Below are 144,179 nucleotides of genomic sequence, written 5' to 3' on the forward strand. Positions count from 1 at the left end.
TTTTTAACATAGAGCTGCTGCTACCTTGGTCATTACTGCCCTAATAAAACAATGATTAAGAATATTAAACAGAAATCTAGGGTTTGGGTCTGTGTCTTGCTAAGGGAAACTAATCTGAGTTGCATTCTTTATAAAATTAGACTGCAAAACCTCCTCCCAGTGAGATATTAAATGTCAGGGCATTTTATAAACTAAATCAATTCAAATGTGAGATTTTTTTTTTATAACAAATGAACCCTGAGGAAATCTCTTTCTATATTTAGTCTTAATATTCACTGACATTTTTTTTTAAAGATTTTGTTTATTTATTCATGAGAGACACAGGGACATAGGCAGAGGGAGAAGCAGGGTCCCCATGGGGAGCTCAACGAGGGACTTGATCCCAGGACCCTGGGATCACGCCCTGAGCTGAAGGCAAATGGTCAACCACTGAGCCAGCCAGGCATCCCTCATCGACAGATACTTATGGAAATATTTTCTTTGATTACACAACAGTGAATAAGAAATATTTTCCACATCTTGTATAGTATGAATTACGAATATTTGCTAACTAAAAATTAACTATTTCCAGTGACAATATTTACTATTCTAGATGCCAGAGTTAATCTCAAAGTTTTGTTGTTTCCCCAAAGTTAAATCGAAAAGGAGATATCCTTTGTCGATCAGGAGTTTGCAAACTCTATTCTGCTGGGGCACCCAGAAAGTGTCAGCTGGCAGGAATCAAGATGAGTGGGGTTGGGGTTCTTGTACCACACCATTTCCCTACAAGGAAAATCCTCTAGGATGTACTATTCAAGTAGCTTAACATCTCTGTCCTCTTTTTATCTTCCTTGTAGGTAGCCTCTTTGAATAGGTGTTTATTCAGTGAAGGGAAAAAAGGAGAGGGAGGGAGAGAAGAATGATGTTTGGAAAAGAATAGGGAGAGAAAGTTTCTTTCAATCCCACTTCTGAAGACCTGGCTAGCAAGTTCAACAAATATTTGAGTCCACTAAAATCTAGGAAAGCAGGAATAGGAAACCAGTTCCATTACTGAAAAGATGAAGTGACAAGAATGAATCCATTTTTGTATGAGATACTTGGAGAATTTTGTACTTAAATCTCCAAGAAGGAGAGAGCTGTACAAGATCTTAGGTTTTCAAATGCTTGCTGAACTGAAAAGAAACCTTCATGGGGATTCTCCTTTTCCCCCAAATTTCTTTATGCAAAAAAAGAAGCCACGACGTTCAAGTTGTGGAATGTAAATCTTTTATTAAACAGTTGTCTTTCCACAGTAGTAAAGCTTTGGCACATACAGTATAAAAAATAATCACCAACCATAATTATACCAAATTCCTCTTATCAACTGCATACTAAATGTCTTCAATACAATTTTTTCCATATAAAAATACTGGGAAAAATTGATAAATAACAGATAAGAGAAAGATATTTCTAGATCATTACTAGAATCTTTTGGAAAAGGTGGACACTGTGGATATTTTAAATATCACAGTAACAAGGATATGCCATTCTTACAATATTGCAGGCCAGTTAAGTGGAAGCAGAAGTGTTTGGGTAACTTTCCTACTTCAAATTCTGAGAAAATCATTTCAATACATTGTATATGTTGGTTGGTGCCTGTGCTTCCCTATTGATCCCAAACCAAATCACAAGTGAGAATCATTTCATTTAAAATACTGAGCGGTACTGAATACTTCGGAGCAAAACAGGAATGTACTGCCCTCATTTATGAGAAAAGTCTCAAAACACTCCCAGGGTGATGCTTGGAGAAGCTGTGAGTTGAGCTGAAGCTGGAGAAGTTACTCCAGAGCAAAGGGCTTAAGAAAGAAACACTCTAAGATGGGGTCTGCTAACATCACTCCAGTTTGGATGGACCTTGGCGGAGATCCATGCTTGTTTCTCTGGGTTGAAAATATTACTCCCGGGAATCTTCTCTGTCAGCCTGTACATCTAAAGGCATGAAGCACTCAATTGGGCAGTTGACATTCTGTTAAAACAGAAAAAGGAAAAAAAAAAACAGCACTGTTAAAATAGAAGCAAAATTTACCAAAAAAAATCCCGTAAAGTGTACAGAACAAAAGCGGGGAGGTTTTTATGACAACTATTTACAGAGAGGAGAGTATCTCTAGCTTCAAGAACTTAGCAATGAACTAGGCAAGAGGAGATATTCAATCAAGAGTTTCATACATTTGAACTTTCATTATGTCACAGGGTACAGTCTCCTCCTCAAGGCATTTAAGACTTTTTTTTAGAAAAAAAGAATATTGGGTTCATTCAGAAGAGAGCTGCCTACAGAAAGAGACTCCCTACTAGGTATCTAACCGCGTTTAGGGTAGAAACACTCAAGGTGCAGGTGCACATACAGTGTTTGTTCTCTGATGGTATCTTTGCGAGTACTGATTGTAGTGGCCGGTGGAGCCTTCGTGACCGGGTTCGGCCCCCGGTCTGCGGCAGTTGTCACAGCGCCAGCCCTGAGGGAACACAGGCATGAAGTCAGATGGGGTTTACAGTAACCTGAGAACATCACAGTTAGGGCTTGAGTTAACCAAGAGTTTCAGGTCTTACCCAACTGCCAAAGTATGAGCAGTTGACCACTAAGGAAGCTCTGAGGATGATTTTATGCATTTATAACTTATAGAATACATTTTGGCGTATTATTCATATCTTATAATTGCCCCTGTCCACTTATGCTTTTCCTGCAATGTCCTCCTTTCTCTTCCTATTCAAACCCCACCCACCGGCTAAGTCTCGTTCCAGTCCCAATGTCCTAAGAAGCTTTCTGTACTAGAAGTCACAGAGAAGTTTTCTGAGAATCCTAGAGCTTTTTAAATGGGAGGTGAGAGCAGAGGGCCAAACACCCTCATTTTATAGGAGGAAACTCAGACCCAAAGAGTGACTTGCTCAGAGAGAGCGGGAGAGCCACACTGAACTGCTGGTGGATTTGGGACTGTCCCACAGCTGAGCAACTCCTGGCCATGCTCCTTCTGTCGTCACTTCCTTCTTAAACTCCCATCGCTAGACATGGGATGAAAGAGGGGACCAGGACCCAGCTGGACCACTAAGACTTCTCTCTGAGATTTTTGTTCAAAGTGCGAGGAAACATGTTCTCTTTCACTGTTGCTCCGAGGCCTATAGGGGATAAACATGGGGCTGACAGATTCATCTTTCTATCAGCAGGAGCCTTTGGAAAACAAAGCCAATACAAAGGAAGAAAGCACATGAGAGAGTGAGAGACTCTGAAGGCCACTGCTGGGGCAGCCCTGCAGCGGGCAGATCCTGGACTCTTCAGTCATGTGAGTCTTCTTTTAAAAGCCTAAACCAACCTGAATCCAGCTTTCCTCTTACAACCAAAAGAACCTTAAATAATACAATCACTTTCTGTCTTATACTGTCACTTAAATATTTCAGACATCTTTCTCATTTAAAAGCATATTCCGGGATCCCTGGGTGGCGCAGCGGTTTGGCGCCTGCCTTTGGCCCAGGGCACGATCCTGGAGACCCGGGATCGAATCCCACATCGGGCTCCCGGTGCATGGAGCCTGCTTCTCCCTCTGCCTGTGTCTCTGCGCCTCTCTCTCTCTCTCTCTGTGACTATCATAAAAAAAAAAAATTAAAAAAATAAAAATAAAAAAATAAAAATAAAATAAAAGCATATTCCTCACGATACCTAATATGATACAGGTAAAAACCTACTTATAGAATCACTGAATCTTGCTTTCATATAAAAATGTAACAGTTTCCACTGCTGTCTTAAGTGTCTCATTTGGTACTTTCTTAGAACAGGTGTCACAAATGAAAGGTTTCATGTGCATAAATAATGAGGAGGTGCTAAAGCAAGACCATAGCCTACAAACTCACTTCTCATCACACATTTCTATACCAGTCGCTTACCAGAAGTGTTCCACCATCACACTCTTTTATAAGTGTTAATGAGAGACAGAGAGCACCTCCATAGCTTCTCTCTATCAGAATAGGGGGCCTCTCCCTCCCCACCTAACCACTAGAGGTGGAACGAGATCAGAGTAGTTTCCTCGGGCTGTCCCAGTCCTCAGGTGGGGGCAGACCCAGACCCTTGAAGACCCTTCCCTGCTGCAAGATTACTTTTCCTAAAAATCATTTTCCATCATACTCCCTCCCTTTCTTCTTGGACACTTACAATTGGCTAATGCCAAAGGCATCAACCAGTGAATCCTACCCTGGGGTAAGGAGCATGGTCTTCATGTATCAGAATGTGAGGAGCTATCAGAGGGGATATGTTTTCACTGAAAACAAAAAGCATGTTATGTTCCATTCTTTTGAGTTACAAGAGTCATTTAATTTTGAAATTTCAAATAACATTAGAGGAAAGCACAGCATTTTTTTTATTATAGTGAAGGAGGGCACAGATTAGAAATGGTTGAGAACTTCTGGCTTAAACAGTAGGCTTCCAGGCCTTTTCATAAGTGGCCCACACTTCTTCCCATCTGATTTGTTACCACAAGCACTGAGCAGAGGGCTGGCTCACTAGAACCCACATATGCCCGCTCCTTCCCATCCCAGGTGGTATGCGTTAACTCTGGTCTTAGCCTATTTTAAACATCCGAAACCCCAGCCAGTGTATGCTTCTCTGTTCCATGAAATGTTTCTTGCTGATTCCAGCCTACCTGAAAACTCTTTGTCAGACCCACTAAGAAACTCACTTAATTAAGCTTGACTTCCAATGTATGCTAATTTAATGTCTTCAGTTGTATCATTAACAGCCAGGACCATTTCTCAATCCCTCTGTCTGTCCCATATTCCTCAAGCACAGTGCTAGACCTGTAGCAGGAACCTATTACTGGATTGACAGAAGGTATAAGGAAGTGGTATTTTCTTAGATCCAGGATGCTATTCAAAATATTTAACAACAACGCCACAGGGACACCTTATCCACCATCATGGATCTAGAGGCCCAATGCCACCCAGCATTTAACACTTCAGTTGCTGAAAAATAGAGACAGCCTCAGAATAGTAGATGTGAGAGCAGCTGAGACGTCCAAGGAGATGGAAGAACTGGGAAGGGGTATACAGTAGCCTCATGTTAGCAGCTACGTGCCCACAGGAAATGAAGCATTTCAACTTTCCTAAGGGACACCACCACACCTTTGTGTATAGCATACAGACAGGAAGCTGACCCCTTAATCACCAGTGCAGAAGCCTCCCTTTTATAGTATCTAAATTGTGCAGGGAGGCTGGCCTTACCCGCTGGCCTCCAAAGCATGTGCAGGAGCAAATAGCACCGAGATATTCCTTCTGCCACTGTTCTCCCACATGGTATGTCTTCCCATCGTCGTAACACGTTGCCTCATCTACACGGAGACACAAATCAGAAGCTCATGTAAGGCTGAGAATAATACAGACTTCACCTTTATATAGGGGTGGGTTCTGTCTCTCTCCAAAATGCGTATCACCACAGCCAAAATCCCACATGTTTATAGGATACATTGGTAACAGAGGTACTGCTGGACAGATCTCAGGGCAGCACTTCCAAAAACTAAATCTGATCAAGTGGAAAAGGTTCATATTTTAAAAGTTGAATCTAAAGACCCATAAAGCTTTCTTGCAATATTTCACTGCAGATTATGGTCAAAACACTCAGGTCGGGAAAATGCTACTGTGTCCTGTAATAACATTAAATCACGGCTCATTTTTGAAGCTTGTCTCCACTTTCCCAAATCAAAAGATTAACAAACCCAGTGTTCACTCCTCAAGGAGACCTAAAGTCTCCAATCATTTCTGTGAATGAGAGTTACAGCTCCGTAATAAAAGGGGGAGTGCTTAATAAGGCACTAAAAATGATCTGTGGCAATGCACGTACGAGGATCACACTTGAATTCTCCTTTTCCATTTCCAAGACATGTGCAGCTCATCATCTGGCCATTCTCCCCCTGACGATCCCACTTCTCGCCAATCTTGTAGTTCACACCATTATCATGGCACCATTCTGTGGGGTGGGGAAAAGCAGAGGCAATGAGTGATTGGTGTGTTCTGACTCAACAAGACCACATGCTGGAACATGTCACGGGATTTTTAAAAGGCAGGTACCTGGAAGGAGTGGCAAGAAAAGTTGAGGGTCATGATCTCCATGACAGACCACTTTTTGGTTCGCTTTAAAAATATTATCTTTACCATTTAACATTCTCTAGGATATTTTAAGATGCAATTCATTCCACCACAATCATGTCACAAGAATCGTCAATTGTCAGTGACCTTCGTTTGCATTCTCACTCTTAAGGATTAAGACTATTGAAAACCAAAGTAGGATTTAAATAGTCTTTTGGGAATGGATCATAAATGAAAAGTCACTTTTCAGATTTGCAGAGAACCTGGATACAAAGTAGTTCCATTAACCAAGAAACAAAGCTCAGCTGGTTTCTACATGCCACAATCTGTTTCTTGTAAATGGAAAGAGTAAAAGAATTAACCTGTGTACCCAAAACAAAACAAAAACAAAATTATAAATCACTGGTTATTAGGTAAGATAGGTTCTGAGGAATCTCTAAAACTCACAGTTACATATTTTTAACTGCTATCTATCCATAAAGGATGACTTTTAATCTCCAAGGTTTTAACTGAAACAAAATGCACTTGAGAAGTTTGTAGAAGTCAGCCATCCCTTAAACTTTTTTCATTCCTAAACTTGAAAAATTATTTGACAATTATGAAATCTAAGCAAAGAATATATAAGTTGAGCCCAAGAATCACAGAAATCACTTTCTCTGTTCCCACAATTGTGCCTAAGTACTTACCTAGGTAATAAATACACAAACTTAAAATAGTTCAGTTTCAGAAATGAAAAACCACCCAACTGATGCCAAATGTTAAAACTTCCAACTCCTAAATGGCATAGGACACACCTGCTCGATATTTCCATGTTCAGATGGTTGAGCACAGTAGTCTGCATTGAAAAAATTACTCATCTTCATATTTTAGTCTGAACTAAACCATTTCATACTTTAGTGTGAAATCTTTAAAAAATCTATTATGTTGGATTTCTCCAAATATAATTTCTGGATATGGGATCCCTGGGTGGCGCAGCGGTTTGGCGCCTGCCTTTGGCCCAGGGCGCGATCCTGGAGACCCAGGATCGAATCCCACATCAGGTTCCTGGTGCATGGAGCCTGCTTCTCCCTCTGCCTGTGTCTCTGCCTCTCTCTCTCTCTCTCTCTCTCTCTGTGACTATCATAAATAAATAAAAAAAAATTAAAAAAAAATAAATTTCTGGATATGTCTGTGGAGGCTTTTTTATAAGCTATAATGGTTAATGCCTATAAAAATAAAGCAACTGTTAATAATAATCACATCCCAGGGCAGCCTCGGTGGCCCAGTGGTTCAGTGCCGCCTTCAGCCCAGGGCATGATCCTGGAGACCCGGGATCGAGTCCCACGTCGGGCTCCCTGCATGGAGCCTGCTTCTCTCTCTGCCTGTGTCTCTGCCAATCTCTCTCTGTGCCTCTCACGAATAAATGAATAAATAAAATCTTAAAATAATAATAATAATCACACCCCCTAAAAACAAAGCATAAATGAAAGTTTTATAAATTCTAATGTTAAATCTCAAAGCAGAGTAAGTTAGCCCTGGATCATTTTAACTGAAAATATAATTTAAAATATTAAAATCTTTTTATAGTTTGAAAATCAAATATTCATTTGATTCTCAATTATCTACAGATGATTATCAGTACTCTCTATCTGGCAAGATTCAAGCTATCTGATGTGCCTATGTGTATGTGTGATATGAGTGTGTGTATATATGAAAGTATGTGTACAATGATATGTGTATGTTTGGTTTGTTTTGAAAGAGAGTGTAAGTATAAATTCTCACCTCCGAGCTCATTCAACATTAAAGATTAAAAGAGATTTGGAATTCCTTTGTCTCTGATACTCTTCATTAGACTCGGCTCCAGAGAGTTTGACTTTACCATCTTAACAGAAAATTTTTAAAAATCCTATTACCATCACAAATTTATTTTTAATTAATAGTTGTACTAACACAGAACCCCTGAAGTGAAGCAGTATTCAACAAGTAAAATTTCCCATCATTTTTCATGATGCAAAATGTTACTTTGAGTTAAGCAATCTCCCCTCGTCTGCTTCATGTTTGGAAGAGCCCGTATCTGCCAAACATGCTTCCTCGGCACCTTGTGCAAATGCATGGAACTAGAGGGGATGGACAAAGCAAGCTACTCACTAGATGAGTCACATCTGAAATGACCACTGCCAAAGCCTAAGCACTGGCACGAGAGCTTAAAGCCAGATTCAGACAACCGCTCCCACTCCTCTCCAATGGCATAATGGGAAACCGTGTAGGGGTCGAAGCACGAGTCATCTGTAGGCTGGTTTAGGCCTTGGTCCACTACATGAAGAAAAGGAAGAAAAAGAAAAAAAAAAAAAAAGACATCTTATTGGTGGTTTTGGACCAGAGGAAGAAAACGGAATTGTTATTCTAATGATTTAGTCTAAAACAGAAATCCCAGCAGCATTAAGATTCACCAATGCATTAGTTGCTTAATAAACAATGCTTAGATGTTGCCCACGGACACCTGCCACAAACACCTCAAAAGGAGCCCATCTTATATTTTTTGCCACCAATATTAAGAAAAAGTCATCATTTCTGGTAAAACTAGTCTATAGCACATGGAACATAAGGCATTTTAAGCTAGTTAAGAACTCAAGTAGGCAAAGACTAGAATGTTGCATCATAAGTACCTGAGCAACCTTAAGCTAGTTATTTCTCATTTCTCTGCCTTCCTTCCCTCATCTGTAACATGGGATTAATAATAAAAATATATCTACCTGCTCAGGATCTTGTAAAGATTACAGGATATTATGAATTCAAAGCACCGGTCCATTGCCAACACACACACAAAAGCATCCTTTGCTTTTAAATGCAAAAGTCTTGGCCATTTTTATACACCATGAAAATGCAATATTCACTTTTATTACTGTATTTTTTGCACCATAGTGCAAAGATCCTAGATTTTGTACATCAGTATGATAGTAGTAGGACAGCTTTACTTTGTCAATAAAATCAATTGTTCCAAGTATGAGAAAGCAAGGAATACGAATGACTAAGAATAAATAATGGAGTTTCTTCATGTTGCCTAAGATACTGGTCTTTATGTTTTGAGAAAGCTTAAAGTAATCTGTGTAAACAAAGCATACTTCCAATGATTCCCTAAAAATTACATAAACTAACTTCTGTGACTTTGAATCCCACTGTGTATGTTCCTTTTTACGGTGCAAAAATCAAAAACTCCAAAGCAATAGATATTTGAAATGTGTAATAGTGTAAAAGGCATCACCCTGGAAGAAAATAAGAGTGGGAAAAACTAACGTCTGACATGTCTGAAAGCCAGGAGCACCTGGCTAGAATGCAAAATACGGCTGCCAGGGATACGGGTTTGGAAAGGAAAATGAAAGGAACCTAAAGTGTTACGAGGGGTTTCAGGAACCCTCCTAAAAATAGCCACCCGTTAAAATTCCACCTGACGTAAGTTATGGAGATGGAACCTATAAAAGAAAATGATGTAGAAAAAGCACAAATGTCTTTGAAAATTCCTTTCATGTGGCTTTCTACTAGCAAAACCACGCAAAGCAGAAGGCATGCATGACCATGGATACATAACCCAACAAGCACAAAATGATCTCCCACCAAAATGTCAACTGCTTAAATTCACATGTATTTATGCAGGTGAAATAGCACCATCATCTGCAACCCTGGATTCAATAACTGGCCCTAGGATTAGAGCCCATCACTTGACGGAGACAGAATTTAGCACTCCCTGCTGCTGAGGAATAGAGAACCCTCTGGTGGGAAAAATGAAGACTCGTGGTTTTGATGATTCCCTATCTCATGTTTCTTGGTGACTCTTCAGCTGATGCAGGTTGAAAAGCCAGGTGCTACAACGACTGGTTTAAAAGGACTTTGCAGGTGCTACAAAGAGGAGTCAGCGATCATTTAACCTCTATTTCGGCTCTGGGCTTATATAATCAGAAAAAGAAATTGAAGTAACATTGGAAGAAGGGTAGCCCTTTGAACAGAAAGGGGCTATGTTAGTAGCATTTGATAGCAGGAATAAAAACCAGCAGTTACTAGTGTCTGCAGATCGAGAATTTCCTTTACAGGTAATCGGTTTCTGTACTCAGCAATCACTCAAGAGGACAGCAACACGGTGAGGAGCAGAGGGTCTGGGAACAGCCATCGGGAGACTTGTGCCCTGTAACAACTCAAGACACTCGCTAGCAGGGCGTCAGAGTGTTGGCCTGAGCCAGGTTTGAGGTCCCTTCCAGGTCTATCCTCATGTCACTCTGTGAGGTTCTATCTATTGAGATAAATAAAGATTTTACAATGAAACTAGCATCCTATGAGGGAAAAGAAAATCACCGAATTTTAAGTTGCTCCTTTACTTCACGGCACCACGTGCCAAAGTTAAATGACAAGAGCCACAAAGGAACAGTCGAGAGAAGAAGTGTCCCTGGGGTAGTCCAGAGGGGAGCCCGCGCCTGAGGAACCAGGCATTCACATACCAGAGTTGCCCACGGTAACAACCTCCTCCCGAACCTTGTGCCTCTTCTGGTCTTTCAGTGCCTCGACTATGATGTTGTAGGTGGCCCCTCTGGTAAGGCCTGTCAGGGTGGCACTAGCAGAAGTGCCAGGAACTCGGAACTGCAATCATTGGCACATCCAAAGTGAGGGAGAAAGTGTTATCGTGAGGAATTGACACGACTCACCCTATTCTCTTATCAATAGCCTGTACTGTGTTCATAAAACGAAGGGAGACAAAGAAGGAGGGTGTGAAGGTCCCAAACCAGCCATGGGCAGAAACGGAACTTGGCTGGGGGGCCATCTTCTCAATCTGCCAAAAATCTCCCGTCCATCACCTGCACCTGGAGCCCTCAGTAATCCAACAGAGGGCCGCCTGTTCGTCCTGCCCTGCCTGTAGGTCTGCGCCAGCCCACTGGGGTCCCCCGGCCATGCCCTTGGCACATCACACGGGGACATGGTGCTGTGGGGGAGATACATTCATCATCTGCACGGTGGCATGTGACCCTCACATGGGGGCCCTTAGAGCATTTGGGCAAATCCTCAAACTCATGTTTCTGAGCCCATAGATCTTTCACAGTGCAGTCAGTTTTTAAAGTTCTGCCACTTTCCAAAAACAAGAACGCACTAAAAATTGATACCAGCAGGCTAAACTAAAAAGTGCTTTTAGAGAATCAGTCACTTCTAACAGCTGATGTGCACAGCTTCATTTAAGTTCTTTTTCCTCGGACGTATTGTAGATAATGGGATTCTTCAAGGACGAACCATAAGGATGGCATTTTATTTTTTTAATTTATTTTTAAAGATGTCATTTTCAAGCAATCTCTACACCCAGCGTGAAGCTCTGAACTCACGACCCTGAGATCAAGAGTCACGTGCTTTTCCAACTGAGCCAGCCAGGCGCCCCGAGGATGGTGTTGTAGCCCTTCCTGGGCAAACGTAACTTCAGGCCGAATATTTATCTCCCTTTCCTCAGATCATTTCTTTGTCCATATTACTAAGGAGCCTCAAATGTGCGAGAATAATAGAAATGGTTTTATTTTCTCTACTAAACAAAAGCTGATGCTATTCTTTGGTACAGTACATCCCCCAAAGTACAGCCATACCGAGATTAAAAAAAAAGAAATATCAGGGCTTAGGCATGCTACCTTTCTAAGAGGCCCTAAAAATGTAGCCACCTTATGTCAGAGCTCTGGTCACTTTAGTTACCTAGCTTACTTATTTCTAGGCTGCCCAGAAGTAGAGAGAAAATGAATTACCTGTAAAGGTTCTTCATCAATGCCAACTGGATGACATGAAATGATATACTCAGAGCTTTCTTGGAATGGAGTCCAAGAGATGGTTGTCTGAGAGAGAGCTTCTTGTCCTGTAGAGGCATTTGGATTGAGTCCCATAACGTGAGGGTAGAGGTGATGGTCTACGTCTCCCCTGGGGACATGACCAACTTGGATCTCCTCATTTACATTCGGCGGATATGGTCTTGGCCTATGCCTTACAGGGGTGGCCGTTGTGGGCGGTGTGGTGCGCCTAAAACCATGCTCCTCAAAGATCATTTGTTGCCCAACACTGGGCTGCTGACCAGAAGTGCCAGGAAGCTGAATACCGTTTCCAGTGTCATACCCAGGGTTGGTGATGAAAGGGGTCTTTTGAACTGTGGAGGGAACATCCAAGATCTCTGGTCCGTGAAGATTGGGGTGTGGAAGGGTTACCAGTTGGGGAAGCTCATCTAGCCAAGAGAGGTTAGAGCCAAAAAAGCAAAGCGTGTTAAGCTCCCAAAAGTAGCAGCAGTAGTCATTACCAATTCAGGCAACAATGACTGTTTATCAATCTGATCAAAGCCCCGAGAACATTAGCAGTTCTTAGATCACAAGACACTTTTTCCAAAAAAGAAATCTTTATGATTTTTCTCAAAGGTTTCTTTATAGTTTAGAACGAAAAAAGCGTTAGTATGAATTTATCATACCCACAAAGCTTTGAACCGCTAAGCCCCATAGAAGCTACTTCTGCTCAAATTAAGCCTAATGGAGCTGAAATGTGCAGACCTTTTTTCTTCTTTTCTTCACTCGAGAATCATATTACAGGGACTAGAATCCACACTAATTATTTGAATTCCAGAGGTTTTACTCAACAGTTTTTCATGAATTGAAATGGTAAAAATAGATAAAACCACATACATGTTTATTTCTAAAACTCTCCTATTGGAATAAATAGAGAATTTTCTTCAAATTAAACTGAAATTAGATGAAAAAGTAAGATTATTTATTTAGTTCAAGTTTCAGAAACCAAATAATAAATAAAGGTAATAGGAAGGATTCTTTTCCCTATTTTTTTTTTTTTTTAACATTAACTTCAACAGAAGGTATAGAAGAATAGCAATAATAGCAGCCTGATTTCTACATTTTACTATCTGGCTTAGATTTTTTTTTTTTAAGGTGAATAAAAAGCTTTATATTAACTGGCTAAGAAAAAATAAAACCAAATGCTGCAGATTATGTCAGGTTATTTGTGCTATCAAAGAGCACAGCATACATGCTAAGCTAAGAAAAAATTTCCGCGAGAAAAGTATCAAAATCTGAAGAAACTTTTCACCGCAAAATTGAGGACTTCGAATTATTATTTTTTTTTTTTTGACTTCGAATTAGTTTTATCTTGATTACCTTCCTATTACCCAGAAGGCGCCCTTTACCTGTCTTTTTCCTTCCAATCAGAGGCTCACTCTTCTGGTTGTTCTTGAGGGCAATGACTTGGATGGTGTACTCGGTGCCTGGTTCCAGACCTGATGGAAGGACAGATCATCACGTTATGTCCATGGGCTCAGCTAGTCAAGTGGGAGTTGATCTGACCAGGAGATGCTACTGGGAAGCAAGCATCCTCTCTCTAGTTAGCCTTTGGCCTCTTGACAGGTAAAATCGATTTCCCTTTTTTTTCCACAAAACCCCAGTACTCTGCATATCATGGCCACTTGGTAAATTAATAACTTTCCTCCCAAATCTAACAGCTAAGTGCTTCTATGCTAACTTTTTATGGGTATTCTTTTAACGTGTGTTCTTATTTGCCCTTTTGAATTCAAGGAAATCTCTCAGCATCATACACCACTGGCAGGATATACATTTGGGAGAGATCATTGCAGATTGTATACATGAATCTATTTAGGGCCTAATAACCAGATGGTCCTCAGTGGCGGAATCAATGAAAACTTAGACTATGGCAAAGTACTCTGTAGGAGAGAGTGGCCAATCTTTGTGTGGTCCCTGTAGGAAGTATCCAATGCTACTTCCTTCCATATCTCATTCTATTTTCCTCTCCCCAAAGTTTCTAAAAAAGCAGTGTCTCCTTCTGGTATCTCCATGTTCTACTGGATTTTTAAGTCCAGATGCTATCCTATACAGAGTTTAAAATTTTAATCTCCTGGCCAAAAATAATACCAGAGGCTTGTGATCTTTCTCATTGAAATAGACAGTGTTATTCCCCATTCCAGGCGTGCTGTCCAGTGTGGGTGGTTGGGAATCACTGCCTCAAAGCCCATTCTGTGAAACTGGGCAATGAGGGTGGTGGCAGGTGGTACTCTGACAAGTCCTATAAGATCATCAGACCTTTAGGGAGCTGGTGGGAGGGCAGGATCACAATTTGCTAGTTTATTTTGAGAAATGTCTTTTCCTAGGACAGGACTGACAAATATTTGGTAAACGTACAGCCAATAAAAATATTCTAGCTATGCCATTATGACAGTATTAGAATTATTGTGTTTTCATGAATTCATGCCTTTTGAGACGTATTGAGACCTACAGCTCCTCCAGAGAGGGTGCTTTTTGAAGTTAACAGAAATGGGGCTTCTTGTTTTCATGATACAACATCAAAGACACAATTGGAATCTGCTAAGCACTTCGTGCGTCCTAGGGAGTCCGCAGGAAAAAAGGCAACATGGAAGCAGCAATACCAGTGATAGTAGCCTCTGTGACGCCAGGGCGGGGACGAGGGACCACTTCTCTGGGAGGGGACCCGGGCTTCTCATACTTGATGATGTAACCAGTAATCCTGGCACGGGGTGGCTGCCATGATACCAGCAAGGAGTTAGGTGTGGTGGCCAGGAAACGCAGGTTGGATGGTGCATCAATGGCTGAAAGAAAACAAAAGTAAGTCTCTAAGAAAATGAATAACCAGGGAACTTATCTCCACACTCTTTCCCCACCCTTAGAAACAGACTTTAGAGAATCTAAGAGTTCCATAACTATAAAAATGGTTCACTGTCAGCCTCATTTTTGTTTCTTAAGTTCACGTGACTGATCACACATAAGTCGGTGGCATTTCTTCAGAAAAAAGTAGTTACCAGTGGAGGCGTCAATGACCACAGGGGAGCTCCGGGCATTGTCATTCAGGGTGTACAAGTAGATCTTGTAGTCAGTGCCGGGTTGTAAACCTGCGATTTGTGAAGAGATAGATGCCTTTTATCTGATCTTAATTCATTAGGAAAATTTTCACACTCATCTGTAATTTTCATGGTTCCTCTATCATCCCCTATGTATATGGACCACAGAAGTGGTCCACATTTGAGCAATAAATTAGAGCCTGGCATGGGTGCTGTTAATGAAAAACATTATCTCAAAAGAAAATCACCGGTGCCTACAGAGATACTGGCTAAAGTAAATTTTTAAAATTAAAAAATGCTATGTTAGAAGTGGCCGTCTTGGAGAGGGGTGCATAGGAGGCCAGTCAGTTGAACGTCTGGTTTTTGGTTTTGGCTCAGGTCGTGATTTCAGGGTCATGAGATTGAGCCCCATGTGGGGCTCTGTGCTCAGCATGGAGTCTACCTGAGATTCTCTCTCCCTCTCTCTCTGCCTGTCCCACTTATGCTCTCAATCTCTTGCTCTCTCTCTCTCAAATAAATAAATCTTTTTTTTTTTAAAGAATCTTTTTTTGAAAAATTAATTTATTTATGAGAGAGAGAGAGAGAGAGAGAAAGAGAGGCAGAGGAGACACAGGCAGAGGGAGAAGCAGGCTCCATGCTGGGAGCCTGATGTGGGATTCGATCCCGGGTCTCCAGGATCACACCCTGGGCCACAGGCAGGTGCCAAACTGCTGAGCCACCCAGGGATCCCTCAAATAAATAAATCTTAAGAAAAAAAAATTAGTGGCTGTCTTAGAGAATGAGAGGCAAGCACCTACTAAGTGTGTTTTCTCTTTGTTGTAATGAATGAGTCACTGATTGGTAACTGGAATCAGAATTTTAAATTTCATAAAGACCTAAACTGAGCAAGATATTGAACATTCTCTGACTACAACTTGGATCTTTATGAAGTAGTATTTTTGCTTTTTAAAATTGAATTATGTTTTATAATCTAAGAACTATAGGCAACTATTAAGTTTCTCTTGGTTTTAAGCATTGTGTTACATTTTTTTCTAGTAAGGGTGCATTGATGAAAGCTTAAATTTCATAAATGGAACTTATGCCTTTTCTCTGACAAACATTAGATAAAATCAAGCATTCACAGAACAGCTATTTCTAATCATAACATGAAAATAAGTTTTTAAAAATTATAGCTAGATTATTTAAAACACTGACAATAAATTTAATCTGTGTAAGTGGTGGAGTAACTGATAAGCTAATGTATGTTGTGAGTAGCAATCAATGAACAGGATGAGTAAGTTGAGTTCCCTGACCTGTGATGGTGTAGCTTCTGACATCTGGCCTGATGGTTCTTTGAATTGGATTCTGGCCATTTGCTGGGATGGCATCAACTTGGAAGCCGGTGATTGTCTCGGTCTTGGTTCTCCAGCTAATGGTGATGGTGGTCTCGGTAGCATCTGTCACCCGGGCCCTTCTTGGAGGGCTGACATCTGCACAGATCAAAACTAGAGATGAGTGCCTGGCTAACTCACTTTGATAAGGTTTTGATATTCTAAGCATTTCTTTACTATAGACCAAATATATCCATTTCTACACATAACTAACCATGTATAGATTTTTCTCCTGCTGCATTCAGAGAGAGAGCTTGATGGGAATTAGAAAATATGAAAAGATTCACCTCACGTACCTTTTTTTAAAACTTTTTTTTTTTTTTAAACTAAAAACCTTTACAGATACTACCAGTGGTTCCCAAGTCTGGCTTTATGGGATCTACAAATACCTCAATAAGTGTGTTAAAGTTATTAATTTGTTAGGATATAAAATATGTGTAGCAGGAGTTACAATGATATGTCCGGCCAGCAATAATATATGTATGTATACGTTTTGTTGGTAAAGTGGTCTTTTTTATAGGGCTTCATTTTTTCTCTCTCAATGTATGCAATGGCATCCATATATTATAGATGAGGAAACTTTGATATTTTATGTGATTTCTGAAAGAGCATAGTATACGGCACAAAACTAGATTGCAGGCCCAGTTTCGTCCAATACTTACTGCACTATTAAGGTACAGCAGAAGCCAGTGTGTCTTTCCCAAACATCATGAAAACAAGTTCCAACATGTAGAGCATAAACTAGGTGTCAGTCCTAGTTCCTAACACTAACATGGTAACGTTTTGAAGTGATTCCATTTACGTGCCAGTATGCCAGCTTCTGGAGGGGCGTAAAAGGTGACAGTGGTAAAAAGACGGGCAGGCAAAGCGGTTTCCACACTGGGAATCCTATTAATTTGGTGATCTAGAAAATCATCTACCATTCTTTAATTTTTGTTTATGGAGAATGTTTGTTGATTACTCACTCTCCAGAGTAGTGACAACTCCCTGAGCCGGTCTGCTTGTCAACGTGTCCTTAAGGGCATAGACGCTCACTTCATATTTGGTGGCCACCTAGAAAGAAGGACACGGTAAGCTTTAGCAACATGATCTTCGGAAGCCCAGGTGTTTTCACTATAGCACCAGAAAAACACAATGGTTATAAAAGAAAAAAATAAACTGGCACAGCATTATAAATTCCTAGATGAATTTCATTCCTACACTGCAGATGATCAACAACACATGTAAATTCTAGGAATTTAAAAATGTGCTTAGGGAAAAAAAAAAAATGTGCTTAGGGGTTAATACCAAGTAAGCTATAACTTACATAGTTACACCGAGCTGATTTAAAATGGGGAAAATAGGTATTAGCCTGTTTTTCTCCTTTATGATCTGACAAGTGCCAATCATGAATCTGTCTGACCATGGAGAGGCAGAGAGAATATCCTATCTCTGAATACTCTTTCTGTCATTTCTTCTGGGGTTGGCCTTATGTTAAGAAGTACATCAATTTCCTAGATTCCGGGCTAGTTTTCCACATGCGTGTCTAAAAGGATTAAAAACGTTTCACTGGAGGGAGGGTCAGGTAGGTTGGTATAAACTGGAGAATACTCCTTGCCAAGGTAACAAAGCTCAGAAAATGCATAACCAAAGTGGATTTATGCATCCAGCCTATGGACATATGAATTGCCTCCCACCCCCACATACACTCATAAAACCATTTAAAAATATATAACATGCATATATACTTAAAGAGCTGTGTAAAATCCAACGCGATTTATAAAAGTCCCACCCAGACAGTCATCTGGAAGAGCTTAGGTCAATACAGAGAATTCTACTTGATTATTTGATGGCAGAGGCAAAGAACACAATTAGATTTACTATATTTTGTCTCTGTGACTTTCACACTGTGAAAGAGAGGCACTACAGTTGATCCTTGCACAATGTGGGAGTAAGGAGTGCTGACCCCCTGCACAGCTGAAAATCTGCTTATCACTATTGACTCCCCCCAAACTCAACTAGTAAAAGTTGTACTTTTACTAGATGTGGTCAACTAGTACTGTTGACCACAAGCCTTACTGATAAATATAGTTGATTACCACATACTTTGTATATTATTTCTATTATATACTGTATTCTAACAATAAAGCAAGCTAGAGAAGGAAAATGTTATTAATAAAATCTAAAAAAGAAAAAATACATTTATAGTCCTGTAGTATAAAAAAAAAAAATCAGTGTATATACGTGGATCCACCCATTCAAAATCACGTTGTTCAAGGGTCAACTGTACTTGATTCCCATGGAAAAGGGCACTTCTTACCATGAGTCCTGACACAACCACAGAGGAGCTGTCAGGAGCAAGGTTGATTTCTTTCATCGGTCCTGTCTTCTCCTTGGGGGTCACCCGCACTCGATACCCAGTGAGCTGAACATTGGGTGCTGTCCACTGGGCGGTCAGGCTTGTTGGTGTAACCTGAGTGAACTTCAAGTCAGCTGGTGCAGGAATGGCTGTCGGGATGGTCATTGGTTAGAGGTTATCTTATAGGAACTGAGGAAAGGGAAAATAAAAGTGAATTCCAAGGAGTAGAATAAACTGTGCTTGTTTGGTTAGGTGGGTTCCCTGGTCAAGCGAAGATTCAGCATGAGAAAGTACAAGAGGGGATACAAAATAAAGAAAATGTTTGCTGAAAAACTGGGTTTTATATCCACCAATTCTCAGAATCACTGGAAGCACTTGGGTAAATGCCAGAAGTCTAAGTAAGAGACTTTAGGGTTTAAAAGTAATTTTTTGTTTTTGTTTTATTTTGGGTTTTTTTTTTTTTTTTTTGCCTTCCCTTAAAAAATAAAAACAAAAAAAATCAAAATGACTTATTGGCATTAGGACTGATCTTCCATTTGTATGGAAAGATGAGCAATAGCCCTTTTCCTAGATAAATGATCTTTGTATGGAAAACCATTTCACAGTATTCCAACCCCCAAAAGATAGAATTATGTTTTTATCCTCTTTATTTGAACCCCACAGCAGACAGTGCTGCTAAATCTGAAGTATTCTCTGTGGTGCAGCATGAGAAGAAAATTGGCTCACAACAGAAGCAGAAAAGAGAAGCAAAGAGCAATAATACGGATAGTCACCTCCAGGGTTTATGCTGTCACAAGGACACAAATTTAGCATTCCACTCTGCTTCAGAAACAAAGCACAAGCGGATAAAGTATTGTGGAAAGCATTTGCCCTAAACTCTTTCCTATGCGTCCGATTCTCAGTCCTTTAAGCAAACCACACACCAGCACATGATATCTAACCAGAGAAGGAAGGTCTTACCTACGTGTTCTCAGAATCATGCTGCTAAGAAATGGCCCAGTTTGGATTCCTTTTTTAGAGTAAGCTCTAGGATGCCAAACTTCTTTCCTTTATGCACAGTGGGTGTAACCACAGGGAGTCAGGGTTCAGGAAACAATCCACAATTTTAGGATCATCTTTGAATATCTTGCTTTATGGCCTTAAATCAAACCACTCTAAAACTTCCCTTTATTAGACTGTATCTGAGTATCACCTAAACTTTATTGTGCATGACTATTCCTTTCTAAAGAGGGTCTTGTCTTTCCTAACAGAGGGACCGTTCTTTCTTTCTTTTTTTTTTTTTTTTTTTTTTTTAACCCCCTTACAGGGACTCAATAGCCCGATATAATTAACTCATTCAGCAGGGCATAAAGCCACGGCGCCCGTGAATACCCAGCGGTGGCAGTGAACGATATACCTGTGGACTGGGTTCCAATCAGGGGCTGGCTCTCCATATCATCGTGCAAGGCAACCACACTGACTGTGTACTCAGAACCCGGCCTGAGGCCTTGCAGCTCTGCAGTGTCTTCTTCACCATCAGGTGCAGGGAATAGCTCATGGATTCCATCCTCAGGGCTTGAGTAGGTCACCCTGTACCTGGAAACTTGCCCCTGTGGGCTTTCCCAAGCAATTTTGATGGAATCGACATCCACATCAGTGAATGCCAGTCCTTTAGGGCGATCAATGTCTGTTAGGCAAATTAATGGTAAGAGGTTATGTGAAAAGCAAGTTGTGAAATAAGCATTTTTATAACGTGCAAAGCAGTTCTGCAGATATCATTTTCTTTGATGAATTAAATTCCGATTAACCCACTCTCAAATGGAAAATTACTTGACACCTGATTAAGTTTCTTTTGGTTTAGAGAAGATTTAATGTTACATCACTTATTAAAAAGTAGGTGTATGTGAGCCACACAGACACCCTGCAAAATGTCCCCACAATTTATTTGTATCAATTTTACGATATTCTACCAAGATTTGTTTTGGCAGTGTGATGTTAGTCTCATAGACCTGGATTTTCTATACCTTGGAAGTGGTAAGGTTGATTTTCAATGTTAGATTCTGATCATCATAATCTTTCTTGAACTCTTCTCTCCCCCCTCTATTATTTACATTAAACGCTGTCCGGACAGTTTTCCAAATGCTCCAATCATAATAGCTTCATGAAGCATGCTGCAATCAACTTTACCATCCAGTCGTAGAAAAGAAGGTCCAGGCAAAATATTTTGTGGATTTGCTATAGGCAAATAAGATTCTGCTGAGGCCATATGAGCAAAAGAAATTCCAAGCACAGCAACCATGATAGCTCAGCTTCTTTCCCTGTATGTTCATTGCTTGGCACCAAGAAGGAAAAATGTTTGTAAAGGGCTCAGCTCAAGATGATAAACTAACCAAGCTGGGTTTTCTCTAGGTGTACTTGCAAAAGACATGCAGAGGGCATTCAGATGCCTAAGAACAAAACTGACTTTGAAAATGAGAAATAAGCATTGGTTACGTACTGGTTACTGCAGTTTGGACCAGAGGCTGACTCTCTCCGTTTCGATTCTGAGCATAGACACTGACCACATACTCCACTGTGGGCTGCAAACCTTCAATGGTCATTTCTGTTTGATCTGCAAAGGGAGTGAAAAGTAAATGCAGCGTCTGTGTCATCCACTGGAAGGCCAGCTAAGTGACTTCCCGAGTTCAGTAAGAAATGCCTGGTGGCCTGGAATTTTCATGTGTAGAATTATCATGAAAACATGGAAGAGTCAGATATGGATTTCTCTTGGACAAATATGTTCATTGCTAATACAAACTGCCTTACTGGAGTAAAGTCCACCCAAAGGATACACTCTAAAATTTAATATGATGTTTCCAACAACGAATGAGGCCGCTCTTGGGGGAAAAAAAAGAAAATTAGTTGGACTTTAAAGATACTGCCTTAGGATCCTAACTTTACCAGGATTTTCTATAAAAACAAAAACAAGGGATCCCTGGGTGGCGCAGCGGTTTGGCGCCTGCCTTTGGCCCAGGGCGCGATCCTGGAGACTCGGGATCGAATCCCACGTCGGGCTCCTGGTGCATGGAGCCTGCTTCTCCCTCTGCCTGTGTCTCTGCCTCTCTCTCTCTCTCTCTGTGTGACTATCATAAATAAATAAAAAAAAATTTTAAAAAAAAACAAACAAGAGCTAAAAGGATCTTAAAAAGGCCACCTCTCTCCTTTGTGTGCACGACTCAACAAAACCACAAAGAGAGAGCTAATAATGCAAGATGTCCATACCATCCAACAGAACTCTGCGTGTAAAATCAGAAAAGCACTTACCCTAAAAATTCTACTGTGGCGGGAGTCTGTAACAATCTCGAGCCCTGAATTTACAATCGGGAAAACTTGGGCATATGATATGAAAATGGACAGCGCTCAGACCTAGGTGGCCATTCATTTTAAAAAGCATTCTGCGTGGCCCTCTTCTGTTTATCTTGATGTATGTGAGACACTGGCTATTCTTACCTGGACCTGCAGTCTTAGTTTTTGATGGTCCGGGGCCATTTTTGGGAGTAGTGGTCACTCTATAACCAGTGACGGGAGAACTGGAAGGCAGCCACCTGACACTAATACTGTTGTCCTGAACATCAGTCACTTGCATCTGGGATGGCTTGTCAATTTCTACAAAGAAAAACAAGGAGAAACCAGTGAAGCCCCAGTCCAGGAGGCAAGAGCGGACAAAGCTTGTTTCTAGTCCTGGTAGGCACAGGGAGATCTCTTATTACCATTAATTACCATGAATGACTCCCCGGTGTTTTTGTTTTGTTTTTTGCAGAAGCAGGGAGATTGCCTTGGGGAGGTGGGGCGTGCATTTAGATACCATTACCTACTTTCCAGGTGCCTGTTTCATTCACAAAGAAACTATATTCCAAATAGGCATTTGTCTTCTTACCTTATCAACTCATTCATTCATTCACTAGCAAATGTTATTGAACACCCTTTAGGCCTCTATGCCTATCTCTATTGTAGGCACAGACTATATCCAGTTACAAAACAGACGACATCTCAGCCCTTTGTGGTGCTTCTTTGTATATCTGGCTCAAAACTCTACAAGCTGCCTGTGCTGCTTCATCTTTTTTAACAAAGGAAAGCGACTCCATCCACCATGAGGAAAATATATTGGGAGAACACTGCAAGACTATCTGAGTAAATACTCGTCTGTCTACCCAGCAGAGGAGTCGGTACCTGTTCGGTAATCAATGGAAACTGGCTTGCTGCTTGCCGGGCTGTCTCCACGGCCAGTGACAGCATACACGGTGATAGTGTAGTCTGCTCCAGGTTTGAGGCCGCTGATGGTAGCTGTGGACTTGCTCCCAGGCACAGTGAACTCCTGGACAGGGCTGTTTCCTCCTGTGTGAAAAGGGGTCATTTCCAAGTGTGAGGGGCTGAGGAATAGTGGGGGATTGCGGAGTGATGACGTTGACATATTGAGACAGCATTTAGCCACACCTTTGATTATTCCCTTTAAAACAGTACTATTAACAGGGCCTTCATGGAAACATACTGATTTATGCATGTAGTGAACCTTAGTGTGTAAAAATTGGGAGAAAATTGCAGTTTAATGCTATTTTAACATTCCAGATTTCAAATGTCACTGAGTCATGACATTAATATTAGAGGGAGAAAGAAGGTAAGGCCTCAACCCAAGATGGCATATATTGTATTCCTTTTTCAAAATAGTAATGAAATATATTCAGTTTAGATAAAATTTCGAAAATACAGGAAACTAAAAAAAAAATACAAATCGCTTATCATTGCACCACTGATACTGTTTGTGAATTTGTAACTCTTTCTCAGCTCCATTGTTCCTCCTTGATTATTATACAAACAACTTTATACCTTGATTTTGCCACCAATTACAGCATACACATTTTTTTCACATATTCTTGAAAGAGACAAGGCTCCACTGAATGGGCTTGCCAAAGTCTCTTTAAATATGTATCCGCCCTTGAGCTATCAGGTTACCCACGCAGAATCTGACTTGATCAGAGTGACAGAGCATTTTACTAACACACCTGTTTCTCCATAGGTGATCCTATAATATCTCACTGTGACAGCAGGAGCATCCCAGCTAATCAATAGGCTGGTGGGGGTTGCAGCGATGACCTCTAGGTCCCTTGGAACATCAGAAACTAGAAAAAAAAAGCAAAAGTTTCCACATCTGTAACTTTCAAACGACACCCAGATTCACTCTTTGCTCTTTTTTTCAAATAACTGCCTTTATAATTCCTGCATATAAAAATGTAAATATTATACAAAATTAGCAGAATGAAAAATCATGAAGAATTTAAAGGTAAAGGGTTAAAGAGGCAATTCAAATTGTGATAAAATGGTTATTGCGAATTTATTGAAGCACCTTTTTCCTTCTACTTTTTATTTTGAAATTTTTTAAAACAGGGGCACCTGGGGTGGCTCAGTCGGTTAAACATCCAACCCTTGATCTCAGCTCAGGTTTTGATCTCAGGGTTGTGAGTCTGAGCTCCATGCTGAGCATGGAGAACACGTAAAAAAAAATTAAAACAACACAGAAGTTACAAAAAGAATATATCCCCTTTTGGGCACTGGCTAATTGGCAACATTTGCCACATTTGCTTGATTCTCTTCCTGTGTTTTTCTGTTAATCAATTTGAGACCGAGGTATAGGTATCATGATGCTCCTTCTCCCCTAAAGACTTCAGCATCTGTCTCCCAAAAATACTGACACCATTTCATTAAAATAATGCTTGTTTGTAAGGGAACTTTGAAATAGGGATTGTCTTATTTAATATCTTGAATAATAAAACTTTGGGTATTAGAATTGTATAACTACCTAAATCTGGTGAGACATTTTTGGTGATAAATTATCTGCAATATAGTCTAAGAAGATTTTCTTAGATATTAGATATTAGATATTAGAAGATTTTCTCCACATATTCTCTCACTTCTCTCTCCATGCCTCCTAACTACAATCTTATTTTTTTAAGAGATGATGACTCAGACAACAAAAAGCCGTTTCACAGAAGATCCCACCTGCACAGAAAGTCCTCTGAGTTTCTTGGCAGACCAGAAAACAAGTTACCTGTTGACTGTTGGCCAATCAAGGGAGGACTCTCTTCTCTGCCATTAAGAGCAATGATGCTGACCACATATTCTGTGCCCGGATTGAGGTTGGTGAGGGTGATGGAATTCCGAGAGGGAGGCACTCGATCCTCCCGAGGTCTTCCACTGGTATGCTCTGGATGATGGCGAATACGATAGCCAGTGATCGTGGCTCGAGGAGCAATCCAATGGACAGTGAAAGAGTTGGCAGTGATATCAGAAAAGTCAATGCCAGAGGGGGAATCAAGACCTGTTTTTCCCACCCGAGGGAAGAAAAAGACATCACCAGGTTAGGAGCTGAGGAAGAACGTAGGGAAGGTAACACACAGGAAGAGTTTCTGTCCTTTCTCATTAGCACGACAGATTGCCGTAAACCTCAGGTCATGACGCACTGATTCTAAACCACACATAAATTTCAAAATCATAAACTGACCCAGTTAAAATGGCCAACTCAAGCTTTCTCTTTTCTTTTGCTAAGTAATACAAGTGATTTATATGTGTTGTTACCCAAGGTTTCTGCATCCCTTTTGAAGACAGGTGTCTAAGATATTCTGGGAATTACTTTCAAATGCTTCAGTGTTCAAGTATTCTGTTTCTATCCTGTAAATGTGTCTCTCAAAATAAGGCAAGATATGCTCACTCTCAAGTTAAGTGTTTGGTTCTCAAAGAAGCCTTTTGCATTCAAGAGGGAATTGACAGGTCAACAGGGTAGTAATAATGCCAAACATAAAACTCTCAAAAACTAAAAAAAGACATCATCCTAGACAAATCACAATGCAGGTAAGCCCTCATGAGTCAAAAATGTAGCGTACTGCAGAAAAAGTAATAAGAATTGAGAGTTTATCTCAAATTCAAATCACTTAATTTCTCTGGGCCATCCAGAAAATTTTTATTGTAGTATTAATAAATTGAAATATCACAACTCCTTTTTGGAACCAAGTGAACAATGACAAATAAATTAATGGATATACCACATAGCATTTTTTTAAAAGGGAAAAATTAATAGAATCCCTCATGTTAAAGAAGAAATGTAATATTACGGGATTCGATTCAACTTCCTTATATAGCAAATGGATATTTCATCAAGCAGAAAAAAGTAGATAAACTTGTTGGCTTAGCAAAGAAGGGACAAGACTTCCATGACAATGACAGTGTTGGGTCAGGCTTGAACAGAGCCGCCTAATAAGAAGGAATGTTCACCATCTCTAAATGATAAAGATTATATTGTTCTTGGGAGATGTTTTACAAGGATAGACAACAAAGTTTCTGGACTATTTGGGGTCCTCTTTGGAAACAGAGTATAATCTTAGTGACTCAAAGTCAGGGTAATACTTGCAGAAGGGTCATTTCATTTTTAAGACCAGTGATCAGAAAGTAATGATAAGGCTATAAGCACACTGCCACCCCAAAAATGGAGATGTATTTTCAGAAGCAGCATTCCGTTTTGCTCTTGAAAATTGGTAGGTGAAGCTGTTTGATCAGCATCCTGCTAACATGACCCACCTGTTTTCTGTCTTCCTCTAAGGGGTGTGCTCTCGTGCTGTTCGTACACACTGGAGACACTGACCAAATATTCCGTGCCAGGCAGGAGATCTGAAGAGGCAAAGGGGACTTATTTTTAAATCGTGCTCAAAAGCATGAAAAACCAAAGCACCTTTAGGACTATTTCAACTGATAAAATAAAATACACCACCGTTTGGTCCTGTAACCTACTTATACTGATGTGAATGTTGCTCCCTGGAGGTGGGCTGCAATGAGGTGATATGGAAAGGTCACCTTGCCCTCTGACATCTCTGAGCCCTGCCCTCAGATGCACCCCTGAGAGGACGATTCAGCTGGTCTGCAATAAGATGGTTGCTGCCACACAGTATTATCTCTGTCATCCACTTAATAGTACATCTGTTGAGGGCACGTGATGATAGTGACCCAGGCTCTGTGGATTATCATTGACCCGGCACCAACAGCCATAGGAAGCAGTTTGCTACTATTTGAAGCAGACTTGTGGCCATACAAGAAACTGCAAATATTTAAAGTGTACAGTTTTGACAGGTTTTGGCATATGTGTGAATTGTGAAACTATCGCCACATGCATGACAATGAATGTGTCCTCACCTCCAAAAGTCTCGTTTTACATACGAGAGGACGGAGGCACAGAGAAGTTATCTTCTTTGACATACTTGCCTGAGATCATAAAGGATTTGACCCAGGCCAAGACGAGCGGTCTCAATAATTAACCTTGACTGAAAAAGAGTCATAGTCCACGTTTGCTTCTGCCACACTGAAGAACAGGATACTTTAAAACATTACCTATGCTTTCCTGAGTATCCTTTTCTCTTGTTTTCAAGTTCCCCAAAAAGTACAGAGTAAGGTTTTTAACCTTTGAATTCTTCCTCCATAGACCCCGTTCCCCTCCATACCATTTCTGTAGAGGTCGCCCCTCAAGGTTTGGATGCTTGGACTCTACTTTCCTTATTCTCCTGCTTGCCCAGGGGTGATTTACTGGAACCACTAGAGACCTTAGTTGCTTCATCTATAAAACTGGGTAATAATGGCTTCTCAGGGAGGGGAGGGGGGCGGCAGGAAATGGCTACTTTGCAATCTAGAGCAGGATCTAGAATAAAATCTTAGAACACATGACGAACATGTGACCAGTCAGCTGAGGCGGACAGTGGTCCTGCAGCAGGGGCTGTGTACTGAGTGATGCTTTGACTACTGACTCCAGAGTGCTCCAGAACAGAAACAATAGCCCCGATGATATGCGGATATAAGGATGTCCTCATCCTAAGTCATGAAATGAGAAGCCAAGACTATAAGACTATGGTCATATTGAGCTGCCTTTTCTGCTCTAAAATGTCTGCAACATAGAGGATGTTTCCAGACCATCCTTTGCTAATGTACCTAACTGTAAGCTCCTTCTTTCCTCATGGAGAAACCTATGCTGCTCTCATGTGTTTATTTTACTGTTTCAGTGAGAAGAACGAGAAGGGACATTGACAGGCAACACAGCATCGTGTCTCAGCCTCCTCTTTTCTTTAATCAACGATGTCTATTTCAAAAAGGTAGGATCTAGAAAGACACAGCTTCCATAAATGGTTGCTGTTTTCCTAGGTCCTCAGCCTTCAGAGAAATCCTGCCTACAGATTCTTTCTGAAGTACCAGTTACACTTCTGGTTCCTTCTTCAAAAAAGTGTCCTGATCTATCCTGAGTAACAAGCCACTGTTTCCAGGCTTTCAAACGCTAGAGATTACCTGCTTGATGCTTTTTTAAAAAAAGAGAATTAAACAGATATGGTGACACTATTTTCAATCCTCATTGTTTCTCTCTCCAAACATTTAGATTTAGTCAGACATTTTTCTCTTGACATTCGTTTATTTTTATGTGCTCATCTGGAAGCAAAACTTGTTTGAAGGCTTCGAAATTCACTGCTGGTGTTTTTCTATGATCTTTAAAAAGTTATAGATCTCAAAAATACATACGTGAAAATAGCAATAAACATGACATCTTTCAAAACGTACAGAGCTGCACAGCAGATTGGGAGTTTAGCTCACCATCTTGTAGCTGTCTTGATTTTTTTAGCTGCTCATACCTGAGAACTTGGAATTCTTTTCTCAGGCTCTCACTTAGCATTTATTGAACAGATACAGGTGACTGCTTACTTGTTAAGACCACTACGTTGTCTGAAGGAGAGATTGACAACTCCGCAACATCTTCCTCGTTTTTCACAGGTGAATAGCGCACCAGGAAGTTGGTCAATTCAATGGATGGAGGTGGGGCCCAGGTGACACGCATAGTGTCTGGACCAATATTGGTGAATCGCAGGTCAGTAGGAGGCGGGACAGCTGGTTTCAAATAAGAAGGAAGACCGGGTTAAAGTAATTTTAAAACTAAAGCTAATAAAAATAGCTGGAAAGGTAAACACAATATTTCATGCATAAAGGAAATGAGTCATTATCATGCAAATAGTCTAAGTCTAATCTAAATCACAGTGAACTACTGTTAAAAATAAAACACTACTCACAGTACTGTTAGGCCCCTTTAACCTTTCTGCCATCAGTACATATCAAAGAATAATTTTAATCTACGTTCAAATATGTGGAATTTTAAGTACATTATTAATACCACCGACAGTTATTTTATCCCAGGCTGAAGAGGCTTAAGTTGCCACACAGCAGAAACACAGCAGTACTTTCCAAAGAAACATGCACACAGACAAAAAGACAAGAGGGTCCTAAATTTCCCCTGACACGAGGTGACTACAGCTACTGGCATCGCTACAATCCCACTCCGTGAATTCTACCTACAAGTGAAAAGTTTCATGCAAATTGGTTCTCAGCATGTTTCTTACCATGCAGGGCAGAGAACCTTGGTGATGTTGCATGCTCGGCCCCAGACTGGTTAAACAGGAGTTTCTTTACCTGGCCGTGGCAAGGCAGTCCACTGTGCTCCAAAGTTTCTGTTTCTCCTATGTCAAACCAACCCCCTTCCAATCCACCCTAAATTTGATTGGGTTTTTAGTCAACTACGAAGCAGGAACATGGGAGGGTTTACCAAAGAGGAGAAGTAAGAGCATAATGGTACAATTTGGAACTACATTTCTTATGAACTGGTGCTCATGACCCAATTTGGTATTCGTGTAAGATATGTTTAGAAAAAGCTCCAGGTCTGCAAATTCATTTAACCTTTGCCATTTTGGATTGAGCAGATTCAATCTCTCTAGCTTTCTGCACACTTGTGGTTTAAATGAAAGTGTATCTTGCACATGCCTCTGACCACTGAGTTGAGCAGATACATCCAATTCCTTACCCCCAACCCCAACCCACCCTCCTCTCTTGATCGCTGGCAAATTGCTGGCTTTTCCAGTGAAACATCCATATTTAACCAGAGTGACTGGTGGCAGCATGCAACACCCCATCCATGTCTCAAACACAGAAGTTTTCAAAATTCACCCGTTTGCTGTGTCAGTGTAGTAGGGGCACTCTCTCCGCCATTAATGAGAGTGATAACGCTGATGTCATAGTCAATGCCCGGTTCCAGCCCTGTAACTGTGTAGTATCCTACCGAGGAGTCCACAAAATCTTCAAAAATAGGGATACCTTCTCCTGCCGCAACTACTGTGATGCGGTACCCAATAATGGTGGAAGAGTTTAGCGGGGTCCACCTCAGGCCGATGCTTGAATCGGTTATATCAACAAAGCTTAGGTCAGTGAGTTGGGGCACCTCTATTGAGTTACAAAGTAAAGGGGGGGGGCAAAAGGAAGATAGAGGCAAAAAAGGAAAAAATAAAGCAGTGTACATCAGGTTACTAGTGGCAAACTTGACAGAATGTTAAAGCAATGATGGTAATATGCGATCTTTGCCAAATTTTCTGAAAAGACGTTCTAAGCATCATGAATATAGTTTGCTTCCCTGGGAGGATAAAACAGGTTACAGTATTCTTAAGGGATTTTCTTACATTTGAAAAGTGTCTCTAAACAGTAGAGTGTGAACCTCTCAGGTTCTTAAAAATTACAGGCCTGTTTACGATGTCAAAACCATTCTTAGAACCTAGACATGATATCTGTAATAAGCATCTGCAATTTTTTTTTTTAAAAAGCCAAAACTTTTTTAGTAAGAAAACAGAGCTTGCATGAAGAAGGCTAAAAAAAAAAAAAAAATCGGCCGGTGAGTTGTCTTTGTTTTCCCATAGAAAACTCATGACAACATTATGGCCATACGCATTATGAATGCATCGTGTGAAATGTGCTGTTCAAAAGCACATTCAGGAGCAAGACAGATAGACTTGAGTCCAAGACCACTGCCAATATTTTGCTGCACTCATAATCAAAGTTATTTCATCAGCATTAATAAAAGCATTCTAGCAAACAGTGCAGAGGAGAACACAATCTGTCCAATGCTTTCATTCTGTCACAATCCAATTTTGGACAAATAACAAACCTATCCCTATAGGTCTTTTCAGGGTTGCCTTTCAGTCCACAAGAAAGAACAGCTGAAGGCGTAGCCTTTCTTGGTCTTTTTCAGTTTTATAAAGAGAAAGGATTTGAAACTGCAAGACGAAGAACTGGACGTGTCAACCAAGTGCTATTTTTCAATGCTCACATATGGAGACAGGTACGATTTTATAGACAGCTGCTGAAGATTGATATAGACTGTAAAATCAGGGACAAATGTACCGATGGGATGCATTTACCATATTACTTTTAGCCTGTCAGTACCGAGGACGACACATGACATCATTTTAGTAATATTTCCACGTGAGCGGACAGTACAGAGTTAATGCCATGGTTGCCACTCCATTACATACCCATCGCAACAAACAGCATCCTGGTGAGGCACAGACAGTAAAGCAGTGTTAACAGCAAGCATTTGTCCAAACAGTTGCTTTGACTTCATGGTTTTGGAGAGTGTGGTTGGGAGGTCAGAACTAATCCCAAATGTACTTGACACACTCAACCACCTGGGGATTAAGACATTAATCCCCACTCTCATCGAAACTGCCACTCGTAGGATAACAGTTTATTTTTCCATTACCTGGGATGATGGTATCAGAGATAGGGACACTTTCCTTGTCATCTTTAACAGTGTAAACACTGACATTGTACTCCAGGCCAGGACTCAGGTTTTCAAAAGTGCAAGAGCTCTGATCTGCATGGACCACTTCTTCCAAAGAATATCCCTGTTGGCCATTTGTAGGGGTGGTGGTAATTCTATAACCAGTAATGTCTAGAGAAAACAGAAAGGAGGAAGTTACTGCATCAAGCATTTGTGACTCAGGGCATATTAAGCTGGACTCCAATGATGGACCCACAAGGGGGAAAGAAGGAAGACTCGGCATTTATTGAGGGTTCTCCTGTTGTTCAGTGCTATGACAGCCCTTTTTTTTTTTTTTTAAAGATTTATTTGTTTATTCATGAGAGACACAGAGAAAGAGAGGCAGAGACATAGGCAGAGGGAGAAGCAGGCTCTCTGCAGGGAGCCTGATGTGGGACTGGATCCCAGGATTCCGGGATCACAACCTGAGCCAAAGGCAAACACTCAACCACTGAGCCACCCAGGTGTCCTACAACAGCCCTTTGAGGCAAATAGTAATATCCTCAGTTTAAAGAAAATCTTGGGACAGGGGAGTGATTACCCAGGGCTTGCCCTCTGATACATCCCAGGCTTACCTGGAGTAGTGCTCCTCTCCCAGGAGACGGTGAGCACTCCAGTGTCAGGGTTTGCCTCCAGGTGCAAGTTTGTTGGTGGAGACAATGCTATGCAGAAAAAAAAAAAAAAAAAAAAAGTTAAAGCTAACTTCCATAGTCAAGCACTTGACCTATGGAAAGGTTTTTTTTTTTTTTTCTTTCTTCTTTTCCTTCCTTTCTCTCTCTCTCTCTTTCTTCCTCCCATCTTCTCTCCCTCCTTCCTTTTCCTTTCTTTCTCTTCTTCCTTCTCTCCTCCCTCCCTTTCTTCTTTTCAAGAATCAGTAAAAATAGAGAAGCTATACTATGAAACCATAGTGAACAGCAATTCTCCAAGAGCATTTCCTTCTACAGTTAATGATTTTGCAATACTATCAAAATTCTTTCGCCTTGCCAGTTCATAAATATTCCTGACGTGGAAAGAACAGTTCTGGTGGCAATGAGTATACGACATGAGTTGAACTTGCCACTCCAAATTTAGAAATAGCCAATAAGTTAAGTAGGGATGGGATCTTTCCCTCGTGCCATTATCAGAAGCAAAAAGTGATATTAATATCTAGCTATGTTAAAAATCAGAACAGTTTTAGAAACTAAAAGAGACAACTCCTCTTACGTGTCACCACTTTCTTTACAATTGGAGTATCTCTCTCTTGTCCGTCCCTCAGGACTGAGATGGTGTAAACGTATTCCACACCGGGAGTCAGGCCAGACACAACAATGCTTCCCGAGTCTGAAGTCACTTCTCGTGGTGCTTCCCCTCCCTGGCTTGGTCGTACACCCAGCTAGAAGAAGGAAAGCAAAATAAACACCAAGGACAAGTATTTCCATAGCTGGATTACTGCTGAGAGGTTGTGGTTATGCTTTGTATAATGTGAACTCCTGTGCACACTGCGACTTTAGTAGGGGATGAGTTGGGGCCTGCCTTTAGCTCTTTTGGAGATTTTAGCTGGAAATTCCTCGGACTGGGGGGCAAGGTGGAAGAGGTGTCTTCCAAAACCGCATTTCATTGGCTTGTCATGGAAGGTTCCAGAAAAATGTCATTACATGCTGTTTTGCTTGATAAATAATCTCCCAATATAAACCAGAAGTACATAGGGGCGTTGGGCCACAGGGCAGTTCATTTCTATTTTCTTTGCTGCTGGAAGAAATCCTCCAGCACTCTCTTTAATGAGTTATGAACATTCAATTTAAAGGTAGCAGCCCCTTTAACATTTTGTACTTCAGAAACATGCCTTTTGAAGAAGTATGTTCACAGCTTACACTGTAGGACAATATATTACAAAAGAAGAATTAAAATGAATGTGCCCATAATTTTCAATTTTTTGGTATTTTATTTCAAAACCTAGGTAATATTGTCTCATCAAACAGTATTCAACTGTAGAGATGTCCTTTGTAGGTTATAAGGCTTCTCTGAAAGTCAGAATGACACGATTAAGGGAAATTTAAAACGGCAATCTTCAAAAGGGCTCTCTCTATATTTAAGTAGCATAATCATCAATATGGCTATTTGCATATTTCAAAAAAGAAGTGACCTTTGGTGTATTTTTTTAAACATGCAATCATGGGGATTTAGTCTTGATTTTCAATTATAATAAATATTTCTCTCCCCATACTCTAAATGCCAAAGAAAGGAATTCTTTTAAGCATATTCATTTGTATTCATCACTTCCCTAATATCATGACTTTAAAGAACATGAATCCAGATATCTACAGGGAAGACCTTAATCTTAACTTCTATTAAGAGATTCACCCAAGGGGCTTTGAACAAGTGGAGATGAAACCGATTGGACTAAAATGTGATTTTTAAGTGACTCTGAGTTTAATTGGTCTCCCTAAATTGGTTTTCGTGAACTTGTTGACATCCATTTAGAACAACACCACAAATGGCATTTCCCTATGTATTTTAAAATGCAGTCCCCTGGGGGAAAGGCTGGAGAAAATCACATCACAGCAACGGTTCCATACTAATGTTCTATCCTTTGCAAAGCACTTCCACAGCCTCAGTCCAGCCCTCCAGCCATTCACTGAAGCAACGGGCACGTTATATACCTGGACGGTGCAGGCCGAGAGGCGCAGATGGAGGCAGCTAACAAAACCCAGGTCTGCTGACTCCCAAACATCCTATTTCCACCACATCCAGAAACACGAGGGTACTTTGGGGCTGTTATCACAGGAGATGAGGAACATCTGCAACTTACCTTAAAACCAATCCTTGGAGCAGGGGTCCATGTGATCACAATGGTGGTCTCGGTGACCTCCGTGTTGTAAGGTGGAATGGAGCTGAGAGGCTGCACTGTGAACCAGAATCGATACACATGGTCAAACCTTGGAATCACAGATGATGCTACCGAACATTCAGAGCAAGTATTTTCATGGAGAGCCTCTTTTTACCCAGCTAGGGGCTCCTGAATGTAATAGCCCTCACTGGGTAGGAATCTGGAGTAGGTCCGTGGTTCCCAGTCTTTGATGCGCCACACAAAGTATCTGACACCTGGCTAACACGTAGGTTCTGATTCTGCAGGACCGACGTGGGGCTAGAAGTTTGCATTTCTGTGATGCTGATGCCAGTGATGCAAGTCCATGAATAACTTGAGTAACAAGGTCTCAGTAGGACCTCAGAGGACACTTTCAAGTCCTTGGATTCTTTGATTTGTGTCTTTTCATCAAGTTTGGGATTTAAGTTTAATGATGATAAATTTCCCTATGCAGTCAGTATAAAATCCCATTTGAAATGTAAAACTGGTCACCACAAATGGACTATCATTCTGCTTTTTCAATCATTAATTTATAAACAATTGTTAAATTATAGATGTGATCTTTAAAGAACTCTATGCTGAATTATTCCATAACAATAGTCAATTATTTTTGGCTGCAATGAGAAATACCATACAAATTTTAAACAAAACCTGCCACGTGGACATACTTCTAATTTCTAAAGATTCCTTAAACATGTGACTATCCTAGACCACATTGCAAAAATTTAGTACTCTGCCACTGGAATTAAGAATTATAACAAGTTAATTTTGCATCTCCTAGCATCCTGACCTCGCTGTTATTTCAGTGAAAGTATCACTTTAAAAAAAAAAACAAGAAAATAAGAAAAATGAGCATGTGTACACAAAGTGAAGACAGACATTTGCAGCAGTTCTACAAACCTTATTACAGATTTAGAGTCTCTAAAATGTAATCGGCTGAACAACTCTATCTTGTAATAAAGGGGAATAAGCATTCCAATAACTGGCTGCTATGGGAAAAATGAGGTCTCAGAAGCCAAGACATTTGAACAGAGTGAGTCAAATTCAAGGGTTTCGAGTTGTGTTGCCAGCCCAGGTCACATGTTTGGTGCCTTCAAAATTCCTCCCTTTTTATGCCCCAACCAAATTCTGTGCCTACTGGGGCTGGGGGGGTGGAAACTATTAAATGCACTCATGCTAAATTATGAATGACTGGGGAGATAGTTATCCTCCAGAGGTACCCCATGGAGATGAAAAGTCTTGAGACCCTGCTCACGCCTCAGCTGCAGTCACTTGTTTTCCCTTCGACCATGTGGGGATTTGGGCACCACTGCAATTCTCCTATTTGTCTCCCGGCTAGACTTTACTGTGTGCTTTTAAAAAATTGATTTGAAAATACTGTGTGGAGAAAAATCAAGTATGTGTGTGGGCTGCTCTGTAATAACTGCTCTAACGACTGACCTAGAGTTCTACTGGTTTAGTGAGCTGTTTCCTAACTACGTTATTATTTCAATGGTGTCTTCAGGGTGAACCAGGATGGGTGACCCATGGTGCCTTGCCAGAGTTTCTGAAATCACACACCACTTGGCTGCTGCTGACTTTGCCGAAATGCCATGGCTTTGCCCTATGGGACCATGTCAATGGCCACAAGAAACAATTCGGAGAACGAGCAGCTTCTTGCGTGGAACGTCTGTAAAAGCCACAACCTTTTCACCAATTACATTCTCTCCAACTCTCTTGGGCTTTAAGACTGGGTGTTTTCTATTGCTCGAGCCAGCCAGCTAGAATCTTCCCAAGTTTCTGATGATGCTCTCTGCCTGGGAAGACCATTACAGGAAAATCTCCAAACCACAAACCCACAAACTGATGTCAAACAAAGGATGTGACTGTAAGTATGAGTTATGAGTTCTGGAAGGTCTTGATAGGTGAAGAACAGCCTGGCTGTTAAAGAAATAAAATTTGCCCTATTTATAAAAGAGTAAGCTGTATTTTCCCCAGAAACAGCAGCCCCCACCACCATTCCACCCTCACTTTTGCTTTTAAGAATTTAGCACAAGTTATAAAATCCAGAAAAGTTATTCCCAGAATTAAGCATGGTTAAGACAGTAAAAAGCTACAGAAACTTAACAGCAATTGCAAAAATATGCAAGCTCTACTGATGTTTACAGCCTCGGAGAGTACTTCAAGTTTAAATGAAGTTGTGGAACTGCCTACTTAAGTAGGTTTATTTAAATTGAAGCTTGGTTGAACTGCTTTCATTCTCATTCTTCCCTCAATCGCCTAGTCAGTGAATATTTTTGGAAGGTATGCTGTGTGCAAGGCACTAGGTTAACCTTTAGCCAATAAAATTAGTTTTGACAATCAGTGCCTTAACTCATATTTAATCATATTTTATATAAATACACTGTGCAGAGCATAAAGATAACATGTCCAATATATCAGTTTCCGAAAGTAATTGAAATAGTCGAAATTGAGCCACCATACTTATTATTTACTTAACAATACTTAATTATTAAGTATCATTAAAATGCTTTTAATTTTCAAAAATTAGATTATTGTTAGTATCACTAAAAATGCTTTTTTAAAAAAAAGATTTATTTATTTATTTATGATAGACCTAGAGAGAGAGAGAGGCAGAGACACAGGAGGAGGGAGAAGCAGGCTCCATGCCGGGAGCCTGACGCGGGACTCGATCCTGGGGCTCCAGGATCGCGCCCTGGGCCAAAGGCAGGCGCCAAACCGCTGAGCTACCCAGGGATCCCCAAAATGCTTTTATCCAACAACAGAAACTACATAAAACAGGTCTCATGTTAATGAGTGAAAAAGTAAAAATGCTCATTCGTAGAATTATATGTGATCAGTAGAAGGATAAATCTACCGATTTAAATCTAACTCATGAAGCGCATCTCTAAGAAATAGGTATTTATAAGAAATACAAAGACACTGATTTAATATTAATAGATTTTAGAGTAACACATAACATAATATAGCAAAATTCAAAGGTTAACTTACAAATGAAAAGCAGATTTTCCTTGCTGATAGTTAGCAACTACTTAAGAAAAAGACTTCCCTAGCCCAAAATCATACACCAAATTTAAGTAGAAATACATTTCTGGTAAATTATGAATTCTTACCAGGACAGGTTTGTAAAGAATTTTCTTTGGGAGGTAAATCCCATAGTTATTTACAGCAAAATTTATATTCACTTTTTGAAGGCTTCTTAACCTCCATATTTTTAAAGGCTTTTGGAAAAATGCAAACTAGTTCATAGTTGTAATATATGTTGAAAAGTACTGGGCACTTCTACAATTCAAAATGTCAAGTTAAAAATAATAACTGATGCTCAGCTAGAAATTAGGGGTCTCATAATTCATTGTAATGTAAATGAGAATATTTTTAATAGAAATCAGTTTATGAATATAGGTCTTTATTGTGATGTAGATGTGCAGATTTAAGGCCACTTCCCATAAAGTGTCGTGACCAAAAACTGTCAGCATTCTTCCCTCTGTGGAACTTCAAGAGTAATTTAAGAAAGATGAAAAGAAAAGAAAAAAACCTATTCTGTTCTGCAGAAATACTTTAATCTGCTGCTGTCTCATAAAGAAATCATTTCCTTAGCTTCTTGTTCTATTGGTTTCCATTCAGTTGGTCAATGTTTTCATTCTACACTTACTGCTACCACTCAAAACCCATAGTAGCAGGATGTAGACATAGGTGCTGATTTTTTTTTCCTCACCTCAACTGGTATTTGGTATATTCATTTAATACAATAGCATTCGACTTTCAAATAACTGGGTGCTTTAAACCGTGTTACTCAAAGTGGTCCTGGAGGAGATAAGAAGCTTGGCAACATTTGAAATTTAACACACTGCTACCTTCATCAAGAAAATCTTGCTTCAAAAAACGACCAACTGAACTGAATACTGTGTTTCATGATTTATATGCAGCCACAAGCTCCTTACTGTCCAATAATAAATGGATCAAGGGGCTGGTCCGTGACCACATTTTGAGTAGCACTGTTTTAAATCTTCCTTTTTATTTTAACCTTGTATTAAGGTCTTTTAAGTTAACTTTTTAAAAATTTATATTCAATTTTCCAACATATAGTATAACACCCAGTGATCATCCCATCAAGTGCCTTCCTTAGTTAACTTTTTAAAAATCGGATGAAGCAGGGAGAGTGAAAATATAGGTAAGAATCTAGACATCACTAAGAAAAGACATGCAAACTTTGGCTTACGAGTGGTGAAGACTCCAGTGGCTTTGGGGCTCTGCTGGTTGCCTTTGACAGCCACAAGGGAGACAGTGTACTCAGTTGCAGGCTGCAGATTCCTCAAGGGGTACTGCGAGGCAGAGGGTCCCACGTTGTACTGCTTGGGGTGGCCTCCCCGGGTTGGGCCCACGGTCAGTCGGTACCCAGCTATCCGGGCCCGAGGTGGAGTCCAGATCACTAAGACAGTTGAGTCAGTTTCGTTGGCAAACCGGAGGTTAGTGGGAGCATCCAATTCTAGAAAAAAAGAGGAAACACATCAAGAAATATTTGACCCTCAGTAATGATCATACTGAAACTCAAAAAGCTTGACTGCATTTTCTAAAGTTTTCTTAAGGTTGAAGCTAAGTAAAACTCAAAACCTTGGAAATGTTGAGCCATTATGAAATGGAGTGCTACTGGAAACTTTGCAAAATTGTGTCAATCATGAGAAACTGCAGACTTTTTTTTTTTTTTTGCTTTGACTTTGATCCTGAGAAAGTGGAATGTTCCAGCATGACTTTCCCATCACCCTCTAAAATTATACTAACATTATAGAGATAGTGCTATAAAAACAAAAACAATAACAAAAAGACCCCACTCATGAATGCCACAATGTGCTCTGAATCAAACAGGTTAAGAAAGGAGAGATAAGCCCAATAAAGGGAGGGCAAGATGAAAGGGCATCATCCTTGCCCCTTATGTTCCACTAGAAGGAACATAAAGAATATTGTCTGCATTTATTGAATGGATAGTCCTTTGCTAGAGAAATAAAAGTAATTTTCCCATGGTCCGTATTAGATAATACGAATTATTAGATAATAATTATAACATCTGTCAGAATCATGGTAGGACACTGGTAAGTGCACACTATCAGAAAAATGACACAAATTGTGAGTTTCCTTGAGTGTGATAACTAGCACTTTCTCTGCAGTAATTTAAAACCTTTATCCGATGAAGGAAATGCTGAAGAGGTAATCGAGTACAGAAGCTGAAAGAATAGGACTTGGGAGTCAAAATGGCAGAAATCTATATGGATTCCGCTCAATTGCTTCCTAGCTTTGGGATTTCACAAGTTGCAGATTTTTGTGAGCTTCGACTTCTTCATGAATCCAATGCGGATAAGAAGACCTCTCTCATTAGGTCAAAAGAGTATTAAATGTCAGGACAATACTTGTAAGGAATGGAGCAGAGGCCCTGGTTCTTCACATGCAATTACTGTTCTAGCAACTACTATTCGTAAATAATTCTGCTATGAAAGGGTTAAGAGTGTACATTTGCAGTTTCATCTATATATTTTTAGTTACAAAAAAATAGACTCAAATTTACAATCCACATCTCTGCTAGCAAAGAAAATTAGGTTTTTTCCAGCCCTCCTCTCTTGGTGCCATTACAGGGCTACATGTATTTGGGAAATGGTCACTGTTTAGCATCCATGGAGCTGGTCTCCGTTTGGTTTCAAAGTGTAATGTGATTTCTGCCTCCCCCTCCCCCTTAGCCACTGGGCATTTTCCTATTTCTAACTGTACACCTAGGAGTTCCTGGTTTGCTGCACATTCACCATAGACTGGAAGTGAGGGTGGAGAATTGGGGGGTGAAGATGGTCAGGAGCAGGACGTACTGGTCGTTTGTTCCGCCGTCAGAGGCCTGCTCTCCCTCCCTTGGTTCACGGCAAAGACTTTGAAGTGATAGGTGACCCCGGGGGACAGTCCGGTGACTTCCGCGAAGGTGTTCCTGTTGATGGGCAGCCTCTGCCCGTGTTCTCCGGGCAGGTTGACGGGGATCACGTCTACGCGGTAACCAGTCACTGTGCTCTCAGGGGGGGTCCACATGATGGTGATCTTCACGTCTGTCACTTCTACAAACTGCAGGTCCCGGGGAGGGGGAACTTTATCTAATGGACAAGAGCCAACTGGTCATTCACAATTCCTGCTGAAGGTGATTTTTTAAAAGCCAATTTCCCAGAGGCATGTAAGGAAATTCATGGTGCCTCTCATCCCAAAGCAACGCTAAGTTTTGTCTCTTAACCAGAGAATATGCGTTTTTGGCTTATATTTCTATGGTTCAGTCGTACTGTTTACATGTGACATATAAGGCTTTTTATTTTATTTTACCTAAAATATGTAGGAAAGCAGATGAGTTTCCAATGTGTTAAGTGTCCCATCAAGGAATTTAAAATAAACACACACAAAATAAAATTTTTAAAAAATACAAAAACAACCCTAATTGCAACCACTGAAAAAATGTGGTTTGCATTTTACTGAACTATTTTGTAGAACTTGAGAGTCACAGATGAACTGACACGGAAGTTTCTGGGGAAGACTATGAAGACTTTATGGTGACAATTTTTAATCAGGAGGGGCAGCAGCCAGCTTTGATAAGTTACTTTATAGTATGGACATCTCAGCCAATTTTCTTAAGTTTAGGGATAAACTAATCTGTAAGATTACTTGCATATGGGAACTGTTGACAGACACAAACAACCCTCCCATGGGAATAATTATTCTCTCATCTTACACTTCTGGTTCTCCCCAGCAGGCCCGTGAAATGAGCACAGTCCAAGGGCGGTTTTATTCCTCCAACAAAAGTGAGGTCAAACGTGTTACCCTGGTAAGCTCTAAGACATAGATACCATAGGAAGTGACTTTAAGTTACCTGAACGCGGGACGCCAGTGGTTTCTTGTTGGATGAAAACAGGGGTACTTTCTTGGTTTTCTTCCACCGCATAGATAGTGATGTTATACTGAACGCCAGGTTGCAAGTCACTGAGGGTGACGGAGTTGGCAGTTTCAGGAAGGTTGAGTTCTGTGCTGCTCCCTTCTACTGATGGCGAATACACTATTCTGTATCCTGCAGATTCAAGGGGAAAAAGTCAGCCACGCTGTTTCATGAAACAGAGGTTTGATGAGTCATAAATCCCTCTTCTCAGAAAATCCCTTAGCGTCTTGCTTGATTAGTTAAGAACTTGTGATTCTTTCCGACTCTTTAGATGTTGCCACTTCTTATAAGGGCTATTCGGTACAAAGATAGAGTAAGAGCAGCCATGCAAACCTTTTTAATAATAAATATCATCCTTGAAGACCTGATATCCTTAATAAATGCCTATTAGAGACACCAGGAGGTGAAAATATTCACGTTAAAACGATTTCTTGTCTTTGAGCTCTGGGCAATGAAAGCAATTAATGAATCACCTTGAGTGCAGGTTGTCTAGCGCTGTCTGTGTCTTTTAGAAACTTCAGAGGCAACTGAGTAACTTAATGAGCTAAGAAGGCAACTGAGCCACCTCTTTAAGAAGAAGTCTTAGAGTGAGGTTTTCAGAAAAATTACCCCTCTTCGACCTCAGAAATGCCTGGTTTAAAAAGTCAGTGGGCTGGCTTTAGAGGTTGTGCATGGTGTGTGTGTGTAGGCAGTCAATAAAATGGACATGACTAGAAATGATCTGTAAGAAAGTCCAGTTGTCAGACTTGAAAAAAATCACATTCTGAATTACGATCCCTGACCAAAGCTCAGAACTGGCTCCCTCACCACCAGTGCCATCAGGATTAACATGGTAGCCAAGAGAAGGAGGCTAGCCTCACCTGTGATGGGCGCCTGGGGTCTGCTCCAGCGAACAACAATCGAGGTGTCATCAACTCTGTCCACAGCAGGGTCAGGAGGAGCATCAGGTGCTAAAAAAAAAAAAAAAAAAAGAAAGGAGCAAATGAGAAAAACAGGAAATATTGCTCGAGGCCTGTTCTACAGAAAAAAGACTCTTTTCACAGCGCGTAGTACACATGTACCTGTTGTCTGCGAAGTAGACAGGATCAGACTCTGCTCTCCCTCTTCAGATATCTGATAGACATTTACAATGTACTTTCGGCCAGGAAGCAGGTCAGGGATGTTCACAGAAGTGGCCGTGCTTGGAAGATCTTTAAGATAAAAAGGAAAGGTTACCAGTCAGAGCAAATCAATCCCTCAAATCACTCCACAGCCCATAAGAGGGGTATTTTTAAAACTATACGTTCATAAGGGAAGGCGGCAAATCTAGAAAGAAATGTACTAATGGATAATCAATAATTATCAATCCATTATTATCAATCCATTATGGCCTCATTTTTCTTTTGTTTGCCATTTTTCTAAATTTCTTCTCTATAGATACATAATTTTTATAATCCACCCCCATGTTGTAAAAATAGCTCTCTGTAGTTAGAAGTCAGGGTAGTGGTCATGGGCAAGGGATGATGGGATAGGACAGATGTTCTTTTTCTTAATCTGGGTGCTGGTCACATGGGTGTGTTCATTTTATAAAAATTCGTCAAGCTCTGTGCCCATGAATATATTATGCTACAATGCAGTTTTTTAAGGGGCCCTAACCATGAGAATTCGAAAAGCACGAATGAGGGTACCGTGCACCCACAAAGGCTAACATTTTCTGCCGTGGTCCTCAAACCCGCAACCCCTTCCCCAAAGAAAACACCAGGAGCTTCTAGGTAGCTTAGTTGGTTGAGCATCTGACTGGATTTCAGCTCAGGTCACAATCTCAGGGTCCTGAGATCAAGCCCCACGTAGGGCTCCACGCTCAGTGCAGAGTCTCCTCTGCTCCTCCCTTACCCCACCCCCAAATAAATATATAAAATCTTTTAAAAAGTCATATAAGAAAGAAAATACTATGGTTGTACAGACTTGTGCTGAGGCAAATGGGTAATGCAGCTCATACTGGGGACCAGGAAAAATGTGAGCATATGGCTCGGGAAAGAGCGCGCTCAGTTCTAGAGAGGTCAGCCCTTTCCCTTCCTCACACCGGAAGCGTGTTCAGTCTGAGGCGTGAAGCAGTCCCAAGGCTGTCATGACGGCGCACGGAGCTTACCGAGATACTGTGGTTCATCTCCCTCCTCACTCAGCTCGTATTCCACACGGAACCCTGACACGGTGTCCGAAGCCGAGACCCACGAGACCACGAAGCTGCTGGCCGTGATTTCAGTCACAGATTCAGAAGTGGCCACGACGGGAGAAAGGGGCGTCGTCTCTCCCGTCACGGTGTTACCTAGAGAGAGTCACAGAAAGGGGAGAGGGAGCTTCAGCCGTGGGGAACACTCGCCGCTGTCGGAACAGCGTTTAAAAGTGGGTGCCCGCTGTGGAAGCGAAGCGCTTCTCTGAGGAACACAGGTACAGACGTGAGGACCGGGGGTGAGGGGCGGGTAGGGGGGTAGGGGGTGGGGGGGTGGGGTACGTACTGGTCACCGGCGGGCTGGTGCTGGTGGTGGTGAAGTCAAAGCGTGTCACCTCTCTGTGGCCGTAGTGCTGGACGCTGATGAGCTGGCCCTCATAGACCACGCCCGGCGTCAGGCCTTTGATGGTGTACGAATTCAGGTGGCCAGGAATGGTGGCTTCCTTCCAACGGCCTGGAGAGTTTTTCTAAAGATTTCAAAGGAAAAAAAAAAAAAATCACCCAAGTATTCACAAGGATGAACATTCATAGATGATACTGAGGAATCGTCAAAGAAACGGAGACCTCTGCAGCTCCATTGTGGAGGAAAATCACGGAAAACTGGAATCAGAACAGGGACCTGCAGCAGTTTAATACTTATTATTATTTTAGCTAGTATTTACCGGTAGCTCACTGTGTGCCATGCTCTGTGTTGTTTTACTTAATAGTATAATTGCCCTCATTTTATGGTAAAGAAACATAGTTATGTGACACGCCCAAGGTCACACAGTTGCAGGTGCTGGGCACCTTCCTTTTTTGTCAGAATAATTTATTTCAGATCAGCAAGAAAATATGATGAATCCAAGTTTTGCCTCTCCCATTTTTTAAAATTTCTACAATGAACAAAGAGACATTCTTCTCTGAAGTGGGAAAAGGCCACATATTCTATCTTTTACTTTGTAGGATGGAAATTTCTTGCCCTGCAGAAATAGTCAAAAGTAAAATATTGCTTTGTGACTCAGTTCCTGGGACGATCGCATATAAGGTTCGACTGGTCTGGCTGTATGACTCATTCTTGGATATGAATTACCCCATCAAAAGCAGTTCCCAACTTTGGGCAAGACTGCAGAAGAATGTGATTTCGGTTTATTTAATCTTTGCTTCCAGTTTACATTTTCACATCCTGTCCAACTTCATTAACATGTCATGGATCACAAAACTCATTGCAATAAAATGTGTGGAAAAGAAACAGCCTTACTTCAAACAAGATGAGATCCTTTTAAGTGTAAATATTCTAAACTAAGTCAAAATACATTTTTAATGCCCAATGAGTTTTTTAAATTATCCAATCAACCAGCTCCTCAATAATTCAAATACTCCAGTGTCCATTTATATTTTTGAAATCAATGAGATGGATCCTAGTATATTTTAAATCTAAAATTTAACTCAAATACCCTGAAAAAAAAATCTGAAATTAGTCATTACAATTAGCTCAGATTTAATGATTAATCTTTCATTCAATGTGAACTTTTCTAGGCAGTTAGCTAATCAGAAGAAAACACTGAAGAGGGATCCCTGGGTGGCGCAGCGGTTTGGCGCCTGCCTTTGGCCCAGGGCGCGATCCTGGAGACCCGGGATCGAATCCCACGTCGGGCTCCCGGTGCATGGAGCCTGCTTCTCCCTCTGCCTGTGTCTCTGCCTCTCTCTCTCTCTCTGTGACTATCATGAATAAATAAATAAAAAATCTTTAAAAAAAAAAAAAAAACAAAAAAAACACTGAAGAACAAACTCTCAGGTAACATCCATTGAGGAAAAACCTGAAAATTCTTAGTTGTTAAAAATCTCAAAGAAATTTATCACTGCTGTTTCAATGAAGATTTTTCCAATTCAATGTACATTTTAGACCTACCTGTAAATGTTCCTTATTACAGAGATCTCACATAACACTTCAGAGTTAGATTTAAAGTAAATAAAATTGGTGATGAGATGAAACGATGAAAGACAAGGAAGTGCTGGAGGGAAAAATATGGTGATCCCATTGACTAACATCTACTAGATACAAAGTTCTGGAAATGACTGCTCCACACACTGTGGACAAGAGCACTGAGTATACTACAAAAAAATAAATGACTTCATAGCTTGAATTTTCCCTTGAGAGTTTAAATACAGCTGCATGAGTCAAATTATTTATTTGTTTATTTGTTTATTTATTTATTTGTTTATTTATTTATTTATTTAAGACAGAGTGAGAGAGAGCGAGAGAGAGAGCAGGAGCAGAAAGGAAGGGACAGGGCAGCCCGGGTGGCTCAGCGGTTTAGCACTGCCTTCAGCCCAGGGCATGATCCTGGAGACTCCGGATCAAGTCCCATGTCGGGCTCCCTGCATGGAGCCTGCTTCTCTCTCTGCCTCTCTCTCTCTCTATGTCTCTCATGAATAAATAAATAAAATCTTAAAAAAAAAAAAAAAAAAAGGAAGGGACAGAGGGGAAAAGTAGGCTCCTCAATGACCATGGAGCTGACGCTGAACAGGAACCTGGGATCGGGACCCCAACCAAAGGCAGACACTCAACCAACTGAGCCACCCAAGTGCCCCTCGATTTGTTGCTAATTGCTAGAATGTAATAGCTGTGACTAAAAGTGGGCATTTTCTGCCTGTATTTAAAATAGTGTCTCTCAAGTTGTGATTACAACTTTCGGAGGTAAAGCAGACAAGTTTAAAGGATAAGAAAAACTAAAGCTTACTGGACCTGTATCTTCCTCAGCATGTTTTTTTTCAATTTCCAGATGCTCCTTATTAGAAAAATCACAAGGTTTACTTTTTAAACCAACTATCATCCCTCATGTGTTCTTCCCTTGCACCATCTCTTTTTCCCTTCAATCTAAATAACTTCAGAGGATCAAAAGTAATGTTTTAAGAAGTGCTCCCTTATAAAAGTGAACACAAATCACTAAATGTTAATTTTTCAAATCATGGAAATGATGCCAGTAATTGTTTTCCTCTGATAGAGTTGCAAGACATACAACACCTTTAGATTCTCTTCCCATATTGGGGAAGAATTGTTTCGGGGATTATCATTTCTAAGTCCTTGTTAAGAAGATCTTTCTAAATCCTTCTAAATATCAAAAAAGCTAAATCTGTATGTCCAGTCACAGACAGTTAATCAGACCTGCTGGCTCAAAAGCTGGAAAAAAAAAAATGTTTAGAATGTGTTAATTTCGGCAGCCTCAGTGTGACCAGTTTCTGAGTGGGATACTCACAGGCTTCCATCTGAGAATGTACTTGGAAATGTGAGATGGTTCTGGGGCATTCCACTGGATGGGGTGAGAATTGGGTTGACTGGGGGTCTCAGTGATGATTACTTGGACGGGGCCAGTTGTGCCTGAAAATGAAAATGTGAGATTTGGTGATCTTGGATATTCACTTACTTTGGCTTAAAAAGTTAGTGCACATGGATGGCCATCATTAAAAGACAGTTTTGCTGATCAGTAAATGTGAGTAGAGTAAAAAAAAAAAAAAAAAAAAAAATTCTGGGATCACTTTTCTACATCCTGACCTTGGAAATCAATGCAACAAAATTCTTTCTTGGTCAATAGATCGTTGTCCTTCACATGAGAAATGCAAATAGAACTTGTTTATAGCAAATAAAATTTGAAAAATGCCTCTGAGTTTGCTTTTACTCTCCATTTTCAAAGTAAGAATTTTGAGAAAATTGTGAAACTACCCTAACCCAAATAAAGGGACACAGAATCCAAACTCTATTTATTTAGCATACTAAGCTTCTTTAAAGCAAATTCTCATTTGTGAACATCTTCATCATGAACAAATCTACCCACTAAAAAGGGAACATTCCAAAGGCCATACGACATGATGTAAAACGCAATTTCTAAATGGGATGGAATCCTAGGTGAATAATTATAGGCTCATTTTTCTTTCTTTCCTTTTTCAAATTTAACCAACGTGGGGCTCTCTACACCCAACATAGGGCTTGAACTCATGACCTTGGCCAAGATCAAGAGCTGCACACTCTTCTGACTGAGCCAGCCAGACGCCGCAAGACTCAGTTTTATTTATCAGCCTATGCATCCTATTAGAGGAAGAGTTTTAGTTCCAGTTTTACTAAATAACTGTATTCCAAAATCCTACTACCAAGTGCTCAAATTATTAAGAGATCAACTTTTTTCTTTTCAAAAGCAGTTACCAACTGAAATGGCATTTTGAAGTATATACTAAATTCAGTATTTCCACAACTCAATACGTATGACTATTTCCAACAAAATTTAAAATATGGTTTCGGTTCTTCTTTAAAAAAAAACATATAACGGAAGCAGAATTAATTTCTTAATAGTGTAGATGCCATTTAAGATAATAATGAAAAAAGAGATAATAATGAAATAGCATTTAAGCTTGCAGAATAGAACAGCGTCTTTTTCGTAAACACTGTCTTTTTTACAATGTCAATCAATGGTCTACTTATTAGAAATAAAATAAAGTTCCCTGTCATAACCTTTCAAAGAATTTCTAACTGCTACTCTATCAAAAAAAGCCACATTTTGCAAGTTTCATAAGGCATTTCACCAGACTGTTAACAGATTTAAGTTTTCTAAAAGCTCATAGGAAAAAAAAAGGGGATTTTCAAACTATTATCTTTGCTGTTAAATTCTCTTTAAAAACAAGGCTTTCTATAGTAGAACAAATACATAACTTGCATGTCTCTGTAGACTCAGAAGTTTTAAAATAATAAACTCGCTTCCACACTGGGAATAATTCAAAGTGGTTGAGGACTAACAAATATTCTCTGGATCTTAATTCCATTTAATGTACATATTTCAAAGCCACGTGAATACCAAAATCCACAAATAAAATTCTCAGTTTTCCATTCTAAAGCAGTGTACATTTCACAGGACATGTTCGGATGTTTGTTTTAATCAATTGGCATAAGTTAATTGCATGTGACTTTTTAACTTAGTCTTCTTGTTCATGAAGATCCTTACAAAGATAAATAAGTTTTTTAATAAATTTAAATAAATAAGACAAATAATGGAGTAAAATGTTGGAGATGTGACTTCTGTGAACATCAATAAATTATTTATGATTACTGGCATAAAGTTGTTTAAATATTGATCCTCTAAAGAAGTCCTACTATAATTTCCTTAAGGAAGGAGTCTCGGTGTCCATCGAAAGATGAATGGATAAAGAAGCTGTGGTCTGTGTATACAATGGAATATTCCTCAGCCATTAGAAACGACAAATATCCACCATTTGCTTCAACATGGATGGAACTGGAGGGTATTATGCTGAGTGAAGTAAGTCAATCAGAGAAGGACAAATATATGGTTTCATTCATTCAGGGAATACAAAAAATAGTGAAAGGGAATAAAGGGGAAAGGAGAGAAGATGAGTGGGAAATATCAGTGAGGGAGACAGAACACGAGAGACTCCTAACTCTGGGAAAATGAACAAGGGGTGGTGGAAAGGGAGGTGGACTGGGGGTTGGGGTGACTGGGGGATGGGCACTGAGGGGGGCACTTGACTGGATGAGCACTGGGTGATATGACATATGTTGGCAAATTGAAATCCAATTCATTTTTTTTCCTTAAGGAAAGAGACACCTGATATGTATTTTACTTGGTTTGGCAATCATAATTTTGAGGGAAGGAAAAGTTTACAATGCTATAGAATGTACAACAACGAGAGAGATCCTTAATGTCAACCACAGACATTGGGTGAAGACGGTGTCGATGCAGGTTTATCAATGGTGACACATGCACCAGTGTGGTGGGGAATGTGGGTAACGGGGAGGTTGTGCATGTGTGGGAGCAGGAGCTCTATGGGAAAGCTCTGTACCTTCCTTTCAATTTTGCTGGGAACCTAAAACTGCTCTAAACCCCCCCCCCCAAAACAAAAAACCAGCGTGTAATTAAAAGCAAAAGGTTATGACAGTAAAATATCTATCAAGTTTCAGGAAGGCAATACAAATGTCCTCTATTGCCCATCTTTAGCCATAATCATGTTCCCTTGGTCCACGAAGAGGAGGGTGGCAACAGGAAAAGGCGACTCATTGGTTTTTACCTCCACGATGGAGCAAAACTACAGAAGTTTCTTTTCTTTCTTAAACGTTAAGCACTGGTTCAAAATTGTAGGTTTTGAAAGTCACGCTTGAACCATAGCCCAGTTCCTTAAGGGAACTGCACAGAACAGTAGTGTGGATTTCATGCATTTAGTATATTTTTGTTCAGAAAGTAAAGCGACCGCGTCCATCATTTGTAAGGTCAACTAAATTCTGATTACCACTCTACCTTCATCTACATATGATCTGAAGACAGGAAATCTGAAAATTCTGACATCATTGACATCAATTAGATGTGATAAAACAAAAATGAACCCAACTGGTCTACGCTAGCAATTACCATTGTAAAAACCGGACTCCCTCTCGTATTCAGTATGGTCAGACTAACCATAAAACAGCTAAGTAGAAACATGACACAATGTGTATACTTTTAAAATCAGTTTAAAATAAGGCTGAAATGAATCATTTCCAGTACCGATGACCCTGGGGAAGTTAAATATTTATGAGTTTGCGACTCAGTCCTTTTTTTCTCTATTTTATTTGCTGAGATCTGTGCTTTCCTAGCTGTTTATTGACAAACCAAATGCCTCTTATCTACTCTCAGTTTGAACAACTCCACCAAATCCTCTGCAGGAGGAGCAAACAGGGCAAGGCTCAGAGGCAGTCTACCGGTAATCTGTGGCGCCTTCATTCTTTCCACACCCATAAAGCCCCATGTGCTAGGCATGAACCATTAAGCAAACCAGGCATGGAGATAAGCACCCAACCACGTCCTGAGGGCAAACACCGTCCCCCTCTCCAAATCTCCTCCTCTAGATTCACTGGGCATTCCGCTTACCCTTTTTAAATAGTAGGAACAAAGTCGACTTGTAAAACCCCAAAGCAGAAGGCTTCCTTCCCATCCAGATTTCACCCCATCATGTCCACCTAAACACTTCCAGAGAGCCGCTTTGTGAACAGGCTCGTGTTAAGAGTGAGAAAAAAAATTTCCCTCTAAGTTATGGAGGATGATTTTCAACAAGTTGCTACACCAGTAACAATCATTAACATAGAAACTAGGGAGCATTTCTTTAGATGTTTCTATCATGTAGTTGCCTCACTAAAGAAAAATAACAATGATGTAATTTCTGAACTGAAGGTATTTCTGCAATCAGATTTTTAAAAAATTATTAAACAAAAAAAATTATATTAAGTGATTTCTCCACCCAAATCTGCCATGAAATACAACTTAAGAGCCAGGTGAATTTGTGCTGTGAGCCTGTTAAGGCAAAGTCACCTCTGACAGCCCTAACAGTACCTGAGGGTTGGGGACAACCAGGTTTCTTCCAAGTTTGTTGAAAGGGTATATCTGGGTGGTTAGTATTTAGGATCAGAGATCGTTAGATTGTTAGTGCTAGAAAGACCTTTAAAGGCAATGGGCTTTCATCTCCTCATTTTACAAATGGGAACACGATGAGTGGAGCTTGACGTGGATCTCTTTCACAGCACACGGACAGCCCGGACCCACGTCTTGGCAAACTCTACCTTTGGCTAAATTGTTCCGTATCTGATTCTCTACGATAGTGAATCTCTGACTACACTATGGAGGGGTTTAGTTTACTTAATCTTAATTTATGTCATAGGCAGATTCTGATATTCTGAAAACTTCTTTTGGTTTCTGAATGTGGGCCCTATTTCAAGCCTAAGGTTAACAGAAATCTAGGAGGCTCCGCACCTCGGTAGCTGCTCAAATAACCGGTACTAAAGATGAGAGCTTCCCAATTCACCATGTCTTATTATAATTAAATTTAAAAACTTGTTTTCTTTTTCTAAAATGAGTTAATCACACCTACAGCTAGGCATTCATTATGTCCTGTGACCTAAAAAATCCCCAGCAATAAACAGTTGGGCGTATTTGAACTGCGTGGGCAGAAAATTGACTAAATTACTCAACTCTTGACCCAGAATACTTTGTTCTAGACTCCAATTGATCAAACAAATGAAAATTTTGACACAAAGAGGCCCTGGATGAAATGTTGAGCGAACACACAGTGAACCCACATACTCTATACTGTATTCCATATCATCCCCCTATGCAATCTTTCTATTGAGAGTCATAACATAAAACCCCAACCCTTCACTCCCAGCGTAGCTCCCAGCATGGTTTCTATTTCCATGTGCAGACAGGAGATCAAATTAGTTGGAGCGTTTTAACTTAACGGAATGCTCTACAGTGTTCAGAAACAAACTGACACACCAGCACATTTTCACCGCCTTATAGATATTGTACTTGAAAGGAAAATCATTTTAGTCAAATATCGGATTCTTAGATTGTGATAAGAGCAAAAGATGGGAAAAAGAGAGGAAGCCGATACAGGTGTCAGAGTGTTAAAAACACTGATGCTGCCCTGTTTTCACAACTCAGTTGGAAGTTCTCAGTTTGCACCAACACAGCTACTTACCTGGATAGGTCTGCAAAGGCTGGCAATGCCACTCCCCAATGCCACGGCCATAGCAGTAGCACTGGTACCGGACACCATGCACATACTTCTCCCATGAGTCTCCAATTTGATAAAATGTTCGAGTTTCTGAATCCTGGCATTGGTCTAAAATATACACAAAGTAAAAGAAGCAGCATTGAAGACTCAGAGCTACAAACTGAATTTCAGTGTGCCGGAGCTAGCATATTCTTAGTTTATTGGAAACTTACGACTTATTTGTCCTTACAAATATATGTGGTTACTAAATATTTTGTTCATATCTTTTACCTTACGAGACAATTAGTAAAGAAGAAAAAAATACGTTGGCAAATCGAACTCCAATAAAAAAATATACAAAAGAAAAAAAAAGCACCCAGTGGAAGAAATACTGTTTTCTAAAAAGACAGTTATTTCTAAATAAAAATTGTATGATTTAGATTTCAGTACATACTGACATTCTGAATGGCAGTTTGAGAAAACTAAATTAGATATTATTTTGCCTACATTAATGCAACTCGCCGCTTGAATAGTAAGAACAAAATATCACTTTAAACACCTCTTTAAATTTTGAAGGACTCCAGTTTACATGTAAATGGATGAACTAGATTTTGACTATGAATACTTGCTGAGCAGTTTCTGAAAAGAGCTCTCTGGCTTCTGTATCAGCTTTGATCATCTCAGGTCAAACAAACTCATCTGATGGGTTTGTTTTCTTAGTGAGCAACAGGCCTCCTTTGGTAAAGGAATATTAATGGGTTACCTTAAAGCTGGCCATGCAGCTCTGTCAAGGCTCAACCTTCGCTATTTGCTTAGACCTATTATAAAGGGCAGCCAAGAAAAATAAAGTATTTGGAAGGAGGTATTTACTGGCATGAGCATCTGCACAGTCAGCAAAGGAAAGTTCTCTTTCATAACACGGATTCTCTTTATGATTCAGAACCAAAGAACTAATTCTATTCCATTAAAATAAACCTGCGTGGGTTACCAAACTCAGTGACAACATCAAGTTGATATACTGGGTCATGATTAGGGAAAAGATTTTACCAAGCTCTCTGCAAGCCACTGATCAAAGCCAACTTCAGTGATGTAATATGAAATCGCTCTCCTTATCTGAAACTTGTTAACGAGTCCCAGCAACCAAAACCATCTAGACACGAGAGTTAATTACCAATGGGATCGCACTTCCATCTGCCCCGGCCCTGACCAAAGCAGGTACAATTCAGCATGTGTCCCTCTTCATGACGCTTGTGGAATGTGTCGTTCACATTGTAAGTGATGTCATCAACAATGCACTGATCTGTTTAGGAAACAGTGGGATGGTGGAGAACTTTCTTAAGTTTTGCAATGAAATTTAAAAATGCCATGCTTTTTTTTTTTTTTTTTTTTTTTTTTTTAAGATTTATTTAGGGTGCCTGAGTGGCTCAGTCCATTAAGCATCTGCCTTTGGCTCAGGTTATGATCTTGGAGACCTGGGATTGAGCCTCACATTGGGCTCCCTGCCTAGCATGGAGTCTGCTCTTCCCTCTCCCTCCGTACCTTCCTCCACCTGGTGTGTGTACTCTCTTTCTCAAATAAAGATTTATTTATTTATTAGAGAGAGAGAGGGCGAGAGCTTGTGCAAGCTGGGGGAGGGACAGAGGGAGAGAGAGAATCTCAAGTGGACTCCACACTGAGTGCGGAACTGGGCTCGATCTCAGGACCCTGAGATTATGACCCGAGTGGACACTTAACCAACTGAGCCACCCAGGCACCCCCAAAATACCAAGTTTCTCAAAGTGTACAGTTTTTTTCACCAAATTATCAACACTTCCCACTAGAATAACTTTTCTACCAGCATAGAATGAACACTTTTTCAAAGTTTGGTCAGGAATACAATTTTTGGAAAAAATAATTCTTTATCACAAAAGCTCTTTCTTACAAACTTAAATATCAGAGGCCAAGGTATATACAACTACCAGAATGTGGTAAGATATACCTTCCCGTGGAAAGGTAATTTTTTAATAAATGCGCATTTTACTTTTGGAAAAGTTCTTGCATAGATGATAACGTCCTTCAGATCTCTGCTTGCTCTGAGAAATAGGGAGAAAGATCAAATATACTTAGGAAGCACCCAGCACGGTGTCATGGTCTGATCTCTGTAACAGGTGGGGTGGATTTGGGAAATAATTTAACATCTATGGCATTTGTGAAATTAAAAAGAAAAATAGGCCAACTCTGCTCCTAACTCTCTGAGAGATCCTGAGAAATTACTTTCCCCGTTTGGGTCTCAGTTCCTTCATCTGGAAAGTGAAGAGTTGGTCTGTATGTCTTTCTAGGGTTCCTTTCACTTCTGCAAGATCATGCGGAATTATGATTACTCCTGGAGTGTGTTACCCACAAAAGGAGAACGAGTTCAGGCCCATGTCAACATACCAGTTACACGAAATATTTATTGGCTCAGAGTTCTGCCTAAATCTTAGTTTTCAAATCAAAGAAACAGAAGTACTAAAATGGTTTTAATAAATCGCCATCCCTCTATCATATACCAGGATCCAAAGGAAAACATTTGAGTTGAGCAAAAGAAATAGGTCTCTCTGTCACCTTCAGTTTGGATCTGCAAGGATCTGATTTTAGAACAGCAAAGTGTCAGGGCACCTGGGTGGCTCAATGGGTTAAGTGTCTGCGTTCAGCTCAGATCATGATCTCAGGGTCCTGGGATCCAGCTCAGCGGGGAGCCTGTTTCTTCCTCTCCCTCTGCCCTTCCCCCTACTAGTCTTCTCTCACTTTCTCAAATAAAATATTTTTAAAAACCCAGCAAAGTCTCTTTTCTTTACAGAAACTATCCAATCTTTCCTCGACGTGACTCCAATGGCATATCTAGAAGCTAAAAGGATCAGATCCTTGTGTCTTTGGAGTCATCTTCTCAGCTCAGTGTAAGTACTCACATACTGGGATGCTTCAGAATTTTAGAATTGCTCTGCCAGCTTTTCTCCACTGGCTGCCTAACATGAGAGGCTTATCCTGCACAGGAGGCCGATGGTGTGGCCCCGCATAGTTCCTCTCCTGCTCTTGGTAAACTACAAGTTTCCACATACAAACTTGGTCCTCTCTGTGCTCCTGTTTCTATCAAATGTTCTCATTAATAAGCAAGCATACCTCGGAGCTGGGAGTAGGCAACACAAGTCCATTCTCCACGACCATTCCCAACGCATGTGCACCTCATCATGTGGCCCATATCGTGCTGTTTGTCCCACTGATCTCCAATGCGATACATGACCCCTTCATTGGTTGTGCAGATTTCCTCATGGGCTGGATAGAAATGGATGGGAAAATGATACAGGGTCTAAAAACATACGCGGTATCATCGGTCCAGCGTGGTTATCCTAAGAACTCTCACTGTGAAAGCAGTCTGGTGAGCCTCAAAGAAGTCTCAGTGCTATTCTGGGCCTGTGTAGAGCTTTGAGTCCCAGAGAGCAAACTCAATCCAAAGGGGAAGTACGTGGTAGGGAATTGTTGCAGGAAAGGTTGGGGGATGTCAAAGCACGATAATACCTACAGGTTCACACAACGGGTCTGCATTGTTCTAGAAGACCGATGTTGACTACTGCCCCATAACTTTTTCTAGTTCCAGGTTATTCTACCCCAGAGGGAAATTCTGTGTTCGGGTACAGAACACATAGCTAAAGCATGGTTTTCTTCTAAATCCAACCTTCTCTCTTGAGAATGAAATGTTGAAAGAAATGAAAGTGAGTGTAAGTAGTATTCTTGGGTTTCACTGCCTTATACGTACACCTGATGATGCATAGTTCGTGGTTCTTGGTTCTACAGGTCGAAGATCAAATGTAATCTACGGGGTTCTTGAAACTTGAAAACAAAAGGTATGGACTCCCCTTACCCCATTTGTACCAACTTGATCTCTCTAAATGAGAAAAGATCCCATACTTGTCAGAAAACATAGTTTTGGCCATTTTGGTATTTCCTTAAGTGATAGAGCTGATTCTGAGTGAACCACAGTTGTGTGTGAATATTGCAGGTCCGTGTCTGCAGCAGTTGCACATGGAATATTTTAAGCTACTCAGTTGTGTGCTCCTTACAAATGACAAACCTGCAAAAAGTGTGCCTTTCCAGATGTTTTAAAAAGTATTCTTAATGTATTTACATATTTTTGGGTGTTAAATTATACCAAAAGGATTTTACAATCATATAAATAATTGTATAGTATATATTAATTGTATGCAACATATAATTCTATGCATATATCTTATGAAGTTTTGTGCTGTCTGAAAATTAAACACTTAATGGGTGAAATGGGAGTAAATTAGACACTATTCTTTTGTCTAACTCCATAATTGGATGGCCCACGGGGTTTCATCTTACCGGCCATGGGGCAAAATCCAAACTTCTGGTCAGCATCGTAGTTCGGCGTGGTTCCGCACCACTTCATGTTGTCTCTCCTGCCCTCAGAAGTACAGTCCGTGTAGTTGTGGTTGTTGTACAGGAAGGGGAAGTGGCACAAGGCACCATTGGAATTTCCACCTCGAGTCTGAACCAAAACTGCCCAGGGTAGTACACAAATAGGAAGGAAAATATTACACAACTGAGCCTCTCAGTGTACAGCGGGGCATATCTACAGGAAGGTTCCAAGTGAGCCAGGTTTCTGAAGCTAATTCACAGGGAGTCTACCTCAGAATAAAGGAGACCTGATAATAGAGTTGCAAGCTTCCTTGGCGTATTCACCTTCACCTTCAAAAGAGATTTAAATCCAATCTCACTCTCATTTTCCCAGCCAGGAAAGAAAAGATCAAATGGTTGCTTTGAATAAAACATAGTTTTAACCAGAAGAGAAGCAAAAGCACTCAGGCATCCACCCTGTGTGTTCTTTAGCCCTGCGGGATTGCCTACGGACTTTAATATACCCGTATCTTTAATCACATTGTGATCCCAACACGTCTAAAATAATTGAACTGGAGGGCTTCCCCCTTGGTGTCACTTCCCAAGGGTCCTGGGGAACATGGAAGGATCTTGGGCGGCCAAGTCGGCTTCGTGCCTCTTGGGTCCAGGTCAAACCAAAGTGCTACTTCTTCTGCAGCCTCAAGATTAATGGCTAGAAGGCTGGCAAATCAAAGTAGGGATGAGAAATGACTTTTTTTCTCTGCTGTGTGTTGCCCTTGGGAGACTCACCAGTATGGTCTGTACAGAAGGAGTACTTCTGGTCTTGCTCGTAATTGGAAGTTGTGCTGCACCACAGATGTCCATCCTGCCGCCCTTCTGTGGTGCAGGAGTAGAAAGTCCTGCCGTTGTAGGTGAATGGTAAGACACAGGGTTCCCCGTTTGAATTGCCACCGTAAGTTTGGGTGACGGCTACAAGCAAAACCAAAAGGATCTCGGTAAATAAGGCTGCACTTATCTCCTACCAGTAGCTGCTTATTTCTAGCTTGATACTGAGCTTGTGCCCTCAAGCTGCCAGTAGAGATAATCACCTAGTTAATGTCAGTCAAAATGTGTCACTTTGGGGGGCACCTGAGTGGCTCAGTGGTTGAGTTGATCCCGCGGTCCTGGGATCGAGTCCCGCATTGGGCTCCCTGCATGGAGCCTGCTTCTCCCTCTGCCTATGTCTCTGCCTCTCTCTGTCTCTCATGAATAAATAAAATCTTTAAAAAATATGTGTTACTCAGGAAACCGGTCTTTTGCAGATGGAGGGATGCTTGAGTTCTGCCCATGTCTTTTGTCGCCATCTATGCTGCCATGCCTCAGTTTCCCCATTTGTAAAGGTATATGAATACAGGTTGACTAAGAATGCTGCTCAGAGTATACTGGAGGGGTGTATACGACTCTGTGGGTGCCTTCATCATTAATACACGAGGTTATTCTAGGGGAAAAGTTAAGTGCATCGATTGTTACTGCTATCGTTATTACCACTTGGTAGCCCAGAGAAAAACGCATCAGGTTGTTGAGAGAAGCTTCCATCGAGAAGCTCCAGAAACGTGAGATTTAGAGTCTAAACTAAGGCTGATTTGCTATTCAGAAAGCAACTCTCTTGTAACAACATTTTAGACAAATAAAGATAATACACAGCAGTTGAATCCCCAGTAGGGGAAAGAAAATACATAGATTAAAAAGATTGGAAGAAAATATATGAAATGCCAACCTGGTTGTTATCACAGGGTGGTAAGATTATAAGCTTTTCTATAGATTATAAGCTTGTTTTATTGTTTTACTTTTTTTTTTTTCCTGTAAATGGATGTATTGCCTTCCAAAAATTAAATAATAAAAAGTTATCAGCACTGTTTTTTGAAAAGATAATACAGACCTGTCTCTTGGCAGCTGACTCCATTGCCCAGGCAAGTGCAAAGCATTTGCTTATTTCCTTGTGTCTTCAGCCACTGCATCCCCACAGAGTAAACCACGCCACTGTCCGTGACGCAGTGACCGTAGGGAGCCGGCTGCGGGTGAGGCTGGGGCTGGTAAATGGCCGTCCGGACATCTGTGAAGGGGCCTGATCCTGAGGGCATGAGAAGGGACAGTCACAATGCTGGATAAGAGACAACAACTACCTTCCAGACTAGGGATCTTCAGGGTCCCACACAGATCGCTCTGAAATCCACCGCGTTACTGACCTGCAACTGGAAGGAAATGCCCCTTCCTTTCTGCAGAAGCTTCTACATGCAGCCTAGGAAATACTCTGTAAGAGTCCTCCAGATGGTCTCCATCTTCCAGCTTATCTGCAGCTACTGGGATTGCATTTCTACATCGCAGGCACTATCCCGCCACTCAACAGAGCAGATGCCCTCAACAATTCCTACTCACACCAGGAAGCTCACGGTCCCCTTCCTCCCTTGCCATGGCCTCATCTCCTCATTCCCTCACGTACCCTGCGCTGTCTTCATGCCTCTCCCTTCTCCTGAGATGGTCTGCCTCACCCTTGCTCTCTTGGCAGCTTTCGTAAGTTCAATACCATTGGGCATTCCTCTTCCTGATGTTGTTTTTGAGAAGTCCCCCCCATGGTCATCTGTGTGCCTCTGAGCTCATCAGAGAACACCTTGGGATTCTCTAGAAGTTGCCCCTCCTTCCACATTTTGTTTCTCCTCCGGGTCATTTGGGGATTTGTGTGTGTGTGTGTGTGTGTGTTTCTAAAACCAATCCATCCTCTTAACACAGCTTTCCTTTCAGAGTAAGACAACAACAGAATATGTTGTTCTTTTTTTAAAAAAAAACTTTTAGAAATCTGTTCTCCCAAAGGTCAGGGAGAACTGATGCCAGAATAACTGCAGACTGAAATCAGCGTCTCCCTAAGTGCTGCTCAACACTAGAACCCAAAGACATGTCAGACAGTGGGTCCCATGGTCACACACGCTAGGGAGACGTCATCTGTATTTATATACTCCACTAAAGAGCCACAATGCAAAAGGACGTAAAGATTCTACAGAAAGAGGTTCCATTTTGTTCAACCCAATGTTTCTCAAACTTTTTTGAACAGAACATTTTCTCTATAATATTCATAATATTAATAGAAATAGACATTTATTGAATCTTTACCCCCATTAAATCCCAACTACAGGCTTAATTTAAACTATTTCAGGAGATTGATCTTTGTAATTGGTTTTTCTTTTTTTTTCTTTTTTTGGTTAACAGTAATTTCACTGATAATAATCACTGATAATAAACTCAAAGATACCACCGAATCTAATCTTGTTCACCTTCAGAAGTGCTCAGAACAAGATGAAAACTCATCAAAAGGAGGAAAATCTAAACAAAGCATAAATATTTTTAGCCTAATGACTCATTGATAAAAGGCTAAGCAACAATGGCTAGTACGTTATTCAGTGAAAACTTGAGAAATTATTAAGAATGTAACAAGCACACACCCTCAATCGTCATATTTCTGTCTTTCAGACTCTTCCAAAGCAAGCTACAATGCACAGATCTCATTCTCATACTAGAAATAATGAAAACTTCTCTCTCTTTTTAAATCCTTAGACATTGTGTCATTTATTCTCATCTCTAGGCCTCTTTTGAATTTCTGGAATTGTGAATGCCAATACATGAAGAAAATGATTGTGCATTATTATATGGAATGCAACAAAGTTTTGCTGGAGCATGGAAACCACACATAAAGGATTGTTTCTGTTACAAAGAAAGCTGAATGTCAGGACAAGGAAATATATTCCATTTTGAAAAAGAACAACTGTACTTCTTTTCCCCTTGTCCTAGCAGAAGAATCAAATAGTCATGTAACTCATCATAACTCTTCCGTTTCCATTAAAATGCACTTCAGGTATTAAAAATGCACAGGCGTGGGGATGCATATGTGTATATATATCTATACATCAGTTGTGTAGCTTTTATAATGTTAGCATTTCCTTAAAGGTCAGTTTAATCTCTTGGGGCTAACACTGCTTTTCTCCCCCCACTAAGATTGTTATTTCATTTTTATTTATATTTAAAACCTGAAAAAAAATAAAAAAAAATAAAAAATAAAAAAATAAAACCTGACATTAGACAAAGTCTTAATGACTAACAATCTGTAAACGAACTCAGATTATTAGCAGAAACCCTGCAACTCATCCTCAAATGGCACGTCAAAGGAAAGATAGAGTTGCTGAAATATTTTTTTGGAATGCCTTCCCAATTCGGGCCCTGCTGGTTCCATGCTCACCGGTGGAAGTGGTCTGCAGAGACGCGTGCCTTTCACACTTCCACTCCCCTCTGCCATTGCCCGTACAAATGCACTGAAGCAGGTTCCCCCGGTTATCCTTCTTGCTCCAGGTATCTCCGATTCTGTAGGATGTCCTGGTGTCCTGATCATTGCATCTGTCTGTGTCAGAAAGGAAGTATTTAAATATGCAAATCAGGTCAACCTGAAAAAAAGCTCCAGAGTCAACCTCCCAAAAAAGAGTGCAGTCACTGAAAGTTCAGTGAGCCAATCTTTGGTGATGAAATGTTCATACCCAGCTCTGGCGACCACTGGCATCGACCTCCTGAAAGATGGGATTTGGTTTGTTACGGCAGAAAGAGAGATGTGTGATTTTGCATGATTTAGTCTTGTTCTGCTTCCCTGTTTGCCAAAATACTTTTTCGTCATCTCTCACTCATTAATTTTTTTAAAAAATTGTTTTCACATTGGTCCTTTGATCAAGTTCATTCTCTGGCTTTCTGTTCTTCCCTCTCTTTCCTTCCCAGGCTCTCTCTGCTTTCTCCCTGTAATTACTGTATATGACCGACCGGCCTTCCAAGAGGGGACTTTCTTCAGAGATTAATAAACAATAGAGTGGAGAGTAAGGTTCAAAAGGTCTCCCCCACTTGCCCCAAAGAAGCTAAAAAGACAGCAGCATCTGCCTCTTCATTTGTTATGTAAGAAAATTCAGGGGACTACCAACTTTGACTAAAATGTTCTCTTTCCCTCCTCCCCCAGCACACATGGATTTAAAATCACCAATCAAATGGTTTCTTTTGAATTGCTTGGCATTAACCCTCCATGGAAAAAATGGCATCTTGTAATTTGTGACTGAATTGCCATCAGCCTGTGTGTTCAATCATCTGGTAAGTGGATTGTTTCAGTAATAATCCAGTTTTGCCCATATGCTATCCAGAGAGAAGAGAGGATCTGATTTGCATCAGAATCAGAAAGTCATCTCACTGGGTGAGAGAAAACAATCAGACGGTTGATATAAGTCCATACAAATACCCAGACACGTGGATCTACCACCAGAATGGAGGTCTGGATGAAGACGGGCTGGTTACATACAGCCTTTCCCCAAATCCCAGCTAAAAGGACTGTCTTCCCTAAAACCCCCATAGCACTATTCTCAGTATTTGTCTTGAAGTCCTTAATTTTGTGCTCTGTAGAAGATGAATATGTATAAGCCTTTCTCATCTCCCTGACCTACTTACTAAGTGCTCTTCGGAGGCTGGGCTACTGTCCAATTCAGTTTTGTGTTCCTATACCATTCTGTACAAAGTGGAGGACTTATAAAACTTCATGGAATAAATGGCTTTTCTTTGAGGAACTTATCCCAAACTTGTTATTAGAAGAGCTTTAAATAATAGATGAGGGTTTGAGTCATCGCCACCAAGGTCTTGAAAGTCTGATGATCATAATACCATTTTAAATGCAAAAGATCTAATGAACCAGCAAGTTTCTGGGAAAGACTGTCAGAATTATTATCACTTTCCGTCAAAGACTTATTTTTTATTAGCAAAGAATTCAAATTTGGGTGATGAGCATGTGAAGACGGTTAAATACTTTAAGCTAGATAAAGAAAGAAAATAGGTTCAATATATTTTAGATTTAAGATTTATTAATAACACCAACTGTTAATGGCAGTTTTGCTTCAATCAATTCTATGGTTGCTATTTGTTTGAAAGGTATAAAAAAAAGGAGTCTTGAATCCCCAAGGCAATCTCGGAAGGAGGAGTCGTGTGTGCCAGAGGCCAGCTTTTTTATGGCACTAAGATGCCCATTTAGGAGCTTTGGGAAAGAAACACTGTCCTTAACCCCAGGTAGACACATAATTTTAACCTATAAGTACTTTTTATTTTCCTCAATTTTGCTGATGAATATGCCCTATTTAAACTTCAAACATAGAAAGAGGGGATCCTTGGGTGGCTCAGCGGTTTAGCACCTGCCTTTGGCCCAGGGCGTGTCTCTGCCTCCCTCTCTCCCTCTCTTCTCTCATGAATAAATAAAGAAAATCTTTAAATAAACTTCAAACATAGAACGAAACCTAAAACTTTAGAATTTTCCTCCAGTCTAGGTCAATAGTATCTACATGCCCAAAGAGGTGTTTGCATGTTATTTTAACGATTTCTTTGCTCTTAATACTTGGAAAATATCTCAGTGATAATTTAAACACTTGCAACTGATCTTCAAGTCCATAGCACAGTTGGCATTTGAATGACTACTTGGGTTCCTTCCTTCTTAGTAGCTGATTGCCTAAGACCTTATTAAACTCTTTACTTTTCTTTGAAGAAGCAGAATAAGTTGACTGGGGACATCCAAATGTTACCAAAGCATCCTGGTAAACTGGGTGTGCTCCAAGTGACATCATATTACAATTCTCTCTAGGAATCCAGAAAACAATACCTGGCCTCATCTTGAGCATAAAAAGTTAAAACATACTTCTAGAAGTACAGGTGATACGTCCACTGCCTTCTCCCAGACAAGTACAATCCACCATCATCCAGCCTTGATACGGCTTTTCCCAGGTCTCTCCAACAACGTAGGAAGTCCCAGCAGCGTGATCAAAACATTTCTCCGCTGTAGGGAAATTTGGATGAAAAACAGGGGGAAAAAAGGGTTATTTTGAATTGTGCAGTCTCCTTGTAATTTAAAGTATATTGTGTAAGCAAAAATCCAGCCACATTTTTTTTAAGTGGCACTCTGTTCAAAAAGAAGGGCACGCCCTGTAACTAAGCACATAGTAAGTAACCAAAGCGAAAGAAAGCTCAAGCCCAGCTGGCAGACAGAAATTCTGTTCTCCTAATAAGTACATGGACTGCATATACTCAGCTAGCACCACTGTTCACACCAGTATTTCAGTGAAAACGATCTAGATATGTGTTCATCTGTGGGAAACTATGCACAATTCCAATCTTAATTATGAATGGGTTAAAAAAAAAAAAGATGAGAAAGTTGTTTAAAATTTGATTCCTGCAAAAACAACTATAACACAAAGCAAAATAAAAGCTATTGAATTAATAAATAAGAAGTAAACAGTGAAATTTATAGGCAGAAACTTAGATTTGTATTTATAGAGTTCAATTAAAGATTGAGGCCAAAAGAAGCTCAAAAATGTTTATTTTGAAAAACAAACAAACAAACTACCAAGGTGTGATAGAGCACACACAATATTGTTTCAGCCCAGCATGTTCCAACATAGGAATGTGTCAAAAGTGCCATCTTTTTCCTTTTAACTAATTTACATCTTGGCCAAGGAGAAATCTGAGACCAAATATTAAACCAAAGAAATGACTTTTTCCTAAATCTTTCAATTCTATCTTGTGCTTTTGAAACAAAATTAAGACTTTTATCAATGATTTGCACTTTCTGATCTGACTCCTTCAGAACTACAGATTATAAAATATTTCAGTATTTGAAATGAAATTTCCATTTCATTCTTTTTTGAATTGACATTCAGATCCCGGGTCCCCGTGGATTTTCATTTAACCCAACATTTTGACTCTGCCTCCCCACCTCTCATTCATCTCTCAGAGTCACACACCTATGGGCTTGCAGGTCCATTCTCCTTTCCCATTACCGAGACAGACACACTCTAACATGTAACCACCAGTCTCATGTGGTCTCCTCCAGGTGTCACCGATCTTGTAGGACTGACCCCCTTCATGGCACCGGTCTGTTCAAGACAAAAGGCAAATGTTAGAGAGAGAGAGAATATTAAAAGAAAGAGAGAAAAAAGAGGAGAGGGAAGGGGAGGGGAGGGGAGGGGAGGGGAGGGGAAGAGAAAAGAGAAGAGAAGAGAAGAGAAGAGAAGAGAAGAGAAGAGAAGAGAAGAGAAGAGAAGAGAAGAGAAGAGAAGAGATCTCATGTTCCATTTGGGTAGGTATTTAGGTTGGCCAAAGTAAGGACACAGAGAACACCTTGCCCATCAGAAGTAGGGGAAAACTTAACAAATCTGGCCACTTTGGGTCATTCAATTAAATGTCTTAATTTAAGCATGATGGGAAATCACACAGAAAACTGAATGGCAAGAAAAGGGGTCATAAATCCTGGTTCCTCAGAGAGATCACAGGAAATTGGTCCTAGAGCAGAAAAGAAAGGCTGGCAGGCATGACCTCCACACACACACAGCAGGGTGAGCCCGATTAAATGACAAAGCCACATCACATTGGGCATAGCTTTCCAGCTTTCAAGAGTGGGAGAGCCTCCATTTTACCTGAAGACAAATATGTCATATTGGCACAAATCAAATAGACGTATATACCTCGCAAGTAAGGCAATCTGGGTACTCTTCCAAGCTGTTAGGCATAGTGGCACATCCAAAGGCTGAATGTCCCCTCGACTACAAATGCTGTGGACCACTGAGTCTTAAGACTCCCAACAAACTTGAATAAACCCTAACGTTAAATATGGGAAAAGCTGATTGGGTCCGTTCACAAGGGACTGCTTTGTTCTTTTGGAGAGAAGCCTTTCAAGCAACTTATACTTAAAGGATGGATTAAACAAACAAAATACTTTAATGGAGCCTGTTGGTAACCCGGGGAATCATAGTGGAAAGACTGCCTTGGCTAAACTAGAATTGATGAGAGTCAACAAAGTCCCCAAAGGTCTTTGGAAACACTAGTAGGCTAATCACTCCATCCTACCTTTGGGAATAGAGATATTTGCTTCCTGGGTAAAAACTATAGGTCACAAAGACGCCAGACTGCATCTGTGAGATGCAAGAGGTCTCTGCCTCACAAGCAAGAAGAGCACACCCCACGGTGGCTAATTCACTCTTTGTGACCATCTCCCAATCACTGAGGATGATCACTTCATCAGGCTGGCTTGAAGATGCCCAGGTAATATATAAAATGGACAATTCCTCTAAGTATGTCTTAACTGAAATGGAACTCAAGAGATCCCGTTGGTACTCGTAACTCCACACAGGCTCAACACCATTTCCACCTGGGCACAGAGCCACCTTCCAGAAGCCCTGGAACCAGCCGGGTGACCACATCAGAGCAACTGGTCACGGGGAGGGGGGTGGTAAACCAGTCATGCGTAACAGAAAGCGACAATGATGGTACTGGAGAAATTCACATATATGATATTTGAGCGTCTTTATGGAATGTCTTTCTTACTTGACATAAATGATATTTTAGCATCATTTCACGGAATGTCCTTCTTACTTGCAATGGTGCAGCTAATTCTTCCACGCCCAGCTCCGATGCACGTACAGTCCCAGATCATGGAGTCCTTAGGGCGCTCATAAGTGTCACCCACGCGGTAGGTGTTCCCCGTGTACTTGTCAAAGCAAGTCTCTTCAGCTGATGAGAGAAGGAAAGTCCACGTGGGTCTCACGTATGTAAAAGCATTTCTATTCCACTAATCCCATCCAGAGAAACACTCACTCCTCCATTCTGAGTAGCATGGTACAACCGAAGAATGTGAAAACATTTAAATGGGAGATCTAGATTGTGCCCCAGGCTTTAATGAAGCCTCAGCGTTTGAATTTTGACCAGTTCTCCCAATTTTCCGTAAATTAACTTCTATTGTAGAGGCTTCTCAGGCCCTTAGGAAAAAGCTGCTGGATTGTGAAGGAAGGCTTCAGATTCCGATCTCTGACTCAGCCAGCCAACCCAAGGTCCACGGAAAAGCAAACAATGTGAAGAGCCCCACCTCCCACCAGGCACTGTCATTTCTTAATCCTACTATTTCCATGTCAGCCTCACCAGTGCTCCTCTGTAGGAGTTGCCATGATTAACAAGAAACAGGACAATGGTCATAAAAGAACGAGAACTTTGAAGCAAGTGATTAGTGGTTTTTGGTAGCTGGCAAATCACTTTATAATATAGTGCCCAGAGAGTTTCCTGGCCCATAACCTTACAGTTGAAAATCTGAAATTCCTTTCTAATAAATTAAAAATTTATAAGCATTTTTTTTTTTTTTTGGACGGGGAACACAAAACCTTCCATTTTCTCATCAACAACTTTGGGAGAATAAAACAAAAAGAAGACTCTAGGGACTACTTTGGGATACACCGGTTCTTTTGTTTTAAAGGTAGAAGTAACACGTGAAAGGCAAATGGAAGCGGTTCTTAACACTTTTTAAAGAGGAAAAGACAGAAAATTGTACTGGGGAAAAGGTGTATGTATTTTTATTACCAATGCTAAGTTTAATTAACAGGTACCAGTTCCCCATACACTAAAGGATTCCAACTGCCAGGCTCTCCCCCCCCCACTTACGTTCAGGTTTACTCTCGCAGTTAAAGCCTCGGCTCCCTCCGTAACAGGTACAAACCAAGGCATTTCCCAGGTAGGTGCGCTCCCATTGTTGGTTTATCTGATAGTGTTTCCCATTGTCGTAACAGCCAGCTATAAAGGATTGAAGAAAAAAAGTTATTCCATCTGCATGCCCCCTTTCTTCCAAAGTATGGAATTTTCTTGCACAGCTAAATGGATGACACTGAGCAACAAACATAGAAAAATAACTCACTCATCAGAACATCAGAATTAGTATTCTGATAACAATATTCCACAAAAATATAAGAAATTAGCTCCCGGAAGAGTTAACCACACAATCTGCACACGTAGATATTTAGGTATTCCTTCCCCCCACCGCACCCTCCCTCATCTTTTAACTTAGCTAAATGTTCTACAGTGAGGTCATTTCCATCTGGCCAGGGGTCTACATCAAAGGAATGGAAACATTTTGGACAGCAGATACCTGCAAGGACCTTCAATGCTTTTGGGGTGGGGTGGGGTGGGGTGGGGTGGAGAGCACGTCAAGAAGGGCTTTAAGCAGTTTCCGTTAGCCCGGGCTAGGGGAGGGTGTGTCTCTGAAAAGCTGGGAAAGGAGTTCCCATCTGTGTTCTTGGAGAAGGGGCCTCAAGGGCCCCCAAAGCGCTCTCAAGTTGGTTAGCAGCCCCGCAGCTATCTAGCAGCCCCCTCTCCCCCCAATTCCCAGTTCAAAAATACTCAGGTATCTGGTAGCCAAGGGAGTCAGGAGCGCAAGGACCACAGGGGTCCCCCAGGGGTCCCCCAGGGGTCCCACAGCGAGCACGCTTAGGCCGGCCTCGGCTCCCTCCGCGGGGGGCGGGGGGCGCGGGGCTGCAGGGGCGCCCTCCCCGCGGCCCCCTGGCCCCGGCGCTCGCTCGCCCCGCGCGCTGCAAACTTCGGCGCGAGTCGGCGGGCGGCGCGGGCAGCTCTCGGTACTCACGCTTGCTCGGGCCGCCGGCCGCGGGGCCCTGGGGCTGCACGATCTGCTGCGCCTGCCTCCGGCCCCGGGCGGCCCCCGCCGAGCGCAGCGCGGCCCCCAGGGCGGGCACGGCGAGCAGCAGCAGCAGCCGCAGCCGGGCCCCCGGAGCCCCGAGCATCTCGAGCGCCGCGCGGACACGCGCTCAGCAGCGGGCGACAGGCCGCCGGGCCGGGCTCCCGTGCAAGCGGCGGGGGCGGGGGCGGGGGGCTCCCTGCGGGGCCGCGGGGAGCGCGGGGGCCGGGCGGGCGGAGGGCGAGACGAGGGCGAGCGGAGGGCGGGACGGGAGGCGGCGGCGCTGCCCTCCTCCCCTGCGGAGCGCAGTCGGCGCGGGCGGCCGAGCCCGGGGCGCCCGGGCTTATATGGGACGGTCCCCTCCCGCCCCCCGCGAGGCCCGGGGCGCCGCGGAGGAGGGACGCCCGGCCCCCGCCCCCCTTCTCCCCTTCCCCCCTTCCCCCCGCCCCCCTTCCCCCCTCCCCCCCCCCCCCCCGCCCCCGGCCGCCGCCGCCGCCGCCGCCGACCGCGCGCCCATTGGCCCGGGCCCCGGGTGACGTCAGGGGGGCTGTGGGTTCGCCGCGAACAAAAGAGATGCTGATCGCCCGCCAGGACCCGGGCCGGACAACTTTTTTTTTCGGTTTCCTTTGCGGTCGTCAAACTTTCTCGGGGCTGGAGGGGGAGGGATGGGAAGCGGCTGGACCGGGTAGACGGCGAGGAAGGGGAGGGGCCGGGGCGCGCGGGGGCCCCGCTTTCCCCTCCTCTTTTCCTGGGGGCTGCAGCGGGGTGGGGGGGGGATGAGGAGGAATCGCATCACCTCTGGAAAGGAAAAGGTGTGCTCGCTGGAGCGTACTTCGCGGGGACGCAAGGCCGTCCAGGGGCCACCTCCGTGCAGCTGGAGGGACGGGGCTGGCCCTCCTCCGGCTCCCGCTTCGGTCTAAAGTGCGCGACTTGGGACTCCCTTTCCTCGCGGCCGCGGCGCCCGGTCCAGGACCCCCAGCACCCCTGCACCCCTGCATCCCCGCACCTCCTGCACCCCTGCACCCCTGCATCCCCGTACCTCCTGCACCCCTGCACCCTTGCACCCTTGCACCCCTGCATCCCCGCACCTCCTGCACCCCTGCGCCCTTGCACCCCTGCACCCCGCACCCCCTGGACTCCTGCACCCCTGCACGCGGCTGGGGAGCGCGGGAAGAAGCCAGCGTTCAAGGAGCTTCCACTAAGCATCTTCCATGAGTTTCTACTAAGTTCTCCGGGGGCCCGGGACGGTCTGGGACAAATTCAGGAGAAGCTTTTTTTTTTTTTTTTTGGAAAAAGACAAAGGAGCACTTTGCGTTTCAAAATGTGCAGGGAAGCCCGTCTTGGCTGCGGCTGGGGCGCCTGTTTCCACTCGAAGTGCAGTCAGTCGTGGACGGGCTCAGCGCTGCCAAGTTGGACGGGCTGCGGGGGAGAAAGGGCTTCCAGTCGCTGCCCCGGTTCACCAGGCCCGTCACACCTGGAGACAGATCTCGTTGGGCTCCCCCAAAGCTAAGGCCATTTACAGCCTTCCTTCCCGGAGTCCCTTCCTCGCTTTGATTTGGCATTTTGGGGGGTAGACATCAGTTACATCACAGAATGAATGCCCTTCCCCTGGCCCCTGCTGCCAATCCCCCCCCACCTTATATTTCAATTGTTATGTATTCCAAGAATGTGGAAGGTTCCCATTTAAGGTTTCTCCCTCTTTCCCTCTAAAGGCAGAGCTGAAAGACTCTAGCATTTAGCAACTCATCACGTCAGACTGTTTTCAGACCAAGTCACACTTGCTTTAAAAGATCTTCAAAAAGAGGACTCTACAATTTTCTTCCCCAAGCCCCAAGAGACCCCAACTCAAAGCTCTGCCCTCCAGTCGTGTTAGTGGTACCGACCTCTTGTTTGCTTTGAGAACCTATGAAAGCTACTGGCAAAATGTTTATTTCTGCAAGTACTTGTTTTCTCCAAAAGTTCCACCTCCTCTAACTGCCACGGGGTAAAGAACTCTATGGTCTATAAAATGCCCAACACATCAAAGACACAAAACTAACATTTGTTTTTGTTAACGCACAGATTAAAAAAAAAAAAAAAAAAAAAAAAACCACAGCAAATATCAGTTCTTACAAACAGTGTAAAATAACTTCATGAGTAATCTTGGTGACCAACATTTCAAGTTGAGAGAGTGCCATGGATTTCCCCAAATTTAGAGTCCTGTCTGGGCTAGAGGTTTCTTTTTTTTTTTCTCATCATCATTTGACAAAGGAGTTTTCTCTTTCAACTATAAAAAGGCCCCTTGTAAAATTCCTAGTAAAGTTCTGGGAAGCCAGAGGTAAGGATACCTGGAAATCAGGCTGTAAGCAAGATAAACCCAAAGCTAAAGCTTTCTTAAAATACATAGATTCTGGGGGAAGGAAATAAGTGGTTAGACAAATATTTTGTCAACAAAAAGCATGATAGTTTGATATATTTACTGTACTCAAAATACATTAGAATAACATGCATATGAGAGCTTGGGGGAAAAAGGACCGCCCTACATTTTAGAAGAAACTTTTGTACTTCAATCTTACTGAAAAATAATTTGTTTGAGGAAATCGTGTATCTCTTATAAATTATAAGCAAAAATATGAAAACATTTAACTGAATTTTGTGGGACTGTTTGGAAGTTTACCCTTTTACTTGAAATTTTTGGTTATTTTTCTTTACTTTGCACACAGAGACATTTCCTCAGTTAAGATAACAAGGCTTGCTTTGGTATTCTTTTATTATCAAAATCCCTGGTAACTCTGTAAGTCTATTATCTCCAACTGGAGAGATCATTAAATATTGAAGACCTCACTGACTCTGTTCTAACTCAACTGATAATGCCTGGGATCCCAGACGCCCTTGCATTTCTTAAGAATCCTGGGGACTCTTGACAGGGTGGGTTCCACAGTAGTAAGTAGCATCCTACCATACGCTTGGGTTTAGTAGTTAGATCCTTGGGTTTCTTTTTCTCCTCTAGGTTTGGAGAGGGAAGTGTGACAAGAGATAGAAAGTAAATTCATAGGGGGCTGGAGCGGGGCCCAGGAATTGACTGTAAATGGGCAGAAACCTTACTGGGGGGTGGGGGGGGGATGAAAAGAAATGTTCTAAAACTAGATTGTGATGGTAACTGCACAAATTGGTAAAGTGACTAAAAATCATAGAGTTGTACACTTCACATGGGTGAAGTTTTATGGTACATAAATTACACCTTGACAAAGTTGTGTTTTAAAAAATTGATCAAAAAGTCTTTTTACTTGCACCTCTTCTGATTTTGTTTCAAGGACACACTCCCAAGAGGCTGCAGCATACACAAGGCAGCCTCCTTTCTTCGTTTTTTTTCTGAGAGGAAGCCTCCCTTTAATAAGGAGCGGGTTCTTCCCTCTACCCCAGAAACCCCTTAGGAAACCCAGGATTTGTGGGATGGCATATATGTTTCGAGACAGAACAAATCCTCACTTAGAACAGTGCCCTGTTTCTCCGTGGAAATGCCGTGGCGATGGGGCTCTCCCAGAATTTAGAACAACTCAAAATGTCAAGAACGAAAAGATGCACATGTCTGTGTGTGGGGAGGTGGTGAAGTTGTTATTTGGATGTTTCCTTAGGCAGGCGGTGATTGGGGATTATGAGCAATTATGAAATCTGAACTGAATTGACTTCATTAGTTGAAGATCATGGTTATGCACAAAAAGAATTTATCAGATCCAGTCATTTCAAGAGGATTGAAATTAAAACAATTTAAGGGCTAAATTTATTTTTTATTTATTTTTATTTATTTATTTTTTTAATTTTTTTAAGGGCTACATTTTAAAAGGCAGGTTTTTTTTTTTCCAAGTGAAAATGAGTTTCCTTTAAGAGTAATACACACATTGCAGACAATACCCTTTCGAGTTGAAACCCTGGCCTACTAAAAAAAAAAAAAAACTATCCCTGATAAGAAATAACTTCTGACCCAAAGTTTACCTTAAAGGAAGGTAGGCTGTTTTTTTTCTGAAAACCTTTGGCTTTTATCTTGTTCTTCATCTTTCTGGGTCTGGTTAGAAGGGAGGCCATTGACTAGTGACCTTTGGAACTTTCTGCCTTCAGAGCCCATAGTGTCTTTTTCTATTTCATGGCTTTCTACAGGAAGGAAGGCTGGATGGAGATAAATTGCAACAGTTTTGTTTCTTTATCTTGATTGTATTTTTGTCTGCAGGAGATCCTTCCCATCTTCTTCCCTTGAAAGCAGCCAAGCTTGCAAAACTGCTACTGGTTAAACACAGGTGTGAGAAGGAAAAATAAACTGCCCCATGGGCAGCCCTCATGGGCAGCCTGTCTGAGCAGTTTGTCAGGGCGCCTACAACCAGGGGGAAAAATATGTGATAAGGGCTTTAAATTATACCTTGAAAGCTAGCCAGTTTCCACTTAATAAGCATTTTGTTTATATTTTAAGTTACTTTATTATTTAATCAGCACTTTTAAAAGCCTTCATCTGTGCCCTTTGTTTTTTACCAGGAGCACTCTTTTCTCATTAAAGTAACTCCCAAAAGGCTTTTTTTTTTTTTTTTTTTGCAAAGGAGTCTAATTCATCCTGGAACACTTCACCAAAACTATGACAGAGAACGCTCAGCTTCCCAAGGTAGGTAACAGTTTCTGGGAGAATTTTTATTTTTGTGCATTGCTCCTTTTTCCGGTTTTACTTTTATTTTATATTGGTGGCTTTAAAGATTTGTTTCGAAAGGCTGAATTTTTGTTGTTGTTGTTGTTGTTGTTTTGTTTTTACAAACTTAAAATATTTTTTAAAACACGTCAAGGATTTCCACTCCTTAAATTATTTTCCATCCTTTTACATTCATGTACTTCTGGTATCTCATATGCAGCTAATCCTGAAGGTTGTGTCAGATGCTTAAAAATAACTGTACCCATTATCTCTTAAATAAACTTTCAAACCAACAAGAGTATTGCGATAATAGGTGGTCAATAGGTGATCATTCTATCGACTCTTTTTAGTTGATTAATTAGTTATAATAAAGAGATTCAACTGAATTATAAAAGTGAAAGTAAATACATCTCTAAATCTATGCTGACCATTTTCTAGATAATTTTAAAATACTCTGTTATTAACTCTGAACATGAGATGCAACAGATAGATACTTAAGATCACTACTAAATTGGGGTGCCTGGCTGGCTCAGTCAGAAGAGTAGGTGATTCTTGATCTCGGGCTTGTGAGTTCGAGACTCATGCTGGGTGTAGAGATTCCTTAAAAATAAAATCTCAAAAAAAAAAAAAAAAAGGAAAGAAATTTTAAAAATCATTCCTGGGTCAAACATGGAAAACGAGGCAAGCTCAAGTGCCAGCATCAGGTCATGGAGATTCCGGGCACCTGAAGAGAAATACATTTAGATTTCATTAAGTACTTACTCTGAGCCAGACTCAGACTCTATACTAAGTGCTTTTTTTTTTTTTTTTTTTTTTTTTTTTTCATTCAACCATCAACAACCGTCTGAAATAAATACTGTCCTCTGCTCAGTCGCTCTTACCGACAAGGTCTGAAGCTTGGAATGATGTTTTGTGAATCACCAGCCTTGTTAGAATTATGATACCACCTAATGATCCTCCTCTGGAATGAAGGTGTGGGCAAAGCAATGGGCTGGAGAATTTAGAGGCTGATTGCTTCAGCAGGGGACAAATTTATTCAGAAGATGTCACACAGGACTCTATAACCTGATACGTTACTGTTTGTCACCTGTGGTATCCAGGGCCATTCTTTTTGTGAACCAGTTTCCTTCAAACCGTCCAACTATGGATGTTCTGAATCGCACAAGGAGGACTGTTACCCCGGGCCCCCCAGCCTACAAGCATGCTGGAGCAGAGTCTCTGTCCTGTTTACTCTGTGTGCCCAGCACAGGGCACAAGGCACTATGGGGTAAGCACTTGGGATGATGAATGAAAGGAAGGCAGGCTAGATGATGAGCGCTCTCAAATTATTCACATTTGGGGATTATTTATCCAGCTGATCCCATTACTAAGTGCTCTGCATGTGTTATTTTAATTTATTGTCAAAGTGACTGCCAGAAATGGATATAAATAGCCCCAATTTTCTCTCTGAGGCTCAGAGAGTTTTGAAGATGGTCCTTAAGCTTGTGCCGTAAGGAGAGGGACAAAGCTGGGACTTCAGTCAAGAGCTTCCTGATGTAAAATCCATGCCCTTCACCATTCACCTCATTTAAGTTTTAAGAAATCTGGAAAAGTTCTTGGATGGTTACTTATTTTTCTGGTCCCCCCAGATCTCCATGCTGGTCCCCCTCCATCTCCTTCACGACCTTGTTCTGCCCTGGGGGCTGACCCTTGGACTAGACGAAAGACTCCTCTGCTTCCTGGAGGCCTTCCGTGCTCCCTCTCCAGGGCCACGGTTCTGATGGCCCCTGCCTCTCTCTAGAACATGCATTCTCGGAGGGTGAAAACTGGTTCTTGAGGTGTGGGTAGGGGTTAAAAAAAACAAACAACCCAACCCTACCTGATAAAATCTTTTTTCTTCATTGGTAATTTCTACCTAATTTATTAGGTAGAATTTGGATTAGATTTAATTTTTGGAGTGAGGGAGGAGGTTGAGGTAGATGTAAGAACTATAAAGAAATAGCGGAGAACACTGGTCTGGAACCACATTGTCTGCCAGACTGATCTCTGAAGCTCCAGCCCTCACTGGCTCCCTCCTATGATGGCAGCCCTCGTAGTGACAAGACTTCACACCTTGCTGGTCCCTCGGGGTCTCAAACATCCCTTCATCCCTTGGCTATTCCCTTGCCTTTTTACCAGAGCCTTCACCAATGTGTTTCACGGGAAATTATTTGAATTCTGTTTCCTGATGAACTCTGACAATACAGATGCCAACAGTTTCTAACAATGACGAGAATAGTTCACATAAGCTATGGTTTAGGGGCACCTGGGTTACTCAGTGGTGAGCGTCTCCCTTCGGCTCAGGGCGTGATTCTGGGGTCCTGGGATTGAGTCCTGCATCGGGCTCCCCACAGGGAGCCTGCTTCTTCCTCTGCCTGTGTCCCTGCCTCTCTCTCTGTGTCTTTCATGAATAAATTAATAAAATCTTTTTTTAAAAAAAGGTTTTTTTTTTTAATATAAGTTGTAAATTATAGCCAAACAGATGTAGGGAACATGAATTCTTTTTCAAACTTAGCAAATAATATGACTCAGTGCTTTCTCCTTGTATTTCCCATGTCTTGGCTTTTTTTTTTTTTTTTTTCTCTGTTTGTCTCTCTGGTGAATACGTGCCCCTCAAATACTATATCTTTCCCAGAGCAAAATGCTCTGATGACTGGAACAAATGATCTAATGGCTATACAATTACAAAGAAAAGAAAACAAGATTTTATTTTTAGGTATGTATGTTTTAACTTCTTGACTCCCTTGGAAATTATTTGACTTATCTACCAAGTAATTTGTTCATACAAAGAAGTTGGGATCAAGAGCTTTACCACCCCAGAAACAGAAACTGATCTTTAAAAGTCCCTCATGAATCTACAAATGTCATATATGTAAAAGCTAAGAGTTTTTACACGTTTTCCATATATGTAAAGATGAGTTTGGCTTTTGAATGCATTTAGATTCTGAAATAATTTAGCTGAGAGCTTGTAAAGTCAAGGAAAGTTTATTCGATTGCTCTACTTTTGCAAGCAGTGAACTCCAAAGCCTTATCAATAATCAGTGTAGATTAATTCCTTACGCAGGAGCAAAACTTTCTTGGACAGATCTTATGGATCAGTAATCATAGCCTTTCAGAGACTCTCCATCAAAAACACGTAATAGTCTGTTATACTTTTCATCTTAAAAGACAACATGATATTTAGGAACACAATTTTTTATAAAACGTTTTGAAACATCCCATATCGTCATATCGTGTTCTGATGTTTCAGTTTACTCATCTTTTAAAAACTGAAGAACCCATTTACGTTTAGGTTAATTTGGAAACTAAAAGCAATTGTAGTATCTTTGTCAGCTCTGTGTGATTCATTACAGCTCATCTTAAAGATACTTGCTCATTTATCCTCTAGTTTTTACAGCACAGGGGTCACATTTTTGTCAATATGTACAAAATTCTTGAAGGATTCCTGATAGCTTACTCACACATTCTATTGATTTTCCCATTTTCTTGGTCCAATTCAATTCTGAAGCAGAATAACCCAAATGTATACAGGCCCAAATTATAAATTCATTTCAGTTTGGAAGGGAGCAATACCAACCATGAATTCTAGTTAGAACATCACATTTGTTCTGATACTTTCTAACCTCTTCCTCTCTGAGGAAGTGAGTTTTTCAACTTAGGCACATGATGTATCAAATTAGAAGATATTCTCCTTGACTTATGAAAATCTTTGTTTTTTCATTATATGTTTCTTTTTTTTTTTTTAAGACTGATTTATTTATTTGAAAGAGAGAGAAAGAAGCTCAAGTGTGCAAATGAGGGGGGCAAGGCAGAGGGAGAGAGAATATCTGAGCAGACTGCCGCTGAGGATGGAGCCCCAGGCGGTGGTGTTCCATCTACAACCCGTGAGATCAGGGCAAAACCAGGAGTCTGGATGCTTAACCGACTGAGCCACCCGGGCGCTCCCATTCTCGGTTAGTTATTAAATTTGTTTTTTAATTGTGGGCTAATTAAAATCACCTGAAGTTATGACCTAGACAACTGATTCTAATATTCCAGCAAACTGATTTTGGTTATTCTCAAATAATAACATTATTTAGAGAGAGCTATAATGAGAGAATTTTTAAAAATTTAAAAAAACATGGACAAACTGTTTTCTCTAAAATGTTCCTTTAAGATTTTTAACAGTTTAATGGTATAATTGACACATAATAAACTGCACATACTTAAGAGTACAATTTGATAAATGTTGGCCTGTGTGTACACTCAAGAAATGATCACCACAATTAAGATAGTGAACATATCCATCACCTTCAAAGGTTCCCTTATTCCCTTGGGCAATCCCATCCTCCTGCCTCATCTATCCTCAGGTGACCACTAATTTGTTTTCTGTCACTATGGATGAGTTTGCATATTCTAGAGTCTTATATAAACAGAGCCATACTGTGTGGAGATATATATCCACACACTGTATGGACATTCATACAAATGAGTATATACACATATATTCATTCTTTCTATTACTAAATAGTATTCAATTAAATAAACTTTGATGTATTTGCCTATTCATCTGCTGATGGACATTTGAGTGGTTTTTGATCACTAGAAATAGAAACCATAAAAAACATTTGCATGTGAATGTTCTTCTTTTGGGTAAATGTTTAAGAGTGGAATGGCTGGATCATATCATAGGTATATTTTTTAACATCTTAAGAAAATCCCAAATGGTTTTCCAAACTAGTTGTACCATTTTGCATTCCCACCAGCAATGTATGCAGACTGCAGTTTCTTAACATTCTTGTCAACACTAAACAATGGTCATCTTTTACATTTTAACCATTCTAATAAATATATAGTGACTTTATGATTTTAACTTGCATTTTCTTAATGACTAGTGATGTTAAGCATCTTTCAATGTGCTTATCTGCCATTTATATATCTTGTAAAATGGCTGCTCCAAATTTTTTCTCATTTTTAAGCTGTATTTTTGTTGTTGAGTTTTGAGAACTTTCTATGTATTCTAAGATACAAGTTATCAGATACATGCTTTGAAAATATTGTCTCGTGGTATATAGCTTGTCTTTTTTTCTACAGTGGTATGTTTTGAATTGCAAAATTTTCCAATTTGATTAAGTACAGTTCATAGTTGTTGTCCTACCTCATTTGTTTGGGTTTCTTATGGTTTATTGTCCCTTGTTACCTGATGTCTTGCATCTTGAAGACTATGGTTTCATATACTTTTTTTCTCTCTCCCTCTCTCTTGAGAGAGATCAAGCTCTCTCTCTCCCCACATTTTTTTAAGTTGTTTCAAATGAGATTGTAAATTTGTTTCCTATAATCCTATCTTAGCTGAAAGTGGGAGTCCTCTTGAGTTTTCAGAGATCTTGAATATATTAATAAGTTGAAAAAAATGCTATGCCTTCCTTCCAATATAACTTGGAGTTCTATTATACATTTTTAGATATGTTTGTGTCTCTTTTATTTTGTGCCCAATAGAAGTATTACTTTTAGGAATTTTTTATTACATAGATTCTTTAACTACTGTCTTAATATTTCCTTTCAGCTTATAACACATTATTTCCTTTTCTTCCAGTTTGCTTTTTGAAAACAAATTTTATTTCTCTTGGAACATGATGTCAAAGACTGAAATTGGAAGAAAGTGTAAGCTCAAATCCATGGAAAAGACAACACAGGAAACAAATGCTGTAACCATGGCTACTCTAGATGCTGAATGAAATGGTTATTAAGCTAATTGGTAGATAATCCTGGCATCTATTATCATTTAATATAATTAGTGTATAAATAAGGTGATAAAAATTATGCTCTGTGTGAAGTTGTTCCTGATGATTGTTGTCTCTGTGTGCAAGTGAGAAAACTAATAAGAAAATGATGATTATTAGTGGCAAAAATAATAATAAGTATAGGCCTTCTCTGGTTATTCTGGCCCAACATGATATTTTTCTTCTTGCATTGATTATACTTATATTCCTTTCCACATAGACTGGCGTATTGTTATGGCTCCTTAGAACAATTTTTTATATGGATTCTTTTCTCCCCAGTAACACTGTAAACTCTTTGATGGTAGGCATTGAATTCACTCCTACTAAAAGACTTTTTATTTCTGTTAGTTGAGGTTCTGTAAGGAATATGATGGAGACTGGCCATATTCTCTTCTTCCACAGTTAGTCCCTTTGTGCACAACTGGACTCCATTTTACAGCCTCCTCTGCAGTTAGGAATTGCAATGGAAATAGTTCTCACCAGTGGAATGTGAGAAGTGATGTGTCCCTACTGTGGAGTCTGAGACTTAATTCAATGAGCCTACCTCCTTCAGATTCTTGTATTTCTTCCCACCAGTTGAAAACCCAGTCCTGAGGGAGGATTGTTGACCAAGAGTTTACATGTTTACTCTTCATGTGGCAGATGAGAGAATTTCTCTCTGGACTGAGTCTCTTTGGAAAGAGTGATGGGTAGATACAATGAAATGGCCAGATGCCAACCCAGTCACCTCCAGTGATGCCAGCTCCATCATGTGCCCAGAGTTTCCAAACAGATCTTTGGTGCCTCAATTCTAAATCTAAATAGACAGCCAAAGGTCACCAAACATTTAAAGAAAACCTCTTATGTGAAAAAAAGATCACAATGGACAGAACAAAAAGATTTGGATGAGTGACAATGCAAGAAATGGAAGAAAACAAAAAACAAAATAAATGAAACCCAAAACTCCATGACTGTAGAGAGAGAAAATACTTATTGTATGAATTTTAAAAAAGTAGTTATGGATGTATGGGCATTCAGAGGGAAGAAATTACCATCAAATTAAAAAACTAGGGTAGCAGAAACTCTAAGTATTGATTTTACGAGGAATTATGACGGAATCGGGAAGATAAAAGAAAGGGACGTGTGTACAGGGAGTGAGTAAGGTGGCAGAGGAAGGAAAGATGGGGAGGGATGGGGTAAAACAGCTGTTTTTCATTATCAACTTTGTACTAGGGACAGCTGGGTGGCTCAGTGGTTGAGTGTCTACCTTCGGCTCAGGTAGTGATCCCGGGGTCCTGGGATCGAGTCCCACATCTGGCTTCCCATGGGGAGCCTGCTTCTCCTTCTGCCTATGTCTCTGCCTCTCTCTCTGTTTCTCTCCTGAATAAATAAAATCTTAAAAAAGAACCCCAAAACTTTATACTAATTATCACTTGATAAAAATAGAATCAAATTATAAAAAAAAAGCAAAATAATAGGGAAAAAGAACTGTCAAGACACTTGATTTAAACTGAATGTTCTTAGTTGTTCTAGCACTGGAGATAGATATTGCAGTTTTCTCTAATTCAATAGCTTTCCAAGTTGGAAGGACAGTGAGAGGCCAGGACAAATGAGAGATTTCCACTACCCAAGCCACAAGCTATCTTTGGCAAACAAGATTTATTTATTTATTTCAGCTCCTTGGGGATGAATCAAAAGTCTTATTCCAGAGCTCAGATACTTCAACATGTCCTGACCAAGGGGACATTTGAAGAACAAGGGGATAGTAGACACTAGATCAGAAATCCTAGGGGAGGACTTGTGATTATTTCTAGGGTGTACTGATGATCTAATGTATAGCTATTAAAAATAGTCAAAATTATACCATAGCTATACTGTATGAAGTGAAATTAAATAACTGAAAATAAAAATGCATATGCCTTTCAATGTAGCAATCTCGAATTCATATCTTTTTTTTTTTTTTTTAGGATACCTAACAATGCACAGATCACCAGATCTAGGGGCCAAATCTAGCCCATCTTTTGTTTCTGTGCAGCCTGTGAGCTAAGAACAGGTTTTAGATTTTCAAACAGTCAAAAAAAAGATTTTCAAACAGTCGGGAAAACCAAGAGAATAATATTGTATAAGACAATTACATGAAATTCAAATTTCAGTGTTCATAAATAAAATTTTACTGGAATACCACCATGCCCATTTTTTAGACATATTGCCTATGGCTGCTTTCTAGCTACAGCGACAGAGTTATGCAGCAAGAGAGACCATGTGAACCACAAAACTGAAAATATTTACTATTTGTCGCTTTAGGAAAAAAAGTTTGCTGACTCTTGACGTAGACCAACTGAGTGAAGTATCTTTCCAGATTACTATCCTGTTTCTTCTAATCTTCTCAATTGTCTTGCCCACACCCAAGTCAAAACCAATATTTTAAATTCCCCACTTGATCACGTCTTTCCAAAGTAATTCAAATTAATTTTCAAGGAAAATGCGCTTTTCACACTTCTATTTCAAAGGTTCAAAAATAATTAAATTGCATGATTGTAAAGACAAGTACAGATGGGATAAACAGTTTGGTACCTGACAACTGACCCTGTAAATATACAACCCAACTGATTGGAGCAGAAGGGCATTGGCATGTTGGACAGGACCATGGGCTTTGAGCATGCCTGGTATCGCCATTATGTTCTAAGGAGAGAAAGCAGAGCGCAGGTTAACATGGTGCATGGCTTGAGTTGTTTAAGACATTTTACATTGAAACTGTGGTCTGGTTATTTCAGCTGTTTAGTTTCCTCACCCCAACTTAAAGTATAAACCCCCAAAGGGCAGAGGGTTATTCTCACACTCCTTTGTATCCTTTCCCCAAGCGTGGAGAGCTGAACACAGCACATGGCCAAGGTACAGTCAGAGCCTCCTGATGGGAGGTTATTTAATGAAGCTCCTGCAAGCCTGCAGGTGACAGGTGAAGCTCCTGCAGGGTGGCAATTCCTGGGGTAAGTCAGTTCTCACAGCCACGTGGAAAGGTCTGCTCAACCACTGATTTTAAGCCCTCAATCTGTTTTGATTTGCGATGCTGTATTTCTTTTTTGCCATTCTCCCAAATGACACTTCAGCTTTCCTGATTCATTTTTATGCTTTCTCGTCTACCGCTTTAATATTGGACTCTTGCCGAAGCAGCAAAATTCAAAGAAAAGTCTCCTGTCAGAACTGCTGATGTGAAAGAAGACCATAAGGTTCAAATGACTTCATAGTGCATAAAACAATGTGAGTGAAAATGGGCACATTACTTATTGTTCCTGACCAAGATGGGGATGCAATGGAAAGCTTGCTCAGTTTTGGTGAGAAGGGAAAGCTTCTTGCCCGCTACCTAAGACACAAGTTGCAAGATGTCATTAATATTGACAACAACAGCAAAAAACTGTCTTGAAGGCCCGTTGTCATATAAAATTTGCATAATTCTTGCCTTAAATATTTTCATTTTTATTTACTTGGGAATATGATTAAGAATCTATAGTTGTGCGGCCTCATCTAAAACTCCTCATTACCCTAAGAGGAAAATGCTTTTCTATTGAAAATTAACCCAACACTTTGTATATATACAAGGTATATATCTCAACCTATAATTACTGAATGTATAATTAACTGTCAAATGTTAAGTATGTGTAATCTCGCGTCGGAAGCACTGATAAAAATTAAGTTATTCATTTTATTCTTCATTTGCCTTATGAGTTCAGGAGAAGTGCGGATTTTTAAAAAAGATTTTTTATTTATTCAGGCAGTCCGGGTGGCTCAGCGGTTTAGTGCCTACCTTCGGCCCAGATTGTGATCCCGGAGACCCGGGATCGAGTCCTACATCAGGCACCCTGCATGGAGCCTGCTTCTCCCTCTGCCTGTGTCTCTGCCTCTCTCATGAATAAATAAATTTTAAAAATCTTTTTAAAGATTTAAAAAAAGATTTTATTTATTTATTCATGAGAGACGCAGAGAGAGAGAGAGAGGCAGAGAGACACTGGCACAAGGAGAAGCAGGCTCCCCGTGGGGAGCCTGATGTGGGACTCGATCCCAGGACCCCGGGATCACGACCTGAGCCAAATGCAGATGCTCAACCACTGAGCCACCCACGTGCCCCAGAAGTGCTGATTTTTATTACTTAATCACCCTCTTTTGTAAAAACTGGATAAAATAATATCTGTCTACATCATTAGTATATTGCAAAGATTTGTAAGAGTGGTCTATGGCGTGGCATTTAAGGTAGCTTTTGGTTTCATATTTATCAGTTAGTTTTATACAGTTGGCACTCTGGTCCTTGATTTATCAGTACATATATCTGTGTCCCCTTGATTACACTTTAGAAAAAAAAATCTTTCTGTGCCTGTTTCCTTATATGTAGAATGAGTCTGTTGAATTAGATTATTTCTTACTCCTGGGTTAAACAATTACATCATTATAAAACAGCTCTTATCAATTACAATTTTTTAACTTCACTTTCAATGATGGCTGAATATAAAATAAGGACACATTTATAGTCACTAAGTATTCAGGTAACACTTTACATATACCTAGAAAATTGAAATTTATATTTTAGCAAGGAATATGGGCTTATATTCCCAACTTGCTTTGTTTCTAAGAGAAAAGGTGAAGAGATAAAGCTCTCTCTCTAACTAGAGTAAAAACTTTGTTTCTCCCCTCTGTTTAAATCATCAGAAAAATCTTTCTCACTCTACTTCATGATTTCCTTTTCTTGGGGTCCCTGGAGGTGGGCAGTGTAGCTCATAAAACAGCCATCTCTTCCCTGCCTGCATCCTACAGAGATGGCCAGTGAGGGCTAGGATGGAGGAAATGATTCATAATGGGAGTGACATGGGCCTGCTAACTGTGCCTGGAATTAGGAAGGCTCATCTGCCCACTGAAGGCCCCACTGGACTGACCCACCGAGGGTATGTGACTGTCCCAGCAAGGCCAGATGCATGGAGGAACAGTGAAGCAATAAAGATCTCAATGACCAGGCTCCATACCTAGGGGTAGAAGGAGTGCAGAGTTCAGCTGGCTTGTCTAATTATTCCTTTTTTTTTTTTTTTTTAAGATTTTATTGATTTATTCATGAGAGACACAGAGAGAGACACAGAGACACAGGCAGAGGCAGAAGCAGGCCCCATACAGGGAGCCTGATGCGGGACTCGATTCTGGGTCCCCAGGATCAGGCCCTGGGCTGAAGGCAGATGCTCAACCGCTGAGCCACCCAGGTGTCACATGGTTATTCTTTCCAAATTTACTTCAGTAAGTCATTTCACTTCTCCAGAGGAGAGACAAAACAAGAAAAAGGTCAACCAAAGCTACCAGGACTGTGCTAATGGAAAATCATCAGGAATAGGGTAAAGGTGCTTCTTTTCTAAATCTACAGTCATAGTCATTACTAGTTACCTTCTCTAGAAATAAACCTTTGTGATTTTCTTTTAATCTTAGAGAATTTCAAGATATGGCATGTAGAGCAATTTAATAGAACTTTTCAGGTAGATTTGTCCATAATGAAACTACTCTTCGTTCTACATTTGCCAATAATATTGCTCTTTACAAGGAAATGTGTGCACGTTTAACATTTATCTTCAATATTAACTGTGTTAGCATTACTATTGCTTACTCTGACATTTTAGTTTTACTATTTCTATTTGGAGGAATTAAAACACCCTTGACTTTAAAGGCATTGTAACTCATTTTCACAATCTCAGTTCACATGAGTGTCTCAGAAGGAACGTGAGAAATGGCTTTGCATGAATTTCAAGAATGAAATGGCTATGGAGATACTGTTTAAGACTATGCCACTTGGAAATTAAAATCCTACTTGTGGGAATTGCTTCTGTGGAAACATGTGTCAGGGTACAATGTAGAATGTGGTTTGATAGAATGAGTACGTTGGCCAGAATTTTCAGTGACTAGATAAAGACCTATAATGAAATAATAATTAGCAAGTTAAGAACAAAATAGCTACAATCTTAAGTACAGTTTGACTTCTGTGACAATGGATAGAAATTATAAGGAGGTGGAAATTTTATTTCAACATAATGATGACCCTGAATGGTAAGAGCTATCCAGGACTGAAATGGACTGTCGTAGTCACAAAAAGGCTGTACAATCAGTCACTGATGGCACTTGAAGGAGAAACATTCATGCTTGTATTGTGTTGGGTGACTTCCAAATTCTCTTCTAATATTCTGTAAGAGCTACTGAATATGTTATGATGTTAACTCAAAGCTTCCCCCCCTTTTATATTAGTTAATAGAATATACAAAAACTACCCATCATGCCTCTGCTTACAGAAAATAATCAGGAACATTTAAATCAGCTAGGGGAAGAAGAGGACCCCTGGAAATGAATTTTCACAAACTAAACTATTGAGAACCGTATCAATTTTCTAAGGATATTAAAAAAGATTCTTGCGAGTATGAAGTATCTTATTCTATTAGTTTTCCTTTGTTCTGAAAATAGTTTCTATGTATAATCCTTAAATAATATTGCAAATGATGAAAATTTTGTTGTTAAAATTACCTGGCAAATTCTAAAATATATAAGAGGAAACTCATGAACAAAAGCTGCCCAAAGAATGGACACTATTAATTTGGAAGTATGGTCCTGAGGATTTGCTAAGTAGATGGATTCTACTGTATTGGCCATAAGTTTTAAAATTAGCCACAGCTTCTTTTTATCTAGTTGGATGGAGCTAACATTGATTTAGAGTCATGGAGGCAACAACGGTCAGAACACATGACTAATTTCTTTTTTGCATCTCAGAGTTAAGCTTCACCAGAAACACATTTCCTGATTTGATAATAAATGCCACACCCTCAATGACAACTAGGAGGAGCTGTTTGGTCTTTACTCTTCTCAAAATCCTCACTGTGGCATCAAGACATTCTATCTACTTGCACTGAGTTCACCTTTTGAGTCTTTTGGTTTGCATATGTAAAGAGTAAAGAAAAATACATGTTTTGTGAAGAAAACATAATTGCTGGTATTCCTTCTGCCAATGAAGATTCTTCTGTCCCTTTCTGTTCTTAAAAGCTTTCATGAGCTATTTTGAAAGGATGGCTTGTTGAATTCTCAGCTCAATTATCAGTTCTTGGAGTCCTGTTTCTGTGCATAGGAAATTACTACATTCCTCAACTCCTCTTTTACTTTGTAGAAAAGAATTTTAAGTTTCAATCTATGTTCTAAACTGTAAAATAGGGGATCCCTAGGTGGCTCAGTAGTTTAGCACCTGCCTTGGGCCCAGATTGTGATCCTGGAGTCCTGAGATCAACTCCCTGCTGCCTGTGTCTTTGCTTCTCTCTCTCTCTTTTTATGTGTCTCTCATGAATAAATAAATAAAATCTTTAAAAATAAATAAACTGTAAAAGGTCTCCTCCCCTCAAGGTTATGCCAAAACAAAATCCCCCATATCACTCTACGTAACTGAGTCATATACCCTTTGAATTTCAAAGGGTCATCATTGGAAGCCTAAATATTGCAATGTTCACTTATTAAGAGAGCATTATGTAAAAATATATATATATTGGAAATAAACACAGTTTCTGACCTCAAATACTTGAAGATTACATTTAAAAACAGACAAAAGCTATACTATGGCTCAAAATTGGTAATAGCAGTAGTTACAAACAACATAATTAGAGGTAGATGATATTTTCTCTGGTGTATGAATGATGAAATGATCAACATATATGTGTTTTGATGTGTGCATATTGGAGAGTAGAGGATAGGGAGTTGGTAAAGTCTGTGCATATATATGGATATATATATGCATGGGGTGGGGGGCTGTCTTCCCAAGATGTCAAGGCTCTAAGAACCCATTAGCCAAATAATATCAGATTGAACACATCCAAATAATATTAGTTAGAACCAAATGATATAATTATTTATGTAGGTGAATATTGGCAATTTTTAAGTCAATAATAATAATAATAAAAAAGCCTGCCTTAGTTTTATATTGCTATATGCAAACTGCCACAAATTTAGCAACTTAAAATTACATTCATTATCTCACAGCTGAGTAGATCAGAAGTTTGGGTGTACTTGATTGGATTCTCCCATTAGGGTTTTACCAGCACCAAATCAAGGTGGGGCAGGGATCTTTTTTGGAGGCTCTAGAGAAGATTCTACTCCCGAGCTCAGTGAGATTTTTGGTAGAATCCAGTGCTTGTGATTATTGCCAGGTGCTGGTCTCAGAAACAAGAAGCTGCTGTTTGGTCCTAGATGTGGACCTCTCCATCTTCATGCCAGCAGTGGTGTGTTGAATCCTTGTACTTTGAATCTCTGACTTCTGCCACCAGCCTGAGAAAGCACTCTTTTTTAAAGGACTCATGTGATTGATTAGACCCACCCAGATAATCATTTTGATTAACCCAAAGTCAATTGATTAGTGATCTTGACGATACCCACAAAATCCCTTTTGCCATGTAACATAACTAATCGGGGCTTGATAGCTCATCATAATAGAATGGGAAGTCTTCAGGGATCATTTTAGAATTTTGCCTACCATGCATATTAAACATGACCCCAAATGTCTTGGAGGTAAAATCTTCAATTGCCATAACTGTGTTATATGTGACCTGAGATCTTTCTCCATGTATAAGATGTCCACAAGGGGATAGGGTATATTTTCAAAAATGATAAACTTTGAAGGATTTTTCTAGTGCATTAAATGTAATCAGTATTTTCCTAACACAGTTCAATTTTAATCTTAGCTCTATTCTAAATTATAAAATAATACTCATTATTTCATGAATCAGTATTAAATGTATTTGGAAAATGTTATGATAAAAATCAAATTAAGCTCAATAAAATAAAATAAATCTCATTTTGCAATATATACATGTATCAAGTCATTACATTGTACTCCTGAAACTTACACACTGTTGTATGTCAATTATACCTCAATAAAGTTGGAAATAAAATAAAATTAATTAATAATAAATCTGATGGGAATCTGAGAATGTGTTCCAGAGAATCCATCCTGTATTTTTTAACTGGCACCACCTTAAAACAATAGCCAAGAATATTACCAAGCTATAAAGAATGAAATCTTACCATTTGCAATGACATGGACAGAGCTAGAAAGTATTATGCTAAGCAAAATAAGTCCGAGAAAGACCAGTACCATATGATTTCATTCATATGTGGAATTTAAGAAACAAAACAAACAAGCAAAGGGAAAAAAAGAAAGGGTGAGAGAGACAAACCGAAAAACAGACTCTTAACTATAAAGAACAAACTGATGGTTACCAGAAGGGTGGTGGGTGGGGACGTGGGTTAAATAGGTGATGGGAATGAAGGAGTGCACTTGTGATGAGCACCAGGTATTGTATGGAAGTGCTGAATCACTATGTTGTGCACGTGAAACTAATATTACACTATGTTAACTAACTGGAATTTAAGTAAAACCTTTAAAAAAAAGAACTGGAAGAGTTGAGCATGGGAGGTAATATGTATGCAATAATTAATAACAGCAATTCTTACAGTAAAAAAAAAATAGCCAAGAGTTGAAGTAATTAGTACATTTATGAAACTGGAAGAAATTACAAGAGATCTTTGCTTTTTAAATTTGAAAAAAGTGTGCATTAATCCTGCTAGTAGACATAATGATATTTTTAGCAGATTTCCACTTCTGGTCTATTTGATAGATTAAATTCAATAAGACATTAACTGTTATGCATGCTTCACAAGTTGTAGGAGGCTATGTTACGGGGAGAAGAAAATACAGGATTTTTTTTGAGAGCCTAATGTTGTAATGTAATTTAAAAAAACAATGAAAACATTTATTGAGTGCTTACTATGTGCCAGGCACTGTAATATATAGTTAAGTGGCACAGACTAAAGTGCTTTGAGAGGTTGTGTGGGGAACTGGCTGAAGGTGTGGCCTCAGGAATCAGGCTGTCTTGGTTCAAAGCTATGCTTGATCACTAATTATATGATGGTGGACAAAGCTTTTTAGCCTCTATGTTACTGGGACATAAACACCATCTTCAATAACCAATAACCTACTCATTGAGTGGATTTAATTAGATAATCTATCAATGAGAAATATTTAACACAGTGCCTGGCACATAACAATAGCTCAATGAGCATATATTTAATAATATTATTGGAGGAAAAGAAGATGGGAAAAAAAATGGAAGGAAATTGATACAGGTAGAATGATCAGGAAAGGATTTATAACCAAGATTAAGCTTGACCTGAATGGAATTTAACTGGATTTTTATACAGTTCACCATTGAACACAAACGACATGTGTTTGAACTGTGTGGGTCCACTTATATGTGGTTTTTTGGATTTGTTTCTCCAAAATATATAGTACAATATAGTACTATAAATATATTTTCTCTGCCTTATGATTATCTTAATATATAAATATATGTAATATAAATATATATAAAATATTATATATAAGTATATAATATGTTATAAAATATATAAGATATAAGATATATATATTTTCTCTTCCTTATGATTTTCTTTTCTCTAGCTTACTTTATTGTAAGAATACAGTATATATGTAACATACAACATATTTTTTTAAAAGATTTTATTTATTTATTCATAGACAGAGAGAGAGAGAGGCAGAGGGAGAAACAGGCTCCATGCAGGGAGCCCGACGTGGGACTCGATCCTGGGGCTCCAGGATCATACCCCGGGCTGCAGGCAGCGCCAAACTGCTGTGCCACTGGGGCTGCCCGACATACAACATATTTTGTAAATGACTATGTTATCAGTAAGCCTTCTGGTCAACAGTAGGATATTAGTAAAATTTTGGGGGAATCAAAATTGTATGTGGATTTTCAACTTAGTGGTGGGTGCTACCCCTAACTCCTATGTTGTTCAAGGGTCTATATTAATTCTAAATAATTTAAAATTTACCAAAAAGAGTTTTTATTTTGTAGAAATAAGAAACTGATTATATCCTTTTCTTTGGACAGTGAATGATACTAGAGGAAACCCACACATTCTTCTTGTTGGCAAATACTAAGCCTGTATAACTTCATTTTCTTCAAAGATAAGTAAACAAGTGTCTACTCCATTCAGGCGGCTATAATAAAATACCACCAACTGGATGACTCATAAACAAAAGAATTTATTTCTCACAGTTTTGGAGGCTGGAAGTCTAAGATCAGGGTGCCAATGTGGTTGGATTTTGGTGAAAATCCTCTGCTGCATTGCAGACTGCCAACTTCTTACTGTGTCCTCACATGATGGAAAGGACTAGGATCTCTCTCTGTTCTCCTATAAGGAATTAGTCTCATTCATGAGGGTGGGGCCTAATCACCTCCCAAAGGTCCCATCTCCTACTACCATTACATTGGGTGTTAGGGTAAGCATATGAATTTTGGAAGGACACAAACATTCAGACCATAGTAACAAGCACGCAAACCAATAAGGCCCACTGGATCAATAGGCCACCATGTCATATTGGATAAGCCAGCTTGTTCCCAATACGTGAGACTTAACCCAGGAAATTGGAAAACCAAGTTTTGATATTTATCTAGACTAGGAAGGAGTGCTGTGTATATTTTTCATCATTTGATTGGTCCAAATGCCTTAGTCATTCTCTTCCAACAAAATCCAAGCCAAGATTAACAATGACCAATGAGTAAGGCTCAACTTCCTGTCAGAAGATTGAGAAAGCATCACAGCCATTTAGCTCAGCCATCCAGTCCGTCCCTTCTGCTAAGACCTTTTTGTTTATACATTTCCTATTCAAGAACTGGCTAATCCAAGACTGGCCCTAGATGGCCAGTCCACAGACCAATTAACCAATATCCAATCAACCAATTAATAATCACCTCTTTTCCAATATATAATCCTATGATGAGATAAAACACCTTGACTTTTCTCAAGGAAAAGTGTAGGCTGACCTCAAGTGTAGGCTTTTGAGTTGTCTCTCAGTTTATTGAAATGCCTTAGCCTTTGCTCTTGGTTCATGGATTCACAATTCAAAATAGGCCATTAAAATCTTCCCTGAGGATCTTTGTAGAATTAACAATTGTGCTTTATTTTAGGGTGCTAAAATGGTAGAGTATAGGTGTAAAGCTACCGATGGGTAACTTCTTTATAGGGGAAGAGGTTGCCTGAGAATGAAGAGAACCCAAAGAAAACAAACTCAGAACTGGAGAGACTCAGTCCTGAAGATGTCATTTGAACACCTACATCCAGCCATGCAGTATACATCATCTCCCTGGATTTCTTTCTTTCTTTTTTTTTTTTTTTTTTTTTTTTTTTTTTTTAAGATTTTATGTATTTATTTATGAGAGAGAGAGAGAGATACAAGCAGAGGGAGAAGCAGGCTCCATGTGGAAAGCCCAATGTGGGACTTGATCCTGGGGAGTCCAGGATCACGCCCTGGGCCAAAGGCAGGTGCTAAACCGCTGAGCCACCCAGGGATCCCATCTCCCTGGATTTCTAAGTTTATGAGCCAATAAGTTATTTATATGTTGTTTAAGTACATCTGAATTTTCATTTCTGTTACTATCATCCAAACATGTTCTAATTCAGATTTAATATTGCTACATTACCCATCCAGATTGATTAATTTCAGTCCCAATTATAGAATCCTGGTGGACAGAATCTCTATCTCCTGGTCCAATCAATTGCGTTTAGTATCAGACGAGCTCACAGAGCACAAATATGCCTTTTGTTAGTACTTACCCCAGTGGGTGGGTAAGGAAAGGTACTTTTCATCAAAGAGGGACAGAGATATATACCAAAAGTCCTTTGGTTCATTTTCTAAGAACATTTTGAAAAAGACCAATCATTAAAGTGAATTTTCCCCTAATTATTGTAAAACTATAACAAGTAAAATGTGTGTGACTTTTATAATCAGGGAATAAGAACATTTATTTAAAAAAGGGAAAAAAATCTTGTTCTTTTGCTAAATTCAGTGCCTGGTAAGAGTTTTTATTCTCCAAATAATTGTAGTTAACATTTGATGATGGAAATTCATGCAGCAAAAATGTTTCCTCTAGGTCATTTGAAACAAGGGGAATAGTCCTGAGATGATACGTGGGGAGCTGAAGTCAGGTGAGGCATTCTTCCTTTCTGTGCTTCATATAGTCTCATGCTCTTGAGCCAAATTCCTATAGCCAGTCCCCAGGATCCATTCTATCTCTAACTATTTATCTCTCTAAGGCACACTCATTCCATGAAATCACCTGACCTACTGCTAAGTAGACTTTAGAGACTATTTAAAACAGTTTTCATTTGGGTTATGTTTCTAAGAAGTTACTTATTATGAAATATAAGAAGGGGGGGGACATAATTTGATCAAAAATCCCCAACCACCTTATCAGTGCTTATCAGTCCCAATGCAGACTGTGGCTGGTTGTGTCCTCAGTCCTTTACTTCTAAGTCAATCCTTTTTCTTTAGTAGTGAATGGTCAACCGAGCTCATTCATCACAGAGTGGAAGAGCTGTTTGAAGTTAATCTGTTCTAACACCATCATTTTACAGAAGAGGGGACCCAGGCTCAGAAAATGAAGTCTAATAAGTGAAGCTAAGAGAGAAGAGCATTCCAGGAAGGAAAAATTACTTGAACAAAGGCACCACGCTGAGAAAAGTTTATGCTCAGGGATAACACTTTTGACAATGAATTTGGATGTGAGAAGTGGACTGTAAACTGAGGAAAGGTAAAATTATTAGGTCCAAATCACAGAGAAATTTGCAAGTCAATCTAAAGAATCTTTCTTTCTTTCTTTCTTTCTTTCTTTCTTTCTTTCTTTCTTTCTTTCTTTCTTTCTTTTTTCTTTCTTTCTTCTTTCTCATTTGTTCGTTCTCTTCTTTCCTTTTTAAGATTTTATTTACTTGACAGAGAGAGAGAGAGAGAGAGAGAGAGACCAAGAGAGTACAAGCAGGGGGAGCAGCAAGCAGAGGAAGAGGGCGAAGCAGGTTCCCTTCAGTGCAGGGAGCCTAATGTGGGGCTCAATCCCAGGACCCTGGAATCATGATCTGAGCCAAAGGCAGACACTTAACTGATGGAGCCACCCAGGCATGCCCTTTTCTTTCTTTTAAAAAAAAAAAAAAAACTTTTTTTTTTTTTTAAGATTTTATTTAATCATGAGAGACACAGAGAGAGAGAGAGAGAGTGTGGCAGATATACAGGCAGAGGGAGAAGCGAGCTCCATGCTGGGAGCCCAACATGGGATTCGATTCCGGGTCTCCAGGATCACACCCTGGGCTGAAGGCAGTGCTAAACTGCTGAACCACCCAGGCTACCCTATAAAAAACTTTATAAAACATGCAAAAGTGAATAAAATCCAATAATAGACCCTGTGTAGTTATGACACATCTTCCATAATGATCAACTCTTAACTAATTTTACTCCATCTGTGTCTCCACCTCCTCCCTTCTTCCAATAACCCAGATTGTTTTGAAGCAAATCTCAGCCAGAGCATCAATTTATCTATAAATATTTCAGTATATATTTCCAAACGAAAGAAAGGTTTTTAGCTATTCTATAGGTAGGAGGAAGCCCTTGAGTATTTGTAACCGGGAAGCAACATGTTCAGAACTGTGCTTTTTAGAAAGGCTCTTCTGGCAATTTATGTATTGGGCGGGCTAGGAAGGAGCAGGGCATGGTAAGCACTTCATATTCCCTGTTGCTATCTTCACATGCTACTTTAAAATTAGTTCCTATTTTCCAAACTTAAAATATGCGGTATGGTTTTCTATGCTGGTATTGAAAGTAGAAATAATTTATACATTCTTGGCCAATGGAGCTATTTCCCTTTTGGAGGTTTTGTCATCTTGACATTTCAGTTTCATGGTTTGTAATTCTTTTATTCATTGAGGTGTATAGCAATAACGTAAGTATGAATTTTTCTATTTCTACTTATATATTAAATATTCATCTTTTATTTTATTATATTGCTCATAAGGACATTCTGAGTACAGGCTTGATGTTTATGGGAGAAAAAAGCTTTCTTAGCTCTAAAAAATTGCGTTTGAGTTCCTCGTCTCTATAAGTAGCAAAATATATCACATAAATTATTCAGGTGATATGAAAATAAAATAAATACATTTCAAATGGCCATATAAGAGATTATTTCTCTGTGTATTGAGTCCTCTTTCATATAGACACTGCCAAACCATGAAAGATTGAAATATTTTCTGAATGAGAAAATTTTCAGCATGAAGCACCTCACAGGTCATTGTGAACAGAAACTAAAATAAACACTGTCTGGCCCTAGGGTTTGTGTTGAATATTTAGAAGTTGGAAATTCTCATTTCAGGGTACATTTTTCTTTAACCCCATCATCTCAACATGTAACAACAATAGTAGAGAATAGATAAGAGTGTCTGTCTGGCCAGCTGGGTAAGCTGTCCTTTCAAATTGCTGAATGATTTCCAGAGTACAGTAGAGGCTCTTAGATCCTAAATCCATACAGTACATCTTCTGCTTTTAATTTATCCTTTGAAGATAAACACAAATGGAAAGACCAAATAACTCACTTTCCAATTAAAGTGCTTACATTTTCCATGTGACATATTGTTACGCATTACATAACAGCACATTTTTCATACCAGTGCTCGTCTGCCATATATTTATAATCAGAAATGTCACATGATCCATTGAAAAGACATCAGAATTACACATGATTGCTACCTTTACCTCCCAATATTTCTTACTGGAAGCTTTCCTGTACTGGTTGCTTGTATAAATTGTGAGGAATCATTAGAGGAAGGCTCTGGTGGACAGCCAGTAATTTCATAAAAGTGTAAAAAAAAATTTTTTTTTCTAACTATCACACAGCTTATTTTTGAAACTCTTATCTTTTTCAATATATTTTTCCCATTTTTAATCAATCAGTTAATTATTTTAAAAGAATTTTGACTATCACATTCATTTATTTTTTAATTTCAGCTTTATTGAAGGACAAGTGACAAATAAAATTATAAGATATTTAAGTGTACATCATAGCAATTTGATATGCATATTCATGGCAAAAAGATTCCCCCATCTAGTTAAGGAACACATTTTTTAGATGCATTTTTAAATCAAAACCCAAGATTTATAGATGACAGATAATCAAGAATTTTCATAACCAAATCTCTCCTAAACTCTTGAAATTTCAGACAGACCAGCAGGAAGTGATATGAGCATGTGGTGACTGGTATAATTTGCAGGCCAATAAATATATCATGCTACCAAAAGTCTGTCTTTGACTGTGGGAGTCATGCTTGTTTTCTGAAAAAGGAATTCTAGTTGCTGTTCAGGATTTCAGGCTTAAAAAGTCAGAGCTGTGCCCAAAACGTTCCCAAACTTCTAATTAATGCCCAAGAAAGGCAGGAAACCCAAATTCTCACTCCTGATCACCCCCTGGTGGGTTACACTTGGGCAAGTCGCTCCTTTTTTGTTTTCAATGCTTCGTCTTTTTTTTTTTTTTTTCAAATAAGCTAGGACTTTGATCCTAAAAACAATTTTAAAAGAGCACACACACACACACACACACACACACACACACACACACACAGTAGATGGGAATTGCTGTTCTTTTAATTTACCTAAATCTGGGAAATCAAGATTGCCAACAATCATTCAGCCACAAAATTTATTGGCTGTCCATTCAATAAATCGTTCTTGCTGCTGGGGATTTAGTAGTGAACTGGATTGCCTCTCTGCTGTACTGGGTAGAGAGGGGGAAGTCAGACACCGAGGAAAGAAATTTCTTGTTTTCAGTGCCACAAATATTTCAAAAGGCAGAGGAAAGGCTCTGCGGGACTGAATGATAGGGTGTGCTAACCAAATGTGGGCAGTCAGGCGAGGCCTCCTAGAAGAACTGATGCAAAAGCTGAGTGAAGAGTTGGGGAATAGGAAAAGCCCTGAGGTGGAGGAGAGGCTGGTGCATTTGTGGAATTGAAAGATCTGCATAGCTGGAGTACAGCAGTGTTGACGGTATTTTTTTTTTTTAAGATTTTATTTATTTATTCATGAGAGAGAGAGAGAGAGAGAGAGGCAGGCAGAGGGAGAAGCAGGCTCCATGCAGGGAGCCCGATGTGGGACTCGATCCTGGGTCTCCAGGATCACACCCTGGGCTGAAGGCAGCGCTAAACCGCTGAGCCACCCGGGCTACCCCGGTATTTTTTTACACCATTGCAAGTGTAAATGGGCCAAGTTCGTGCCTCTGGCAGCCCAAAAGCTCACATCTTGGCATATCTGCAATCCATTTGCAGAAGTGCTTTGGGCTTTGGCAAATCAGATGGGAAGTTTTAGCTGGGCATTCAACACAGGACTTGGCATGAAAGGATGCTGATGAAGTAGAGACGGGCTGGGCAGGAGAGGGCTGGGTGGCGAATGGGAGGTGAGAAGGGAAAGTTAGTGCAGGCAACACATTCAAGGTCAACTAAGGTCAGAGAGCCCTGCCTTGTGGAGGATATCCAACTCTACTGGGGGCAATGGAGAACCATAGAAGGGTTGTAAGCAGGAGAGAAATTTGTCTGGAAAGGGGAGGAAGTTATCCAGAGATGTCTTTTAAGAAATCCACTTGTAGGAGGTACAGGTTTGGAGCTCAAAGAAGAATCTGACCCCAAACCCAGTTCTTCAGTTTCATGCTGATTCCAGAAAACCCTGATATTCTGTGAATACATTCCTTTTTTGCTTACAATAGCCCAAGTTGGTTTCTGCTACTTGAAATTGAAAAACCCGAGCTAATGTGATCGTATACAAGTAACAGTGAAGATGGTATCAAGTCACACAAGATAGTTATTCAACTTTATTTACTGAATAAAGAAATGCAGCAAAATGGTCAAAGTTTACAATTGAAAGTGTGTTGAGCCGCCTGGGCCTGAGAGGCTTTTGTGACCAATTGAAAGATTATATGTGCTATTCTTCAGGAGAAAATGAAGTATAAAAGATTCTCTTTAAAGTGGATCATATTCATGGGACACCTGAGAGGGCTCAGCTCAGGATGTGATCCCGGAGTCCTGGGATCGAGTCCCACATCGGGCTCCCTGCATGGAGCCTGCTTCTCCCTCTGCCTGTGTCTCTGCCTCTCTCTCTGTGTCTCTCAGGAATAAATAAATAAAATCTTAAAAAATAAAATAAAATGGATCATATTCATATTCACTGTTATTAAGAATAATAGCTGCAAAAAATACAGATTATGTAAACAAAAATGACAGTGTTAACACCGTGCATGAACTTGATTAAAGAACTATCTAGCCTGGGTGGCTCAGTTGGTTACAACGTCTGCCTTCAGCTTAGGTCATGATCCCGGGATCCTGGGATCGAGCCCTGCATTGGGTTCCCTGCTCTGAGGGGAGTCTGCTTCTCTCTCTTCCTCTGTCAAATAAATAAATAAAATCTAAAAAAAAAAAAAAAGAAGTATTTATCATGACATATCAAGTCACATACATTGGACATACAGTTAAAAAGCTATCTCATTTTTATAGTCATTAAGGTTTTTTTTTTTTTTTTTCTTGAGTATCTGGGAATCTAATTTTTAAAGTCAATATTGAAAGCTCTCCATCAGTTAACATTTGACAAGTATGGATAGAACCCAAATTAGCTAGATTTTTCTCCCAGGGTAAATAATGTCATTTTATTGTGCTTCTTTTCTTTTCTTTTATGGCTTACACGATTTTATTTTATTTTTTTATAAAAGATTTTATTTATTTATTCATGAGAGACACACACACAGAGAGAGAGAGAGAGAGAGAGAGGCAGAGACACAGGCAGAGGGAAAAGCAGTTTCCATGCAGGGAGCCCGATGTGGGCCTCGATCCCAGGACCCCAGGATCAAGCCCTGAGCCAAAGGCAGATGCTTAACCATTGAGCCACCCAGGCATCCCACACGATTTTATTTTTAACAATTTTTAACTAAAACCTTTTTATTATTGGAGTAGAGTGGACATACAATGTTATATTAGTTTCAGGCGCACAATATCGTGCTTCTTTATGTCTTACCTAAATTTTTTCCAGTTTCTGTGATGAGGAATAAAAAAAAATCAATTTCTTATCAACTTGTGTTACTTCAGAAGATTAATTTTCTGTTTTATCCACTTCATGACTGAAATGGCAGCCCCTTTAAGAAAAATCTCTTACTACACAGATTCATGAAGAGATTTGACTAAAATTAATGAAGTGGAGTCATTCAATTTTGACAGTGACTTTCAGAGGTAAGATCAACAATGTGTAAATAGCCTTAAGAATCCATTGCATTTAAAAGGAAAGCAAGAGAACCCACAAAAGCACATAAAAATTTATGAACTCTAGGGGTTATCTGATTTACACATGATTTCTTTTTACAATTTCGGGCATCAGGGTAGCCTATTTCTCACCCCCACCTTTTATTTATTCTTGACGTTCCTATGCATGGTGACGTGTGGATTCAGTCTAGACACACCAACCATTAAGTAACCAATTTCACAGTTAAGTGAGTTGTCTGTGTTTAGATTTCCTCTTGGTCTCTTAAGCCCTATTGTCTTCTTCCCTTGGGATCACCAGTTCTGTACCGCGGTGGGTGTGCCATTTCAGAGATATGACCCAGTGGCTCTGATGCTGGCGGAGAACGTTTCTAGTAGAATCCCCATCCTCTGCGGTTCCACGTGGTTTTCTTTTGCTCAGAGCAAAATTCTGTCTCAGTTTTACAATGGAGTCTTGATAAGGCAGTCATTAGGAACCTTTTCTCTGATGAGAGGCATAGTGGTGCTCCTAAAACGTTAATGAGACAAACACGAAATCAGTTTTACACTCTTAGCGCTGTTAATTTCTAATTAATGTGCCTTTTCTTCTGACACCTTCTTGAATGAAGCATATTTAATTTTTCTATCACATTTCTTCCGGTTCCCATTAACCTCTTAGGCTCGTGCTAATGGTTTGCAACTTTTTAATTTACATTTTATCTAATTCAGAGACAAATTGAAAAGCAGATGTTTTCATGACTGCGATTCAAGAAAAACAGCTCATCCTTAAACAGTATTGGTCATGTCTCTTGCGATGCAATGGTCCAAAATCCAAAGAGCCTGAGCAAAAGAGACAATGTGTTGGCTCCTGTATTGGGAAAGTGCACAGACATCAGACCCAGCTGGATACAGATAGTTAATATGTGGCATCAGGATCCCTCTCCAATATTCCTGATTCTGCCTTCTTCTAAGAGGCTTATTTTTGGGAAGGACTTCCCTCATCTCCAAATACAGTGATGAGCTGTCTTTTAGCAGCTCCAATTTTCTCATCTGCTAATTTAGTAACTCCAGCAGAAAGAACGCCTCTTTCCCATTGATGGGATCTTTTGAGGGCTCAGTAAATAGCATCGTTCTTTCATGCCTAGGTTCTGACTTAATGGAGAAATAAGACAAACACTAAGTGACCCAAATATCCCTTTATTACTGGCAAAGGCTATCGGGTGGCATTAAAGCCCCATGGACTTCTTAATAATAACCATAAATTTGGGTACACGTTCCTACACAGTCCTGGGTCCAAACAGTGCTGCACTGGGCTGCGCCTCCCAAAGGGGCCTTGGTAAACAGGCTCGTCAGATGAAGGTACACAATTTATTCTTCTCAAGCTTACCAATTAGGTAAGTAACTTTTCTCTGAAAACTTGGATAGGGCTTGGGGAGGGGGAAGAAAGGCCAGCACTGTTCCACTAGCAGGAAGGAAATGTCATGGACATGGAGAATGTTCCTTCCTGGTCTTTCCTGGGTCTTGGTTCTCTCAACGCACAGGTAAATTCACCATCGAACCCACGGGCAGCCCAGAGGATGGCTGTCCCCCTCCAGGGACAGTCCTGCTTCCTCCTTTATGTGGCCACTCCTAATACTAAGCACCCCTCTGTTGAGGATTCCTCAGAGACCTCCAGTGGGCAAGGGTAGTTTTGATGCCAGAAAGCTTTGTAGTGGGTCAGAGAAATAGATTAATTCAACTACCTCCAGAGCCGGTTTGTATCCAAGGCTTAGTGTTCACTTCCTATTCTATTTTCCAGCCCACATGATGTCCCAGGTCGCTTCAGAGATCAAATGCTATCATAAAGACATTCCAATAATGAAATGTATAGAAATTGCATTAATACAGTTTCAACAATTTAGAGATTTCACAAATATAACATTCTTTCAAAGTTCACAGTCCTAGGAAGAAATTATGAAATCCATAAACAAAGTTTCCCTTCTTTTTTTTTTTTTTGAGATTTTATGTATTTATTCATGAGAGACATACAGAGAGAGGCAGAGACACAGGCAGAGGGAGAAGCAGGCTCCCTCACTGGAGCCTGATGTGGGACTCGATCCCAGGGGCCCAGGATCATGCCCTGAGCTAAAGGCAGACGCTGAACTGCTGAGCCACCCGGGCTGCCCAATCTCCCTTTTAAATTAAAATCAGCAGAGGGTGCCTGTGTGATTCAGTCAGTTAAGTGTCTGACTCTTGATTTTGGCTCAGGTCCTGATCTCAGGGTCTTGAAATAGAGCTTCTCAACATGCTTCCCGCTCAGTGGGGAGTCTGCTTGAGATTCTCTCTCCCTCTCCCTCTGCCCCTTTCTCGCTACATGATTCTCTCTCTCTCTCTCGAAAATAAATAAATAAATCTTTAAAGAAATGAATTAAAATCCATAGATACTAAGATCTAGCAAAATTAAATTCTATAAATAAATGTCCTTTTCCTTGTGAGTTAAAAGGAAGTTCAAAATTCTTAACATTAAAATTAAAGCTCAAAAGCTATTCTCTCCAAATTACTATTCAGTTTATTACTCTGGAGGGGAGGGGGAGCTCTGGGTATCCTGGGAGAGGTGAGGTTCCCTGAACATGTGCATGTATGTACAGGCCTGGGCTATTTTTTCAGGCAGGGGTATGATTCTTTAGGTCCCTCAGAAGTTGTATTAGTTTATGGTCAAATCTCTAATTTTCTGAGGAACCCGAAGAGTTAATAGAATGCACAAGATTTCCATAGCACTGGCTTCACATTTATCACTTGTAGGAAACAAGATAATACACAACCCCCTAAAGCAGTCATCCCCAGCAAAATGATGTACCCAGAACTATTTAGTGTTGCCAGAGAGCATTACAGAGACTTAGAGATGTCTGAAGAAAACCGAGTAGATGAAAATCTTGGTTTTAGCTCTGCCAAATGCAAGGCAGTCAATACTGGGTACCTGGAGTCCACAGCCTGAGAAGAATTTTATATTGAAGAGATAGATGATCCTAGATTATCTGGGTGAGCCCAAAGTAGGCACGAAGGTTCTCCTAAGAGGGAGGCAGGCGGGTGAGAGTCTGAGAAGGTTAAGTGATAGAAGCAGAGGTGGGAGCGATGCAGTTGCTGGAAGACGGCCAGGAGCTAAGGAATGTGGGCGGCCTCCAGATGCTGGAAAAAGCCAGGAAACAGATTCTCCCCTTGAGCCTTCAGAAGGAGCACAATCCAGCCAACAACTTGACTTTAGCCTGGTGAAACTCTTTTTGGACTTCTGACCTCCAGACTTGTAAGATAATACATTTGTGTTATTTTCAGCCACCTTTGTGGCTTTGTTATGGCAGCAACAGAAAGCTTATACAATCCCCCACCTCTGTACTCTTTCCCTCACCTGTACTTATCACCGTATAACAGGAAATACTAACTTATTTTATTTATTTTCTGTCTCTATCCACTGGAATATTATTCCATGAGGGTAGGGAATTTGTTATTAATTCCCAACATCTAGAACAGTACCTGACATATACTAGATCCTCATTAATCATTTGCCAAAGGGAAGGATTAGTTGTCTTCAAAAATCTTATCACATCTTATCATTCTTAGGTTATTTTTTTTTTTTCAAAACAGCTTTCTGACTTTTTTAAGTTTTTTGTAAGAATTGTATTTTCTTCTTATAGTAAAGAATTCCTTTTCACATGTTCAGCTCTTTCAAATGTAAGACAATTGGCAATACTCTGCTACTAATTTTTACAGTTACTTTAGGTGAATATTATTAGTTTCATTTACAAGGGCTCCTAGGTGGCTCAGTTGGTTAAGCATCTGCCTTCAACTCAGGTCATGATACTGGGATCCTGGGATCCAGCCCCATATCGGGCCCCCACTCAGTGGGGAGTCTGCTTTTCCCACTCCCTCTACCCCTCCCCCTGGGTTATGCGCTCTCTCTCTCTCTCTCTCTCTCTTGCTCTCTCTCATAAATACATTTTTAAAAAATCTTAAAAAAAATAGTTTCATTTATAAAGTTTACCCCTACATTTTAAATGTTTTGAAATAGAATTTTTTTCCTACATCTTAGACTTTTAAAAAGGAACTCATGTTCCAAAAGCATTAGTAAATTCAGAAATTATGTTCTTACCTAATAAAGAAAGCAGTCTTTAAATTCCTGGCCAAGTATCAATTTCCTGAACTCATACAGCTTTAAATCTAAGGATCTCAGTCTTCTAGTGAGAATTCCAAAATATGTTTCTCATGGATTTAGGGGAAGCAAGTCATCTTAGAAGAAATACTTCCCACCCACCCTCCCTCCTTACTATTACATAGGCTTTTATACATTCCAGGTAGAGGAAAATGACAAAGTGTGTTATGTTCTGATTTTTATGAAATCTTTCATCATGTATTTTATCATTATGACTCTGAGTCTCAGGTTGGGTCAATGGTATTGCACTTCCTGCCTCTGCGATTGAAGAAAATTACTTTTTCCTCTACCTTTGGAAAGGACATAAGTAGCACTGTGTGTGATCATTCTGCTCCAATGTTTCTTGAGTTTTCAGTGACTCTGCATGCCACCCACCCTGTGTTAAAGAAGCAGTTATCTGCATGGCTATTTCTTCCATCAATTTAAAAATATTTATTAAGCACCTTTCTTAGGGGAGATGCTAGCAGTACAAAAACCATAGTCTCTGATCATCTTGAATTCTCGGTCTAGTGAATATCTTCCACTCTGTTTTCAGGGAACCAAAGTGTCAGAGCTTGTTGGTGTGTAATGAATTCCAACAGGCAAGGAGAGAAATGTAGGAGAAAACTAAAGAGAACAACTGCTTACTAGGGAATCTTTATTTTTCAGGTAATAATTTTTGAGCATATTATTTAGGTCTGTTTCACAGAACAGTATACAATGCATCTGCTTCAAGATGGCAATCAGCACGTATGTTTGGATCCTCCTTTCCCCCCAATTCCCATGAAAGTGCAGAGGAAAATCTGGAGCGTTGCTGAGGCCAGGAAAGGACACCATTGCTTGTTCAAATTGAATGGAATTTATGAGAGATATTATGCAGTTGAATTGGGTTGAGTGATGGGCCAAACAACCAATGGTTGGTTTACTGCATAAGAAGGCAGATGTACAAGTAGGTGGAAGTATCTCCCACCTCAGAGGAATAGGATCTAAAGGAAAGGCAGTAAGGTGAGGGTGTGTGTGCTTTGAGGGGTCTTTGAAGTACAAATATCTGTGACAGTGATCATAGACCACACAGAGCATGATACCTACCATGACTGCTTTTTTTTTTTTTTTTTTTTTTTTAGGATTTTATATATTTATTTGAGAGAGAGAAAGAGAGAGCATGTGCTGGGGGAGGAGCACAGGGAGAGGGAGAAGCAGACACCCCACTGAGCAGGGAGCCTGATGTAGGGCTTGATCCCAGAATCCTGGAATCATGACCTGAGCCAAAGGGAGATGCTTAACAGACCGAGCCACCTAGGCACCCACCTTCCACAATTTTTATTTTTTATTTTTTATTTTTATTTTTAATTTTTTTTTAATTTTTATTTATTTATGATAGTCACACAGAGAGAGAGAGAGAGTCAGAGACACAGGCAGAGGGAGAAGCAGGCTCCATGCACCGGGAGCCCGACGTGGGACTCGATCCTGAGTCTCCAGGATCACGCCCTGGGCCAAAGGCAGGCGCCAAACCGCTGCGCCACCCAGGGATCCCCACAATTTTTAAATAGTTTGAATTCACACTTGCTGTAGATGGCCATTTCTTTAATTTTTTTTTTTTTTTTTTTTTTTTTTTTTATGATAGTCACAGAGAGAGAGAGAGAGAGGCAGAGACACAGGCAGAGGAAGAAGCAGGCTCCATGCACCGGGAGCCTGATGTGGGATTCGATCCCGGGTCTCCAGGATCGCGCCCTGGGCCAAAGGCAGGCGCCAAACCGCTGCGCCACCCAGGGATCCCTGTAGATGGCCATTTCTAGGCAAAAAGCCAGGGCTCCCTTAGCAGACTCCTAATGAGGGCAGTACAGTCAAAGCCTTGTGCGAGGCTGGGAGGCAAGAGTGGGCATTATCTTTTTTTTTTTTTTTTTTTTTTTTTTTTTTTTTTTAAATTTTTTTTTTTTTTTTTTATTTATGATAGGCACACAGTGAGAGAGAGAGAGGCAGAGACACAGGCAGAGGGAGAAGCAGGCTCCATACACCGGGAGCCTGACGTGGGATTTGATCCTGGGTCTCCAGGATCGCGCCCTGGGCCAAAGGCAGGCGCTAAACCGCTGCGCCACACAGGGATCCCAAGAGTGGGCATTATCAATGATAAGCAGATAAATATTGGAAAATTATGAACCAAAATAATTAATGGGCAAAAAATTAATACATATGCTATAATGTGATTAAGATGATTTTATAATCTTCTTTTTGATGATTGATAGTTTTAAATTTTTGATAAAATCATAAATGGTCACATTTTTCCTGTGTAATTATAAAAAGTAAATACTGTTCCTTGGAAAGCATACTTCCAAAAAAATTGTTGGACTGGGACAATTTTATAGATGAATTCTTAACACTTAACAGAAATTAATAATATTCATTTTATTTAAAATACTCTACAACACAGGAAAAGATACAAATGCAGGAAAAGATAAAAAGTGTATGATTCATTTTATGCAATTATCATATACCTGTATATCAAAATGGAACAAACTGCTGAAAAATATCAACCGTGGGCCAATTTAACTTATGAATATGAAGCAAACTTTCAAAAATGCTAAAAAATTTAAAATAATCATTGCAATTTGTTTTCAGTAGTATGCTAGAAGAATAATATGCCATAGCCAAGTGGGGTTTATTCTAAAGATGCAAACATGTTTTAATACCAGCAAGTTTGTTAATAAAATTTTTGAATGAACAAATAAGTTATTTGACATTGAGATATCAGTGGAGTTTGAAATGCATCTGATGACATTTAATGTCCAATTCGTTAAAGACAAATAAAAACAAAACCAAAAAAAAAAAAAAAAAAAAAAAAAAAATAAAAACAAAACCAAAAATACTAAACTCTTAGCTTGGACTAGAAGGACAGTTATTAAACATGATAGAGACTATCTTATAAATACCCAACATTCCTTAAAACAATGAAATAGCAAAGACATTCCTGTTAAGATAAATTATCATTATTTGTAGAGATAATATATAAAAGCCAAAAGATATGAACTGAAAAATTTACACGAGTAAGGTTTAGGCAGTTGGCTGGTAAGAAAGTAGAATATATAGAAAGAAACTATAAGATTGGATAGAATAGTAGGTTGGACCTGAATGAATAGAGAAACTTGACTCCACTTACACATTTTCAATACTTAAGTCTTTATGATTGTTTGTTTGTTACTCCTCTTAGACAAGTAACTTTCTTCCTACTTGGTTTCTTTTTCTTTTTCTTTTTCTTTTTTTCCTATTCGGTTTCTAAATCACACTGAGGTAATTGGCCTTCCCAAGTCTGCAGTGGCAGGAGTTGGAAGCCAAGGTAAGTGTTGATGTGCTTAAAGAAATGCATGCGGAGGTTTAAGCTAAGACCCTGAAGAAGAATGATCTTGTGACACATAGAGTAGAAAATGGCTTTTGTCCCAATTGTGCACTTTTCTGGCATGATATGTTGTTAGGTTTTTTTTTTTTTTCCTTCTGGCATCAACAAGCTCTGACACCCACTGGGGGGCCTATAATTCGATTCAATTCTGACACTAAATACCCTGAGTTAGCATCAGATTCCATGGGCTTAAGGACTCACTCTCACAAGATTGCCCTCAATTTAGATGTCAGTCAAAAGTATTGGGTCTAGAGCTGCTCCCACTTCTGACTGATGTGGTTACAAATTGGAGGTCCCCCTCCTGCCCTGTTTAGGTTTGATAATTTACTAGAATAGTTCATAAAACATGGGGAAATGTTTAACTTAGGTTTACCAGTTTAATGGTGTGTGTGTGTGGCGGGGGGTGCTATACAGGGACAGGGATATAAAGAGACAAGAGATATAAATGCTAGATGAAGAGGTACACAGGATGAAATTTGGAAGAATCCTGAACACTGAACTGCAGTGGGATGTAACTCCTTACAGGTATGTGAGTGTGTTTGACAACCTGGAAGCTCCCAGAAACCCATTGTTTAAGGGGTTCTCATGGAGGTTTCATTACATAGGTATGATTGATTAAGTCATTGGCCATTGGGTATTTAATGCAACCTAGAGACCCACTTCCCTTCCTGGAAGTTAGAGGATGGGGCTGAAAGTTCCAACCCTTTAATCACACCTTGGCCTTTGTGGTAGTATGAGGGCATCTACGGTTCCCCAGCCACCAGTCATCTCATTAGCATATAAAAGATACTTTTATCACTGGGACAAAGACCAAATATTTATTTTGTGTTATACCACATACATTCAAAGGAGGGGGAGGAGGACTCTGTCTTAGCTAATCCCAAATAGGGATTGTGTTGCCAATCAGACAATGGGGCAATGGTCGGCTGCCACCGCTACCAATGAGAAGAGACTCCAGCTCAAGGGTGATGCCTTCAAATGTTGTGCATACTTTCTATTTCCCTCAGATCAGTCCCCTAAAACAACTAAATAAAGCAACAATAACTGCAAAAATCTAAGTTTTACCCTGGTACCTTCTCCTGACTCTGAAAGACTCATGCAGGGATTTCCAGAGCCTCTGACAAAATCCCCTATAAAATAGACACTGCGAGAAACAAAAGATAATTTTAGAAAATATGTGAATAATTTTCTTACTAGAAATTGTGAGGACGTTTGATTTATATAGCAAGACATGAGGTCAGGAATCATGTCCTGGAGGTGAGACGTGATGGTGAAGGAAGCAGTAAATGGCAGATTTAAATGGCGGACATAAAAACCAGTGAATTGGAAGACAACTCAGGAATTCTCCCATTACTGAAAGAAGATTAAAGAAATAAATATGAAGAGAGAAGAGGTAATAGATTTGGAAAGGAGATTTGAGCAGTTCAGGATATGCACGAGGACTTTCAAGAGTTGATGATAGAAACTCACAAACCTCAGTCAATAAGGGATTGATTTTTGTAATAGAAGGGCTGAAAAAAAGTACAAGTACATTAGCAAACTTCTCATATAGTCAGAAACATAGAATTTTGAATTTCAAAGACAAAGGAAATTCGTTGAGCACATAGTTAAAGGTATCTGATGTCAAGATGCAGAGGCAGAGATTTTATCTCCATGGGAAAAACCCCAATGCCCGAGGGGAGTGGTTGGTGGAGGTGAAGCAGAGTTTGAAATGTATAAAGCTGAAGTGAGTCTGTGAATATTTCAACTGTGCCACTCTATGTGAAAAAAATTAATGATTTTCTCAGATACAACAAGGATCCAAAAGAATTATGTCACTTTACCAATAACAAGTTGTGAAATTAAAAGTACTTTTGAAGCTATCAGTAATAGGAAACAAATTTAGATCGACTACGCCATTGGGATTCTCTTATGCTTCTCTGTATAGAAAAATGTTAATTTTTTTTTGAAAAATGTTATTATATAGTTGTCATGAAGAGGTCAATAAAAAAGATGCAATGAAAAAATGGAGAGAAAATTGAGTACATTATAGAAGTATACCGGCTATTAATTAATATAAATGCTATATTATTTTCTGGATTTTGTGACATTTGTAGTATTTGCTCATATTTTAAGATTTTTGTACTTTGTTATTTAAGACTCATCCTGAATAAAAATTTGTTTTCATACCTAGTTTTTTATTAAGCTACAATTTACATACAGTAAAATGAGCAATCACAACTCTGTATTCTTTTTCTCGAATAGAACTCCTGAAATCAGGGATGCCTAGGTGGCTCAGTGGTTGAACGTCTGCCTTTGTCTCAGGGCATGATCCTGGAGTTTCAGGATCGGAGTCCCTCATTGGGCTCCCTGTGGGGAGCCTGCTTCTCCCTCTGCCTATGTCTCTGTCTCTCATGAATAAATAAATAAAAACCTTAAAAAAAAAAAAAGAACTCCTCAAATTATATGTTTCAAGTCCCCTCCCAAACCTAAATACCTCCCTTGTATACCTCTCAAGTAACCTTCCTGTATTTCTCTATCCAATCAAGAAATGAATCAATGTGAAGACACAAAATGGTACTTTAAAAGAGGAGAAGAATAAGAATTTAAAACATTCTGGGTAATATCAGGACCAGAAAACATATTTACTGTCGAAATAATTATTAACATACTTATCAAACCTAGCATATGTGAAAAAATGATTCTTGAAAGAAAAAATAATATACAAAAAGGTTATCATAAAGATCATAAAAACTGGATCATTTCCACAAAATGTGTGTACGGAGTGGGAGGAGATATGAAAGGAGGGCTGGCTACATTTCTCATCTTCTATAAGCTTTACATTTAGATTCTATTCACGATGTTAGGTGGTTTTGTTTGCTACAAAACTGGTGTGTTATGAGAATATACCAATCAGATCAGATACAAGTTGTAACAACTCCTCTGCTCACCTGGTGCATGTAGAAGCAATACTACCTTGGCTATAAATGATCATCAGCGGTGGAAAAGGTAGGAATTTGCAATTTCCAAATCATCAGATTTTTTTAAAAAGTGGATTTCTTTGCCTTCAGTTAACATCCAGTCATTCTTCAGTAAGAACAGTGGCTTTGGGGAAATAGTAAGTATTCGGTGGATTAAAAAGTTCCTATCTTTGATTTGCTATCTTTAGGCCCAGGCAAACATACAGATAGAGACTCATTATCAACTATGCTAGATTGTTAGAATGCCAGTGCTCAAAACATAGTAAATACAAAGCCTCTGGTGCCTTCAGCACTGGCTTCAAAGAGAGGGCTTGCAGTAAATTTCTGTGAACTGTTGAAGGGCTGATTTCACTGTACAGTCACTTTCTTCTCTTCCAGGAATGAAAGCAAAGCTTTTTTTGAAGAAAAAAAAAAAAAAAAAAAAGAATCATACATCTATCACAGCCTTGACTTTGTTCTTTTTATTACAAGTTCATTGGTTTAAGAAAAAAGTATTTGCTAAATTCAGCAAAACCCAATAAACAAAATTCCCAAGCCCCAAACAGCACTATTTCTTGGTTACTGTTAACTAATTTATGCATTTGTTTTATAGAAAATGTTGGAATTGTAATGGGAAAAGTTGTGAGCCTCAGACTTGGAACTTGGAAACCGTGATTCTTTCCTATGCAAGATATAAATTTTAGTATTTAGGACCTTGAGGTTCTATATTATATTTCTTTATTTGTTAGTGGTTATAAGAAACAGAACTCTAGAAATACATCCTGCCTTCCACTTAACTTGGAATCTCATTTCAGTGCTTTATTCCTTGTAGGTTGTTGGCATAGAGCTGACATCCCAATTATTTGTTTTCCTGAGCCTGACAATGGTATTTTTTCCTTTCTTTTTCACTTAATTATGAACTGGGTAGCTACTGGGTACCAATTAGCTTGCTGGTTATAAGGGTGTATATGTGTGTGTTTGTGTATCCTGTGTCTGCTCCGTGTACAAAATTTTCAAGTAACTTAAGAGTGTGATAACCAAGGCAAATGTTCCAGCTTCCAAAATAACTTTTTCATGGGCCTGTCATTTTTTTGGCTTTTGCTTAGAATAGTTTAGTTCAGTTGCTTGGGTACAGTTGATTGAATACAGTTGCAACAACTAATAAAAATCTGTTCTAAGTTAGGGGCACTTTACATTTGTACTCCATTGTCTCCAATACGATGCGTTATTTTCAACCCAGAATTTAGTGCCTGTACAAATCTCTCCCTCTGAGGCCTTGACTAAAGATGGAGAAGAGGAGGAAAGCATTAACTCACTTTGAACTGAAGAATAATTTATTTAAAATATAATAGTCTATAAAAAGTTGACAGAAACAGATTCTTTCTGTTGCCGCATTTGGAGGAGGTCAGGCTCCCTTGGTCTAACCGGGACTTCCTGTTGATGGTGGGGTCGGGTGGATGGAAGGTGGGGGTGAGGAGGAGTGTGAGGGCAGGCGTTTCTGTCTCCTGTCTACCAGCTTGCTGAGGAATAGCTTTATTCCTCTACCAAAGGCCCTGGCTCCTGTGAGGACACCTCTCCATCCAGTTCTGAACCTGGGCTCTCAAACTCTCCCTTCCCTTTGCATTTTCAGACACAGGGCTGATAACAATCCCCTCGTGTTGCTGGTCTCTGGGTACCGAATCCATGTCTTCTTGTTTCTCCAAAACCCTGCGCACATCTTTGGAAAAAGTGGTTTTAATTAAAGTCTCCTCAAACATTCTGATATCAGTGTACCTTCTAGTTTTTTGCCAGGTCCTTGAGTGAGTCAGTATTTATTATTTTTTTTAAATAAAAAGAGGCACTTTGACCAATATTAATGATGAGCAAGAAAGAATAGAGGAGCCATGGAGTACTGACTGAAGTTTCTTTTTTTTTTTTTTTTTTTTTTTTTTGGTTTTTGTTTTAAAGATTTATTTATTTATTCATGAGAGACAGAGGGGAAGGCAGAGACACAGGCTGAAGGGAAGCAGGCTCCCTGCGGGGAACCCGATGCGGGACTCGATCCCAGATCCTGGGATCATGACCTCAGCTGAAGGCAGATGTTCAACCTCTGAGCCACCCAGGTGTCCCCTAACTCAAGTGTCTACACAGCTTCGCTCTTCCTCCCATCTCCACTTGCTCATCCTGATCCTCTGTTTCTTCTCCCAGCGCTTGATGTCTTCATGGCCGACCAAGGCCTTTTATTTCCAATCTGTAAGGACTCATCTCTATTGGATTTAAGTCCAATACTCTAAGTATGTAGTACTTTCCCATTTCCTGAACTTCTTATCAATTTTCACCTCCTATGCCTCACTTTCTCAAAACATCAATGTCAATGGACTTTGATTAAATAGGGGAAAATGGCCATACTAATTTATGCTGAGATACAATGTCTAATAATGCCCTAATCATGGATGGCACTCCATGGAGTTCTGACTTTCAACAGAGACTTCTAAAGATAAAAAGTCTTGAGGCAACTGGAGCATCTGCCTTTGGCTCAGGTCATGATCCCCAGGTCCTGGAATTGAGTCCCACATTGGGCTCCTTGCAGGGAGCCTGCTTCTCCCTCTGCCTATGTCTCTGCCTCTCTCTGTATGTGTCTCTCATGAATAAATAAATAAATCTTTAAAAAAAGATAAAAAATCTTATCTCAGATTAGATAGCATAAACAAGTGAGTGATTCTCTAATGGTGAGTATTTATCAGCCACAAAGACAGGAGTTCCTTTGGAAAACTATTACAAGGCGACCAGTGCAACTCCTGAGTCACATAATAGGAGTTGTTAGCTCTATTTTGGTGTAAGGTTTGCACTGAGAAGTTGAACAGTAGGTTTAATGTAAGTGGGTTTAATGTAAGGTTTGCAATCAAGAAGTTGAGAAGTAGGTTTAAACAAGATGATTTCTCTTCCTTGTGAAATGGAAAAAAAAAGTAAAGTGAAAGGAATATTAGCAACTTTGATGTAAGGAATAAGCAGATATTGTAATAATTCTTTCTGTACAAACATAAGCAATCTCCACTTAGGTATGGTTTTAGGCATGATTTAATGTGTTAAAACTTAAGCAGATGTCTTAAGAGTATGGAATTTGATGTGCTTTGGATGAAGTCAAGAACTTCTGAATGATTTGGACCATTTTCAGAGCCACATTTCATTTTATTCCCCTGATATGAAAAGTTTGGGGTGTCATTAAGACCTATAGCCCAATTTCTGTGGTTTGCACTATTATAGATTTGAGGTAATTAATTCAGCACCCAGAAGTGTTTTCTTTCTTTAATATAACATTGTGACCCCAATGACATTGTGGGTCAACTATACTTCAAGTCTACATGTTGTGCGGTGCTCACCGTAAGTGTAGCCCACCAGCTGTCACCAGACAACACTATTACAGCACCGTTCACTGTACTCCCTAAGCTGTACTTTTCATCCCTGTGACTTACTTGTTCCATTATTGGAAGTTTGGATCTCCCACTCCCCTTCACCTATTTTTCCCGTATCCCCCCCGCCCTCCCCACTGGCAACCATCAGATTGTTCTCTGTGTTTATGAGTGTGTTTCTGCTCTTTGTTTGTCTTACATACCATTTCTTGAGAACTTCTGCTGCTGATGGCTTTCAATTCAAACCCAGAGATTAATGGACAGACCTCACTTTGTCAGACTTTAATCCAGTTAAATGAAGGCATATGTGCAAACTGTATCTCAGAAAGGTTTTGTTGAGATGCTGCATATCAATTCACTTTCATGGAGGAGGCTCAATAATAGTCTTCCAGGTCAACATCTGATCTCTGGAATCCCAACTCCTAAATCTCTTAGCTGGTCTAGAAGTAAAATGTAGAGAACAAATAGCCAGGTCTCAACATGGGAGGTGAGGAGGCCTGGGGGATAGATCTGCGTGTGGGGTGGAGGGAGACTTGCCAGGAGAGAAGCTTAAAGAAAGCACCATCCTTTGACAACCTTATCTAAAGTCTTCAAATGCTGGCCATTGATGTTTAAATGGAAAATTTTGCAGTGTGTCTTTTAACATTTGCCATTCATTTATTCAGCAGATGTATGTATTTTTTAAATTTTCTGCAAAGTACCAGGCATTACCCTCTGTGCTAGGGATACATCAGTGAGAGAAAACAGATACAATAGTTATACCACATGGAGGGCAGGGAGAAAGACCATGAACAATAAATATAATCATCACATAAGCTATGTAGTAAGCTAGACAACAGTGACTGAAAAGAAAGAGAACTAGGTAAGGAGGTTGGGAATTTGGGGAATTGTAATTTTCATTGAGAGACTTTGTTGAGTAGGTGACATTTGAGCAAAAACTTGAAGGAGGTGAGGGAAGAGGCCATGGGGGCTACTCCTTGAACCCAGATCTAACAACTGTTATTCAGCATGTTAGAGCAGCTCTGTCCACTTGAAATATAATGAAGACCATACAGGTGATTTTAGATTTTGTAGAATTAACACTTTAAAAAATAAAAAGGGGATCCCTGGGTGGCTCAGGGGTTGAGTGCCTGCCTTTGGCCCAAGGTATGATCCTGGAGACCTGGGATCGAGTCCCATGTTGGGCTCCCTTCCTGGAGCCTGATTCTCCCTCTGCCTGTGTCTCTGCCTCTCTATCTCTCTGTGTCTCTCATAAATAAAATCTTAAAAATAAATAAAAATAAAAAAATAAAAAAATAAAAAATAAAAGGAAATAGGTGAAATTAAAAAACAAAGTTTGTCTAACTAAATACATCCCAAATATCATTTCAGCATATAATTGAGATCTAGAAAAAATATTAGATATAGTGCATTCTTCTTCTTCTTTTTTTTTTTTTTTGCAGTAAGTGTTTAACATCAGGTGTGTATTTTATAATTATAGCACATCTCAATTCGGACTGGGCACAGTCAAGCGTTCAATAGCCACTTAGTAGTCATCGAATCAGATGCTGGAGACTTACAGAGTGTGAAAAATTGCTACTTTTGAAGAAAACACTTGCGTGAGTAGTTCTTCTGTTTTCTCATCTCTTCAAGTCAGGCTCCTGAGCAATGAGGAAGACGCAAGCTTAATTTGAAGTGGGGGAGAAATTTATTTTCAACAAAGCACTGTGCAACTTTATTTCTATTTTAGCTCAATAAGGATAATCCATACCATTCCCTTTGGGTTGGTAACTTGGCATAAAGGGTTGCATTTATCCTCAGACATTTTTAAAAAAGATTTTATTTATTTATTCACGAGAGACAACCAGAGGGAGGCAGAGACATAAGCAGAGGGAGAAGCAGGCTCCCTGCCGGGAGCCCGATGCTAGACTCGATCCTAAGACCCCGGGATCATGGACCTGAGCCAAAGGCAGATGCTCAACCACTGAGCCATCCAGGTGCCCCTATCCTCAGACATTTTTATACATCCTTCACCAAACCTTCTTTTCTTTTAGGAATTGTCTTACTGAGAGACTGGTTTTGCTGGATTATCCACTCAAGGTCAAGCCTTCATGGTATTTTGTATTTGCTGGAAATGTGGATGATCACCTTGCACTAGAAGCTAAGGATATAAATAGGAATTTTAAGAATGCAATTGTATTCTGAATGCCTGAGTTCTGCTTATAAGCTATCCAAGCTATCTTGTTCAGCAAGAACAAGGAAGAAATAAACCATACATTAATGCCATTTTTGTAGTTACTAGTAAGATGAAGAACAGCTGCTACGAGTTTTTCCCTCTGCAGCCAGATTGTAAGTCCCAGGCGATCAGAGTCAGGTCTTCATGATTTTCTCTGTTCTTTCGTGTTCTCCATAGAGGGTGGTGCTGAGCACATGGATGATATTTCATAAATATTTATAGATTACTCCAGGGGTTGGCAAACTTTTGCTGTAAGGTCCAAATCATAAATATTTTAGTCTTTGAGGGCCATACAGTCCTTCTCACAGTTACTCTACTCCTCTGTTGCAGCACTAAAGCAACCCTAAGCAACATGTAACAAATAGACCATCGGTGTGTTTCAATAAAACTTTGTTTATGGACACAAGTTTTTATGTAACTAATAAAACTTTATTTATAGACATACAACTTTAAATGTCATAGAATACTGTTCTTTTCATTTTTTTCCAACCAATTAAAAATGTACAAAGCATTCTTCACTAGGGCTGCACACCAACAGACAACAGGCTGGGTTTAGTCAATGAACCTACCTGGTCAGCCTCTGGCTTACAGGATCCTCCTTTATTTGCTTCTGCCTTTTTCCTTCCTTTTATTTCCTTTCTTCCTTGTTTCCTAATTCATTCTCTTCTCTTTCTTTGGCTTTCTGTCATCTCACTGCCGATTCTCCTATATCCTTCTTTCTTCTTGATCTTTTTTTTTCCTCCCTTTTTTCAAACATCACAGACACTTTCCTCTCTTAGTTATAAGCACTGTCATCTTAGGTTGAAAGATTTCCTGAAATACTGATTCAATAACAGGGGGAAAAAAAGGTAGATGGGATTGAAATCATATTTAAATCATGGAGTTCTAAAATGATTATATTATGACCTCCCCTTCTGCTGCTTCTTCTCCTCATTTTTATGCTTCTCCATACACAAGTGTAAAAGAATAAAAGTGACTTATGTGTATGTATTGACAGGAGGCTCATTACTAATATGTGCAAGTATGTGGGTGGGTAATGGTTATTCCAGTTGTGCTATTTATTTTGCATTAACCTGTAATAATTGGGCCTCTCAGCTATTTATTCTTTCACTCCTTCCTGCAAATTCAGACACCTATTTAAGAAAATTATCTTGACTCACTAACAATTTTGCCTTTGCTGAAAGTAAGGAGGTGTTTTTTTTTTTTTTAATTTCCAGCCACTCCAATTCATAGCTTCTAATTTTAAAGATGGTCTTATTCAAGTTTTTTTTTTTTAAATTTTTACAACGCTTTCATAAACAATTTGCCTCAAATCTACCGAGTTTGAGCAATAGTCTTAAAATTCAGTTACCAGGGCAATTTTAGGAAGTACAGACACTACAAAGACAAATACAAACAAAACAACCTCCACCAAAAACCCTCTTTGGTTCTTGTCCACAAATGTTCAGAGCATTTGTAAACAACACTGGTGAAAACAACACTGTTTCAACACTTTTTTCCTAAAACAAAAGCACCATTTTTTCCTCTCTTGCCTTTTCTCTTTCTTTATAAAATTACCAATGTAACAAATATGATCAAATTTTACTCTTCTCAGTAGTTATGCAGAACTACTTTGCCCATAAATCTAAGATGCTTTTGCCTTAATTTTTTTTTTTCTGCTAGTCTGATTAGGTGTTAGAATCAAAACCTTCCTTCTTTGATAGCATTTTTTCTTTCACTAAGTAATATCTTCTGAATTAAGGGTAGGCCAGTCAGTTGCTTCAGCTGTATTTACCATTGTGTTAGTCACAGAAATCCATCTTTTTAAGATATTCTATTATTTTCTCCCTTAATTCAGAATATTTGATAGAATGTGATATACCACAATTAGCAAAATCTAAACCAAAGCAAAATGTTTATAGAGGGTTTGAAAACTTCATAGTCAGTCATCCCATCCTTAAATGTACACACAGTATGATTTGAAATATTATTACAGCTCTTATCCTCTTTGGGAATAGATTGCCAATTCACCGAATCTCACAAAACCATCTCAATCACACCAAAAAATCTTGACTATGATCAAATATGATTTGTTACCTACAAATTCAAAGGTAAAATGGTTATCCTTTGGTTGCATAGCTTTCTTTTTGCATTACAAACAAATCATATTCATTAACTTGATAATATTTATAATATCCCAAAGGTGTGAGGAAAATACTAACGTCAATATTTTCAAAGAAGAAAGCACAGGCATCCAGGAATAGTGTTATGTAATATCATTTACACAGCATTATAAAGCTAATCACAATTGTCAAAATTTAATCCATATACGCTATATATTTCCCCTTTAGTTCATTACAAAAATATTTCTAAAGACCACAGACATAAAAAAGAGATACTGTCTGTAATACACATAACTTTGCCGGTCATGTGTCTTTCATGTACTTTATCTGGTATTGCCAATGTTGGAGTAAGAGAAAAAGACTCAATTTTCTTTGAAACCAGAAAGGAGAAAGCAAAGTACTTTCATGGGCATCCTCCAAGAAATAGAGGCTGAAAGGCGAGCCTCCCTAAAAGTGACATTGCTCTATTTGGGAAAATTAAAGAAATGTTCAAAGAAACTAGTAGACCTTTGTGGCTGACTGTGTTTTCTGAAGATTGCTACACCAACATGTGTCCCATTTCACAAGTTCTCCACAAAGTTGCCCTGACCTGTCTGTCTCCATTTAGAGGTGAGGTCTGTTCCCTATCTTGAACTTGGATACATCTTTCCAACTGCTTTAAGCAATAGAATGTGATGGATAAGACGTTGCATGATTTCCAAGGCTGGGGCATAGAAAGAAATCCAATCTTTGCCTGGTTCTCTCTTTCTCAGGGTACCTGCCCTTCAGAATCCGTCATCATGTTGTAAGGAAGTCCAGACCATATGAAGAGGCCACAGGTAAGTGTTTTGGCTTATAGTCCTGGCTAATAACTTGGCAGACGTCAACATCAACCACAATTAATATAAATGAATGAGTTCTAGCCTTTGAGCCGTGCTGGCTGATAGCAAGTGGAGTAAAAATGAACTATCCTCAAGGTATCCTAAATTTCAGATTTACGAGCAAAATAAGTGTTGTCATTGTTTTAAGCCTCTAAGTTTTGGAGGAATTTAAAGATTTTATGTATTTATTTATTAGGGGGAGGGGTAGAGAGGGACAGGGGGAGCAGCAGAAAGAGAATCTCCAGTAGACTCCCCGCTGAACATGGAGCCCAAGGCAGGGCTCCATCCCACAATGCTGAGATCATGACCTGAGCCAAAACTAAAAGTCACACACTTTATTGACTGAGCCACCCAGGTACCCCTGGAATAAATTAACATGTAGGTGTACATAACTATAGCAGCATTCAACAAGACAGTTCTTTGATGTTGTAAAAATTACATTGCTTGTGTAATTTGAGTCTATTCCATCTCAGAACGAATGCTGAACCATATACCCTTGGCATACTTCAGATATCTCCCCTTTTAAGGAAGATACAGTTTGCTTTTTGTGATTTCTTTGGAAACAGAAATAAGCAAGACCACTTCAGAACAGGAAGTGGCCAGAGAATTATTGCCTTATGGTTTTTGTGAGTCCTCAGAATTACAAAAAATCTTGACTGGTTTGCAGTAAAATGCTTCCATTAGTTCAGCTCTTGGAGGAAAGCCTTCACGACTAGCAACATTATGATGCCAACCTTGTGTATCTATTATGAAACAAGAATGGCTCGATCATACTTGATCTATATCTGTAATTCTAACAAAAATAATTTTGAGGGTGCAGATGCGTAAATAATGTGTACAAATAGAGCAGTAACTCAATTATATTCCTGTTTATTGTGTGAGTCCTCAGGTAAGCTGGAAGCATATGGCTGTAGCAAGTTTTTAGAGTTATTTCCCCATTTGTAACTCAGTAGGGTGGCTCCTGTGGTTGACCTTAGAGTCACAGAATGAGCTAGAGAAATCTGTCAAGATATGTTGGCCAGCTCCTCAGATAAACACTTAGGTTAACTTAAAGATCAACATCATTTCAGCCTGACTCTCCAATTTTGGCAGCTTGGATAAGAGTCCTGTCTGCAGAACCTTTATACTTGATTGGGGTAAATTGTTTACAGCAATCTATAACAACTACATGATATGGCTGAAAACTTATTTCTAGGTGTTTTCACAAGTCTATGTTAATAACATTGTTCTTCCTACGATGTGGTCGTGAAAATTCCATATGAACCACTGAACAGACATACTCTTCATAGAATAGAGGGGGCTCATGTGCCGCAATATAATCTACGATTGTAACATCTAACTCAATTTTGGATCACTAGGCAAAGCTTCAAGTTGAAACTTTCACACAAGATGCTCTCTGAAAGTGCCAGAGAATGAAAGATGGTCAAGACAGTGTAATAACCATCTAGAAGAAAAAGGCGGGGAGCAGAGTATTTAATAATATGGACTCTGGAGCCAGTCTGTCTGGGTTCACATTCTGTCTCTGACCCTGATTGTGTGATTCTAGGGCAAGTTCTAATTTTCTAGCATTAGAAAAATAATCTTTCATTGTCTCGGTTCCCTCATTTTCAGAATGAAAACGATAACACTGTAATGTTTAAAGGAGTTAGTAGATGTGCAGTGCTTACAACAGTGCTTGGTATGCCGTAAGTGCTTACTAAATGTTAACGATTACTATTATGTTGTGAGTGAACAATTGAATGTCTTGAATTACTCAGGCATTACTCTTTCACCATTATAAAGTATTTTAGGGCTCTAGGCAGTTAATCATACAATTTGTTCCGATGGAAGATATACTTCAAGCACATTTTTTAACATCAACACTTTTTCTGGAAGTGTCATAATCTCTTCAGGAATTTTTGTGACAGTCAACTCTGGACATCAAGATCGTGTATGATTCTTTCCATTACCCTCTAGGCAAGTAGAAAGCACATGGTGACCACTGAGTTTGTGACTTCGATGCTGCATAGATCATGATTGTGATAATTAAGATAAAAGCCTGCTGTTAGAGTTTCCAATAAAATTTGTATTATATTGGTAAACATGGAGGAGTGGGGAGATTTTTGACTTCCAAGAGAACTCATAATGCAGATAATATTCTTCGAAGCACTTCTCAGAGCCAGCTACCACCAGTGTTTGGACTGTGTATATAGCTCCGTCACCATAAGCTGAAGAGTCATTGGTGGGAAATTCTGGTTTATTCTCAACATAAGAAACTGACTCTGACTGGGAAGTGAATGATGACATAACATCCCAGAAGGTAAAATTTTGCTGAAACCAACTCCATAGAGTGATATTTCCGATAAGTAGTGAAGTGACCCAGCAATGGCAGACTTTTGAGGAAGAAACATAATAGAAAGTACAAAGCCCCACGAAATGCTAGTTAGCCTTGTTTAGCTTTAGATCACATCTGATACTGCACGTACTTGTCTCAGTTGGCTAAATGCTGAGAGCAGGGATAGAATAATCCAGGAAGATGTCAGTGGAAGGCTTTGTTCCAAAACTTCCTTTATGATGTGGATGCCCACTATGTCCTCCTTTTATGAGATTATCAGCACTCTTTTCATCCTCGAAGAACCATGAGTATTTTACCATTATCAGTACTTATGGGAAACTATTTGTGAAGCCAAGATTATTATTCTCAATATATGTCTAGGTTTTTCCGTGGAACTCAGCTTTCTTATTGAGCCCATGACTAACATATTGTTTAAGTATCAGCACCTTTTGCTAACCATGTGTCTGTTTTGCTGTCAGATGAATTCCTCGACCTTCTCCATGTTGAAGAAGCTCCATTTCCCAGGTTCCCTTGCACTCTGGCATTTGGATAGGTTTGGCCAATAAGAGGCCCACACAAGAGACTGGAAATCAGGAGGAAAGGAGAGAATAAGATACTTCTCCTCTCTCTTTCCTCTGAGCAATATCTTTAACAAGGTATGTCTCCTAACAGGGTGTGTCTTCTCCTCCTCCCATTGAGTTGTCTACTGTGATTCCACTTGACGTTGGGCCTTTGCTTTGGAACTTTAGTAACATTATTTCTCCCTTCTTCCTCCTCCTCCTCTTGCTAATCTCTGGTTTCCTTACCATCCTCTGCTTGCCTTCTCAGATCTTCCATTACCAGTGTAAAGAATTTCCTGTGTTAAACTCCTCTTTTGGAAACAGCTAATTTCTGTTTTCTGACTAGACTCTGACTGACAGGCACGTGTAGAACTTCATAAGAAGTCTGAAAGATGCTCTAGAATGCTAGAAAATTCAAGGATTTGAAGGGTAACAGAAAGTCTAAATGATATAACTGAAACCATTCATTAATGATCAAGTATTAATAGTCATAGACAAGGCCAAGTTTTGCAAACACTATAATGTAGGTTTGCACTATAATGTAGGCCAATGTATAAATACTACATTTGGAGTCTTCTTAAGGTCTTTCTTCAAAGTCTTTGTATAGTCTCTATAGAGTTTAACATAAGACATTAGTAACTAATCTAGTAATATTAGATTAGTCCATAGTATGCACAATGTATTCAAAGATATGTTAGTTGCCTAGAACCTCAAATATCTCCTCTATATTTTACTTAAAACAGAAGGTTCATTTCTGACTTGGAGTAAATTATTGCAGAGGCTGACTGTAGATAGAATGCCATGCTTTTCAGTGCAATTTTTCAGGGACTTCATGAGAAATCTGTTACCATCTTGTTGAAGCTGGCACTTCCCTAGGGTGTTGAGTATCTTGAAAATTAATTTCTAATATTATGAGAAAGTTTCTTCCCTACAGTACATTTTGTTGACAAACAGAAAGATGTATATGACTACAACACAGTTTCTGGCAATATCAATTGCTGGAATGTAATAGCCTTGAAGAATTATGATGAGTAGGAATAGCAGTGGTGTGAAATGGCTTGGGGGAAAACCTTACAGAATGGTCTCAACCATACCTTTAAACCTAATTCCTATAAGATCATGTCTCATTTAGTCTGGAAGCCACTGAAATCCAGCTCCGATCCCTTAAACTCCAATCTATCTTCCATCTCCCTAGCTGCCAAGTTAAATCTAGTCCCTTTTTCTTAAAAATGTCTTTCCTTTGGTCTTGGCTTTTTGAATCCCACTTTATTCTAGTGATACTTAATTAAGGATCTCATTTTCTCTTCCCCAAACAATACAATGGCCTTCTAATATATGACTCCTTGCTTCTACTGTGTTTTCTTTCCAACTTATCTTCCACATTGTCATAGCATGGAAAGCAACATAGCACAATGAAAAGATCACAGGCTTGAAGCCAGAAAGACCTATGTTCAAATCTCAGTTCTTCCATTTAAGTGACTTGATGCTGATTTCAATTTTGACATATCTTGTAAATATGGTCCTAGAACTTACCTCGTGGATTTGTTTTCATAATCAAAAACAATAATGTCTATAAAGTGTCTTGTACGTAATACAAAGTCACTTTGATTTCTTAAAAATCAACTCAGTTATTCACATATCTCCCTTCTCTTAGTTAAGAATAAATCTCAGCCTCCTTAGCCTGACATGCATAGCCCTTCATGAGCTGTAGCTTCTTTTCGGTCTTAGCTTCTATGCCATTATCTCATGTTCTGAAAATACAGATGGGCTTGCTCTTTTCCACACTTGGCCTCTCATTTACGGCTCCACATATTTGCATATTTGTTTCTCCATCTGTATTGTCCTTTGCCCTCTTGTCTGAATGGCAGGTTCCCAATTTATTCCTCAGAGCTGTATTCAAATATTATCTCTCAGTCCTTTGCCCTCATTCTAATAGATTTCAAACAGTTTATGCTATTAAAGTGGTCTCTTATTCTTGACGATTCCACCCTTCCTATGCTGGAATTTGCAAACACAGTGAGTCTGTGGCTTCACTAATTTAAGAAGTAGATAATCTGTAAAATGCAGCAGATATCATGGAACTTACTTTCCATATAGTCTGTTAACCCTGTTGGCAAGGGGATGCTATTTCCATGCATTATAATAATTCTTGATACTGGTGAAGATACAACAGCTATTCCCATATCACCTATGATGGGAATGCAAATTTTAGGGAAAACAGTTTGCCAATCTATATCAGAACTGATACTTAAAATATTCACCCAGTGATTCTATTTCTAAAACTCTACTTAAGGAAAATAAAAAGATATGTATACACAAGTTTACACATAAACATGTTCATTATATAGTTACAGTGAAAAACTAGATAGATCTCAATCATACTAAAAGAGGTTTTAGTTATATAAATATAATGTACATATACAACAGAATACTATGTAGTCATTAAAAGTTACACTTATGAAGTATTTATAATAAAACAGAAAATTCTATGAAATAACCTTAAATTTTTAAAAAGTCAGAATACAAAGGCATACTTTCATATGACTACAATTATATTGAATATACACGTAGAAAAAGGACTTGAAAAAAAATGCTGAATGTTAGTGATTACCTGCATTAGTCAGATTGGGCTACCTGTTGTAATTGACAACCCCTAAGTCTCTGTTGATTAACGATAAAAATTTATTTCTTGTTATATCGTAGTACAAAGCATAGTATAATGTAGAGCAACTCTTCTCTCTGTAATTTTATGAAAGTCCAGGGTCTACCTATCTTCTAGGGAAAATGCATTCATTAGACAGGTAAAGGAAGGTGGTGTCAGAGGTATGGCCTGAAATTGAGGCACATCACTCTGTCCACATCACTGACCAGAGCTCAGTCATATGACCCCCACTATGTTCCTAAAGTTTTAGGAAACATATTCCCAAGAGGAAGAAAAGGAACTTCTAACATTGCTTTTCTCATCTCTGAGAGTAAATCTAACAAATAATTTCTATTTCTTTTTTTTAAATAATTTCTATTTCTTTACATTTTTCTATATTTTCCAATTTTTCTCCAGTAACTATGTATTGCAAGAGAAAAATATATAGTTAGAAGGCCTCAGCATTTTAAAAGAAGCTACTCTTTTAATTTCTATGACATGAATTAATACTGTCTAAAATACTTCCTTTTTTAAAAAAAGATTTTATGTATTTATTTGAGAGAGAGCACAAGCGGAAGGGGGATGGGGGGAGAAGCCGACTCCCTACTGAGCAGAGAGCCTGATGTGGGGCTTCATCCCAGGACCCTGGGATCATGACCTGAGCTGAAGGCAGACACTTTACTAACTGAGCCACCCAGGGTCCCTAAAGTACTTTCTTTGACACTCAAAAGGTTGAATTTGGTTCAGGCAAGAATTACCATTGCAAAATTTCACTACTGACACCATAATAAGAAATGCATGCAATGTGAACAATCTTTGAACTGATGAAATTTAAATATCTAAATAACTTTGAGAAAGACATTGATTATTTCACAAATTCATCTAATATTGTTTAGAGAAAATGGAGAGTTAAGAAATCGAACTTTCTTTCTTTCTTTCTTTCATCTTTCTTTCTTTAATTAGAGAGTGAGGGGGGTGGGGCAGAGGGAAAGAGAGGATCTTAAGCAGGCTCCACACCCAGTGTAGAGCCCAGTGCAGGGCTCAATCTCACAACTCAGATCATGACCCGAGCCGAAATCAAGAGTCAGATGTTTAACCTACTGACCCACTCTCAGGCGCCCCGATAAATCCAACTTTAAGTCACGTCTTTGGTAGAAAGAGATGGAGAGGTAGAAATATCTGAGACCCGAATCCTTGAACCTCAAGCCCTCTGTTGTCTGCACTCTTCCAATAGTTCTGTGTTCCCAAGAATGTCCTTATCCCTAACCCATCCACATCAGCCCTCTTCTTATTTGGGAGCAGAAAAGAAGTAGAGAAAGAGGATGTTGGGTAAATTCTCTCTCCTTTAACTTCTCCCTTTAATGTCCAGAGACCAAAATATATCCTGGCTAATATTGAAAATGTTGACTCCCTAACTGTTGAGGTGATGGCTATCTTCTGTTTCTTTCCTTCCTTCACTGTCTCCCTCCCTTCCTCCCATCCATCCATCCATCCATCCATCTAAAAAACATTGATGAGCCTTCTACAAGTAGCTAGGGACTATGCAATGTCACTCCATTCTTGGTTTTTTATATCTATTTGCCACATGATGAATGAAAGTCTTTCTCAATGTGCCTATAGGAGAGCAGGCACACTGACAGAAATTCTATTTCCTCTAGAACAGCCATTTTAAACACAGGATCTGCTCAGATCCCAGAGTGGAGGTAACATTTGCTTACTATTTTGTAGCACCTGGGAATGGATTTACATTGCCTATTGGCCACCTTTCTTTTTCTTTTCCTTTTTCTTTTTGTACACATTGGCCCAAAACCTCTGTTAAAAACAACCAAAAAACCCACACAGCCCCAAAATGGTGTCACTTAGCTTTATTTCCCAAACCTTTTTCAGGAAAATCATACATAATCTAATTGCATAATACATAATTTAATTGCAGTCTTAAATTCCTCCAGAAATGTAGTCTTAACTGCTCAGTCTGAAATTTTTCAATCAGTCTGCTACATGGCCTCTCTCCATTACCCAAAGGAAGATGAGGTCATCTGCATGGTAAGACCCCTGGCTTTTTCCCATAGAAAGCCCTGGGACAATTTTTTTTTTTAAAGATTTTATTTATTTATTCATGAGAGACACACAGAGAGAGAGAGAGAGAGAGAGAGGCAGAGACACAGGCAGAGACAGAAGCAGGCTCCATGCAGGGAGCCCTATGTGGGACTCGATCCCGGGTCTCCAGGATCACACCCTGGGCTGAAGGCAGCACTAAACTGCTGAGCCACCAGGGTTGCCCCATTTTTTTTTTTTTTTCAAATAACTTTCTTTCCCCCACTGTCTTTTTTTTTTTTGAGAGAGAGACAGCACATGCAGACGGGTGAGTGAGAGAGGGCAAAGGGAGAGAGAGAATCTTAAGCAGGTTCCCTGCCTAGCACAGAACCCAATACAGGTCTTGACCTCATGACCCTGAGATCATGACCTGAGCCAAAATCAAGAGTTGGACACTTAACTGACTGAGCCACTCAGGCTATAACAACCTTCCATTTTGTACAAGTCCTTGGAGTGTCTCTCTACGTGCTGGATGTGGTGCTGCCCAATTCATGAATCGTTTAATAGCACCAATTAGATCTTCAAATTTATTTGGTTGAATTTTGCTATTTAACACCACTTAAAAAAAAAAAAAAACACCACTTATTCTCAAGTTCTGAAAAATGTGGCATAGCAGTTAAAAACAACAACAACACACAAAAAGCAAAACCCCAGCAGGTCTACTGCAAGGCAATGACTATTCAAAACAAAACATAGCTTGCCACCGAGAAGTCTCAGAAAGACTCTCCAGCCCGTAACCTAGTATATGTGGGAGTATATGTTGAGCCTCAGTGAATGAGTGTGTGAACCATTGATTTTGCCACCACAAGCCTATCAGCCTGGTGCAGTATTGGCACAGAGCAGCCGCTGCAGTGACACTGCTACACTACATGTGGGTCTCCTCTCATTGTGGTGGCTGAGAGACCAAGCACACTCTTTCCACATTCTTTAGAGTCTGTGTTCATATAGTTCATGGACGCCCTTTATTTCCGTGGTATTTAAGGAAATCGTGTCTAGAATAAAAGTCCTAAAGAAGAAGTGGGATTAACACTTGTTTTATTCTATAATACTCTACTTAAAATTAGAAAAGTCACGTTCGTTGTCCTTCTCAGTTTATCAGATTGAACGACACAGATTTTATTACATGTGACCTCTTGGGTCATTAGCATTTCACAATCATTAACTTTTCATTACTCTTCTTTTTCAGAGCAGAAAATGTCACTAGAAGCATATGTGACATGTTTAAGAATCTTGTATAAAATATATGAACATGAAAAACATCAGGTTTTATACTTAAAAGAAAAAATCTCTTAAAATGTCTTAATTTCCAATTAAAATTTAAAACTGTTGATTAAATGCTTAAGAGTGTCATGTCTGACTGAATGACAGCTGCCATCTCTCCATCCCTGTTCAGTCTTCTTTTTCTCCTATTTAAATCATTATATTCATGTGGTTGGTTATGTCTGCAGGGCCCGGGGAACTGGGACATCAGATTTTATTATATGTGTTTGGGATTATTTGATCAACCACCCCACATTATATTAAGCAGAGAACATTGGATTTTCTAAATTGCCTGGTAAAAATGGGCCAAATCCTCCAAGTGTTTTATTATTATTATTATTATTATTATTATTATTATTATTATTTTATTTTTTACCACACTCTTTTATTTCCAGGAGTCTAACTCAGGGTTTATTCACTCTATAGGTATGCTGATGGCTTTACTGAGTATACAGGGTAAGTTGTGCACTGTACAAAAGATTCACTTTAGATTCAGTCTCTGACCAGCAGGTTTATAGCCTTTTTTTTTTTTTTTTAGCACTGGCAGTTACAAGGTACAGAAATAACTGCATTTTTACTGAAACTTCATTGCTATTGTATCCTGGAAAAGAAATTGAGATTGTTTTTTTTCTTTTGGTGAGCATTTCCTGGCGATGATATTTTTTTTTTTTTTAGTTTGATTGATTTATTTGAAAGAGAGAGAGCACGCACGTGTGCACCCACGTGTGTAGGGCGGGAGGGGGGAAGGGGGCAAAGGGAGAGGGAGAGAGAATCTCAAGCAAGACCCCACTGAGCCTGGAGCCCAATGCAGGGGCTTGATCCCACCACCCTGGGATCACAACCTGAGCCGGAAACAAAAGTTCTTGCTTCACCGACTGAGCCACACAGGCACCGTCCTGGTGGTGATAATTCTGAGCACACAGTAAAAGAAATGAAAGCTTCCTCATTTCACAAAAACATTTTTAATAATACAGATATGTTCATTTTAAGTGAATATGCTTTGAGACTAAAATTATCTTGGTGATACTGAGGCAAACATCAGTGCCTACGACTTGAGATCAGTGTTTTTCAGTGCGGCTCAGTTATGTGAGAGACCAATGCCTAATTTATCCTCAAAGAAACAGTCTGATTTGCCTCATAAGATTGTTTTCTAAAAACAACGAGTGAACTGTATTTATAAACTGTTCTGGAAACTCCCTGCCGAAGCTGAGAGACCAGAATATATAAATAATTGGTGTTTTCTGGCAATGGGTTGGATTATCAAAGGCAGCATTAATTCTCTTTTTAAATCGGATACAGGATGGGGATCCCTGGGTGGCTCAGCGGTTTAGTGCTGCCTTCAGCCCAGGGTGTGATCCTGGAGACGCGGGATCGAGTCCCACATAGGGCTCCCTGCATGGAGCCTGCTTCTGCCTCTGCCTGTGTCTGTGCCTCTCTCTGCCTCTGTGTCTCTCATGAATAAATAAACAAAATCTTAAAAAAAAAAATCGGATACAGGGACGCCTGGGTGGCTCAGTGGTTGAACATCTGCCTTCAGCTCAGGTAATGATCCGGGGGTTCTGGGTTCGAGTCCTGCATCGGGCTCCCCGCATGGAGCCTGCTTCTCCCTCTGCCTGTGTCTCTGCCTCTCTCTCATGAATAAATAAATAAAATCTTAAAAAAAAATAAATCAGATCATTTTCTGATTACCTCCTTGTTCCCCTGAGAGGAGACGAGAGGTGTAGGCATGAGAAGACCCGGATTCATCTCTCTCTTTTCCCTCTGGCTGGTTTCGGAACAACAACAAAAGTCTTCGCAGTTCTCCTCAGAACCAAGCTGGCTTACTTTGGCTTATGTTTTTATTTGCTCTTTTCTCCTCGGCTTTGCCTTCTTTGTGCCTGTTTTTCCCTTTCCGCCTCTTCTGAGTCATATGTTGACATAACTCAGTGCGAAGCCTGGGGTTTGAAGACACTTGGACACGGTGTCCAGGTACACAGAGATTTTTGTCTGATAACGCCACAAACACTCCGCCTGTGGACTTCCTACACTCGAGACATAATATTTTCAGACACCAATCTGCCAGGCAGGTTGGCTGTGAAGACGTCAGCCTGCCAGCGGTTTGTCGGGGCTGCGAGGCCTCTCTCTACTCCTCTGACTTTGAGGCCTAGTTCTCACGTTGGCCACACTAATAAACAGAGCTTCTTTTTGAAGTGCAGGGTCTGGGAGATCTTTTTCTCCCTCCAGGCTGTGGAGAGAATAATAAAAACGACTGCTTCATCCCAAACTCTATTTTTGATGAAACAACAACTCACAACTGATCTTAGGAATAAAAGCTTCTCAAATTTTGAGCTGTTGGAGTCTGAGGTGTCGTGGCATCTTCTTGATCACTCGAGCACTTTATTTCCTGGCTGCTCTATGGCTTCATGGAAGCAGTGTGGACCGACTACCAGCGTTCCTATCTGACGTTTTCAGATGTGGCCCGTGGTGACTCTTCTGTCTTTGATTAAGTCACTTCCCTCCCCCCTCCTCACATTTTTACTAATGTTTTTCCTGCTCCATTCAGATGAGGTATGTAGATATAAGATAATATGAGGGAAGGAAGGAAGCAGAACAGAGAAAACAGAGGGAAAGAAAAGGGGCAGCAAAATAAATGAGTAGAAAAGACAAAAGGGAAGTGGGACAAGATTTCTGCTTTAAAATATGGGCAAGTTTCACCAGGCGTCATTAGACAATTTGGCTTCTTTTAAGAAACAATTGTATAAAACTGCTAAGTTTCCATAAAGGAATTATCTGCATTTGAGGGCTGGCAAACAGATATGTGATAAGAAGGAACTGCAGCTGCGTCTCTCCTCTCTCTCTCTCTCAAGAACACACACACTCCTCATACCCCCACAGTGGGATTTGGTGATCAACACTTAACCGTGTAAGAACAAGTGGCTTCACGGGGCACCTGGGTGGCTCAGTTGGTTTAGCGTCTGCCCTCTGCTCAGGTCAGGATCCCAGGGGATCGAGCCCCATGTGGGGCTCCCCACTCACTGGGAAGCTGACTTCTCTCTCTCTCCCCCTCTTCCCCTCCTCACTACTTGTGCTCTCTCTCCCTATCTCTCTTTCTCAAATAAATAAATAAAATCTTAAAAAAAAAAGAACAAGTGGTTTCAAAGATAGTGATTCTGAGTCAGCAGAATTCTTGTGCCTTTGATTTAGACCAAATGCTGTCTGCTATTTGACTTTAGACGTGCCTTAGGGTCCCTTCTAGGTCCCTTCTTGCTGAAGCCAAGAGCTTAAGGCAAAAACAAAACATGCTTTTGATGTTCATGCTACTTTAGCACCAAAATACCCCCAATATCTATGATCTATGGGAGCAGTCCCTCCCTGATCACTTAACTTTAAATAGATGGATTATTAAATAGATGGGACTTTCTCTTAGTCAGCACAGGCCAGATTTTTACAAGAAAGTGCTCTTCAGTTTGGGCTGGAGATCTTAAGAGAACTCTGAAATTTGGAGAGGATTCAGAAGAGACTATGAATGTTGACGAGAGGGTTGGAAAATGGAACTTGTAAGAAAGAGTTAAAGACGTTGGAATTGCTTATCTTGGAGGAGAGAAGAAAGGTAACCTAATAACACTCTTGCACTGTTTGAAGGTATATAATACACATAATGGTTACCAGCTGTTTTCCTTCTCCAGCAAAGAGAACCAGAGGCCAAATTCTCACACTGCACAGATCAAATGTAGGGAAATGCTTCTCAGTAGTGGTAGTTCGTGGTGTTAAAAAGATAAATGCATAACTATTGAAATTGTAAAAGAAAAAAAAACAAAAGAAAACTTTCCTGGAGTTATTTAAATACTGAATGGATTTTAAATCTCCTATTTTCTGGGAATTGGAAAATAAAATTTATGTCATGGTTCTTAAGGTTGCATCATAATTTATAAGTCTGTAAGAACAGAAACTTATTTTAAAGGAATATGTATAGATAATGGCCAAGAATCTATGAATTAGTTTCCACAGAACACATGAATTCAAGACAAAGAGACGTGATTTCCGTAAGGACATTAGATGTCAACTGTTAAGAGTGATGCTCGGCTTTCTCAGAAAAATACTACTGCCAATTGACATAAGAAAAGGAAAAATCAAGAAAGGGCAGAGGTGGACAAAGCATACAATAGATGCTAAAATCATGTAGGCACCAAGACATCAGTTAAAATGGCATGAAAAATAATCCTAGAATTTTTTTCTTTTTTCTTTTTTATTACAGTGGACTGAGCTAATTCTTCTAGTTGATCCACAAGTAGGTCTGCTTCCATGCAGAAATCTCTGTGTGAAATGATTGATTGATTGATTGATTGATTATTTCTTGAAAACTAGACAGCCAGACACAAAAGAATGAAACTGGATCACTTTCTTACACTTTACACAAAAATAAATTCAAAATGGATTAAAGACCTAAATGTGAAACCAACATGATCCTAGAGAAAAACATAGGTAGCAACCTCTCTGACAATGGCCATAGCAACTTCGTACTAGAAATGCCTCCTGAGGCAAGGGAAACAAAAGAAAAAATAATCTATTGGGACTTCATCAAAATTAAAAGCTTTTGCACAGCAAAGGAAACAGTCAACAAAACTAACAGGCAACCTGTGGACAGGGAGAAGATATTTGAAAAATGACATATCTGATAAAGGATTACTATCCAGAATATATAAGGAATTTATACAACTCAACACCCACAAAACAAATAACCCGGTTAAAAAATGAGCAAAGGACATTTATTCTGGCTTCACCAGTTTATCACTGGGAGCATTTTCTTTTTTTTCTTTTCCAACCTTATTGAGAAGTAGTTGACATACATCACGGTGTATGTTTAAGGTGTACAGCATGATCCTTTGACTTACATTGTAAATGATGACAACAGGTTCAGCTCATATTCACCATCGCCTATAAATAAAAAGAGAGAAAAAAGAAAAAAATTGTGACAACTCATAGGATTTACTCTCTTAACAACTTCTCTACATATCATACAGCAGTGTCAGCTATAGTCATCATGTTGTACATTATGCCCCTGGCGTTCATTTATCTTATACCTGGAGGTTTGTACCTTTTGATCACTTCCTCTAATTCTCTCTCCTTCCACCTCCCCCCTTCACGTTAGCACAAGTCTAATCTCTCTCTCTCTCTCCTTTTTAAAGAATTTTATTTATTTATTCACGAGAAGCACAGGAAGAGAGAGGCAGAGACACAGGCAGAGGGAGAAGCACGGAGTCTTATGTGGGACTTGATCCAGGACCCTGGGATTATGACCTGAGCCAAAGGCTCCACCGCTGGGCCACCCAGGTGCCCCTAATCTCTTTTTCTCTTAGTTTTGTTTTGTTTTGTTTAAAGATCTCACACACAAGTGAGATCATACAGTATCTGTCTTTGTCTGGCTTATTTCACTTAGCATAATGTCCTCAAGGTCCATCCACATTTTTGCAAATGGTAGGATTGATTCCCTTTTTTAAGGCCAAATAATATTCCTCAATGTATATATTTTCCACAGCTTTATCCATTCATCCATTGATGAACAGTTAGGTTGTTCTCATGCGTTGGCTATTGTAATAACGCTGCTATGAGCACGGGAGTGCAGGTACCTTTTTGAATTGGTGTTTCCATTCCCTTTAGATGTATTTCCAGAAATGGAATTGCTGGATCATATGATAGTTCTATTTTTTGAAGATCTTCCATACTGTTTTCCATAGCGGCTGCACCAATTTATAATCCCACCAACAGTGCACAAAGGTTTCCTTTTCTTCACATCTGTGCCAGCATTTGTTATCTCTTGGCTTTTTGATGATGGCCATTCTGACGGACATGAGGTGGTATCTCATTGTGGTTTTCATTTGCTGTTCCCTACCGACTAGTGATGTTGAGCATCTTTTTGTGTACTTGTTGGCCTTTTGCATGTTTTCTTTGAAAAAATGTCTATTCAGATCCTTTACCCATTTTTTAAATTGGGTTATTGTTTCTTTGCTATTGGGTTGTATGAATTACGTATTTTGGATAATAAGCCCTTATCATATATATGATTTGCTAATATCATATAGATTCTCATATTCATATGGATTGCTAATATCATATGTGGATTTCCCATTCCACAAATTGTTTTTTGACTTTGTTGATGGTTTCCTTTGCTGTGCAGAAGCTTTTTAGTTTGATGTCATCCCACTTGTTTATTTTTGTTGCTTGTGCTTTAAGTATTCTATCCAAAAATACTTACCAAGACCATGTCAAAGAGGTTTCTTTCTGTTTTCTTCTAGGTATTTCATGGTTTCTAGTCCTAAATTTAAGTGTTTAATCCACTTCAAATTAATTTTTGTGAGTGATGTAAGGTAGTCCAGTTTCATTCTTTTAAATGTGAATCTCAAGTTTTTCCAGCACTGTTAATTGAAGAGATTTTCTATTCTCCACTGAGTATTCTTGACTCCCTGGTCAAATATTGGCAGACTGTATATGCTTGGGTTTATTGGTTTATTAAATATGGGTTTATTCCTGGGCTCTCTCTTCTGTTCCTTTAGTCCATTTGTCTGTTTTTATGCTAGTTCCTTCCTATTTTTTCGTTACTTTTTTTTTTTTTCATTACTATAGCTTTCTACTACAGCTTGAAATCAAAAAGTGTGATGTCTCCTGAATTGTTCTTCTTTCTCAGGACATTTTTGGCTACTTGGGGCCTCTTGTTGGTCCATATAAATTTTACAAGTATTTTTTTATTTCTGTGAAAATGCCATTGCAATCTCAATAGGGATGGCATTAAATCTACAGATGGCTTTAGTAATATTCATGTTTTAACAATTAAATCTTCTGATCCATGATACAAGATACCCTTCCGTTTATTTGTGTCTTTTTAATTTCTTCCTTCAGTGGCTTGTAGTTTTCAGAGAAGAGATCTTTCACCTCCTTGATTAAATTTATTGCTAAGTATTTCATTGTTTTTGATGCTATTGTAAATTTCATTGATTTCTTTTTCAGAAAATTCAGTTACTAGGAGCCTTTCTTTATGTTGAGTAGAATCAAAAATGTTCACATAATTCTCTGTGAGTAGGCACAGAGAGCTTTGTATTTCAGACTTAGGCAGAAACAAATCATCTGCAATGAAAATATGGTATTAATAATCTCCAGTGGAAATATACCAGTGCCAAAGGCTTTGGATTAAATCATAAGAGGAAAGGTTTAGATTTTTGTCTTTAGATTTCATTCGAGGAGAAAAAAAATGCAGAGAATTTGTTTATATAGTAGTGGCTTTGCTTGAAGTGTCCCTTTTGCAAAATAGTTAATTAAGGAGATTAAAATATTTTTAAATTTTGTTATGGACATTTTCCAACATTCAGAAGCAGATAGGATGGTATAATGAATCCCATGTACCCATCACTAGTCATTCAACAATTCTTAATGATCTATATTCCTTTTTCATCTACTCCCATTTATCCCCTCCATTGTTGTTTCTTTTCTTTTCTTTTTTTTTTCTTTTTTTTTTTTTTTAGTTTTTTAGTAGCATTTAAATGCACTTAAAATTCCTTTGGGAATTTCTGATATTTTCTATTTTCGTAGATAACTAAAATATAAATATCTTTATTAGTCAATATACCCAGACTTTCACACTGATTAATATTTTGTTTCAGAATACTAGCTGTGTTAGTTTCCTATTGCTGCTGTAACAAATGCTGTGGCTTAAAACAACACATATGTATTATCTTATAGCTCTGGAGGAGGGATGTCTGAAATGGGTCTTGCTGGGCTAAAAACACAATGTCAGCAGAGCTCTATTACCTTCTGCACATTCTAGGGAAAATTCATTTTTGTTTTTGTTTTTGTCCCCCCCTCCTCCCCAAAGCTTTTAGTGGCTGCCCACATTCCTTGGCTCAGGACTCCCTTCCATCTTCAAAATCAGGATTGTCAATTGAGTCTTTCTGATGTTGAATCACTCTGGTACTCTCTTCTGTCCCCCTTTTGCTCAGACCCTTGTGATTAGTTTGGGCCCACCTGGATAATCTCCCCAATTCAAGGTCAACTAATTAGCAACCTTAATTCTATCTGCAACCTTAATTCCCCCTTGCCTCATAACCTAACATATTCACTAGTTGTGGACATGAATGGACATATTTTACATTGACTCACAAATACACATTTAAACCTTTCATGTTAAATATATAATGTAGATTTAACAGCTATGGAAAAATAGTCAAAAGGCATTTTGCTAAATGCAATGTGTTGAGTCTATCTCTAATTTGGTGGACTGGTTTATTAACTCACTGTGAAATCTGAAAAAACACAGTAGTAATTACTTCACAGTTTGTAAAGTAAAAAAGACAAAAGCCAGCCGCAAAAACAACCATTTGATAGCCAATAGATCAAGTATAGGTAGAAAAGTTTGTATTGGACCTTCTTAGAATCTTAACATCACTAACACTACCATCCATAAAGTTATTTATCCCAGAATATTTCTACAGCTCTGTTGCCTTGGATACCTCAACCATCTGAAATATTAGGTACTTTCTATCTGGATTCTTAATTTTTTCTTCTATAAACTGCCTTAGGCCCCCAAGCCATATCCAAACACTTCTTTTTTTTTTTCTTTTTAAAAGGATTTTATTTATTTATTCATGAGAGATGGAGAGAGAGACAGAGAGACAGAGACATAGGCAGAAGAGAAGCAGGCTCCATGTAGGGAGGCTGATGTGGGACTCAATCTCGGGTCTCCAGGATCACAACCTGAGCCAAAGGCAGATGCTCAACCACTGAGCCACCCGGACGTCCCAAAACATTTCTTTTTCTTCCATTTTGTTCCCTTCCATGCTCATACAAGAATTAGAGAAGTGCCTTACAGCAGACAGAGAGAGTGTGATTTCACTGCTGCCCCCAGCAGAAAGACTACAGATGTGGAACACATGTGTATAATAATTATGTGAAAAATTTTGTGTGGTGCTTTTATAAGAAAGTGACAATGATAAATATTTGTATGTTTGGTGTTCATATTATTTATTTATTTTTGGTGTTCGTATCATTTAAACAAAACCATCAACTCAAAAAAAAAAAAAAACCATCAACTTACTGTGTCTTACAATCTTTCTTACAGATTTCACTGAAAGCAATTTATTACTATACATATACATTTTTTTCTCTTGAGCTTGGGAGAATGAGAGCTTTGCCCTGCCTCCAGATTCAGGATGAACTGGTTTATCTCTTTCCTTTTTCTGTTCTAGATGGAAATGTTTTGAAAGGGAAGAGAAATACCTTCCTTGCAGAGGCCATGCTCCATTGAGGCAGCATGAGCATTAGAATCTGATGAAATCCCAGCTCAGCCACTTGAGCTACTTGATATCTTTGAGCCTTTGTTTCTCAAATGCAAAATGAGGCTAACAATATAATTCATTAGATTGCTGTGAGGAAATATGGGATGATATATAGAAAGCAGCTAATACAGTATCTGGTGCACCAAAGACATCTTCTTTCTACCCCTTCCTGTTGAAAAGGAGGCTGTACCATGAGAAAAACACTTTGGGAACCACACAAATTTGTTTTGCAATAAAATTAATTAATTAATTAATTAATTAATTAGAAAAATTAATTTTTCTATTCATGAGTATCATGTGAAAAATGCCAAATAGGACTTTCACAAAATTTGTAGGGTATTGTTCAGAAAGGTCTGATTTAAAACTTAGGTTATATGGTATATCATAAAAATCATTTAGAGGGTCCTGGGGTACCTCAGAAAAGTAAGCAGTCATCACCCAGGATTTAATGAGGGATCTGAATAAATATCATTTAAGAGGAAACTCTATCATATGTAGTAATATACCACAGATGAAATATAATAAAATACTGATTTCAAATAGTCCTCCCAAATGGCAACCCACATGGACAGGTGCTCTGCAAGGCAGGTATGATTTGTGACCAGACTACTTTTCATATGGGAAGCTCTTTTGTGGATTTCTCTGGACAGAAGTAAAGCATAAACCTGTTCTTTAATGAATGATGGTTAATGAGTCTTTCAAACATCTGAAGATAGCCAACATGAGATGTGTGATCTCTTTTCAATTTCTTCACCATCTGTGAGTCACAAATTCTGTGGTTCTTCTGCATGGGCCCAAGGCCCCTCCTCTGCTTATGGAAAGAAATGTCTTCTGGGGAAAGAGGACACCAAGAAACAGAAAGTATCCAAGAAAAAAAAATCTGCTGAGTCAACCAGAAGACAGAGCAGAAAACATTTTTGGTGAAGGTAAAGGACAACAACGTGGTAAGAATTGCATAATCAGCTAAACAGTTGTTTCCAAGGAAATGACAGGCGTTCTGTATGTTGGGTGGGAATGGGAGTTTCAGATTTATCAACAAATATTTATGTGTTTAGGATTATTTGTGTTTGTTGGTAAAGAGCTCAGACTAGAAGTCTTTGTTTACTCCCTGAAGATTTAATAAGCCAATTTGTTTCCTGTCTTCCATCTCATCCACAGACAGTATCTTTCTAAATAGGATACTAGGTTGTATGCATGAAGTTAAGCAAATATGGAGTGGGAAAATCACCTCATTGAAATAGATCATGGGAATGGCCTTAATTTACAGGAACATTAGGAAATTCTCAGAGTGGCCTCACCTACTGAGGAGATAAATGCTTAAGGCAATATTCCATCCTAAGCAAACTTCTGTGGCTGGAATACGTGTTTTGTATTTGACAGCAAGTTCAGTAGAACATCACCTCCCAACTCAGATCTGTACTGAATGCTGGGAAAAGAAAAAGGGTTGAATGAACCAAATAGGGCTTGCTGCAAAAATATCCTCATGTATAATCAAAATCTAGAAAGTGGGTGGTTCTGAATTTGGCCTGGCTTTACATAAAATACAAAACAGGGCAGGATGGGAGGACTGTTTTCAGAAGTTAGATTCTACAATTTCACAGATAAGATAATTTCACAAGCAAAGGTTTTGAAAGCATACATGAGAAGAAATTGCAGTCATCAAAGAGGAAGCAATTAAAGCATTTCACAAGAATTTCAGAGGAACAGGGTCAAGATACTGTCACAATCTGACAGCCTTCAGGAGGAGGTGGAAAGCAGATGGGAGGATAAAGTGGTGGGAAGAGAGACGGGAGTGTGAGGTTCCTCTAGGACTTCCGCTGAGTCAGCAAACCTTCCCAGATTAAAAAAAAATCCTGGATTCTTTTGACTAAATCTTCCATCGATGAAAGCACTCCTGCTAGGGACCCAGAAGTGGGTGCACATGTGTATAAAGGGCTTTGATGTCTGATATCAAAAGCTGGATTTCTGATGTAACTCACATCTGAGAGAATTCAGATAGAAAACAAAAAGTGGCAATAATTCGTTGACCTCGGTTTAACCCTGTTTCGAAAATAAAATCCTCTATTTGTTAATGTTTTATACTTATGAAAACTTCTTACGACCTTTATATCCTTGATTCCTATGTATCAGTGATACATTCAAACTAGTCATGAATGTGACAGGAAGGGAGAGGAGAGAAGGAGAAGGAATATTCCTAGGACGTGGTTCTTTGTGCATCAAGGTTGGATGCTGTCCTTACTATGGAGCAAGAGCATCTGGGTCTGAGTCTGGTGGGCAAGGCCAAAAGGGAGGTTGGACTGGGGCAATTTTTTCTGGAAAGTTATGACCATTGGTTGTCTACTCATAGACTACCTGTTTGTTACCTCTTCAATGCTGGCATGAGGTAGTGTAACTCCTATTAGGGGTGAGGAGACATGAAGTAACTTGCCATATGACCACTAGAGGTGAAGCTAGACTTTGATTTAGTTCCGTCTGAATTCAAAATTCCAACTGTGTACCCTCCACCACATTTTCATCATTTTTGGAGTGGTGCACATTGTTGAATGTTTACTTCACCCAAATGAAGTGTGGAATGAAAATATATTTCAGTGCTATTTTTAGTTTATCTACCATTTCACATTGCTTATCACACTGCTCCCTTCTACATGCAAAGCATATAGGGGTGCCTGGGTGGCTCAGTCGGTTAAGTGTCTGCCTTTGGCTCAGGTCATGATCCGGGGGTCCTGGGATCGAGTCCCACATGGGGCTCCCTGCTCAGCGGAGAGTCTGCTTCTCCCTCTCCCTCTGCCATTCTGCCCCCAGCTCATGCAGTCTCTCTTTCACTCACTTGCTGTGGCTCAAATAAATAAAATCTTTAAAAATATATATGTAATAATATATTTATATAGAAATTATGCATAATTATATATAATTTATTTAATATGTAATAAATACATAAAAATAATAAGTACATATTAATAAAATAATTAAGTATAAATCAGCTCAATGTATTTTGATGTATTGGGTCAGTTCTGCAATGCTATTAGTGTATCCATATACCACTCTTTCACAGAGTTTGACGGAGAAGAGTAGAAGTAGGGGAAATCCTGCGTTGCAGGGAATCCCTGCCTCTTACTAACCCCTCAAAAATCACTTACCCATGTCTTCTAGAAATTGGCTATGTACTCCCTTTCTGCCTATTCCTGGATATAATCCTATACTGGAAGACTTACATGTTGGAGCAAACTTTGAAAAACCAGAATGTTTTAAAAAATCAAAGAATAAAACCTGCAGAGGCAGTGATGGACCAGTTCATAGGATGCGGTTTAGCCACCCGTGTTGCTGGCTGGCACAGACTTTTAGCCCTTTCTACATTCTTGACTTTAATGACTTTGCTGTCAGGGTCCATGTGATTTAAATTCAGTGGTCATCTCCCAGCTTTTCCTACGGTAAGTCAGTTTCTCAAATTCATTGGGTGAATGGTGCCAAGTCTTGGTTTCAGACAATTGCAACACCTTACTAAAAGACCATGGGAACTAAATAGAAGAGGGAAAATCTCCATTATGTGTTTTTATCCTGTTTGATTAATTTCCCATTCAGTGCTTAAAAACCATTTTGATATGTCATGAGAAATTTGGACAAAAAGAGGTGAGAGGCTGGGGTAATATTTGTACTCTACTGAAATATGCATGACCAGCACTAGGATCAAGAGAAAGAGGTTTGTCCTTTGCACCTTCATCAGACTCCTTATCCATCTTTCCCTCACCTCCTTTCTGTTCAGAGCTTCCTGGAAAATATATTATTATGGCAGTTTAATGAGCATGTTCTAATTATAAGGAAATACTTTTTTTCTTCTGTATTAAAATTCATGAGAGATAATTTTTTTGAAATTTCTGGCTTTGAAGCAGTCTCCAATTTGCATAAAAATTGTAAGTACAGTACCAAGAATTCTTCTCTCTCTGTCTCTGTCTCTCTGTCTCTCTGTCTCTCTCTCTCTCTCCCAATCTTTCCCTCTCTCTTTTTCTGCCCTGCACCATTTGAGAATAAGTTGGTGGTAGGATTCTCTATTATACCCAAAAACTTTATCATGTATTTCCAACAAACAAGAGCATTCCCTGACATAAATGCAAAGTCTTCACCAAAATTAGGAAATTAACATTGCTTTATAATGATGCTCTAATTCTCAAACTCCATTCAAGTGTTGCCAAATGTCCTAGTAACATTCTGTATAGAAAATCCATCTCAGGATCCCATGTTGCATTTAGTTGTCATCTCCAGAGACTATGTCAAATCAGAACAGTTCCTTGGTCTTTCCTTGACTTTCATCACCTAGGCACTTTTGTCTCCCAGACTTATTGATATATAAATGACATATAACATATAATGACATGATATATAAATGACATATTCTGTAAGTTTAAAGTGTTCAAAGTGGTGATTTGGTGCATAACTATTGTGAAAGGATTACCACAATCAAGGACACTACAGGAAAAGAAAACTGTAGGCCAATATCTCTGATGAATATAGAGATTCTCAAATGTTCTCAACAAAATCCTAGCCAAGTGAATTCAACATCACCCCCCCCAAATACACACACACACACACACACACACACACACACACACACTCCCCATGTGGATACCCTCCTCCTCACCTGTTTGGATTCCAATACCCTGTGATGGGCTACCCGAGACACAAACTCAGAATTTTTTTTTTCTTCTAACATTTTATTTATTTAAGAGAGAGAGAGAAAGAGAGAGAGCATGAGCAGGAGGACGGGCAGAAAAAGAGGGAGAAGCAGACTCCCCACTGAGCAGGGAGTCCAATGCAGGGCTCCAAGCAGGGCTCCATCCCAGGACTCTGGGATCACCACTTGAGCCTAAGGCAGACACTTAACCGACTGAGCCACCCAGGTGCCCTCAAACTCAGACTTTGATACGGTAAACCAGGCCAATGCTCCATCTTCCTCAACTGGACGCTAGTTCCAACTTGTCCAGGCTCCAAATTGTATAGACACTCTCCTCATTTGACGTTCCATATTGGGCTGACTCCTGCACAGATGTCCTTCTGACTCAGTTCGGGGTTCACTACCCCCTCTCTGGGCCACCATTCCCCATGAGGATGATCCACTCACACTGCTCCGGCTCTAACTCTCCATGGAGGGTGCTGCATTTTCACAGGAGCCCTTCACCGGACTCAGGCTCTGACATCCCATTGTGGGTGACTGTACGCATGGATATCCTCCTTACCTTTTCCGGCGTTAGCACTGTGCTCTGGGCCATTATTGGGTGCCAGCTGTGTTTAAAACACAAAACTGATTTGTTCAGCCTCACCTAACACCATTCAAATAGAATTGTCAGGGAATGAAAGAGGAGAAAGGAGGGAGGGGAAGGGGAAGAGAGAGAGTTTTGAAAAAAAAAAAAAAGTTGTTCTGAAGCTGAGTAACATCACACAAGAAAGACAATTTAAAAAATCACCTCATATAACAACCAAATTGAGGTTACAATACTTTCAAAATGGTGTAGCTGAAGAGTACCAGGATTTTACTGAAAAAAGGCTCTACAATTAAAACAAAATTTGGAGAAAGCGTACTTAATGCTTTCAATTACACTTTAAGAGATTTTGCATAATTTTTAAAACACAATTTACAAACTTTTTCAAACCTGAGTATTAAGCATTGGATATCTTTATTTTCCAAATAATGTGTTATGGTTTTAAGAAAAAGTAGAAACACTTTTGGAATGCTTGCCTTTTTTCCAAAGGAAATCTTAGAGGAAAATAAATGTCAGTCTGATATAAAAACTAAGTAGTTCGGGTAACTGTTATGGAGAAAAACAGTAATACCAAAAAAAAAAAAAAACCCACAAAAAAGACCAAAACAAAAAAAAAACCCCACCAACACCTATTACTTGTACTCCCAATAAAATGAAATTTCACTTTTAGAATTATAATTTTTCTCCCTGTCAGTGTAAATACCACTGTTTTCTTTGCCATGGGCTTTGTGATTGTGCAAGCCATTTATAAAAGCAGAAAGTGTCACTACCAACTATTCCAACAGTATGAGGGACAAGCCTAACAAGATATACTTAAGAAAATAATTTCTCTCTGTATCCCAGGGTTTCCTTTCACTCAATGAAATAGTTAAGATTTGGGAAATGACTGATGTGGGAAAGTGAGGAAGAGAAAGAATATCACAGTTTGGAAACTATTTTCAATTTGGCATAAAAAAGAGTTATACTTGTTACTTGGAAAATTCTTGTGTAGTAATTAAACTCATATTTTTCAGGTCTTTTAGGCTCTGAAATTAAAAAAAAAAAAAAAAGCTTTGGGGCACCGGGTGGCTCAATTAGTGAAGCATCCAACTCTTGATTTTGGTTCAGGTTATGATCTCAGGGTTATAAGATGGCGTCATTCATCTGGCTCTGTGCTGGGTGTGGAGCCTGCTGAAGGTTTTCTCTCTTCTCCTCCTTCTGCCCCTCTCCCTCTTAAAAAAAAGCTTACTGTATATAAAGTGTTACTGTAAATTTCTAAAGGTTATGATTTCAGATCTACGTAAGCTATATGAAATAGAGAACTTAAGTGATTTAAATGATTTGATTTGAAAACACATCTACCTTTTTCTTTGGTATTTATACATACATTCAGTCTCCTGGATAATTAGCTTAACCACATTCTTCATTTTGCTTGCAACAGGAGTAACTGTTCCTATAGCTTTAGAGGCCTTCAGGGCCTTCAAAATATGCAGATGCCTCAGACTCATGGGGAAAAAATGCTCTATGGCAATAAGGTGGACCACTTTTTCCTCTAGATGCTCCTGAGATCATACTCTCGACAAAATGGCATAATCCCCTTAAGGTGTGAGCTGGAAGAGGGGAAGTTTTAATATAGTATCAAGGAAAGGGACAATAATTTAGAGTAGAATGTTGTCTTACGATAACCTAGAAAAAAAGCCTGAGATGAGGATCCTTGTGCAGGAAAATCTATAGAAGACCCAAAATCCTCCTTCCTGAGGGTCCTGAGCCTCTGAGTACCAGGCCTGTGTTAGGTCATGGGCATGGTGCAGGCCACAGTAAGACAACCTGAAAGTAACCAAGAGATGACCCAGTGACTCCCCTAAGTACTATACACATTCCTTCTTTCCCTCCTTAAGTAGAAATAGTCCTACCTTCTCACAACAATCGAGAGCAAATTCCCTCACCAGTGTAGGAAGTCCTTTCTTTGTTGATCTGGCACAAAAAAATACCCAGATAGCAACCAAAGCTTTAGGTTTCAAGTGACTTTCACTGTGTTCTCCTGTAGAAGCATTTCCCCTCCAAGAACCAGAAATGAAAATTCCTCAAGTTGATCATGGGTGGAGTGGGTGATGTTGAATTCCTAGCTCCACTCCTTGGGTACCAGATCCATACTTTCTAGTTATAGGGCACACAAGACCAATACAATCACCATCAGTTAAAATTCTTTGCTGCATGCTAAAGAGTAATGCCTTAGCTGTGTGTCTTAAACTGACTGAGCCACTCAGGTGTCCCTAGCTATATGTCTTTAAAAGGTCTTTCCACTGCTATGTCATACCAGTTGCTTCTGGATGGTGTGATATGTGGCATGATTCATAGAGCCTGTGGTCACGTGCTCACCATTGAACTTCATTGGTTGTAAAGTGGGTCCCTTGTTCCAAAGTAATGCTATGGAAGCTGCTAAGCCAATGAACCAGACCAGTGTGTAGTAAAGACCAGCTCATCTCTGGAAGACATTTTGTCCTGATTGGGAGAAACAATTGCTCCTTCCAAGATAGAGTATCCAGCTTAGAATGTATAGCTGGTCTTGTCTTGGGGAAAGAGACACATTCCTAGGAACTCCCAAGCAAAGCAGTTTCAATCACCCAAGGACAATGTTCCAGGAAGGTTGCAAGTGTGAGCTGTTACCAGCAACAGCTACAACAGCCAGTATAGAAATTTCCAAGCATCTGGGCTTTTGAGCCCTTCCCATCATCTCATGAGGAATACGGATCATGTTCTCAGATGGCCACAGAAGCCAGCCTGGTAAAGTAATAGAGTGGAGTATGCCAAGTGGGAGCTGTGGCCAACTTGAGAGCTAACGCCCAGTCTAAAGGGAGATGCCAGTTCATCATTGCCAGCGTTGTTGCCAAATCTTTTCATTCTTCATGACTACCTGACAATCTAGATTTATTTTCACGCAAAATCTCTCAATTTTTAAAATGTCGACAATCATATCATCAGTTTTTCTAAAAGAAAACAGATGAAATACCCCAATTAGTGTAAATGGAAGAGTGGGAATGGTGGAGAATAGATTTGTAGGAGCAAATGGAAAATACCCAGCACAACAACCAATTCAGAGTATTTTTTTGAAGACTTTTCTTCTTCTTCTTCTTCTTCTTCTTCTTCTTCTTTTACTCATTTACGAGTGAGAGAGGCAGAGAGAGCAGAAACAGAGGAAGAGACAGAGGGAAAGAGAGAAGCAGACTCCCCACTGAGCAGGGCACCCCACTTGGGTCTCAATCCCAGGACCTGGAGATCATGGCCTGAGCCAAAGGTAGATGCTTAACCATCTGAGCCACCCAGGCACCCTCAATTCAGAATTTTTGAAAGCACTCTGGATTAACATGTAAACCTTGTAGTAGTCTGCTTGGACTGCCATAACAAAATACCATAGACCAGGTGGTTTAAACAACAGAAATTTATTTTCTCACAGTTCTAGAGGCTGGAAGTCTGAGATCAGGGTGTCAGCATGGTTGGTTTCTGATGAGATACCTCTTCCTGGTTTGCATCTGGCCACCTTCTCACTGTGTCCTTACAGAGCCTTTTCTTGGTATGTGCATGAGGAGAGACACACTCATGGTGCCCCCCACCCCATCCCTGAGAGAGAGAGAGAGAGAGAAAGGAAAGATCTTTATCATGCTTTATTGTGTCTCTTTTTATAAGGACATTAATCCTATAGAATCAGTGCCTCACCCTTATGACCTCATTTAACCTTGATTACAACCATGGAGGCCCCATTTCCAAATACAGCCATACTGTGGGTTAGGGTTTTTAATATATAAATTTGGGGGAAGGAAGACACACTCAGTCTATGATAGGCATCAAATAAGATACTTAGGTAAAACAAAACAAATGAAACATGTCCTCAAGCTAGCACTGGAACACCGGTGTTTGATCTCTGATACAAACACAACAAAGTGCCTACACATACAAGGTTGGCCCTAAATCCACTGCATTTTTTTGTCCCAAGCTGTGATGAGTTAGACAGTATTTGGATCATAGTATTTGATTTACTGTTTAATTGATCACCCCAAGTTTTCACCTGTAAAAAGAAATAATGAGAAATCTGGGAAAATTATAGAACTAGAAAATATGTTCCATGCTTTTCACTTGAGATGAATTATTCGGTTCAACAAGTATTGACCTAGTAATTGTCTTGTTCTTTTTTATTTCAAACTGAGCTCTGCATTCAAAGGCAGTATGCAGAGGAACAGAGAACTAAAAACAATGTAGAACTGAGAATAGAAATCAGGTGTGTTGTCACTCTTGGTAGCAGAGCAAGTTAAGATGTTTCAGCTGGGGTATTTTAATAGCGCTTTCAATCAGAAACCGTAAAGGAGCCCAAAGAGCTGAAGACTTTGTCATCTAGTACCCAAAAGTAATTTCCCTATATCTACATTGACATCAAAAGTGTCCTACTGTA

At 39.7% G+C, this 144,179-nt stretch overlaps 1 protein-coding gene across 15 annotated transcripts; it reads right to left on the reverse strand.

Annotated features, from left to right (window-relative positions):
- Positions 1–1,228: 1,228 nt before the first annotated feature.
- FN1 (fibronectin 1) lies at positions 1,229–67,899 on the reverse strand. Of its 15 annotated transcripts, none has more exons than XM_049106425.1 (46): positions 67,666–67,896; positions 66,693–66,821; positions 65,637–65,774; positions 64,010–64,141; positions 62,908–63,045; positions 60,445–60,603; positions 58,099–58,290; positions 56,970–57,149; positions 56,166–56,342; positions 54,945–55,097; positions 52,978–53,106; positions 51,792–51,935; positions 46,541–46,662; positions 43,591–43,771; positions 43,224–43,400; positions 42,157–42,285; positions 41,956–42,045; positions 41,033–41,227; positions 39,999–40,271; positions 38,369–38,635; positions 34,093–34,187; positions 32,508–32,676; positions 31,880–31,966; positions 31,245–31,436; positions 29,663–29,935; positions 28,373–28,555; positions 26,219–26,308; positions 24,696–24,965; positions 23,653–23,769; positions 22,823–22,987; positions 22,103–22,258; positions 21,111–21,224; positions 20,031–20,300; positions 18,596–18,783; positions 17,262–17,349; positions 16,219–16,395; positions 14,888–14,977; positions 14,498–14,677; positions 13,247–13,336; positions 11,820–11,926; positions 10,545–10,683; positions 8,206–8,370; positions 5,834–5,959; positions 5,218–5,324; positions 2,361–2,468; positions 1,229–1,984 (listed from the first exon to the last, which is right to left on the reverse strand). In XM_049106425.1, the coding sequence occupies exons 1-46, from the start codon at positions 67,820–67,822 to the stop codon at positions 1,913–1,915; spliced, it is 7,080 nt and encodes a 2,359-aa protein (XP_048962382.1). In that variant the 5' UTR covers positions 67,823–67,896; the 3' UTR covers positions 1,229–1,912. The 15 variants fall into 15 exon arrangements, with proteins under 15 accessions (XP_048962382.1, XP_048962376.1, XP_025297912.1 ...); XM_049106419.1 differs by having other exon boundaries at positions 11,820–12,211; XM_025442127.3 differs by having other exon boundaries at positions 11,820–12,286.
- Between the last annotated feature and the right edge of the window lie 76,280 nt (positions 67,900–144,179).

This window comes from Canis lupus, chromosome 37 (assembly GCF_003254725.2).
Source record: "Canis lupus dingo isolate Sandy chromosome 37, ASM325472v2, whole genome shotgun sequence".
NCBI classification, from domain to species: domain Eukaryota; kingdom Metazoa; phylum Chordata; class Mammalia; order Carnivora; family Canidae; genus Canis; species Canis lupus.

Coding starts and splice junctions, on each gene's coding strand:
- FN1 (XM_025442127.3), bottom strand. CDS start 67,822: ATGCTCGGGGCTCCGGGGGCCCGGCTGCGGCTGCTGCTGCTGCTCGCC. Junction 57,150..58,098: donor AGTCAGCTGCCAAGAGACAG/GTCTGTATTATC, acceptor TTTTGCTTGTAG/CCGTCACCCAAACTTACGGT. Junction 10,684..11,819: donor TTGATGAAGAACCTTTACAG/GTAATTCATTTT, acceptor CAATGATTGCAG/TTCCGAGTTCCTGGCACTTC.